At 41.3% G+C, this 144179-nt stretch overlaps 2 protein-coding genes across 16 annotated transcripts; both read right to left on the bottom strand.

Annotated features, from left to right (window-relative positions):
* Positions 1-39421: 39421 nt before the first annotated feature.
* On the bottom strand, positions 39422-97954 carry ZNF235 (zinc finger protein 235). 7 transcript variants are annotated; one of them, XM_067717972.1, is made up of 6 exons: positions 97798-97954; positions 97326-97459; positions 79992-80054; positions 76426-76552; positions 75524-75619; positions 39422-42284 (listed from the first exon to the last, which is right to left on the bottom strand). In XM_067717972.1, exons 2-6 carry the CDS (start codon positions 97335-97337, stop codon positions 40315-40317), a joined length of 2268 nt encoding a protein of 755 aa, XP_067574073.1. In that variant the 5' UTR covers positions 97338-97459; positions 97798-97954; the 3' UTR covers positions 39422-40314. The 7 variants fall into 7 exon arrangements, with proteins under 7 accessions (XP_067574073.1, XP_067574078.1, XP_067574074.1 ...); XM_067717977.1 differs by having other exon boundaries at positions 97420-97459; XM_067717973.1 differs by having other exon boundaries at positions 97765-97953.
* Positions 97955-108577: 10623 nt separating this feature from the next.
* LOC137214347 (zinc finger protein 112-like) lies at positions 108578-143926 on the bottom strand. 9 transcript variants are annotated; one of them, XM_067717928.1, is made up of 8 exons: positions 139484-139504; positions 131890-132015; positions 130339-130393; positions 127838-127978; positions 127693-127737; positions 124991-125117; positions 121366-121458; positions 108578-111999 (listed from the first exon to the last, which is right to left on the bottom strand). In XM_067717928.1, exons 5-8 carry the CDS (start codon positions 127708-127710, stop codon positions 109499-109501), a joined length of 2739 nt encoding a protein of 912 aa, XP_067574029.1. In that variant the 5' UTR covers positions 127711-127737; positions 127838-127978; positions 130339-130393; positions 131890-132015; positions 139484-139504; the 3' UTR covers positions 108578-109498. The 9 variants fall into 9 exon arrangements, with proteins under 9 accessions (XP_067574029.1, XP_067574030.1, XP_067574024.1 ...); XM_067717929.1 differs by lacking the exon at positions 139484-139504 and adding an exon at positions 134058-135509; XM_067717923.1 differs by lacking the exon at positions 139484-139504 and having other exon boundaries at positions 131890-135509.
* Positions 143927-144179: the final 253 nt, after the last annotated feature.

Genomic DNA, 144179 nt, shown 5'->3' with positions numbered 1-144179 from the left:
ACCAACATTAAACACCTTTCTCAGCGCCGTTTCCCATGTTTAAAGTGGGTTATGGGGACTTCCCTGGCAGTCCAGTAGTTAAGACTCTACGCTTCCACTGCAGGGGGCATGGGTTCAATCTGTCGTCTGGGAATTAAGATCCTACACGCTGTGTGGTGTGGCCAAAAAAAAAAAAAAAAAAAAAAAGGGTTACGTCTGACCTCCATGTATATAAAGGCTCATTATATATGAGGCCCTTTAATAATATCACCCCCATCTTTATAAATGTTTTATCTTGCCCTGCCACCCAATAAGGGCTGGAAACCAGACTGAGGGTGCATACTCTCCTGGGACCCATTTGAGCCTCAAATTCCACCACCCCAAAACTTTGCTAAATATTCTGGTTATAAGGGGTAGATAATATTTGTTCTCCCTCTGATCCTTTTCAGGAAATTAAATTAGTATTCCAGGGTCATCCCCACAGACGGAGTGGACTACCAAAAAAGGGAGATAGAAAACTCCACTTAGTACATTTAAAAAAAAAAAACAAACACGTTTGGACATAATTTATTCAACACTATTAATTTACTGTGGCTGTCATTAAGAAAATTCTATAAACCAGGTGGCTTAAACAACGGATTTATCTTACCCCAGTTCCGGGTGCTAGAAGTCCGAGATCAAGGTATCAGCAGGTCTGTCTGCTTCTGGGATCTCTCCCTCTGCCTTGCAGATGGCCTCTTCTCTGTCCTCACATGGCCTTTTCTTTGTGTGATGCATACCTGGTGTCTCTGTGTGTGTCTAAATTTCCTCCCCTTATAAGGATACCAGTCATATTGTATTCAGACCCCCCCCCACACCAAAGACCTCATTTTAACATAATAACCTCTTTAAGGACCTTCTCTCCAAAGAGGGTCACATTCTGAGGTACTGGATGTTAGGACTTCAACATATGAATTTGTTGGGAAGGGGGTGAACACAATTACACCGATAAAAACACCATATCAGATAATGATGAAGCCAGACGAGCCTTCCTTGATAGTTATATGTGCCAAGGAAACTCAACATCACACAACAAAGCCTATCGAGTGCAGCTGCACACCCTACTGTTGACTGTGGGTCTGGTTACTGTGGGTCTGGGTGCTTTCATTGGTTTGCAGTCAAGAGACTCAAACCTTCCAAGGAAGCCATTGTTTCAACCACACATGACAAATGCTGAGGCCTGCATGCCATCAAGTTCTGTTGATACAGGCGCTATGATCCAAAGACCTTGCAAGCTTGCCTACCACCAACAAATCCTTTGCCCTTGAGGTCAAGGGACCACAGTAACTGGCAAAATTAGAGGACCTGCCTACAGGCTAATGCTGGATATTTCAATTGGCAAATGACCTGACACTCTATTAACACTTTTTTTTTTTTTTTTTTTTTTTTTTGTGGTACGCAGGCCTCTCACTGCTGTGGCCTCTCCCGTTGCGGAGCACAGGCTCTGACGCGGAGGCTCAACAGCCATGGCTCATGGGCCCAGCGGCTCCGCGGCATGCGGGATCCTCCCGGACTGGGGCACGAACCCGTGTCCCCTGCATCGGCAGGCGGACTCTCAACCACTGCGCCACCAGGGAAGCCCATTAACACATTTTTGACCAGAGACGTATTACGGCCACCGGCGTTAGTTTCTGCAAAAATCCCCCGGTCAATAATGTGTTAACGACATACACTCAAATCAGGCCATATGGTTTAAAACCTATTTGCAACAGAAATAGGTTGCACACAAACCTCCTCCTCAGTTACACACAGACATCTCGAATCTTTACATATACTTTACCAAACTATCAGTTCATATCCTCCAAGAGCACACCTGCCATACCTACCACCTTGACCCAAGAAACACACCAAGATGTTAATTGTCTATATTTTTTCAATGGCAATTTTCTCCTGATCTGTTGGCCTTACTGTACTTCAACTTTTCTATTAACACACTGTATTTTAAAACATGATCATGTTATCTGTAAGTAGTTTTCTTTCTTTCCAATTTGTACACCTATTAGTTTTTGCACTAACTTGGACCTTCAGTCCAATATTGAAGAGAAGTAGTGAGATTGGACATCATAAAAGCATTCATTCTTTCAATATTAAATATGATGCTAGCTGTAGCGTTCTTATAGATATGGTTTATCAGTTTGAGGACGTTGCCTTTCTATTCGTAGTCTATTGAGAGTGTTAATCATGAATGGTTGTTCAGTTCTGTCAAATACTTTTTGTATAGCTATTGAAATGGCCATATGGTCTTTTTTTTAGTCTCTTATTAACATGGTGAATTACTTTAAAGAGAGAAATGGTTACTAAATTTCTTTTTAATTAATTTTATTTTTGGCTGTGTTGGTCTTTGTTGCTGCGCACAGGCTTCTCTAGATGCAGCGAGCCAGGACTATTCTTCCTTGTGGCGCATGGGCTTCTCATTGTGGTGGCTTCTCTTGTTGCAGAGCACAGGCTCTAGGTGTGCAGGCTTCAGTAGTTGGAACACATGGGCTCAGTAGTTGTGGCTCGTGAGCTCTAGAGCATGAGCTCAGTAGTTGTGGTGCACGGGCTTAGTTGCTCCATGGCATGTGGGATCTTCCCGGACCAGGGATTGAACCCGTGTCCCCTGCATTAGTAGACAGATTCTTAACCATGGTGCCACCAGGGAAGTCCCTGTATGATCTTTTTAATGTGTTGTTGGATTCAGTTTGCTAGTATTTTGTTGAGGATTTTTTGTGTCTATGTTCATCAGTGATATTGGTCTGTAATTTTCTTTTTTAGTGATATTTTTGTCTGGTTTTTGTATCAGGGTGATGGTGGCCTCATAGAACGAGTTTGGGAGTGTTCCATCCTCTGCACTTTTTTCCAAGAGTTTGAGAAAGATAGGTGTTAACTCTTCTCTAAATGTTTGATAGAATTCACCTGTGATGCTATCTGGTCCTGGACTTTTGTTTGTTGGAAGATTTTTAATTGCAGTTTCAATATCATTGGTCTGTTTATATTTTCTAATTCTTCCTGGTTCAGTCTTGGAAAGTTGTACTTTTCCAAGAATTTGTCCATTTCTTCCAGTTTGTCCGTTGTATTGGCATATAGTTGCTTGTAGTAGTCTCTTATGATCCTTTGTATTTCTGCGGTGTCAATTGTAATTTCTCCTTTGTCATTTCTAATTTTATTGATTTGAGTCTTTTTTTTTCTTATGAGTCTGGCTAAAGGTTTATCAATTTTGTTTATCTTCTCAAAGAACCAACTTTTAGTTTTATTGATCTTTGTTATTGTTTTCTTCTTTTGTATTTCATTTATTTCTGCTCTGATCTTCATAATTTCTTTCCTTCTACTAACTTTGGGTTTTCTTTGTTCTTTTTCTAGTTGTTTTAGGTGTAAGGTTAGATTGAGATTTTTCTTGTTTCTTAGGGTGAGGTTGAATTGCTATAAACTTCCCTCTTAGAACTGCTTTTGCTTTGTCCCATAGGTTTTAGATCATCATGTTTTCACTGTCATTTGTTTCTAGGTATTTTTTAAAATTTCTTCTTTGATTTCCTCAGTGATCTCTTGGTTATTTAGCAGAGCACTGTTTAGCCTCCATGTGTTTGTGTTTTTTACAGTATTTTGCCTGTGATTGATTTCTAATCTCATAGTGTTGTGGTTGGAAAAGATGTTGGATATGATTTCAATTTTCTTAAATTTTCCGAGGCTTGATTTGTGACCCAAGATGTGATCTTTCTTGGAGGATCTTCCATGTGCACTTGAAAAGAAAATGTATTCTTCCACTTTGAGGTGGAATGTCCTGTAAATATTAATTAAGTCTATCTGGTCTGTGGTGTCATTTAAAGCTTGTGTTTCCTTATTTATTTTCATTTTGGATGATCTGTCCATTGGTGAAAGTGGGGTGTTAAAGTCCCCTACTATGATTATGATACTGTCGATTTCCCCTTTTATGGCTGTTAGCATTTGCCTTATGTATTGAGGTGCTCTTATGTTGGTGCATCAATATTTATAATTTTTATGTTTTCTTCTTGGATTGATCCCTTGATCATTATGTAGTATCCTTCCTTATCTCTTGTAACAGTCTCTATTTTATTTTATTATTATTATTTTTTGCGGTACGCGGGCCTCTCCAGTTGCGAAGCAAGGCTCCAGACGCGCAGGCTCAGTGGCCATGGCTCACGGGCCCAGCCGCTCCGCGGCATGTGGGATCTTCCCAGACCGGGTCATGAACCCGTGTCCCCTGCATCGGCAGGCGGACTCTCAACCACTGAGCCACCAGGGAAGCCCTAACAGTCTTTATTTTAAAGTCTATTTTATCTGATACAAGTATTGCTACTCCAGTTTTCTTGTGACTTCCATTTGCATGGAATATATTTTTCCATCCCCTCCCTTTCAGTCTGCGTGTGTCCCTAGGTCTGAAGTGGGTCTCTTGTAGACAGCATATATACAGGTCTTGTTTTTGTATCCATTCAGCCATACTGTGTCTTTTGGGTGAAGCATTTAATCCATTTACATTCAAGATGATTGTTGATCATGTATGTTCCTGTTACCATTTTCTTAATTGATTTGGGTTTGTTTTTGTGGGTCTTTTTCTTCTCTTGTGTTTCCCACCTAGAGAAGTTCCTTTAGCATTTGTTGTAAAGCTGGTTTTGTGGTGCTGAATTCTCTTAGCTTTTGCTTGTCTGTAAAGCTTTTGATTTCTCTGTCAAATCTGAATGAGATCCTTGCTGGGTAGAGAAATCTTGGTTGTAGGTTTTTCCCTTTCATCACTTTAAATATATCCTGCCACTTCCTTCTGGCCTGCAGAGTTTCTGCTGAAAAATCAGCTGATAACCTTGTGGGGATTCCCTTGTATGTTATTTGTTGATTTTTCCCTTGCTGCTTTGAATATTTTTTTCTTTGAATTTAATTTTTGTTAGTTTAATTGATATGTGTCTTGGTGTGTTTCTCCTAGGGTTTATCCTGTATGGGACTCTCTGTGCTTCCTGGACTTGGGTGGTTATTTCCTTTCCCATGTTAGGGAAGTTTTTGACTATAATTTCTTCAAATATTTTCTCAGCCCCTTTCTTTTTCTCCTGGGACCCCTATAATTAGAATGTTGGTGCATTTAGTGTTGCCCCAGAGGTCTCTGAGACTGTCCTCGATTCTTTTCATTCTTTTTTCTTTATTCTGCTCCTTGGCAGTAATTTCCACCATTCTATCTTCCAGCTCATCTATTTGTTCTTCTGCCTCAGGTATTCCACTATTGATTCCTTCTAGTGTATTTTTCATTTCAATTATTGTGTTGTTTATCACTGTTTGCTTGCTCTTTACTTCTTCTAGGTCTTTGTTAAACATGTCTTGTAGTTTCTCGATCCGTGCCTCCATTCTATTTCTGAGATTCTGGATCAACTTTACTATCATTACTCTGAATTCTTTTTCAGGTAGGTTGCCTATTTCCTCTTCGTTTGGTCTTGTAGGTTTTTACCTTGCTCCTTCGTCTGTAACATATTTTTTTGTTGTCTCATTTTTTTTTGATGATTGGGGCTGTATTCCTGTCTTACTGGTTGTATGGCCTGAGGTGTCCAGCACTGGAGTTTGCAGACAGTTGAGTCAAGTCTTGGTGCTGAGGTGAGGACCTCCGGGAGACCTCACTTCAATTAACATTCCCTGTGGTCTGAGGTTCTCTGTTGGTCCAGCGGTTTGGACTTGGTGCTCCCACCACAGGAGCTCAGGCCTGACCCCCAGCCTGGGAGCCAAGATCCCACCAGCCATGTGGCACAGCAAAAGAAAAGAAACAAAAAGGAGCAGTCCAATAACAAAGAATAAGAAATAAAATTAGAAAATTTAAAATGTATTAGGAAAAATAAAAATATAAGTGAAACAACTACAACAAGGTAAAATAGAGCCATAACAGAAAAAAGAAAGAAAGTAATGGGGGGGGCGGAACAAGCTAAAAGGAGCAGAACAATAACAAAGTATAAAATAAAATTACAAAAATAAAAAATGTATTAGAAAAAATACATAAATGAAACAACAACAAGGTAAAACAACCACAATCTAAAAGAAAAAATGGCTGGAAAAGGCCTTGGCTGTGGGGTGGGGTGGAGCTTACACAGGGCTTAGGAGGGGGCGGGGCTTAGGGCAGGGGCGGGGCTTAGGCTCAGGACCCCTGTGGCCAGGAAAGGCAGCACAGCCATGGGAGGCCTCAGGAGTGTGGAGTTTAGAGGTAAGGCCCTGGGTGGGGTGTGGGGGTGGGGCTTAGGTTCAGCACAGCCGGAGGGAGCCTCAGAGGGCAGAGGATTTGCCTGGGACCTCAGCAGGCTCCCGGGGCGCAAGTGGACAGGGTAAACACTGGCCATGTTCCCTTCCCATCCTCTGCTCTCCCGAGGGTCTCCCCTGTCCCAGTTGATCCCCTAACCATGGGTGGGTCCCTCTAGGCGTGGGAACCCCTCCACTCCCCCAGCCATACCTCAGGGGTGCCACTCCTGTCCTGCCTCTACTCCTCTCCCTTCCTCCCTGTCATGTCCTACCTGGTTCCTCGGGGGTTTCTCCCATCCCCTTAGGTGTCCATAGTCCCCCACCAGTGCCTGGTAGGTGCCCTAGTTGTGCAGAGATGCAAACTTCACGTCCTCCTAGTCTGCCATCTTGACTCCATCCCCTCTGTAGACTTTTTAGTGATGGTCGTTCTGACCCTTGTGAGGTGGTACCTCATTGTAGTTTTGATTTGCATTTCTCTAATAATTACTGATGTTGAGCATATTTTCATGTGCCTACTGTCCATCTGTATATCTTCTTTGGAGAAATGTCTATTAAGGTCTTCTGCTCATTTTTCTATTGGGTTGTTTTGTTGTTGTTGTTGTTGACTTGTGTAAGCTGTTTATATATTTTGGAGAGTAAGCATTTGTCAATCATGTCATTTGCAAATATTTTCTCCTATTCCATAGGTTATCTTTTTTTTATGGTTTCCTTTGCTATGTAAAATCTTGTAAGTTTGATAGGTCCCATTTGTTTATTTTTGTTTTTATTTCTATTGCCTTGGAAGACTGACCTAAGAAAACATTGGTACAATTTATGTCAGAGAATGTTTTGCCTATGTTCTCTTCTAGGAATTTTATGGTGTCATGTCTTATGTTTAAGTCCTTATTGCTTCATGTATTTTGAAGCACCCTTATTAGATGTATACAAATTTGCAATTGTCATGTCTTCTTGATAGAGTTACCCCTTTATCATTGTAGAATACCTTTATTTATACCTGTTAATATTTCTTGCTCTAAAGTCTACTCTTATAATAATATAGACACACTAGCTTTTTTGGACTAGCATTTGCATGACATGTCTCTTTCTATTCTTTTATTTTTCCTACCTGTATCTTTATATTTAAAAATAGGTTTTTGTATACAACATACAGTTGGGGCTTGCTTTGTTTTTAAATATAGTATTAGAATCTTTGCCTTTTAATTGGGTGTTTAGACCTTTTACACTTAATATGACTATTTGCATGTTTGGATTTAAATCTATCATCTCCCTACCTGCTTTATATTTTATGTGTTCTTTCCTTTTTTCCTGTTTTCTGTTGGCTTGAGTATTTTTGTGTTTCCATTTTATCTCCATTATTGACTTATTATACCCCCTTGTTTTCCTTTTATACTTTTTTTATAATACACAGTTTGCAACATTATAATCTACCTTAAAGCAATACTGTACTGCTTCAAGTACAATGTCACATCATTACAACTGTACACTTCTAGTTTCTGCCTTCTGTCTTTTGTGCTATCATTATACATTTTACCCTACATGTTTTCTTTTTATATTTTTCTTCATTAAAAAATTTTTTGAATAAATTTCAAAAAATATTTATGCTTCAAATAGTCAATTCATTTCTTCAAAGTTTACTTAAAAATTATCATACAATAAAAATGACCTTTTTAACTTTAGTGTTTAATTCTGTGAATTTTAACACATGTATAGATTTGTGTAGCCATCATTGTACTTCAGTGTACAAAACGGTTCCTTCACACCAAAAACTTCATTATACTATCTCTTTATAGCCACTCCTCACCACATTGATAAACCCTCAAAACCGATGATATGCTCTCTATCACCATGGCATTATTTTTAAATTTTATTTATTTAGTTTTTGCTGTGTTGGGTCTTCATTGCTGCGTGCAGGCTTTCTCTAGTTGAGGCAAGTGGGGGCTACTCTTCATTGCGGTGCATGGGCTTCTCATTGCAGTGGCTTCTCTTGTTGCAGAGCACGGGCTCTAGGCATGCGGGCTTCAGTAGTTGTGGCACGTGGGCTCAGTAGTTGTAGCTTGCGGGCTCTAGAGAGCAGGCTCAGTAGTTGTGGCGCACGGGCTTAGTTGCTCTACGGCATGTGGGATCTCCCCAGACCAGGGCTCGAACCCATGTCCCGTGCATTGGCAGGTGGATTCTTAGCCACTGCACCACCAGAGAAGCCTGGTATTGCTTTTTAGAACATGCCATATAAATGAAATCATATAGTACTTAGTGCTATGTGACTGGGTTCTTTCATTTAATATGCTGTCTTTAAGATTCATCAGAGTTGTTGTATATATTAATGGTTGGTTCCTTTTTATTGCTGAGTGGTATTCCATTGTGTGGATGTACTGCAGTTTATTAATCCATCCTCCCATTGAAGGGCATTTGGGTTATTTCCAGCTAATGAAAATTATGAATAACGCTGGTATAAACATTCATGTACAGGTTTTAGTATGAGCATAAGTTCTCATTTCTCTAGGGAAGACTGCTGAGAAGAGTACTTGAGTATTTTTAATTTTGTTATAAATTTTCAAATTGTTTTCCACCAAAGTGTCTGTACCCTTTTGCATTCCCCCACCACCCACCAGCAATATGTGAGAGTTCCAGTTGCTCTGGGACCTCATGACAACTTGATATTGTTCCTATTTTTTAAGGCATTCTAATAGGTGTGTAGTAGAGTCTAATTGTAGTTTAACTTGTAATTTCCTTAATTGCTAATGATGTTGTATATATTTTTTTGTGCTTATTTGTCATCATTATATCTGCCTTGGGGAAGTGTATGTTGATGTCTTTTTTAAATTATTGGAGTGTAATTTCTTTACAATGTTGTTAGTTTCTCCTGTAAAATGAAGTGAATCAGCTATATGTATACCTATATCTCCTCCCTCTTGGACCTCCCTTCCTGCTGCCATCCCACACATCTAGGTCATCACAGAGCACTGAGCTGAGCTTCCTGTGCTTTATAGCATGTTCCCACTATCTATCTACTTTACACATGGTAGTGTATATATGTCAATCCTAATCTCCCAATTTGTCCCACCCTCCCTTCCCCCCTCCAATTTTCAGTTGGGTTGTTTGTTACTGTTGAGTTTTAAAGTTCTTATTGTTGAGTTTTGAAAGTTATTTATATATTATGGAGAGAAGAGTTTTTTTGAATATGTGATTTGCAAATATTCCTGTCTAGATCTCGTTTTTTTCATTCTCTTAATATTGTCTTTTACATAAGGTTTAAAATTGGATAAGGTTGAATTTACTAATGTGTTTTTGTATGGATTGCACTTTTGGTGTCAAGTCTAAGAACTCTTTGCTTAACTTCAGGTTCCAAAGATTTTCTCTTATGTTTTCTTTTTATATTTTTTCTTCATTAAAAAAAATATATTGGAGTATAGTTGATTTACAATGTTGTGCTGGTTTCAGGTGTACAACAAAGTGAATCAGTTATACATATATCCTCTTATGTCTTCTTTTTAAATTTTTATAGTTTTGCATTTTGTAGTCAGATCTATAAATAACTGCTAATTTTTGCATAAGGTGTATGTTTAGGTTAAGGCTCATTTCATTTTGCACACAGAGGGTCAGTTGTTCAAACACCATTTGTTGAAAGAATGTCCTTCCTTTTGCATCTTTGTCAAAGTCAATTTGCCATATTTATATGCATACATTTCTGGACTTTCTATTTTCCACTAATCTATGTATCTGTCCCTTCACTATCTTGATTACTGTAGCTTTAGAATATCTCTTAACATCAAGTATTATGATTCTTCCAATTTATTCTACTTTTAAAATAAAATTTGGGTCTATTTAAGTTCCTTTGCTTTTCCATATAAATTTTAGAATGAGCTAGTCTATAAAATGCTTCTAGAACTTTGACTAATATTGTATTAAATCTGTAAATCAATTTGGGGATAATTGACACATTTACTGTGTTTCATATTCTAATTCATGAACACTGTATATCTCTTCAATTATTTAGGGGTTCTTTGGTTTCATTCTATCAGTACTTTGTAATGTTTGGCACACGAATTCTATACATGTTGTTAGATTTATACCTAAGCATCTCATTCTTTAGAGATTGTTGTTGTGGTCCGTGTGCGGGTTGGAAGAATTTCCAGACACAAAGTGTTTTAGATGGGAGTGAGTTTATGGAGAACAAAGAGCAGAGTTAGTGAGGGGTGCTGCAAATACAGCCGGCCGACTTCCTGATAGACCAGGGAGAGCCGACCTCCTTTGTGGGTTGGTAGCCAACTTTTACAGCCTCAAGACAAGAAAACTCCTGCTGGCAGGATGGCATTAGGTGATCGGTCAGGATGCTACATGGTGAATATTGTACCTGATACGGAGTCAGGGGCTGTCCAGTTTTGGTCAGGAGAGCCTATGGCAATAGTTGCTATGGGGGCTCGGTTAATTCCGGAGATTTTTGTCCTGTGCTCTCAACATAGGGATCCCCATTCCCCTCTCTTTTTATTTATGGACCAAATCTTTGGCCCCTTAACACCCCACTCATGACTAACTATCTACCTATCCCTGTCTCAGGCCATAGGAACCCAGGTCACTGGGGAAAGGGGCGATGACCATTCCTAGCTTCTTCCTGCTGGACGGGGACATCATGGGGCCCTGAGTCCCAGTGCCCACTCTCTGTCAGGGTGTATTTACGGAGGGAGATGAGAGCCCTCGGAATGAAAAGGCAGCTTGTTCCAACGTAGTCCACGTGCCAACTGGCTGGTACCCTTGTTGTAGCACCATCTGGAATTGAATCTTTTGAACCTGTCGGGAGATGAACCTAGATAATGTGTTAATAATGCAGGAGCCATACAACAAAACAAAGGCTATCAGGATTAATGGTCCCAACAAGGGCAATAGCCATGTCCATATCTGGATCCCCAGAGAGGAGAGGAGGTTGGAAAGCCAGCTTGGGGCCCTGTCCTGCTGTCTCTTTTAAATCTCCTATTAATTTGATGTTTTTCTTTAGAATCTGAAGGTTGTCTTCAACCTGGCCGGAGGTATTAATATAGAAGCAGCCTGTCTCATTTAGCTGGGCACAGACACTCCCACCTCAGCTGTTATAACATTAAGGGCCCTCCTACTTTGAAAAACCCCCGCAGCCAGAGAGCCTGGGGCTGACTGCTGTTCCTCAATGGCTGCTACTGTAGCCTTCCAAGATTCCTGGACCGTGATGGTGAGATGGAGAACGCTCCTCTCTAAGAGGGGTGTGCCTGCAAACCGGAAGAGCCCTTTAAAGTCGCTATGTATTACTTCAGGCTGATCAAGAACTGGGTTATCATAAGCATGTCCCCACCAAGCAGCGGTTCATTTTTGTCTCTCCAGGACAGGTCTTAAGGCCTCCTTGAGGAAGGACCCAAGGTTGGCAATGCCTCCTGAGGAAGCTAAATCCTTTGTAGTCGTAATGGTCACCTCTGGGACCGCAGCAATAATTGTGCAGGAGCCCCTCCAAAGCGTGGGAAGATCTAGATAGACCCCGTTACCACAATGAAACGAAAATCCAGTGCACCTCAAGCATACCCCCGTTGTGGGTCCCCAGAGCCAGGCCTTGACCTTTTGGGAGTTTTCCTCTGGAAATAGACTGGGGTCCCATGGCCTGGGATTATATTGGGAAGGCCAAACTCTGTGGAAGTAGTCATCTATACATGAAGGGGAGAATCCGGGCTCTGACTGATTATGAGTGTGACCGGGGAATTGGCATAACAAATTTCTTAATATTAGCTGAATTATGTTATATGTTGGAGGAGAATCTTGTGGGGAGGTTAAACTAAGTAAGTGTCCGGTGGTCACACCAATCCCCACCTATTTAGTTCCCAGGGCCGAGCTGTTTATGGGGGTATGGTCTTCATTAATATATTTCTTAGTCACATTTTTCCTTGAATTTCCCCAACATAAAGTGAAATTACCTTCGTGTACATTATATTCATCTTCCTCTGACCAGGGATCCCATTCCAGGCTAGTCTGATTAAAACTAAGAGTGTAATTACAGAGAGTCATTTAGCCAGCCCAAAATGGGTCCCCATCCATCTAGGTTTTGGAAACAGAGCTGTGCCTTTCCTAAGAGCCTGGAAACTGTACCTACACAGACAACTAGACCTGTGCCAAAAGCGTCAGGTTCTACCTGCCTTTGGCCTCTGTACAAAAGGTAATCCAGCCCATAATATTGGCCTTATAGATTACACAACTGTTCGATGGAGGTACGGAGGGCCAATAAGTAGAGTTCCTCTAAGTTTTGAGTTCCCCTGGGGTATATCCAACAGTCGGTTTTATTAGTTAATTTTGCGACTTGATTTATGGTGTCAGCGGGTGACGGGGATATGGAGAAATGAAGGGAAAACAGCAAAGTCCAGTAACTGTAAGAAGAAATGCCACATTAGGGAAGTAAGAGACTGTGCGAATTCATTTTGTGACGATATGCAGAATAGGAGAAGGGCAAGCACAACGAGAAAAGTCAGGAGGTACAGTAGGCTTGTTACTTCTGCCAACTGTGGGAATGGTGAGTTCATGTACCCAGAGGGCCTAGGTTTAAAAGGCAATGGACCTGTTGTGGTGCATAATCTTGGAAGTCCCCTTGGAGGATTCTGTCCCACGATAATTGTAATATGTATTGTCTCTGATAATTTGGGGGCCGTAAGTGTAACTGAGATTCTTGGGAATTTATGTCTTTCAGCAATGCCCAGTAAAAATCAAGTCCAAAAGGGGAAATTGAAAGCTGGTGTATAGGGGTCAATGGAAAGAGCAGATTTAGTAGCTATCTTAAAGTGTACATCAGTATTAGAAGGAAGTGAGCTTATTGGCGTTAGATCCATGCCATCCTAGCTAGGCAGTCCCTGGAATACTAGGGAACCGCGTTGCAAGGGAGGGTGATAAGTACAAGCAGAAATGAAATGGCCCAGAAAATAACAAGGAAAATGAAAAAGTTGTAAATCAGTTTCTCAAGATCCAGAAAGCAAGGAGAAGACATCACCTGGTTGTTTTTTGAAAAGGAAGCGAAGACCTTCCAGAGTTTCGCAGCTATATGTTGAGTCCGGCAATTTTTCTACCTCCTGGGGGTTTCGTTCTTCAGGGGTAGGAGCTGCTTTCAGTCTGGATATGTGAATCCAAGGGGTGAAGCCTTGGACTTTTGCCGCCATGGGGCTGGTCAGCAGGACTTGGTGTAGCCCCGTCCAGATCCCACTTAATGGCTTCCGGTCCTTTGGGAGAGTCTTAACGTACACTCAGTTACCCGGTAGTAAGTTTTTAGATGTTTCTGTGAGGTCAGGGTCAGGTTTGGGACTATTTGGGTCCTAATATTTCAATATATTTTTTTAATGGATAATTATTGGAGTATAATTGCTTCACAATACCGTGTTAGTTTCTGTTGCACAACAAAGTGAATCAGCCATATGCATACATATGTCCCCATATCCCCTCCCTCCGCAGCCTCCCTATCCCACCCCTCTAGGTCATCACAAAGCACCAAGTCAATCTCCCTCTGCTATGCTGCTGCTTCCCACCAGCCAACTATTTTACATTCGGTAGTGTATATACGTCGATGCTACCCTCACTTTGCCCCAGCTTTGCCCTCCCACCCCATGGCATCAAGTCCATTCTCTATGTCTACCTCTTTATTCCTGCCCTGCCACTAGGTTCATCAGTACCATTATTTTTTAATTCCATATAGATGCGTTAGCATATGGTATTTGTTTTTCTCTTTCTGACTTACTTCACTCTGTATGACAGACTCTAGGTCCATCTACCTCACTACAAATAACTCAATTTTGTTTCTTTTTATGGCTGAGTTATATTCCATTGTATATATGTGCCACATCTTCTTTATCCATTCATCTGTTGATGGAAATTTAGGTTGGTTCCATGTCCTGGCTATTGTAAATAGGGCTGCAATGAACAATGTGGTGCATGTCCCTTTTTGAATTATGGATTTTTCGGGGTATATGCCCAGTAGTGGCATTGCTGGGTCATATGGTAGTTCTATTTTTAGTTTTTAGGTGTTTTTTTTTTTTTTTTTTTTTTTGTTTTGCGGTACGCGGGCCTCTCACTGCTGTGGCCTCTCCCTCCGCGGACCACAGGCTCTGGAAGCGCAGGCCCAGCGGCCATGGCCCACGGATCCAGCCGCTCTGCGGCACGTGGGATCCTCCCAGACTGGGGCACAAACCCACGTCCCCTGCATCGGCAGGCAGACTCTCAACAACTGTGCCACCAGGGAAGCCCTATTTTTAGTTTTTTAAGGAACCTCCATGCTGTTTTCCATAGTGGTTGTATCAATTTACATTCCCACCAACGTGTAGGAAGGTTCCCTTTTCACCACACCCTTTCCAGCATTTATTGTTTCTAGCTTTTTTGATAATGGCCATTCTGACCAGCGTGAGGTGATACCTCATTGTAGTTTTGATTTGCATTTCTCTAATAATTAGTGATGTTGAGCATCTTTTCATGTGCCTCTTGGCCATCTGTATGTCTTCATTGGTGAAATGTCTATTTAGCTCTTCTGCCCATTTTTTAACTGGATCATTTGGGTTTTTTTGATATTTGAGCTCCATGAGATGTTTGTGTATTTTGGAGATTAATCCTTTGTCTGTTGTTTCATTTGCAAATATTTTCTCCCATTCTGAGGGTTGTCTTTTTGTCTTGTTCATGATTTCCTTCAGTGTGCAAAAGCTTTTAAGTTTAATTAAGTCCCATTTGTTTATTTTTGTTTTTATTTCTGTTACTCTAGGAGGTGGGTCAAAAAAGATCTTGCTATGGTTTATGTCAAAGAGTGTTTTTCCTATGAAAGTTTTATAGTGTCTGGTCTTACATTTAAGGCTTTAATCCATTTGGAGTTTATTTCTGTGTATGGTGTTAGGTAGTTAATTTCATTCTTTTACATGTAGCTGTCCAGTTTTCCCAGCACCACTTATTTTTTTTTTTTTTTTTTTTTTTGCGGTACGCGGGCCTCTCACTGTTGTGGCCTCTCCTGTTGTGGAGCACAGGCTCCGGACGCGCAGGCTCAGCAGCCATGGCTCACGGGCCTAGCCACTCCGCGGCATGTGAGATCTTCCCGGCCCGGGGCATGAACCCGTGTCCCCTGCATCGGCAGGCGTACTCTCAGCCACTGCGCCACCAGGGAAGCCCTGTAGTTTTCTTTTTTTGTGATATCTTTTTCTGGTTTTGGTATCAGGGTGATGGTGGCTTTGTAGAATGAATTTGGGAGTGTTCCTCCCTCTGCAATTTCTTGGAAGAGTTTGAGTAGAATGGGTGTTAGCTCTTCTCTAAATGTTTGATAGAATTCGACTGTGAAGCCATCTGGTCCTAGATTTTTGTTTGTTGGAAGATTTTTAATTACGGTTTCAATTTCATTACTTGTGATAGGTTTGTTAATATTTTCTAATTCTTCCTGGTTCAGCCTTGGAAAATTGTACCTTTCCAAGAATTTGTCCATTTCTTCGTGGTTGTCCATTTTATTGGTATATAGTTGTTTGTAGTAGTCTCTTATAATCTTTTGTATTTCTGCAGTGTCACTTGTGATTTCTCCTTTTTCATTTCTAATTTTATTGATTTGCATCCTCTCCCTTTTTTTCTTGATGAATCTGGCTAAGGGTTTATCAATTTCATTTATCTTCTCAAAAAAACCGCTTTTAGTTTTATTGATCTTTGCTATTGTTTTCTTCTTTTCTATTTCATTTATTTCTGCTCTGATCTTCATGATTTCTTTCTTTCTACTGACTTTGAGTTTTCTTTGTTCTTCTTTCTCTAGTTGTTTTAAGTGTAGGATTAGAGTGTTTATTTGAGACTTTTCTTGTTTCTTGAGGTGAGATTGAATTGCTATAAACTTCCCTTTTAGAACTGCTTTTGCTGTGTCCCATGGGTTTTGGGTCGTTGTGTTTTCGTTGTCATTTGTTTCTATATATTTATTAAATTTCTTCTTTGATTTCTTCAGTGAACTCTTGGTTATTTAGTAGCATACTGTTTAGCCTCCATGTATTGTGTTTTCTACAGTTTATTTTATGTAATTGATTTCCAATCTCATAGCACTGTGGTTAGAAAAGATGCTTGATACAATTTCAATTTTCTTAAATTTTCCAAGACTTGATTTGTGACCCAAGATGTAACCTATCCTGGAGAATATTCCACGTGAACTTGAGAAAAAAGTGTATCCTGCCACTTTTGGGTGGAATGTTCTATAAATATCAATTAGATCTATCCGGTCTATTGTGTCATTTAAAGCTTCTGTTTCCTTATTTATTTTCTGTTTGGATGATCTGTCCATTGCTGTAAGTGGGGTTGTTAAAGTCCCCTACTATTGTGTTACTGTCGATTTCTCCTTTCGTGGTTGTTAGCATTTGCCTTATGTATTCAGGTGCTCCTATGTTAGGTGCATAAACATTTCTAATTTTTATATCTTCTTCTTGGATTGATTCTTTGGTCATTATGTAGTGTCTCTCCTTATATCTTGTAACAGTCTTTATTTTAAAGTCATTTTATGTGATATAAGTATTGCTACTCCAGCTTTCTTTTGATTTCTGTTTGCATGGAGTATTTTTTTCCATCCCTTCACTTTCAGTCTGTATGTGTCCCTAGGTCTGAAGTGGGTCTCTTGTAGACAGCATATATATGGGTCTTGTTTTTGTATCCATTCAGCCAGCCTGTGTCTTTTGGTTGGGGCATTTAATCCATTTACATTCAAGGTTATTATTGATATGTATGTTCCTATTACCATTTTCTTAATTGTTTTGGGTTTGTTTTTGTGGGTCTTTTTCTTCTTTTGTGTTTCCCACTTAGAGAGGTTTCTTTAGCGTTTGTTGTAAAGCTGGTTTTGTGGTGCTGAATTCTCTTAGCTTTTGCTTGTTGGTAAAGCTTTTGACTTCTCCATCGAATCTGAATGAGATCCTTGCTGGGTAGAGTAATCTTGGCTGTAGGTGTTTCTCTTTCATCACTTTAAGTATATCCTGCCACTCTCTTCTGGCCTGCAGAGTTTCTGCTGAAAAATCAGCTGATAACATACAAAGGAATCCCCATAAGGTTATTTTTTGTTTTTCCCTTGCTGCTTTGAATATATTTTCTTTGCATTTAATTTTTGTTAGTTTGATTAATATGTGTATTGGTGTGTTTTTCCTAGAGTTTATCCTGTATGGGACTCTGTGCTTCTTGGACTTGGATGACTATTTCCTCTCCCATGTTAGGGAAGTTTTCCACTATATCTCTTCAATAATTTTCTCAGACCCTTTTTTTTTCTTCTCTTCTTCTGAGACCCCTATAATTTGAATGTTGGTGCGTTTAGTGTTGTCCCAGAGGTCTCTGAGGTTGTCTTCAATTCTTTTCTTTATTCTGCTCCTTGGCAGTTATTTCCACCGTTTTATCTTCCAGCTCACTTATTCGTTCTTCTGCCTCAGTTATTCTGTTATTGATTCCTTCCAGTGTATTTTTCATTTCACTTATTGTGTTGTTCATCTCTGTTTGTTCTTTAGTTCTTCTAGATCTTTGTTAAACATTTCTTGTATTTTCTCAATCCGTGCTTCCATTCTATTTCTAAGATTGTGGATCATCTTTACTATCATTACTCTGAATTCTTTTTCAGGTAGATTGCCTATTTCCTCTTCATTTATTTGGTCTTGTAGGTTTTTAACTTGCTCCTTCATCTGTGACATATTTTTTTTGCTGTCTCTTTTTTTTTTTTAATGAGTGGGATTGTGTTCCTGTTTTACTGGTTGTTTGGCCTGAGGCTTCCAACACTGGAGTTTGTAGGCTATCGCGTAGAGGAGCTGGGTCTTGGTGCTGAGATGAGGACCTCTGTGAGACCTCACTCCAATGAATATTACCTGGGGTCTGAAGTTCTCTGTTAGTCCAGTGGTTTGGACTCAGAGCTCCCACCACAGGAGCTTCCACCTGACTCCGGGCTCGCAAACCAAGATCCTGCAAGCTGAGTGGGGTGGCAAAAAAAAAAAAAAGTAAAAAATAATACTAGACTAGGAAACTAACAGATATGTTAGAAAGAATGTAAAAATAAAAATATACATGAATTAACAACAAGAAGGTACATCAGTACCACAATAGTAAAGAAGAGGAGGGAAAAGAAAAAAAGGAAAAACAAAGTGGGGGGGGAGGCCTTGGCTGTGGTGGGCGGGGCCTAAGCAAAGGCAAGTTTCGGTGGTGGGCGGGGCCAATGCTCAGGACCCACAGGGCTGGGAAAGGCCCTGGGGACTGTGGGGGGTGGGGCTTAGGCTCAAGGAACAGAAGGGGCCCAGGCGTACCCCCCAAACCTGGTCTCAGAGGGCGGGGGACCTCACCTGAGAGCCCAGCAGGCTTCCTGGGCCCGAGTGGGCAGGGCAAACGCCCTCCTCTCCTCTCCTGCTCTTCCAGTCTGGGGTCTGGGAGAGCCCTTCCTTCCTGCCTCTCCTGATCTCCCCGGCCTCCCTCCTATGCCCCCACGACCAGTGCGGCTGGGGTGGGGGGAGGGGTGGGCACTTTGGAGGACAGAGAACCAGCCTGGGAGCTCAGCAGGCTCCCCATGCCTAAGTGGGCTGGGCGATCGCCCTCCGCTCTTCGCCTCCTCCTCCTGGAGGGCTCCTCCCACCTGCCTCTCCTGTCCTCCCCTTGGCCTCCTTCCTATGCCCCCAAGGACCCACATGGCCTGGAGAGGGGTCTGGAGGGCAGGGGATACGCCTGCGAACTCAGCAGGCTCCCCAGGGCCCAAGTGGGTGGGGCAAACGCCCTCCGCTCCTCTCCCGCTCTTCCCGAAGAGTCCCTCCCACCTGCTTCTCCTGATCTCCCCGGCCTCAGGGGTGCCGATCTTGTCTGGCCTTCACTTCTCCTCTCCCCTCGGCCCCCCTACATCCTACCGGTTCACTCTGGGGTTCCTCCCGTCTCCTTGGGGGTCAGAGTTCCCCACCAGTGGCCGGCAGGCGCCCTAGTTGTGGGCAGATGCTAACTCCGCGTCTTCCCACACCGCCACCTTGACTCCACCTCCCCATATATTTTTGAGAGTTAATCCTAACACTGGGAGGTGTTGAGCCAGGTAGCGAGTTTCTGGATTGACCAGGAGATCTGTGTTTAAAAAGGGCCTTCCATATAGGATTTCATATGGGCTCAGAGGGGTCTTAGATTTGGGGGTTATTTCAGGCTCTCAAGAGCGTGATGGGGAGAAGTGTAACCCATGTTTGATGGGTCTCCATAGCCAGTTTAGTTAAATACCTTTTGAGGGTTTGATTAGCTCTCTGTGCTTTTCTGGACGCGTGGGGGTGCCAGGCTGAATGGAGAAAGTATTTAATCTGTAATGCTTTGCTTCTGCCCTGAGTTAAGCTGGAAATAAAAGTGGGCCCATTATCGGATTGTAGAGACCTTGGGAGTCTGAATCTAGGTATGATATGTTCCACTAAGGCCGCGGTGACTTCTGAGGCTCTTTCTGTCTTAGTCGGGAATGCCTCTCTCCACCCTGTGAAAGTGTCTACCATAACCAAGAGATATTTGTAATCCTTGCAGGTGTGCATGTGAGTGAAATCTACCTGCCAGTCTTCCCCTGGTTGGTTCCCCCACCTTTGGACTGGCTTGAGCAGCGTTGGGGGGTCTTATGGCACCCTCTGTGTTAACCTGGTGACATACCGGGTGAGCCTGTGATGTGGACTGAAGTGCTGAGAGAATTCCTCTTCCAGAGAAGACAGTCTCGGCTAATTTAAAGAGAGATTTGGCCCCTAGGTGGGTGGCCTGGTGGAGAATGGTTTAAGACCTTCCATTGAGATGCTGCTGGTAGAAGGAGCGTATTGTCTGGGCCTTGTGACCGTCCTTCAGGAGTTAAAGTGAATCCCCGGCTCTTCCCTTCCTTTAGCTCTAGATCACAATACTGGGGTGGGGAGGCTTTAAATTTGGGGTCAAGGGAGCTTGTACGAGTCTTTGAGCGGCTTTCTTTGCTTCCCTGTCTGCTTTCTTGTTACCCTTGGTTATCTCTGAGGAGTCCCTTTGGTGTGCCTTGCAATGGATAATGGTCACTTCCTTAGGGAATTTTATTGCCTCTAGCAAGTCTAGAATGTCTGGCCCATGTTTAATTGGGGTGTTATTAACAGTCCCCTTTCTTCCCAGATGGAGGCATGAGCATGGACTACATGGAAGGCATAAGTTGAGTCTGTGTAAATATCTATTCGGAGTCCCTCTCCTAGTTTTAAGGCTCTAATTAAGGCAATGAGTTTCGCCCTTTGGGCAGAAGTGGTAGCCCCATAGAGTGGGCCCGACTCTGACATTTTCTTGACTGACAGTGGCATAGCCTGAGACCCTGTGTCCCGTCCTTCATGAAACTACTGCCGTCTGTGAACCATTCTGCATCTGGGTTGGGCAGAGGTGCATCCCAGAGATCTGCCCTAGTGCTGTCATTCTGGTCTAGTGTTTCTAGACAAGAGTGTAATAGGGTGTCAGGATTCGGGTTAGGCAGAAAGGTAGCAGGATTTAATATATTACAAGGTTTAATTGATGTCTCAGAGCTTTCCAGAAATAAAGCTTGGTATTTTTGAATTCTGTTGTCTGAAACCCAGTGGTAAGCTTTGGAGTTGAGAACACCTAGGACCTGATGTGGAGTATAAACTGTAAGGGGTTGTCCCATAGAGAGTTTGGAAGCCTCTTCTGTTAGTAATGCTGTGGCGGCCAGTGCCCTAAGACAGGGAGGCCACCCCTGGGATGTCGCATCTAATGTTTTAGATAGATACGCCACAGGGCGCTGAGATGGCCCCAGAGATGGAGTTAGCGCTCCAAGGGTTATTCCTCTCCTCTTGTGAGTGAAAAGAGAAAACGGCTTGGTTAAGTCTGGTAGGCCTAAGGCTGGGGCCATAACAAGAGCCTCCTTCATCTGTCTAAAAGCCATCTGTCCATCTCAGTGGTCCACTCAAGAGGGAGATTTTCTGGTCCTTTAAGGGCCTCATAGAGTGGCTTTGCCAACAGGCCGTAGGTGGGGATTCAGATCCAGCAAAAGCCAGCCCCACCCAGGAAGGTTCTGAGCTGTTGTTCAGTGGCTGGCGGGGCCATACTTAGGATTAGAGTCCTTGGGCGTGGAGAAATACTTCTCCTCCGCGGGGTTAATATTAACCCTAGGAAGGTAACCTGCTGGGAAGTAATCTGAGCTTCGGTTGGGGACACTTGGTATCCCCTTTCTGCTAAATGTTTAAGGACTAAAACAGTGTTGTTGTCTGAGGTTTGCCTGTTGGGGCAGGCAGCCTTCGCCTTCCAATCGTAGAGGGAAGAGGTCTTTTGCTCATGCTTGGCCAAATAGGTGGTGGCTGTCTCTGAACCCCTGGGGTAACACTGTGCATGTGAGTTGTTGGGAATGTTTAGTGTCTGGGTCACTCCATTCGAAGGCAAATAAGAATTGGGAGTCAGAATGGACTGGGCTGGCTGCAGAATAAGGCATCTTTTAGATCCAGGACTGAATACCATTGGGTCCCCCGGTGGAATGTGACTCAGGAGGATGTGACAGTTTGGGACTAGAGGGTGGATGGGGACCACAGCCTGGTTGATTGCCCTTAGATCTTGGACCAAACGGTACGTGCTATCAGATTTTTTTTTACTGTGAGAATCGGAGTATTGCGTGGGGAGTTGCAGGGAATTAAAAGGCCGTTTTTGAGAAACTTAGAAATTAGGGGCTGTGGTCCCTTTAAAGCTGCCTCTTTAAGAGGGTATTGTGGGACCCTGGGAAAGGAGTTCGGGTCTTTTAATAACTACCGGGGTGGGGGGCGGTGGTAGATTTGCCAGCAGTAGAAGTGTCCCATATTATTGGAGGTGCCTGTTGGTAAACACGGGGTGGAATATTGTCCGGAATGGATTCAATGTTTAAAGCCATAGTGGTTGCGGCGAGAGATAGGGTGGCTCTGAGTCTTGTCAGGAGGTCTCTGCCTAGCAGAGGAACGGGGCAGGCCGGAAGAACCAACAGAGAATGTGAGAGTAGGGTATTTTCAAGGGAACATGGTAGTGGAGGTGTAAATCGGCCAAGGCTAAGTTGTCCATCTATTCCTGTTAGAAGGATCGAGGAACAGCGGGTAGGACCAGAGAAGGAAGTTAGGGCTGAATAAGTGGCCCCAGTGCCAATCAGAAAGGTTATGGCAGCCCCTGCCACATCCAGGGTTACCTGGGGCTCCTCCAGTCTTACGGGAACCATAGGGGCCTCTATATTAAGCCCCGGGCACCGTCAATCGTCCGCCTCTAGGATGTCGAGACCCGGGAGACTGGCTCCCGTTCTTGGTAATCAGCGACCACCGATAATGGCAGCTGGGTCTGAACTTTGCCTGGGACATTGAGCCCCACCATACCCTTGTTACCGGGAGCCTTGGGTGCCGGCCCACTGGCTTGAGGGCGGGAGGGACAGCTCCTTCTCCAGTGGCCCATCTGCTGGCAAATAGGACAAGGGGTATTAGGCGGTGGGGCGTGACAGTTTCTGACGGTGTGCCCTGGCTGACCTCATTGGTAGCAGGTCATCGGTGGCTTTTGACCGGTAGGAAGAGCTCCCGTTGTACCCTGCCAGAGCGGGACTGGGGGAGATCAAGAGCAAAGTATTGAGCATGCTTTCTTAATTTCTCCTTCTCTCTCTGTTCCCTCCTGTTCCTGGAGGCTTCCTCCCTGTTGTTAAAAAACCTTAAAAGCCATATCACGTAGCACAGGAAATGGGGTCTGGGGGCCCTGGTCTAGTTTTTGTAGCTTTTGCCTAATGTCTGGGGTTGACTTGCTTATGAAGTGGACCGCAAGTATTGCTCTTCCTTTGTTAGTATCCAGATCTAAGTTGGTATATTTTCTCATGGCTTCTGCTAGCCGGGCCTGAAAAAGGGCTGGGTTCTCAGAAGGGTCTCGAGTGACTTCCCTAAGCTGATTGTAATTGACAGGTTTAATGACTGCTTTCCTCATGCCCTCTAGAAGGCAGGTGATCATGTAGTCTTTCCTGGTTCGTCCCCCTGCTGGTCCATTATCATTTGCCTGGTATCTCCGTCTGGGATCCGCTCTCAGGACCGCATCTGCTCCCATTGGATTTTCATTGGGATTTTCGAGCATGTGCCTCGTCTGCCCAAGCTTGGGTTGATGCCCGTATCCTGTTTTTTCTCTTCCTGAGTACAAGAAGTGGTCAGGACTACATGCATGTCTTGCCAGGTCAGGTCAAAGGCTATGGTGAGGGCCTGAAATTCCTTAATAAAGGTGGTGGGATCCTGACTGAGGGAACCTAACTTGTTTTGAATTCGGGAAATGTCAGACATGGGAGGGAACATGGACTCAAATAGTGCCCATGTCTCCATTTGCTACTTCCCTTAAGGGAAGCATATTAGAATCTAATTCCTGGCGTTGGGCAGTCCTTGATCTTGTGTGGGGAGGGGAGAGGGGGCTTTCACCCTGATAAAGGGGGTGGCTGATGGCAAGCTGTGGGTTGAGGCAGGGGCAGGGTTGATGGGGTGGGGGACAGGAAAGGTCAGGTAGAGGGTCGCCTAGGATATCTGATGGAGAGGCAGACAGAGGGGGCAGGGGGAGAAGGTGGCAACGGAAAGACACATGCGGCATGAGCCCCTCAGATCTGGATTCTGACTAAGGGCCATAAAGGTCTGGACATAAGGGACCTCTGAGTTCTTTCCTTGTTTCCAGCAAAAGAGATCATGTTGGAGGATCGTGTGCCATGAACAGGCCATTGTCCTCGGTCCCCCAGTTTATACTGGGGCCACGCTGTGTTACAAAAGAAAATGAGCCTCTTCTTTTTGAGATTTTCAGGGTCAAATGTTTTCCAGTTCCTGAGGATACAGCCGAGGGGTGAGTCTGAGGGAGGCTCCTGAGACATACCAGAACCCGTTCTTAGCCTGTATGCCATAGAAAGGGGGGGGGGTACTGAGAGTCACCGGCTGACAGACAGGCGTCCCCTTTGTCCCAGTGATCTCTCCGTGCGACGAAGGCACAAAATGGGCCGACCGTCCCAACAATCGCGTCCGACCATGAGAGGTGACCCCTGAGCGTGAGACAGGCACAAACCATGCCACTAAGGCATCGCGTGGCTCAGGCAGAGAAAGAAAGAAAAGAGACAGAGATTCCCAGGACCCACCGGGTGACTCCCTGTTTGGCGATTCCCTGAAACGTGGAAAGCACTCCTGGGATGGCTCAGAGGCAACACCGAGGCTCCTGTAAATCAATCTGGCCCGAGAAAAAGGTGAAAGTAACAGAGAAGACAGGCTGAGGAATCGGCCTTGTAGTCCTGCCGGAAAGGCGGCGGCCAAGGGGAGGGGGCTCAGTGTTCTGCTTGAACCAATACGCGCCTCACAGTGCACGGAAGTTGTCTTGCTGGGGGCAGACGCTCTAACAGCCTGGTCTGTTCCGTGACCCCCTTTCCCTTTCACGGGAGTCTTCACGCGGCAGGCGCCCTAATGGCTTTTAAGTGCCTGACCCGTGCCCGTACGATATTAATTGGCCTGGTCCTGAGCCCAAGAGAGAAAGAGGAAAGGAGAGGCCTCACCCGCTTGGGTGGCAGCTACTGGGGCGTAATGGGTTGTGAGGCCTGCAGAACACACCAGAGGGTGCCTCTCGCCTGTTCACAGAGGGTTCGAAAAAAGAAACGAGAGTGTGGAGGGGGGCCCCCTGAGCGTCCCCGTACAGGCCACCAAAATACTGTGGTCCGTGTGCGGGTTGGAAGAAGAATTTCCAGACACAAAGTGTTTTAGATGGGAGTGAGTTTATTGAGAACAAAGAGAAGAGTTAGTGAGGGGTGCTGCAAATACACCGGGCCCACTTCCTGATAGACCAGGGAGAGCCGACCCCCTTTGTGGGCTAGAAGCCAACTTTTATAGTCTCAAGACAAGGAAAACTCCTGCTGGCAGGATGGCATTAGGTGATCGGTCAGGATGCTACAAGGTGAATATTGTACCTGATACGGAGTTGGGGGCTGTCCAGTTTAGGTCAGGAGAGCCCGTGGCAACGGTTGCTATGGGGGCTTGGTTAATTCCGGAGATTTTTGTCCCGTGCCCTCGATATAGGGCTCCACACTTGTAAATGGCATTGTTTTTAAATTTTGTACATTGCTAGGGCATAGAAATATTATACATTACTAGGGTTATTAAAAATTGTACATTGGTAGGATATTGAAAAATGATTTGTGTGTGTGTGTGTACTGCCTTCATATCGAATGACCTTGATAAACTACTTAAAATTCTAGCTTTTTGTAGATTCCTCAGAATTTTCTTGGGTAGAAAATTACTTCTTCCTTTCCAATCTGTATACTTTTTTTCTTGCTTTGGTGCACTGGCTAAGACTTCTAGTACAATTTTGAATAGAAGTAGTGAGAGTGGACATCCTTGCTTTGTTTCCAGTCACATGGGGAAAGCATTCAGTCTTTATTAAGTATGATGTCACCTGCTGGTTTTTGCTAGGTGCCTTTTATCAAGTTGAGGAAGTTCTCTTCTTTCCCTAGTTTGCTGAGATGTTTTATCATTACTGGATGTTTTATTTTGTCAAACGCCTTTTCTGTGTCAATTGAAATGATATGATAGGGACTTCCCTGGTGGCGCAGTGGTTAAGAATCCGCCTGCCAATGCAAGGGACATGCGTTTGAGCCCTGGTCTGGGAAGATCCCACATGCTGCGGAGCAACTAAGCCCATGCACCACAACTATTGAGCCTGCGGTCTAGAGCCCGTGAGCTACAGCTACTGAGCCCATGTGCCACAACTACTGAAGCCCACACGCCTAGAGACCGTGCTCCGCAAACAAGAGAAGCCACCGCAATGAGAAACCAGTGCACCGCAACGAAGAGTAGCCCCTGCTTGACACAACTAGAGAAAGCCCACGTGAGCAGCAAAGACCCAATGCAGCCAAAAATAAATAAATAAGTAAATTTATTTAAAAAAAAAGATAAAATGTTTTCTTCCTGAGACCAATATTGGAAAACTTTTTCTGAAAAGGATCAGAGAGCAAACATTTTAGGCTTTGTGGGCCAAGAGGCAAAATTTCAGATATTATGTATGCACTTAAAAAACAAAATTCTTGCCCTAACACTGTTTGCCTAGGTGGACTTCCCAAGGGGTGGGCACACTTTGTTTCTAGTTGTTGGAGACATTCTTAGGATATAGAGCGTCTGGCCTGAGGAGGAGGGGCAAGACGGGCTGAGTCTTTTTTTTTTTTTTTTTTTGCCGTACGCGGGTCTCTCACTGTTGTGGCCCCTCCCGTAGCGGAGCACAGGCTCCGGATGCGCAGGCTCAGCGGCCATGGCTCACGGGCCCAGCCACTCCGCGGCATGTGGGATCTTCCCGGACCGGGGCACGAACCCGCGTCCCCTGCATCGGCAGGCGGACTCTCAACCACTGCGCCACCAGGGAAGCCCGGGCTGAGTCTTTTTGACATAAACAGTTTCACAGAAAATCAACGTCAGAGAAGGCCACTTTGTTACCATGATACATCAAGGCAAAGACAAGACCATTCTGCAATCATGTCTCAACAGGGACAATACATGATTATCCAAACAAAAATGACCAACCCTCCCCCTCTCCTGGCTGATCTGAGTGACTGCTGCTTTTTTGTTTTTTTTAACCAATAATACCTTTAGCCTTGGTCTTGTTTTCTCTCTTTCTACTGGTACATAAGATTAATTATACCCAAACATATAGTGGGTCAACCACTCAAAGGACATAATTCTATGTACATAGACCCACCCAAAGGACATAATTCTATGTCCAAATCTTTTTCTACATCTAAACTTTCTTCCCTCTTCTTGAAGAGAGAACATTATTAGCCTTTTACAGTATAATTGCATAATTGTCTGAAGTTGGATCCCTTTTTATTTTTCCTGTTCCAGTTCCTTTTTATCCACCCCACCCTTGTGAAACTTTTGAGATTTATTATTTAAAAAATCAGGTTTTTTTGGGGTGTGTGTGCCACACAGCATGCAGGATCTTAGTTCCCCAACCAGGAATCAAACCCATGTCCCCTGCAGTGGGAGCACAGAATCCTAACCATTGGACCACCAGCGAAGTCCCAAAAATCATTCAGCTGTTATTCACACACTTCAGTCAAGATAAACTGTCAAAATGATTTAAAAGAAAGAAATGTTATTAAACTGCAAATTATTACATATTTATCAAAAGAATATGATTTGGGTCTTCTTATATGAAGTGACTAAGTTAATTCATACCCAAATTAATATAGGTTCCTTTTCTGTCACCAAATTATTCTCTTAAACTCTCAGTTAACAGTCAACAGCGTTCTGCTGTTCTTGGGTGAAGGGTTCTGTAAATATCAATTAGATCAAGGTGGTTGATGTTGTCAATATCTGTCTTCACTGATTTTGTGTAGTTGTACTAACAGTTTCTGGGAGAGAGGCTAAAAATCTTTACCTCTGGTGGGTTTTCCTATTTTTTTCCCTTTAGTTTTATAAGTTTTGCTTCATGTGTTTTAAAACTTTGTGATCTGTCCCATAAACGTTTAAAAATTATGTTATTGGGACTTCCCTGGTGGTCCGGTGGTAAAGAGTTCACCTTCCAATGCAGGGGGTGCAGGTTCATTCCCTGGTCGGGAGCTAAAATCCCACATGCCTCGTGGCCAAAAAAACCAAAACATAAAACAGAAGCAATATTGTAACAAATTCAATAAAGACTTTAAAAATGGTCCACATAATTTTTTTAAGATTTTTTTTTATGTTACTGATGTACTGACCTTTTTATCACTGAAAAAACGTCCCTGTTTCAGCTCTGTAGGAGTCTTTGTAAAGAAATCTACTTTATCTAATATTAATATAACTGCTCCAGCCTTCTCATGCTTATGGGAAAAGTCATATGGACTCTTCCATCTGTGTACTTTCAACCCATCTGGCTCTTGATGGTTAAGGTACATTTCTCGAAGAGAGCATATAGTTACTTTTTAATCCATTCAACCCTTGCCTTTGTATAGTTAAGATTTAATGTAATTATTTATGTGGTTATATTTAGGGCTACTGTTTTACTATTTACGTTTTACCCTCTTGTTTTTTTGTTCCTCTGTCTTCCCCTTCCTTCTCTCTTTGGGACTAATTAAGTATCTTTTAAAATATATATATATATTTATTTATTTGTTTGTTTTTGGCTGCATTGGGTCTTCGTTGCTGAGTGCGGGCTTTCTCTAGTTGTGGAGAGTGGGGGCTACTCTTCATTGTGGTGCATGGGCTTCTCATTGCAGTGGCTTCTCTTGTTGCAGAGTATAGGCTCTAGGTGTGTGGGCTTCAGTAGTTGTGGCATGCGGGCTCAGCAGTTGTGGCTCACAGGCTCTAGAGCACAGGCTCAGTAGTTGTGGCACATGGGCTTAGTTGCTCTGCGGCATGTGGGATCTTCCCAAACCAGGGCTCGAACCCGTGTCCCCTGCATTGGCAGGCGGATTCTTAACCACTGTGCCACCAGGGAAGTCCTAATTAAGTATCTTTATGCGTTCTATTTTAATTATCTATTGGCTTTTTGGCTGTACTGCTGCATCATTTAACTAACAGTTGTTTTAGTGATTACAACGTTCTTCATAATTTTTCACAGTTAAAGTGTCATTTCATGTAAAGTGAATAATGTATATGTATTGCATCACCATACATTATATATTTTGCATCATCAGTCATATGTATATTAGTGAGTGAAGAAGAAATACAGTATATTATGTTTACATATTTACCATTTCTGTCTTTCTCCCTTACTTCCTGGAGATCCGTGTTTCCAGTGTCATTTCTGATCATACTGAAAAACTCCTTGAGCATTTATTATGGTGCAGTTCTGCTGGCAGTGAATTCTCTGTTTGCCTTTATTTGAAAATATCTTTACTTTGCCTTTATTTTGAAAGAACATTTTCTTTGAAAATAGGATTGGGTTGATTTTTTTTTTTCTTGCAACACTTTAAAGACATTGCTCCTCTTTTTTTCTGCCCTAGATTTTTTTTCTGGTGCATTTTTTTTTCAAATATCCGCTGTCATTTGAATCATTGTTTCCCTCTGCAATATCATTTTTCTTTAGCTGCTTTCATGATTTGACTTTTATCTTTGATTTTCATCAGTTTGACTACAGTTGTATATAGGTCTGTCTTTCCTATTTGGAGTACACTGAGCTTTTTAAAAAATTTATTTTATTGAAGTATAGTTGATTTACAATGTTGTATTAATTTCTGCTGTACAGCAAAGTGATTCAGTTATACATATATATTTACATTCTTTTTCATATTCTTTCCCATTATGGTTTATCATAGGATATTGAATATAGTTCCCTGTGCTATACAGTTAAGACCTTGTTGTTTATCCATTCTATATATGAGTTTGTATCTGCTAATCCCAAACTCCCAATCCATCCCTTCCCCCAAACTTTGGTAACCACAAGTCTGTCCTCTCTCTGTCTGTTTCTGTTTTGTAGGTAAGTTCATTTTACACTGAGCTTCTTGAATCTGTAAAGTTATGTCTTTCACCAAATGGGGCAAAATTTTGGTCTTTATGTTTTCAAAGTCTTTTCTGCCTCCCTCCCCTCACCCCTCTTTCTGGGACTATAAATACACACACATTGGGGCTTCCCTGGTGGTGCAGTGGTTGAGGGTCTGCCTGTCGATGCAGGGGACATGGGTTCGTGCCCTGGTCCGGGAAGATCCCACATGCCGCGGAGTAGCTGGGCCCGTGAGCCATGGCCGCTGAGCCTGCGCATCCGGAGCCTGTGCTCCGCAACGGGAGAGGCCACAACAGTGAGCGGCCCGCGTACCACAAAAACAAAAACAAAATACACACACATTATACCTTTTTATTATCCTTCAGATTTCAGAGGTTCTCTCCAATTTTTTTGCGATTTTTTTTCTCTGTGTTCTTCAGATTTGATAATTACTATTAATGTATCTTCAAGGCCACTGACAATTTTGTTTTTTTCCATTCTGCTATTTTAGTAATCTAGTGAACTTACTTCAGTTATTGTATTTTTTAAAATTAACTTATACAACCATAGATTGTATATCCATTCGCTTGTTGAAGGAACATCTTAGTTGCTTCCAGTTTTTGGCAATTATGATGAAAGTTGCTATAAATATGTGTGCAGGTTTTGAGTATACATAAGTTTTCCACCCAGTTGGGTAGGATCCTAGAAGCATGATTGCAGTCCATATGGAAAGACTCTGTCTAGCTTCATAAGAAACTGTCAAACTGTCTTTCCACATGGCTGTACCATTTTGCTTTCCCACCAGAAATGAAAAAATCATCCCTGTTGCCACCATGTTCTTAACACCGTTTGGTGTTGTCGGGGTTTTTTTTGTTTTTAAATTTAATTAATTAATTAATTTTTGGCTGTGTTGGGTCTTCATTGCTGTGTGCGGGCTTCCTCTAGTTGTGGTGAGCGGGGGCTACTCTTTGCTGCGGTGCACAGGCTTCTTACTGCTGTGGCTCCTCCTGCTGTGGAGCACAGCTTCCAGGCATGCAGGATTCAGTAGTTGTGGCTCCTGGGCTCTAGAGTGCACGCTAAGTAGTTGTGGTGCATGGGTTTAGTTGTTCCACGGCATGTGGGATCCTCCTGGACCAGGGCTTGAACCTGTGTCCCCTACCTTGGCAGGCGGATTCCTAACCACTGCGCCACCACAAAAGTCCCGTGTTGTCAGTTTTTTGATAGCCATTCTGATAGGTAGTATCTCATTTAAATGTGCAATTCCCTGATGACATGATGTAGAACGTATATTTATATGCTTATTTTCTATCTGTATATCTTCTTTGGTGAGATGTCTACTGAGATCCTTTGCCCATTTTTAAGTTGGTTTGTTTGCTCTTGTTGACTTTTAAGAGTTTTTTGTATATTTTGGACACATCCTTTATTAGATATGTTTTGTAAGAATTTTCTTAGTCTGTGGTTTGTCTTTTTTTCAATAGTGTCTTATGCAGAATGTGTTTTTAATTTTATAGAAATCTAACATTTTTTTTCTCTTTCATGGTAAGTGCTCTATCTATCTATTAATGCTCTATCTAGTAAGTAAGTGCTCTATCTATCTACAACTTATCACCCACCCCAAGGTCATCTAGATTTTCTCTTATGTTATCTTCTAGAAGTCTTACAGTTTTGCATTTTAGGTTGAAGTTTGTGATCTGTGAAGTATGTAAAGCCTGTCTCTAGATCATTTTTTTAATTTGTTTTTGCATGTGGGTGTCCAGTTGTTCCGTGTCATTTGCTGAAAAGACTCTTTGCTCCTTTGTCAAAGATCAGTTGACTAGTATTTGTTGGGGGGGGGGTCTATTTCTGGGCTCTCTATTCTGTTCCACTGATCTACTTGTATATTCTTTTGCCAGTACCACACCATCTTGATTACACCTTTATAGTAAGTCTGTACCTCTATATACAGTCAGGTCTTTTGACCTTCTTCTTTTGTTGGCTATTCTGGATCTTTTGCCTCTTCGTATACAATTTAGAATCCATTTGTCAATATTAACAAAATAACATGCTGGGATTTTGGCTGGGACTGCATTAAGTCTATAGATCACATTAGGAAAACTGACATCTTGACAGCATTGAGTCTTCCTGTCCATGAACATGGAATGTCTCTCCATTTATTTAGATATTTCTTTCATCAAGGTTTTAGTTTCCCTCATATGGATCATGTGCCTATTTTGTTAGATTTGTACCTAAATATTTCTCATTTTTGGAGCTAATGTCAGTGGTATTTTGTTTTTTATTCAAATTCCAGTTGTTCACTGCTGGTATACAGGGAAGCAGTTGAATTTTGTATATTGTATTCTATACTTGGCTATAATCACTTTGACTTGCAGGAGTTATTATTTTCTCATCAATGCTTTGGGATTTTCTACAGACTATTACATCACCTGTGAACAAAGTTCCATTTCTTTCTTCCCAAGCTTTCCTTATTTTATTACATTAGCTAGGACCTCCAGTACAATGTTGACTAGGAATGGTGTAAGTGAACATTCTTGCCTTGTCTTTGATCTTTGGGGAAGCATCCAGTTTCCCACCATTAAGTATTATGTTGCTGCAGGTTTTTTGGTAGATGTTCTTTATCAAGTTTGGAAAGTTCTATTCCTAGTTTACTGAGTTTTTGTTACAAATGTGAGTTAGGTTTTGTCAAATGCTTTTTCTGCATCTATTGATATGATCATCTGATTTTTCTTATTTAGCCTATTGGTGTGATGGATTAATTTAATGTTCAAATATTAAACCAGCCTTGTATACCTGAAATAAATCCCTCTTGATTGTGGTATAAATTCTTTTCATACATTTTTGGATTTGATTTGCTATTTTGTTGAGGATTTTTACAACTTTGTCCATGAGAGATATTTGTCTGTAGTTTTCTTCTAATATCTTTATCTGGTTTTGATATTAGGGTAATACTGGCCTCATAGAATATTCCCTCTGCTTCAATTTTCTGGAAGAAATAATACCAATTTTCTATAATTTCTTTCTTAAACGTTTGGGAATTTCACCAATGAAACTCTCTGGGCCTGGTGCATTCTTTTTTGTAATTACTCACTGGTTCAATTTCTTTAGTAGATATAGGCGTATTCAGATTATCTATTTTTTTCTTGATTGTGTCTTTCAAAGAATAGGTCCATTTCATCTAAGTTATTTTAAAGTTCACTGAAACACTTTTCTCTGTCATTTTCACTTTTGTTAGTGATCTAATAAATTTGTTAGGATATTTTTTAGTTCTAGGATTTTTTTAAAACTTTTTTTGGCTGCATTGGGTCTTCATTGCTGCGCTTGCGGTTACTCTTTGTGGTGCATGGGCTTCTCATTGGGTGGCTTCTCTTGTTGTGGAGCACAGGCTCCAGGCACGTTGGTTTCAGTAGTTGTGGCACACGGACTCAGTAGTTGTGGCGCACAGGCTTAGTTGCTCTGCAGCATGTGGGATCTTCCCAGACCAGGGCTCGAACCTGTGACCCTGCACTGGCAGGTGGATTCTTAACCACTGCACCACCAGGGAAGCCCGTAGAATTTTTATTTTTATTTTATTTATTTATTTTTGCAGTACACAGGCCTCTCACTGTTGTGGCCTCTCCTGTTGCAGAGCACAGGCTCTGGACGCGCAGGCTCAGCGGCCATGGCTCACTGGCCCAGCCGCTCCGTGGCACACGGGATCCTCCCGGACCGGGGCACAAACCCATGTCCCCTGCATCGGCAGGCGGACTCTCAACCACTGTGCCACCAGGGAAGCCCTATTTTGTTCTTTTTTGAGTTCCAATTTCTCAGTGGAGAATTCTTATCTTTTCCTTCACAGTGAGTACACATTCCTTTACTTTTTTTTTTTTTTTTTTTTTTGCGGTACGTGGGCCTCTTACTGTTGTGGCCTCTCCTGTTGTGGAGCACAGGCTCTGGACGCACAGGCTCAGCAGCCATGGCTCACGGGCCCAGCCGCTCCGTGGCGTGTGGGGTCTTCCCGGACCGGGGCATGAACCCGCGTCCCCTGCATCGGCAGGCAGACTCTCAACCACTGTGCCACCAGGGAAGCCCTCCTTTACATTTTAAGCATAGTTATAATAGCTTTTTTTTTAATAGAGTGGTTCTTTTTTTTAATTTTATTTATTTATTTTTTGGCTGTGTTGGGTCTTCGTTGTTGTATGTGGGCTTTCTAGTTGCAGCAAGTGGGGGCTACTCTTTGTTGTGGTGTGAGGGCTTCTCACTGCGGTGGCTTCTCTTGTGGAGCACAGGCTCTAGGCGCATGGGCTCAGTAGTTTTGGTGCACAGGCTCAGTAGTTGTGGCACATGGGCTTAGTTGCTCCATGGCATGTGGGATCTTCCCAGACCAGGGATCGAACCTGTGTCCCCTGCATTAGCAGGAGGATTCTTAAACACTGTGCCACCAGGTAAGTCCTTATAATAGCTTTTAAAAATCATTATCGGGCTTCCCTGGTGGCACAGTGGTTAAGCATCTGCCTGCTAATGCAGGGGACATGGGTTCGAGCCCTGGCCTGTGAAGATCCCACATGCTGCAGAGCAACTAAGCCTGTGTGCCACAACTACTGAGCCTGTGCTCTAGAGTCTGCACACCACAACTACTGAAGCCCGTGTGCCTAGAGCCCGTGCTCCGCAACAGTAGAAGCCACTGCAATGAGAAGCCTGTGCACTGCAACGAAGAGTAGCCCCCACTCGCTGCAACCACAGAAAGCCTGTGCACAGCAATGAAGACCCAACACAGCCAAAAATTAAAAAAAAAAATCATTAGCTAATTGCAACATCTGAATCATCTCAGGGCTGATTTCCATTGCTCTCTTGTCTCTTGAGAATGGGTCATGTTTTCCTGTTTCTTTCATCTGTCTAGTAACTTTGGATTATATCCTGGACATTGTCATTAATATACTGAGGAAACTGGATTCCATTATGTTCCTCCAAAGGGTACTGATTTTCTTTTTTTAAAAAGCAGTTTTATTACTCACTTAATTTAGCTGGATTCAGACTGAAAAGTGTTCTTTCCTGTGGGTGACAGCTCAAATTTCAATTCAGTTCTATTGGCTTGGTAGCTTTGTCTCCTCTGCCTTATATAGTTACAGAATCAGCCAGGCTTTTGGGAAATGCTTATACACAGAATTTGGGGCTTTCCCTCTCTGGCTTGCTTCTTCCCAAGGCTATCCTACACACCTCATCTTCCAGCAGCAGTTGTATAGGCCTTGAACTCTTTTGCGGTTTTCCAGATGGTACTGCCCAAGATACAATCCAACATTTTAGCTGCCCTAAACAGAGTTGACTGGGATGTGCTCTCAGGATAAAAGCCATATAAAAAGCAGAAAACTGACCCTGTCATTTCCTTCTTCTAAGCGTTGACCTATCTCCAGGATCTGCCCACTTTTGATCATTCACCAATGCTTTTGGATAGTGTGTTTTTATTTTTAAAATTTATTTATTTGGCTTCACTGGGTCTTTAGTTGTGGCTCGCAGGATCTTCGTTGCGGTATATAGGATCTTTTTAGGTGCTGTATGCGGAACCTTTACTTGCAGTATGCAGGATCTCTACTTGTGGTATGCAGGCTCTTAGTTGCAGCATGCAGGATCTAGTTCAAACCTGGGCCCCGTGCATTGGGAGTGTGGAGTCTTAACCACTGGATCACCAGGGAAGTCGCCGGTTTTGGATAGTTTTTAAATTAAAAAAATTTTTTTTTTAATATTTGGTGTAGAATTAATACTTTATGTGTTGCAGTTTTGGTACAGTAGGAACTTGGTCAACACATTTAAAATACAGAAATGAACAGACTGGTAGGTGACTGTATGGAAAAGGAATGGTGGGTAGTTTGATGACATGAAAATTAATGCTGGGGGGTGGGGGCTGGAATTTAGGGAGAAGAGGGAGATAATAGTTCGGAAGCGGAAATTAACAAGACACGCATCCCATGTCCACGCCTAGTCGTACAAGGAGTGTGAGAGAGAACACAGGAGACCATTTGAAAGACAGTCCTTGAGGGGGGAAGCAACTTTCTTCATTAAAATTTCAGAGTATTTATTAAGAATGCCTCACTTACAGGCAGGAATATATATATACTGTATGAATAACATATAAGTACATACTATTAATATATACTAACATAAGTAAATATAATATTTATAAATATATTAGTAAATTGACCAAGTCTCAAAGCAAGCACATCAACTACAGAGCTCTGCTGTACATTTTCTGACCCTAAATGTCTATTCTCACTAGCTCTTTCTCTTTTCATTTTATATATTTAAAATTCCTGGCATATTTCAAATATAAAGAAATATATAAGAATAAAACAAATATCCTTTTATAAGCCATCCAGCTTTTGTAAATCCACCCAGTTTCCACCATGCATTACAATCTCTCCATTCCTGTGGTCTATCTACTCAAAGGAATATAATGCAGTCATTAAAGATTAATTTCATGAAGGATGTGGAACAGTGAAAAGCACTTACTGTGTATTTCCAAGGAGGTAAATAGAATATTTTAAATATCTAAGGAATCAATGCAAATGAAATATATTAGGGAATTCTAGTTTCACCTTAATTTAATCCACTTCCCAATTTTTGTAAATCAAAAGATGGGAGGGATGGGAACCTGAAAGAGACTATAAACATAAAAAAGAATCTAACTTTATTTCAAATGAATCATATAATTGGGTTGAATGGGGATAAAAAGAACTAGGTGACATAACTTTTAAACAGAGTACTTCATCTCTACATATGATCTAAAAAGACCTGTAAAAAAAAAATTCCTGAACACAACCAGGTGTGTGTTTTGCAGTGACATTATTTAGCAACTCTAAAGCTACTTGCTGCATATTGGAGGACTGAACAAATGAGTAAGCAGATTGATGACCGGGAGCCTACTTCCAACTATTGAAGACCTACATATGGAATAGGGAAAGACCAGAAAGCAATAGTTACTTGAAGTGGAAGCTGTCAGTATTTTACACACACACATACACATGAAGGACTGCTATCCCAGTAACAAGGAGAACATACAGCCCCTAGGTCTTGGTTTCCCCAAAGGATTCAGGGCTCTGTAGAATCTGTGGTCGCAGCAGGCAATATACAAGATAAACCCAACCTTATTGTACCAGAAAACAAGAGTTCATACCGATGATAGAGAAAGAGACGTGGGGGAGAAGGCAAAGCTCTTCTAACAGTAGAAAGCCAATTGCTAAATATAGAAGGGATGATGGAGCAAGAAAGTCATCCTTTTGCAATCATGACAGTAATAACTGATTCACAGAAGAATATCCACGAATGCTAAGCCTAGTAGGTGAAGGTTATGATGAAGCAGTTATTACACAGTCTCCAAGATTTCCCCACAAATTAGTTATTAATTTCAAAGGCAAACAGCAATTTTACTGTGGAGAAATCTAGTAATTATCAGTGTATCCAAGTGATCAAAGCCACCATCACCAATGAAACAAATACATCTTTCCTGTTCTAATGCACTGAGAAGTAAGCATCATTCATGGAACACTCATGCCACAGTTAACTTGAATCTAATCATGATGAGTCAAACCCCCCATTTAGGGACACCCTACACATTAGCTTGTGTTCTTCAAAATTACCAGTTTCATGGAAGACAAAGAAAGGCTGTGGAACTGATCCAGAATTAAAGACTAACGAAACATGACAATCAAATGCAGGTTACGACACACCTTAAGAGTAGATCCTGATACAGGAAAAAAAAATGCTACCAATATATATATGGGGACAACTGTGGAATCTGAATAAACTGTAGATTAGAAAATATCATAGCAATGTATGACAGTCTTAAAATAGGTTTGCAAATTCTTTGACACTCCTCTCATGAAGTAGGGTTCATGTCCCCTCCCCTTGCTCCTGGATAGGCTTTTGTGACTGTCTCAATAGACTGACTGGCAGACTGACTGTTAACTTCCAAGGTTAGATTAGCAAAGGCCATGGTACTTCCGCTGGTTTTTCTTGGCAGACTTTTGAGCCACCACATAGTGTCCAGTTAGTATGAAGTTGTCATGCTGGAGGCCACACAGATTTGTAAAGACAAGCCAGGGCTGTCTGGGTTCTCAGTTCAGGTACTAGATAAACAGGTCTGCTTGTAATCACATTAGATACCCAAAGGATATAAAGGAATTCTATTATTCTTACATCTTTTCTGAGTGTTTAGAATGAGCTAAAACACTCTAATAAAAGCATTTCAAAAAATTAAAAATTTACTGTAATGGGGAATTCCCTGGTGGTCCAGTGGTTAGGACTCCACACTTTTACTGCCAGTGGCCCAGGTTCCATCCCTGGTCAGGGAAGTAAGATCCTGCAAGCCACGAGGTGCAGCCAAAAAAAAAAAAAAAAAAAAATACTATAATGCCCTTAGGTATCTCATATATATATATATATATATATATATATATATATATAAAAATGACATACATGTATGATATTATCGTATGTACAGCTATGATCTGGTTACTTTTAAAGGGAGGGCATCACAGTAAATTTAGATATCATTTCATAAAAAATTCTATGTCTCTGCCCACTTTCCTCAGCATATTCTGGATATCTACTAATATCGGTAACTGTGAACTTATCTTTTCTCATTTGATTCTGCATAGTATTCCACAGAATGGCTAAGCCACAAATTATTTTTGTCAGATCCAACTGATGAATGCAGAGTGTGCTATTACCAATAATGCAATGGTGAACATGCTTTACGTACATCCGTAACACAAGTTTACAGGCAATGAGATAAAGCAGTTAAGATTTAGCTGTAAGGGATTTTCATTTATTTTATTGTCCCAGTTTTACTGCTTTGGTAAAATGGATAATGGCCACTGTAAATAATTTTTCAAAAAGGTAAAGAAAAATCATCCGAACCCTCTATGCCAGAGTAAACCAGGTGGTATATTAATATCTTTCCACCTGGGACTTCCCTCCTGGCACAGTGATTGAGAATCCGCCTGCCAATGCATGGGACATGGGTTCGATCCCTGGCCTGGGAAGATCCCATATGCCACAGAGCAACTAAGCCTGTGTGCCACAGCTACTGCGCCTGTGCTCTAGAGCCTGAGAGCCACAACTACTGAACCCGCGTGCTGCAACTACTGAGCCTGCGTGCCTAGAGCCCATGCTCCGCAACAAAAGCCACCGCAATGAGAAGCCCGTGCACCGCGACAAAGAGTTGCCCCTGCTCACCACAACTAGAGAAAGCCCACACACAGCAACGAAGACCCAACACAGACAAAAAAAATAAATATATCTTTCCACCTATTAGTGCTATGCACATAATCACATCTTCAGGTACACATCCCCTTATTACTTGAATTATACCAGGAAGTCTCTAACCTAGTTTTTTCGTGGATGACGAATTTTTTCCTGTCATTATACATCTATATCATATTTTTTCATGGCTATATATTAGAATATATTTATGTAAATATTTTGCTGATACTTCCTTTTTAAAAATTTCAGTATAAACATCTTTGTGTACAATCTTCCTTACTGTTGCTATAATCTCCTAAGCAAAACCTCTAATGCTAGGATTTGCCAGGGCAGACTATTTTGATACCTATTGACCAGCAAATGTTCACTCCTACTAATAGGTGTTGAACACAGAATGCTGTGTATATGACAGTTAATCTAAACTGATAACTTTAATGAAATCTCAATCAAAATCCAAGAGGTTTTTTGTCTACCCCACCCCATTTTTAGAGGGGGAACAATGGGGGTGGAATGTGACAAAATTAATATCCTTGGTTTCTGCCAAAGCTCCTGCTTAAAGAGGTCTGGATGAAGGACCATGAATAGAAAAGGCAATGTGACCTGAGCCTGAATGGAAATAATGCAAAGAAACCGATTATTAACAATTCAAGTTTACTAAGAAACTTTTTGTTACTAGTAACTACTTTTAACACTTTCAGAGTTACAGTAAAACCCTAAGGAATTAATTAGTGTTCAAAATTTCCAATCATATAAGTTGCAGTATGTTATTAGATTAAAAAAGTCTTTCAGTCTATAAAATACAAACTAATGATGCTAAATATTACACTGCACACAATGGGTGATTCTGTACATATAACTGAAGCTGGATGGAGGGTGGCAGCCATTCATAACTATTGTGGATGGCTATTATATGACTCTGATTTCAGGAAATATTAATTGAAGTACAATCTTATTAAGGCGACTTGCAGGATTCTTCTTGAGTATGTTATGAATTTAGGATAGGAAGCCAACCAGAATTTTCAAATATTTGTCCTAATCAGAGGGATTTTCCTCCCCTTGGTTCAGTAATTGCCAGGCACCTATTAGGAACCAAGCACAGTTCTACACAGTAGAGACAGAATGGTGAAAAACAGCCCTCCCTATGTGGAGGGTACACTGCAGCTGACATCTATTGTTTGTCCATCATTATGCTTTTGTTCAAGTCCTGCCCGTAACCTTCATGTACGGTAGATGCCAATGATTCTTCCCTTGTGTCCCATCTTGAGAATCGGGGCATTCAGAGCTCTGGTATAACCACTGACCATATTTACAGAATACGTTTTCCTTCCTCTGTGAAACCTGATGTTAGTATAAAGAGTTCACCTCCCAACTGGATCGTTAAAAACACAGCATTTTACAGAACTTCTTTCCCATGAAGATTCCTTGATGTTTCCAAGTTCTGCAGGAACTTCCCACAACTACGAGCACAGACTTTCCAATAGAGATGAAGACGTGGATTAGCTGGAGGCCATGCCTCACCTTCCAATTCTACAGGTTCCCTCCAGTGTGGACCCTCTGATGGTAAACAAGATGGGACCTCTGGCTGAAGCCCTTGCAACATATATCACATATGTAAGGCCTCTCTCCCGTGTGGACCCTCTGATGGGTGTGGAAATGTGAGGCCTGGCTGAAGCCCTTACCGCACTGCTGACACGTATAGGGTTTCTCTCCCGTGTGGACCCTCTGATGAGCACTGAGCCCGGCGCTCCAGCTGAACTCTTTCCCACACTCCTCGCATTTGAATGGTTTCTCTCCAGTGTGAATTATCTGATGGACTTGGAGATTCGACCTCTGGCTGAAGGCCTTACCACATGTATCACATTTATATGGCTTCTCTCCCGTGTGGACTCTCTGATGGGCTTGAAGATGGGAGGCCTGACTGAATCGCTTCTGACACGCATCACATTTGAAGGGCTTTTCCCCCGTGTGGACACTCTGATGAGCTTGAAGGTTCGAGGCCTGACTGAAGCCCTTCCCGCACTCCTCGCACTTATAGGGTTTCTCTCCCGTGTGGACCCTCTGATGGTTGTGAAGATTCAGGCTCCAATTGAAGCGCTTCCCACACACCTCACACTTGTAGGGCTTTTCTCCAGTGTGGACTCTCTGATGGGCTTGGAAATAGGAACTCTGGCTGAAGCCCTTCCCACACACACTGCATCGAAACGGCTTCTCTCCCGTGTGAACCCTCTGGTGGCTCTGGAAGCTTGAGGCCGAACTAAAACCCTTCCCGCACTCCTCACATTTGTAGGGTTTCTCTCCCGTGTGGACGCGCTGGTGACTGTGAAGGTTGAAGCTCAGGCTGAAGCACTTGCCGCACTCCTCACATCTGTAGGGTTTCTCCTCAGTGTGGACGCGCTGGTGCGTGTGAAGATTTGAGCTACAGCTGAAGCGTTTCCCACAATCTGCACACTTGTATGGTTTCTCTCCAGTGTGGATTCTTTCGTGGGCCTGAAGGTGGGACCTCTGGGTGAAGCCCTTCCCGCACACCTCACACTTATATGGTTTCTCTCCCGTGTGGACTCTGCAGTGGATGTTGAGGTCTGTGCTACGACTGAAGCCCTTCCCGCAGCTCTCGCATCTGTAGGGCTTCTCTCCGGTGTGAATGGGCAGGTGGGCGTACAGGTGTGAGGTCTGATTAAAGCTCTTCCCGCACTCGTGGCATGAATAGGGCTTCTCCCCTGTGTGGACTCTCTGGTGAGTCTGCAGGTTTGAGCTCTGACTGAAGCCCTTCCCGCACTCGTGACACCAATAGCGTTTCTTCCCTGGGAGGACACTCTGTTGAATGGGACTAGCTGAGCTGTAACCACTGCCCTTCTCATGTATCCTGTATGTAGGGGACTTCCTGCCCAAGTGTACCTGCTGATGAAGTTCAAGGCTGGTGTGGTCACTGAATCCTTTCTCACGTTCGTTACACTGGTAGGTTTTCGGTCCAGTTTGAATGATACTGCACGGGGCCAGAGGTGATGCCTTTAAGAGATCTCTACCACACTCTCTGTTGCCGTGAGCTTTCTCTCTTTTGTACACCGTGTCATCATCGAGGTGAGGAGAGATACAACTGAAAATATTAGCACATGGAACAAATATACAGAACTTGTTTTTCACTGGAGTCAGCTTACAACTTCTCTGATAATTCTGAGTCCCATTCAGATAGAGTTTATTCCAGGAATTCTGAGCTCTCCCAGTTGGAAATTCTTGATTTTCAATAATGTTAGAATGATCCTCTAGAAGAGTCATTAAACAGCTGTCTTCCACAGAAGCCTGAATGGACACTCCTGCAGGGGAGTTATGCTGTTTGGGGGACTGAGAATTCTTTCCGTGAATACTTATCACGGAGTCCTGACTTCTGGTTAATTTGCTCACAACGTGTCTCTTGATGTACCAGCACGAAAGCTCTCCCAATGAAAGGAGTCTGACTCCTGTTTCATGAAGAGTCTCCACCTCATTGTGATTCCCGGCTCCTGAAAGGAAAACAGTAAGGAATTAAGGACGGAGAGAGTGACGGCAGCAAGATGGTGGGCTAGGAAGCTCCAAGCCTCTGCTCCTGCCACGAAAACATTATAAACAAGTAGAGAGTAGTGAAAATGACTTCATAGGAATTCTGAAAAACAAAGGTCTACAGCAACCAAGAGAACGTCCAATCAAGAAAAAGCCAAATTTGAAAAGGTAGGATATTTGGGATCAGTCCAGAGTGAGGTTGCCCATATCCCTGGCAGATCTCTTAAGGATACAGACACGGGAAAGACCAAAGGCCTGGACTGAAAAGCAGCAGCTAAAAGCCAGCCAGAGGCATGGAAGTGTAATACCAAAACATATTTGATCTACCCGAAAGAACACAGAAAAGGACAAAGAAAGAGATGAACAAAATAGATGAGACCTCCCCCAACAAAAGCAATTGCAAATATACCCGGTTTCAGTAAGTATATTATGTGGAAGTGCACGCCCCTAAAATCAAAAGGCAGAGATTGGCAGAGAATATAAAAAGCAAGGTTCAACTACATGCTGTCAACAAGGGATATGTTTTAAATACAAGTAAGCAAAAGAAAAAGGGTAGGAAAAGACGTATCATACAAATATCATGCAAAGCCTAAGAAAGCTGGAATGGCTAAACAGACAAAAAGACTTTACAAAATAGAGCACTCTTAGATACAAAGACATTTTATGACAAGGATTAGCAGATGTAACAATTACAAATGTGTATGTGTCTAATAAAGGCTCCAAAATAAATGAAACAAAAAGAGGGAACTAAAATGAGAAATGGACAAATCTACAGACTTGAAGATTTTTTACACACTTATTAGACCATTAAAAAAAATCAGCAAAGCCATACAAGATCTGAACCACTATAACCAAAACGAAACTTACAGGTCACTGCACCTAACTGCAGTACATACATTTTTTTTTCAAGTACATATAAAACATCCATCAAGATAAACCATACCCAGGGCTATAAAACAAATTTTGAAAGATTTTTGAAGACCATAGCAGAATTAAAATCAAAACCAACACGCAGAAAAGGCCTATAAGAAATCACATGGGAAATTAGAAAATATTTTGAAATAATAATGAAAGAAAATAGTATCAATTTCTGGCATGCAGTTAAACAGCACTCAGATTATTTATAGCTTTAAATATTCATATAGAAAGCAAGAAAGGCCTAAAGTCAATAACCTAAGGTTCCAATTTAAGAAGCCATAAAAAGAAGAGGAAATGAAAGGAAATAGTGAAAAGCAATTAAACAAGGGGGAAAAAAATCAAGGAAAACAAACTGAATCAAGGAAAAAAATAGAAAAGACAAAACACACCATTGTAAAGCAATTATACACCAATAAAGATGTTAAAAAAAAAAAGACAAAAACTACCAACATCAGGCATAAAAGATGGGATATTACTAAAGATCATAAAAGGCATTAGAATAAGGGGATATATTCAACAACTTAGATAAAATATGCCAATTCCCTGAAACATACAAATCTGTTACAAGAAAAGCAAAATATGTAAGTAGTTCATGAACTGAAATCATAAATAACATTCTCACAAAAGGACCAGACAACTTCACTGGTGAATTCCACTTAGCACGTAGGAAAGGAATAATACCAGTCTTACACAAACCCTTGCAGAAGGCTGAAAAGGAGAGTATACTTTCTGAGGTATTGTGTATAATAAGGCCTGTATTACCTTGATATCAAGATAGACGAAGACATTAAGTACAAAGAAAATTACAGATCAAAATCCCTACATAATGTAAGTGCAAAAATCCTAAACAAAGAGAAAATCTTGTTTTTTATAATACACAATAAAAGGGTACTATTAATAAGTGGGTTGAATCCTAGGAATGCGAGGTGGTTTTAACATGTGAAATCATCAGTGCTTCATGCTCCTTTAATAGCATAAAGCAGGAGGACAAGATGGCAGAGTAGAAGGACTTGAGCTCACCTCCTCTCATGAAAACACCAAAATCAATTACTTCTCAACAACCATTAACAAAAAAGACTGGAACCTATCAAAAAAGATATTCTACATCCAGAGACAAAGAAGAAGCCATAACAAGATGGTAGGAGGGGCACTTCTGTGATATAACCAAATCCATACCTGCCGACTGGGTGACCCACAAACTGGAAACTAATCATATCACAGAGGCTCTCCCACAGGAGAGTTCTGATCCCCATGGCAGGCTCCTCAGCCTCGGGGTCTGGCATCAAGAGGAAGAGCCCCCAGAGCATTGGGCTTTGAAGGCCAGTGGGGCTTGATTTCAGGAGCTCCACAGGACTGGGGGAAACAGAGACTCCACTCCTGGAGTGCGCACACAAGGTAGCATGTGCACTGGGACCCAGGGCAAAGCAGTGACTCCACAGGAGCCTGGGCGAGACCTACCTGTGGGTCTTGGAGGGTCTCCTGGGGAAGCAGGGGTCAGCTGTGATCCACTGCAGGGGCAAGGACACTGGTGGGGGAGCCCCCAGGGAATAGTCCTCAGCGTGAGCTCTCCTGAAGGTCACCATTTTGGCACCAAGACCTGTCCCCACCCAACAGCCTTCAGGCTCCAGTGCTGGGATGCCTCAGGCTAAACAGCCAACAGGGTGGGAACACAGCCCCACCCATCAACAGACGGGCTGCCTAAAGTCATCCTGAGCCCACAGTCACTTTTTGACATGTCCCTGTCCACCAGAAAGGCCTGCACAGCCCCTGCACCAACCCCACCCACCAGGGGGCAGAAACCAGATGCAAGAAGAAGTACAATCTGCAGCCTGTGGAATGGAGACCATAAACACAAAGTTAGACAAAATGAGATGGAAGAGAAATATGTTGCAGATGAAGGAAGAAGATAAAACTCTAGAAGAACAACTAAGTGAAGTGGAGATAGGCAATCTGCCTGAAAAAGAATTCAGAATAATGATAGTAAAGATGATCCAAGATCGTGGAAAAAGAATGGAGGCACAGACCAAGAAGATACAAGAAATTTTAAAGAACAGATGAAAAATAACTGAAATGAAAAATATACTATCAGGAATCAACAGCAGAATAATAGAGGCAGAAGAACCAATAAGTAGCTGGAAGACAGAATGGTGGAAATCACTGCTGCAGAACGGAATTAAAAAAAAAGAATGAAAAGAAATGACAGTCTGAGACCTCTGGGACAACATTAAATGCCACCAACATTTGCATTATAGGAGTCCCAGAAGTAGGAGAGAGAGACAAAGGGCCTGAGAAAATATTTGAAGAGATAAGGGACCTCCCTGGTGGTGCAGTGGTTAAGAATCTGCCTGCCAATGTAGGGGACCAGAGTCCTGGTCCGGGAAGAGCCCACATGCCGTGGAGCAACTAAGCCCATGCGCCACAACTACTGAAGCCCATGTGCCTAGAGCCCATGCTCTGCAACAAGCCACCACAATGAGAAGCCTGTACACCGCGACAAAGAGTAGCCGCTGCTCGCCACAACTAGAGAAAGCCCAGGCTCAGCAACAAAGACCCAATGCAGCCAAAAATAAATAAATTAAATAAATTTTTAAAGAGAGAAGAGCCAAAAACTTCCCTAAAATGGGAAAGGAAACACTCAAGTCCAGGAAGTGCAGAGAGTCCCATACTGGATAAACACAAGGAGGAACAAGCTGAGACACATATTAATCAAACTGACAAAAATTAAAGACAGACAAAATATTAAAAGCAACAAGGGAAAAGCAACAAATAACATACAAGGGAATTCCCATAAGGTTATCAGTTGATTTTTCAGCAGAAACTCTGCAGGCCAGAAGGGAGTGCCAGGATATATTTAAAGTGATGAAAGGAAAAAACTTACAACCAAGAATACTCTACCCAGCAAGGCTCTTGTTCAGATTCGATGGAGAAATCAAAAGCTTTACAGACAAGCAAAAGCTAAGAGAATCCAGCACCACAAAACCAGCTTTATTACAAATGCTAAAGGAACTTGTCTAGGTGAAAAAAAAAAAGCCCACAACTAGAAACAAGAAAACTACGAATGGAAAAGCTCACTAGTAAAGGCAAACACACAGTAAAGGTAGGATATCATCCACACACAAATATATCAAAACCAGCAATTGTGAAAAGAGGAGAGTACAAATGGAGAATACTGGAAAAGCATTTGAAATTAATAGACCTGCAACTTATAGCAGTCTGTGTATATATACAAGATTGTTTTATCAAAACCTCATGGTAGGGGGACCTTGAAGATGGCGGAAGAGTAAGACGCGGAGATCACCTTCCTCCCCACAGATACACCAGAAATACATCTACACGTGGAACAACTCCTACAGAACACCTACTGAAGGCTGGCAGAAGACCTCAGACCTCCCAAAAGGCAAGAAACTCCCCACGTACCTGGGTAGGGCAAAAGAAAAAAAAAAAAGAAAAATCAGAGACAAAAGAATAGGGACGGCACCTGCACCAGTGGGAGGGAGCTGTGAAGGAAGAAAAGTTTCCACACACTAGGAAGCCCCTTCGCCGGCGGAGACTGCGGAAGGCGGAGGGGGGAGCTTCGAAGCCGCGGAGGAGTGCACAGCCACAGGGGTGCGGAGGGCAAAGCGGGGAGATTCCCGCACAGAGGATCGGTGCCGACCGGCACTCACCAGCCCGAGAGGCTTGTCTGCTCACCCGCCGGGGCGGGCGGGGCTGCGAGCTGAGGCTTTGAGGCTTGGGTTTCGGTTTCGGATGGAGCGCAGGGAGAGGGTTGGCAGGGAGAGGGTTGGCGGCTTGAACATAGCCTGAAGGGGTTAGTGCACCATGGCTAGCCGGGAGGGAGTCCGGGGAAAACTCTGCACCTGCCGAAGAGGCAAGAGACTTTTCCTTCCCTCTTTGTTTCCTGGTGCGCGAGGAGAGGGGTTTAAGAGCGCTGCTTAAAGGAACCCCAGAGACGGGCGCGAGCCGCGGCTAAAGGCGCGGACCCCAGAGACGGGCGGGAGACGCTAAGGCTGCTGCTGCCGCCACCAAGGGGCCTGTGTGCGAGCACAGGTCACTCTCCACACCCCTCTTCCGCGGAGCCTGTGCAGCCCGCCACTGCCAGGTTCCCGGGATCCAGGGACAACTTCCCCGGGAGAAGAACGCACGGCGGGCCTCAGGGTGGTGCAAAGTCACGCCGGACTTTGCCGCCGCAGGCCCGCCCCGCACTCCGTGCCCCTCCCTCCCCGCCGGCCTGAGTGAGCCAGAGCCCCCGAATCAGCGGCTCCTTTAACCCTGTCCTGTCTGAGCAAAAAACAGACGCCCTCCAGCGACCTACACGCAGAGGCAGGGCCAAATCCAAAGCTGAGCCCCTGTGAGCTGTGAGAACAAAGAAGAGAAAGGGAAATCTCTCCCAGCAGCCTCAGAAGCAGCGGAATAAAGCTCCACATCAACTTGATGTACCCTGCATCTGTGGAATACATGAATAGACAACGAGTCATCCCAAACTGAGGAGGTGGGCTTCGAGAGCAAGATCTATGATTTTTTTCCCCCTTTCCTCTTTTTGTGAATGTGTATGTGTATGCTTCTGTGTGAGATCTTGTCTGTATAGTCTTGCTTCCACCATTTGTCCTAGGGTTCTATCCATGGTTTTTTTTTTAAATTTTTTTCTTAATAATCTATTTTAATTTTAATAACGTTATTATACTTTACCTTCATTCTTTCTTTCTTTCCTTCCTTCCTTCCCTCCTTTAGACAACGAATCATCCCAAATTGAGGAGGTGGTCTCTGACAGCAAGATTTATGATTTTTCCCCCTTTACCTCTTTTAGTGAGGGTGTATGTGTATGCTTCTGTGTAAGGTTTTGTCTGTATAGCTTTGCTTCCAACATTTGTCCTAAGGTTCTATCCGTCCCTTTTTTTTCTAAATAAGAATTTTTTAATTCAATAACTTTATTATACTTTATTTTTACTGTATCTTCTTTCTTTCTGTCTTTTTTCCTTCTTTCCCTCCTTCCTTTCTTCCTTCCTCCCTCCCTTTCTTTCCTTCTTGCCTTCTTTCCTTCTTTCTTTCTTCCTTCCTTCCTTCCCTCCTTTCCTTCTTTCTTTCCTCATACTTCTACTAATTCCCTCTACTTTTTCTCCCTTTTATTCTGAGCCGTGTGGATGAAAGGCTCTTGGTGCTCCAGCCAGGAGTCAGGGCTCTGCCTCTGAGGTAGGAGAGCCAACTTCAGGACACTGGTCAACAAGAGACCTCCCAGCTCCACATAATATCAAATGGCGAAAATCTCCCAGAGACCTCCATCTTAACACCAGCACCCAGCTTCACTCAACGACCAGCAAGCCACAGTGCTGGACAACCTATGCCAAACAACTAGCAAAACAGGAACACAACCCCACCCATTAGCAGAGAGGCTGCCTAAAATCATAAGGCCACAGACACCCCAAAACACACCACCAGACGTGAACCTGCCCACTAGAGAGACAAGATCCAGCCTCATCCACCACAACACAGGCACTAGTCCCCTCCACCAGGAAGCCTACACAACCCACTGAACCAACCTTAGCCACTGGAGACAGACATCAAAAACAGCGGGAACTACAAACCTGCAGTCTGCAAAAAGGAGACCCCCAAACACAGTAAGATAAGCAAAATGAGAAGACAGAAAAACACACAGCAGATGAAGGAGCAAGATAAAAATGCACCAGACCTAACAAATGAAGAGGAAATAGCCAGTCTACCTGAAAAAGAATTCAGAATAATGATAGTAAGGATGATCTGAAATCTTGGAAATAGAATGGACAAAATGCAAGAAACATTTAACAAGGACCTAGAAGAAATAAAGATGAAACAAGCAACGATGAACAACACAATAAATGAAATTAAAAGTACTCTAGATGGGATCAATAGCAGAATAACTGAGGCAGAAGAACGGATAAGTGACCTGGAAGATAAAATAGTGGAAATAACTACTGCAGAGCAGAATAAAGAAAAAAGAATGAAAAGAACTGAGGACAGTCTCAGAGACCTCTGGGACAACATTAAACGCACCAATATTCAAATTACAGGGGTTCCAGAAGAAGAAGAGAAAAAGAAAGGGACTGAGAAAATATTTGAAGAGATTATAGTTGAAAACTTCCCTAATGTGGCAAAGGAAATAGTTAATCAAGTCCAGGAAGCACAGAGAGTCCCATACAGGATAAATCCAAGGAGAAATACGCCAAGGCACATATTAATCAAACTGTCAAAAATTAAATACAAAGAAAGCATATTAAAAGCAGCAAGGGAAAAACAACAAATAACACATAAGGGAATCCCCATAAGGTTAACAGCTGATCTCCCAGCAGAAACCCTACAAGCCAGAAGGGAGTGGCAGGACATACTGAAAGTGATGAAGGAGAAAAACCTGCAGCCAAGATTACTCTACCCAGCAAGGATCTCATTCAGATTTGATGGAGAAATTAAAACCTTTACAGACAAGCAAAAGCTGAGAGAGTTCAGCACCACCAAACCAGCTTTACAACAAATGCTAAAGGATCTTCTCTAGGCAAGAAACACAAGAGAAGGAAAAGACCTATCATAACGAACCCAAAACAATTTAGAAAATGGGAATAGGAACATACATATCAATAATTACCTTAAATGTAAATGGACTAAATGCTCCCACCAAAAGACACAGATTGGCTGAATGGATACAAAAACAAGACCCATATATTTGCTGTCTACAAGAGACCCACTTCAGACCTAGAGACACATACAGACTGAAAGTAAGGGGATGGAAAAAGATATTCCATGCAAATGGAAACCAAAAGAAAGCTGGAGTAGCAATTCTCATATTAGACAAAATAGACTTTAAAATAAGGACTATTAAAAGAGACAAAGAAGGACACTACATAATGATCAAGGGATCGATCCAAGAAGAAGATATAACAATTGTAAATATTTATGCACCCAACGTAGGAGCACCTCAATACATAAGGCAAATACTAACAGCCATAAAAGGGGAAATCGACAGTAACACATTCATAGTAGGGGACTTCAACACCCCACTTTCACCCATGGACAGATCATCCTAAATGAAAATAAATAAGGAAACACAAGCTTTAAATGATACATTAAACAAGATGGACTTAATTGATATTTATAGGACACTCCATGCAAAAACAACAGAATACACATTTTTCTCAAGTGCTCATGGAACATTCTCCAGGATAGATCATATCTTGGGTCACAAATCAAGCCTTGGTAAATTTAAGAAAATTGAAATTGTATCAAGTACCTTTTCTGACCACAACGCCATGAGACTAGATATCAATTACAGGAAAAGATCTGTAAAAAATACAAACGCATGGAGGCTAAACAATACACTACTTAATAATGAAGTGATCACTGAAGAAATCAAAGAGGAAATAAAAAAATACCTAGAAACAAATGACAATGGAGACACAACGACCCCAAACCTATGGGATGCAGCAAAAGCAGTTCTAAGGGGGAAGTTTATAGCAATACAAGCCCACCTTAAGAAGCAGGAATCATCTCGAATAAACAACCTAACCTTGCACCTCAAGCAATTAGAGAAAGAAGAACAAAAAAACCCCAAAGCTAGCAGAAGGAAAGAAATCATAAAAATCAGATCAGAAATAAACGAAAAAGAAATGAAGGAAACAATAGCAAAGATCAATAAAACTAAAAGCTGGTTCTTTGAGAAGATAAACAAAATTGATAAACCCTTAGCCAGACTCATCAAGAAAAAAAGGGAGAAGACTCAAATCAATAGAATTAGAAATGAAAAAGGAGAGGTAACAACTGACACTGCAGAAATAAAAAGGATCATGAGATTACTACAAGCAACTCTATGCCAATAAAATGGACAATCTGGAAGAAATGGACAAATTCTTAGAAAAGCACAACCTGCCAAGACTGAATCAGGAAGAAATAGAAAATATGAACAGACCAATCACAAGCACTGAAATTGAAACTGTGATTAAAAATCTTCCAACAAACAAAAGCCCAGGACCAGATGGCTTCACGGGCGAATTCTATCAAACATTTAGAGAAGAGCTAACACCTATCCTTCTCAAACTCTTCCAAAATATAGCAGAGAGAGGAACACTCCCAAACTCCTTCTACGAGGCCACCATCACCTTGATACCAAAACCAGACAAGGATGTCACAAAGAAAGAAAACTACAGGCCAATATCACTGATGAACATAGATGCAAAAATCCTCAACAAAATACTAGCAAACAGAATCCAACAGCACATTAAAAGGATCATACACCATGATCAAGTGGGGTTTATTCCAGGAATGCAAGGATTCTTCAATATACGCAAATCAATCAATGTGATAAACCATATTAACAAATTGAAGGAGAAAAACCATATGATCATCTCAATAGATGCAGAGAAAGCTTTTGACAAAATTCAACACCCATTTATGATAAAAACCCTGCAGAAAGTAGGCACAGAGGGAACTTTCCTCAACATAATAAAGGCCATATATGACAAGCCCACAGCCAACATCATCCTCAATGGTGAAAAACTGAAAGCATTTCCACTAAGATCAGGAACAAGACAAGGTTGCCCACTCTCACCACTCTTATTCAACATAGTTTTGGAAGTTTTAGCCACAGCAATCAGAGAAGAAAAGGAAATAAAAGGAATCCAAATCGGAAAAGAAGAAGTAAAGCTGTCACTGTTTGCAGATGACATGATCCTATACATAGAGAATCCTAAAGAAGCTACCAGAAAACTACTAGAGCTAATCAATGAATTTGGTAAAGTAGCAGGATACAAAATTAATGCACAGAAATCTCTGGCATTCCTATATACTAATGATGAAAAATCTGAAAGTGAAATCAAGAAAACACTCCCATTTACCATTGCGACAAAAAGAATAAAATATCTAGGAATAAACCCACCTAAGGAGACAAAAGACCTGTATGCAGAAAATTATAAGACACTGATGAAAGAAATTAAAGATGATACAAATAGATGCAGAGATATACCATGTTCTTGGATTGGAAGAATCAACATTGTGAAAATGACTCTACTACCCAAAGCAATCTATAGATTCAATGCAATCCCTATCAAACTACCACTGGCATTTTTCACAGAACTAGAACAAAAAATTTCACAATTTGTATGGAAACACAAAAGACCCCGAATAGCCAAAGCAATCTTGAGAACGAAACAAGGAACTGGAGGAATCAGGCTCCCTGACTTCAGACTATACTACAAAGCTACAGTTATCAGGACGGTATGGTACTGGCACAAAAACAGAAAGATAGATCAATGGAACAGGATAGAAAGCCCAGAGATAAACCCACGCACATATGGACACCTTATCTTTGATAAAGGTGGCAGGAATGTACAGTGGAGAAAGGACAGCCTCTTCAATAAGTGGTGCTGGGAAAACTGGACAGGTACTTTTAAAAGTATGAGATTAGATCACTCCCTAACACCATACACAAAAATAAGCTCAAAATGGATTAAAGACCTAAATGTAAGGCCAGAAACTATCAAACTCTTAGAGGAAAACATAGGCAGAACACTCTATGACATAAATCACAGCAAGATCCTTTCTGACCCACCTCCTAGAGTAATGGAAATAAAAACAAAAATAAACAAATGGGACCTAATGAAACTTCAAAGCTTTTGCACAGCAAAGGAAACCATAAACAAGACCAAAAGACAACCCTCAGAATGGGAGAAAATATTTGCAAATGAAGCAACTGACAAAGGATTAATCTCCAAAATTTAGAAGCAGCTCATGCAGCTCAATAACAAAAAAACAAACAACCCAATCCAAAAATGGGCAGAAGACCTAAATAGACATTTCTCCAAAGAAGATATACAGACTGCCAACAAACACATGAAAGAATGCTCAACATCATTAATCATTAGAGAAATGCAAATCAAAACTACAATGAGATATCATCTCACACCAGTCAGAATGGCCATCATCAAAAAATCTAGAAACAGTAAATGCTGGAGAGGGTGTGGAGAAAAGGGAACACTCTTGCACTGCTGGTGGGAATGTGAATTGGTTCAGCCACTATGGAGAACAGTATGGAGGTTCCTTAAAAAACTACAAATAGAACTACCATATGACCCAGCAATCCCACTACTGGGCATATACCCTGAGAAAACCAAAATTCAAAAAGAGTCATGTACCAAAATGTTCATTGCAGCTCTATTTACAATAGCCCGGAGATGGAAACAACATAAATGCCCATCATCAGATGAATGGATAAAGATGATGTGGCACATATATACAATGGAATATTACTCAGCCATAAAAAGAAACGAAATTGAGCTATTTGTAATGAGGTGGATAGACCTAGAGTCTGTCATACAGAGTGAAGTGAGTCAGAAAGAAAAAGACAAATACCGTATGCTAACACATATATATGGAATTTAAGAAAAAAAAATGTCATGAAGAACCTAGGGGTAAGGCAGGAATAAAGACGCAGACCTCCTAGAGAGGTTATGGGGAAGGGTGAGCTGTGACAGGGCGAGAGAGAGTCATGGACATATACACACTAACAAACGTAGTAAGGTAGATAGCTAGTGGGAAGCAACCGCATGGCACAGAGATATTGGCTTGGTGCTTTGTGACAGCCTGGAGGGGTGGGATAGGGAGGGTGGGAGGGAGGGAGACGCAAGAGGGAAGACATATGGGAACATATGTTTATGTATGACTGATTCACTTTGTTATAAAGCAGAAACTAACACACCATTGTAAAGCAATTATACCCCAATAAAGATGTTAAAAAAAAAAACACAAAAAACCTCATGGTAACTGCAAACCAAAAATCTACAATAGATACACAAAAAAAGAAAAAGGAATCCAAACACCACAAAAGATAGTCATCAAATCACAAGAAAAGAGAACAAGAGAGGAAGGGAAGCAAAAAGACCCACGAAAACGGTCCCAAAAGAATTAACAACATGGCAGTAAGAATATACGTATCAGTAATTACCTCAAACCTAAATGGATTGAATACTCCAACCAAAACACACAGACTGGCTGAATGGATACAAAAATAAGACCTGGATATCAACGTATGTTTTCTCCAAGAGACCCAATTCACATCTAGGGACACATGAAGACTGAAAGTGAGGGGATGAAAAAAGATACTCCATGCAAATGGGAATCAAAAGAAAGCTGGAGCAGCAATACTCATATCAGCCAAAATAGACTTTAAAATAAAGACTGTTACAAGAGATAAGGAAGGGGGCTTCCCTGGTGGCGCAGTGCTTGGGAGTCCACCTGCCGATGCAGGGGACGCGGGTTCATGCCCCGGTCCAGGAGGATCCCACGTGCCACGGAGTGGCTGGGCCCGTGAGCCATGGCTGCTGGGCCTGTGCGTCCAGAGCCTGTGCTCCGCGACAGGAGGGGCTGCAGCGGTGGGAGGCCCGTGTACTGCAAAAAAAAAAAAAAAAAAAAAAAAAAAAAGGATAAGGAAGGACACTACATAATGATTCAAGGGATCAATCCAAGAAGATATAACGATTGCAAATATATATATGCACCCCACATAGAAGCACCTCAATATATAAGGCAAATGCTAACAGCCATAAAAGGAGAAATTGACAGTAACACAATAATAGTGAGGGACTTTAACACCTCACTTACATCAATGGACAGATCATCCAGCCAGAAAATCAATAGGGAAACACAGGCCTTAAATGACCCATTAGACCAGATGGACTTAACTAATATTTATAGGGCATTCCATCCCAAAGCAACAGAATACATATTCTTCTCAAGTGCACATGAAACATTCTCCGGGATAGATCACATGCTGGGCCACAAAGCAAGTCTCAGTAAATTTAAGAAAACTGAAATCATATCAAGTATCTTTTCCGACAACAATGCTATGAGATTAGAAATCAACTACAAGAAAAAAAACTATAAAAAACACAAACACATAGAGGCTAAACAGTATGTTACTAAACAACCAATGGATCACTGAACAAATCAAAGAAGAAATTAAAAAAAAAAACCTAGGGACAAATGAAAGTGAAAGCACAATGATCCAAAACCTATGGGACAAAGCAAAAGCAGTTCTACGAGGAAGTTTATAGCAATACAGTCTTACCTCAGGAAACAAGAAAAATCTCAAACAACCCAACTCTGCACCTAAAGCAACTAGAGAAAGAACAAACAAAACCCAAAGTTTGTAAAAGGAAAGAAATCATGAAGATGAGACCAGAAATAGAGACGAAGAAAACAAAAGATCAATGAAACTAAAATCTGGTTCTTTGAAAAGATAAAGTTGATAAGCCTTTAGCCCAACTCATCAAGGAAAAAAGGGAGAGGGTTCAAATCAAGAAAAATATTTACACAGAAAAAAACAGCATAAAGGAGAAACTCTTACAATTGTCTGAAAAAATGAGAATAAGCATTTGACAAATTACCATACCCACACATGATAAAAATGCACATTAAATTAGAAAGAGAAAGGAACTCAGTCCATTAAGGACACTAAAAAATCACCTCCAGTTAACACCATGCTCAGTGAGGAAAGACTGAATGCTGTCTACCTGCATTCAGGCAGAAGGAAACGAGGCATACAGATTGGAAAGGAAAGTAAAATAATGTATTTATAGAAGTTATAAATCTATATATAGAAAAATCTTTAGGAATGTACAAAAATGCTTCTAGAACACGTGAATATAGGAAGATTGCAGGCTACAAGAATTGATGTACAAAAATCAACTCTATTCCGACAAGCAAATAATTGAAAAACAGAATTAATTCCATTTATATAGCATCAAAAAACAAAACACTTCTGAAAAATTAGAGATACAATTCCTATAGGCTACATGCTATAAAAAGTGACATTGTGATTTATAATAAATGTTTCATCTTCTCCCATGGTTCCTGGCTCACAGCTCCCAAAACCCTTGGAATTTCCTGAGAGACAAGAGCAATCAGAGCATCTTTTGTTCTAATATTTAGTCTTTTATCCTCTGTTCCTGAAATGGCTTCAGAGCCCTAAGGGTGAAATGGGTGTCTTCTTATTCATGATGAGCCCTGGGATGCTGAACCTATGATTAAAGCCAACCAGATCTTCAAATTTACTCAGTTGAATTTTGTTTTTTTATCAGATTGGTGGCAGTGACAAGATCCCAAGTGGAACTTCTGAATGCATTCAGAAGAAATACAGGCACGGCGCCCTGGAGAACCATTCTGAGTTCAGTCTTTCTTGCCGTTTCTGAGGGCTGCTGGTACATGTTATAAGTGTTTCAGAAATTGTGTGATATCTCCTGCTATAAAATGTCTGTCACCTAAATTGAGGCTCACACCAAAAGGACTGCACCCTAGCATCAGGGAACTGCCCTCGCTTCTCAGGCAAAGGTAGCAGCAGTAGAATCTATAGATTGTGGGGCATGTGGATGAAGTCCTTCCTGCTTCTGCAAAGAAAGACCCCTCAATGCCAAACTTTTGCCACGCCAATGTCCTTGTCACCTGGCAACAGTCTGCTCCTGTGTCAGATAAACTGAGACAGGTAAACAATGGCTCTGGGAAAACCGAGATATATATGGCCACTTGGTTCTTCCCAGCTCCCTGGCAAGCCCCATTTTTTGGTGTTTGCATTCCTTCACCCACCACAGTGCATTTAAAAAAACCTTTTTTTTTAAGTCAAAACTCTCTGTACAGCCTGGCAACTATGGTTAATAATACTGTATTGCATATATGAAAGCTGCTAAGAGTAGATTTTAAAAGTTATCACAAGAAAAAAAATTACAACTATGTGTGGTGATGGATGTTAACTAGACTCATCGTGGTGATAGTTTTGAGACATACACAAATGTTGATTCATTATGTTGGACATCTGAAATTAATGTTATATGTTAATTACATCTCAATTTTAAAAATTAAAAAACTATCTTTGTCCCTGGAGGCGTCCTCTTTCTGGACCCTCTGAATACTTTGCAGCTGGACTTCATTCAAGTGCCACTCACTAGGGGTCATCAGTCTGGATGTTTTCCAGATAGTAAAGCCTTTCCCTGCTGCAAGACCAATGCCCTCATCGTGGCAAAGACACTATTAAAGAAGGTGTTTCCTGCTTGGGGTACACCTTCCACAATCTCCAGTGATCTAGGTACCCGCTTCACTGGGTATATCACACAGAAACCTTGTAAACTTCTTGGAATGATCACTGCCCTACTGGCTTCAATCATCAGGCAAGGTCAAGAGAACTAATGGAAAAAACCAGATTCAAGCAAAACGAGTGTTAATTATGTGGGACGACATGAACTGGGGAGGATGCTCTGATATTTTCGTTTTCCCATTTTAAGGAGACCTTGATCTCTTAAGTTATATATGACTTACAGAAATCTGGTAAATTATACCTTTGTGAGCAAAGATGAAACATCTACTTTTTCTCCTTACCTGATCCTTCCAGAATTCAGAAAGTCTCAGTGAGTACCCTTATTTTCCTGATAGTATATTTGTTCACATAAGTTCAGTAAGAATCTGTTCTCCCTGTGACAGGACACAATTGAAAAACACTGGCTGTATTACCAAGGTTTTGACTGAAATGTCATATTTGAGATACGCGTAGACTCATATATGACCACAGAGCTTCAAGGAACTGCTTGGAAAAATCGAACTGGTACCTTGCATACACAGTTCCAGGAAACCAGTCTTAAAACAGAGTTTTTAAATAATCAGGCCAAATTTAACACAAACCTTTGTGTTTTTTTTTAAAAAAAAAAAGGAGGTGGAGTAATTGTAGAGAAAAAAATTATGTTTCCACCTTTGTAGATATTAGATTCTAGTCCTGCTAATTGTCTTGGAGGTAATGTTATCTGTAAACTGGACTGGATCCTGAACGTTTTCTAGTTTCCTCAAATATCTGGCTCTGACTCACCAAACTAACACTTGCAATTTTCTCCTACCCTTCTGATTTGGAATCAGGAAGAAGGCAGCCCCCGAGCTCCGTCCGAAGGGACCTCACAAAGTGCTCCTGCCCACTAACACTGCAGGGAAACTAGAAGGTACTGAACCCCGGATGTACATCCCACGGCTAAAAAGACACCCCACCTGACACCAGGTCCTATACAGATGCTGGGGACCTCCAAATCAAGGTGACGGGCGAGAAGCAGCTGACACCAAGGTCGACTGCTTCTGCCCAAGAAGCCAGATCCAGACTCACCTAACCGTGAAACCCCTTCTTTCCTTTACTCTGGCATTGGCCTGCAGAGATTATGCCCTCATCTGCATCCCCCAGGCCACTGCTAAGGGGGTTAACCTCTGGAATTTAGAATAGATTTTTCTCCCAGCCTGAAATATAAGTTAACTGACCCCTGGCTTGAATAGGCACAGGCAACAATTCTTACAAATGAATCCATTAACAGTGCCACCTTCATGGAAGTAGTTTGTGCCCTGACAAGACTTATCTTTGTCTGTGGTGGTTATGTTTCTCCTTGGGCCTACGGATGCCTAGATGGCTGGTGCACAGCTGGGCAATGCCTCTTGGTTATCAAACCGTGCCCCTACCTGTTCTAGCAAGGACCTACCAGGAGGCTTTTCATGATTCGGGGTTTGCTTCCTTTGGTAGGGCCCTACTTCCCCGATTAGGAGCAGATATGAATGAGACTGTCATCAGAAACCACTCCTTAACTCCTGAAGAGACTCTTGAAGAGACTGTAGATTTCACTGCTAAGACGTTAGCTGCCCAGCAGAAACATGTGGACCCTCCGGCCAAGGCCACTCCTGATGACAGCCCCTGATTATCTTTTAGCTGAAGGAGGAGGTGCCTGTGCTGTGGCCAACATCACCTGTTGCACCTGGGTTAACACTTCTGAGGAAGCTGAAACTCAGGTACAGAAGTTCATTGAGGAGGCTACCTTGCTTAAGAAGATGACTCTTTTGATACTATACATAGAAAACCCTAAAGATGCTACCAGAAAACTACTAGAGTGCATCACTGAATTCGGTAAAGTTGCAGGATACAAAACTAATACACAGAAATCTCTTGCATTCCTATATATTAACAATGAAAGATCAGAAAAAGAAATTAAGGAAATAATCCAATTTACCATCACATCAAAAAGAATAAAATACCAAGGAATAAACCTACCTAAGGAGGCAAAGGACCTGTACTCTGAAAACTGTACTTAAGGCACTAATGAAAGAAATCGAAGATGACACAAACAGGTGGAAAGATATACCATGTTCTTGGATTGGAAGAATCAATATTGTCAAAATGACTGTACTACCCAAGGCAATCCACAGATTCAATGCAATCCCTATCAAGTTACCAATGGCATTTTTCAGAGAACTAGAACAGACACAAAAGACCCTGAATAGCCAAAGCAATCCTGACAAAGAAAAATGGAGGACTTCCCTGGTGTGCAGTGGTTAAGAATCTGCCTGCCAATGCAGGAGACACGGGTTCCAGCCCTGGTCCAGGAAGATCCCACATGCCACACAGCAGCATAGCCTGTAGGGCACAACTACTGAAGCCCGTGTGCCTAGAGCCCGTGCTCCACAACAAGAGAAGCCACTGCAATGGGAAGCCCACACACCGCAACGAAGAGTAGCCACTGCTCGCCACAACTAGAGAAAGCCCGCGCGCAGCAACGAAGACCCAATGCAGCCAAAAATAAATAAATAAAATAAATTAAAATCCAACAAATCTATGGTTACCAAAGGGGAAACGTGGGGGATAAGAGGGATAAAGTAGGAGCTTGGGATTAACACACACATACTACTATATATAAAATAGATAACCAACAAGGGCCTACCATATAGCACAGGGAACTCTACTCAGCATTCTCTAATAACCTATATGGGTAAAGAATCTGAAAAAGAATGAATATATGTATATGTATAACTGAATCACTTTGCTGTACACCTGAAGCTAACAACATTGTAAATCAACAATACTCCAAACAAATTTTTAAAAAAGGAGGGAAGGAGCTTCAAGATGGTGGAGGAGTAAGACGTGGAGATCACCTTCCTCCCCACAAATACATCAGAAATACATCTACATGTAGAACAACTACAGAACACCTACTGAACGCTGGCAGAAGACCTCAGACTTCCCAAAAGGGTCTTGGTGCTCTGGCCAGGTGTCAGGCCTGTGCCTCTGAGGTGGCAGAGCTGAGTTCAGGACGTTGGTCCACCAGAGACCTCCTGGCTCCATGAAATATCAAATGGCGAAAACTCTCCCAGAGATCTCCTTCTCAACACTAAGACCCAGCTCCACTCAACAACCAGCAAGCTACAGTGCTGGACATGCATGCCAAGCAACTAGCAAGACAGGAACACAACCCCACCCATTAGCAGAGAGGCTGCCTAACATCATAATAAGTTCACAGACACCCCAAAACACACCACTGGATGCGGTGCTGCCCATCGGAAAGACAAGATCCAGCCTCATCCACCAGAACACAGGAACTAGTCCTCTCCACCAGGAAGCCTACACAACCCACTGAAACAACCTTACCCACTGGGGGGAGACACCAAAAACAACGGGAACTATGAATCTTCAGCCTGCAAAAAGGAGACCCCAAACACAGTAAGTTAAGCAAAATGAGAAGACAGAGAAACACACAGCAGATGAGGGAGCAAGGTAAAAGCCCACCAGACCAAACAAATGAGGAGGAAATAGGCAGTCTATGTGAAAAAGAATTCAGAGTAACAGTAAACATGATCCAAAATCTTGGAAACAGAATGGAGAAAATACAAGAAACATTTAATAGGGACCTAGAAGAACTAAAGAGCAAACAAACAATGATGAACAACACAATAAATGAAATTTAAAATTCTCTAGAAGGAATCAATAGCAGAATAACTGAGGCAGAACAGATAAGTGACCTGGAAGATAAAATAGTGGAAATAACTACTGCAGAGCAGAATAAAGAAAAAATAATGAAAAGAATGGAGGACAGTCTTTGAGACAACATTAAACACACCAACATTCGAATTATAGAGATCCTAGAAGAAGAAGAGAAAAAGAAAGGGACTGAGAAAATATTTGAAGAGATTATAGTTGAAAACTTTCCTAATATGGGAAAGGAAATAATCAAGTCCAGGAAGTACAAAGAGTCCCATACAGGATAAATCCAAGGAGAAACATGCCCAGACACATATTAATCAAACTATCAAAAATTAAATACAAAGAAAAAGTATTAAAAACAGCAAGGGAAAAACAACAAATAACATACAAGGGAATCCCCATGAGGTTAACAGCTGATCTTTCAGCAGAAACTCTGCAAGCCAGAAGGAAGTGGCAAGACGTATTTAAAGTGATGAAAGGGGGGTGCTGGGAAGATGGTGGAAGAGTAAGACGCGGAGATCACCTTCCTCCCCACAGATACACCAGAAATACATCTACACGTGGAAAAACTCCTACAGAACACCTACTGAAGGCTGGCAGAAGACCTCAGACCTCCCAAAAGGCAAGAAACTCTCCACGTACCTGGGCAGGGCAAAAGAAAAAAAAAGAAAAAACAGAGACAAAAGAATGGGGACGGCACCTGCACCAGTGGGAGGGAGCTGTGAAGGAGGAAAGGTCTCCACACACTAGGAAGCCCCTTCGCGGGCGGAGACTGCGGGAGGCGGAGCGGGGAGCTTCGGGGCCGCGGAGGAGAGCGCAGCCACAGGGGTGCGGAGGACAAAGCGGAGAGATTCCCGCATAGAGGATCGGTGCGACCAGTACTCACCAGCCCGAGGGGCTTGTCTGCTCACCCGCAGGGGCGGGCAGGGCTGGAAGCTGAGGCTCCTCAGCGCAGGGAGAGGACTGGGGTTGGCGGCTCGAACACAGCCTGAAGGGGTTAGTGCACCACGGCTAGCCGGGAGGGAGTCCAGGGAAAAGTCTGCACCTGCTGAAGAGGCAAGAGACTTTTTCTTCCCTCTTTGTTTCCTGGTGCGCGAGGAGAGGGGTTTAAGAGTGCTGCTTAAAGGAACACCAGAGACGGGCGCGAGCCGCGGCAAAAAGCGTGAACCCCAGAGACGGGCGTGAGCCGCGGCTAAAAGCGCGGACCCCAGGGACGGGCGGGAGACGCTAAGGCTGCTGCTGCCGCCACCAAGAAGCCTGTGTGCGAGCACAGGTCACTATCCACAGCCCCCTTCCGGGGAGTCTGTGCAGCCCGCCACTGCCAGGTTCCCGGGATCCAGGGACAACTTCCCCGGGAGAACGCACAGCGGGCCTCAGCTGGTGCAACGTCACACCGGCCTCTGCCGCCGCAGGCCCGCCCCGCACGCCGTGCCCCTCCCTCCCCCCGGGCTGAGTGCGCCAGAGCCCCCGAATCAGCGGCTCCTTTAACCCTGTCCTGTCTGAGCAAAAAACAGACGCCCTCCAGTGACCTACACGCAGAGGCAGGGCCAAATCCAAAGCTGAGCCCCTGTGAGCTGTGAGAACAAAGAAGAGAAAGGGAAATCTCTCCCAGCAGCCTCAGAAGCAGCGGATTAAAGCTCCACATCAACTTGATGTGCCCTGCATCTGTGGAATACATGAATAGACAACGAGTCATCCCAAACTGAGGAGGTGGGCTTCGAGAGCAAGATCTATGATTTTTTTCCCCCTTTCCTCTTTTTGTGAATGTGTATGTGTATGCTTCTGTGTGAGATCTTATCTGTATAGCTTTGCTTCCACCATTTGTCCTAGGGTTCTATCCGGCCATTGTTGTTTTCTTATTTAAAAAATTTTTTCTTAATAATTAATTTTAATTTTAATAACTCTATTAAACTTTACCTTCTTTCTTTCCTTTCTCTCTCTTTCCTTCCTTCCCTCCTTTAGACAACGAATCATCCCAAATTGAGGAGGTGGACTTTGAGAGCAAGATTTATGATTTTTCCCCCTTTACCTCTTTTTGTGAAGGTGTATGTGTATGCTTCTGTGTAAGATTTTGTCTGTATAGCTTTGCTTCCACCATTTGTCCTAAGGTTCTATCCGTCCTTTTTTTTAATAAATAATTATTTTTTAATTCAATAACTATTATACTTTATTTTATTTTACTGTATCTTCTTTCTTTCTGTCTTTTTCCTTCCTTCCCTCCTCCCTCCCTCCCTCCTTTCTTTCCTTCTTACCTTGTTTCATTTTCTTTCTTCTTTCCTTCCTTCCTTCCTTCCCTCCTTTCTTTCTTTCTTCCTACTTCTACTAATTCTCTCTACTTTGTCTCCCTTTTATTCTGAGCCGTGTGGATGAAAGGCTCTTGCTGCTCCAGCCAGGAGTCAGGGCTCTGCCTCTGAGGTGAGAGAGCCAACTTCAGGACACTGGTCAACAACAGACCTCCCAGCTCCACATAATATCAAATGGCGAAAATCTCCTAGAGACCTCCATCTTTACACCAGCAGCCAGCTTCACTCAACGACCAGCAAGCCACAGTGCTGGACAACCTATGCCAAACAACTAGCAAGACAGGAACACAACCCCACCCATTAGCAGAGAGGCTGCCTAAAATCATAATAAGTCCACAGACACCCCAAAACACACCACCAGACGTGGACCTGCCCACCAGAAAGACAAGATCCAGCCTCATCCACCTGAACACGGGCACTAGTCCCCTCCACCAGGAAGCCTACACAACCCACTGAACCAACCTTAGCCACTGGAGACAGACATCAAAAACAACGGGAACTACAAAACTGCAGCCTGCAAAAAGGAGACCCCCAAACACAGTTAGATAAGCAAAATGAGAAGACAGAAAAACACACAGCAGATGAAGGAGCAAGATAAAAATGCACCAGACCTAACAAATGAAGAGGAAATAGCCAGTCTACCTGAAAAAGAATTCAGAATAATGATAGTAAAGATGATCCAAAATCTTGGAAATAGAATGGACAAAATGCAAGGAACATTTAACAAGGACCTAGAAGAAATAAAGATGAAACAAGCAACGATGAACAACACAATAAATGAAATTAAAAGTACTCTAGATGGGATCAATAGCAGAATAACTGAGGCAGAAGAACGGATAAGTGACCTGGAAGATAAAATAGTGGAAATAACTACTGCAGAGCAGAATAAAGAATGAAAAGAACTGAGGACAGTCTCAGAGACCTCTGGGACAACATTAAACGCACCAATATTCAAATTATAGGGGTTCCAGAAGAAGAAGGGAAAAAGAAAGGGACTGAGAAAATATTTGAAGAGATTATAGTTGAAAACTTCCCTAATATTGGGAAAGGAAATAGTTAATCAAGTCCAGGAAGCACAGAGAGTCCCATACAGGATAAATCCAAGGAGAAATACGCCAAGACACACATTAATCAAACTGTCAAAAATTAAATGCAAAGAAAGCATATTAAAAGCAGCAAGGGAAAAATAACATACAAGGGAATGCCCATAAGGTTAACAGCTGATCTCTCAGCAGAAACGCTGCAAGCCAGAAGGGAGTGGCAGGACATACTGAAAGTGATGAAGGAGAAAAACCTGCAACCAAGATTACTCTACCCAGCAAGGATCTCATTCAGATTTGATGGAGAAATTAAAACCTTTACAGACAAGCAAAAGCTGAGAGAGTTCAGCACCACCAAACCAGCTTTACAACAAATGCTAAAGGAACTTCTCTAGACAAGAAACACAAGAGAAGGAAAAGACCTATCATAACGAACCCAAAACAATTTAGAAAATGGGAATAGGAACATACATATCAATAATTACCTTAAATGTAAATGGACTAAATGCTCCCACCAAAAGACACAGATTGGCTGAATAGATACAAAAACAAGACCCTTATATATGCTGTCTACAAGAGACCCACTTCAGACCTAGAGACACATACAGACTGAAAGTAAGGGGATGGAAAAAGATATTCCATGCAAATGGAAAACAAAAGAAAGCTGGAGTAGCAATTCTCATATCAGACAAAATAGACTTTAAAATAAAGACTATTAGAAGAGACAAAGAAGGACACTACATAATGATTAAGGGATCGATCCAAGAAGAAGATATAACAATTGTAAATATTTATGCACCCAATATAGGAGCACTTCAATACATAAGGCAAAAACTAACAGCCATAAAAGGGGAAATCGACAGTAACACATTCATAGTAGGGGACTTCAACACCCCACTTTCACCCATGGACAGATCATCCAAAATGAAAATAAATAAGGAAACACAAGCTTCAAATGATACATTAAACAAGATGGACTTAATTGATATTTATAGGATATTCTATCCAAAAACAACAGAATACATTTTTCTCAAGTGCTCATGGAACATTCTCCAGGATAGATCATATCTTGGGTCACAAATCAAGCCTTGGTAAATTTAAGAAAATAGAAATTGTATCAAGTATCTTTTCCGACCACAATGCCATGAGACAAGATATCAATTACAGGAAAAGATCTGTAAAAAATACAAACACATGGAGGCTAAACAATACACTACTTAATAACAAAGTGATCACTGAAGAAATCAAAGAAGAAATAAAAAAATACCTAGAAACAAATGACAATGGAGACACAACGACCCAAAACCTATGGGATGCAAGAAAAGCAGTTCTAAGAGGGAAGTTTATAGCAATACAAGCCCACCTTAAGAAGCAGGAAACATCTCGAATAAACAACCTAACCTTGCACCTCAAGCAATTAGAGAAAGAAGAACAAAAAACCCCCAAAGTTAGCAGAAGGAAAGAAATCATAAAAATCCGATCAGAAATAAATGAAAAAGAAATGAAGGAAACAATAGCAAAGATCAATAAAACTAAAAGCTGGTTCTTTGAGAAGATAAACAAAATTGATAAACCCTTAGCCAGACTCATCAAGAAAAAAAGGGAGAAGACTCAAATCAATAGAATTAGAAATGAAAAAGGAGAGGTAACAACTGACACTGCAGAAATAAAAACGATCATGAGAGATTAGTACAAGCAACTCTATGCCAATAAAATGGACAATCTGGAAGAAATGGACAAATTCTTAGAAATGCACAACCTGCCAAGACTGAATCAGGAAGAAATAGAAAATATGAACAGACCAATCACAAGCACTGAAATTGAAACTGTGATTAAAAATCTTCCAACAAACAAAAGCCCAGGACCAGATGGCTTCACAGGCGAATTCTACCAAACATTTAGAGAAGAGCTAACACCTATCCTTCTCAAACTCTTCCAAAATATAGCAGAGAGAGGAACACTCCCAAACTCCTTCTACGAGGCCACCATCACCTTGATACCAAAACCAGACAAGGATGTCACAAAGAAAGAAAACTACAGGCCAATATCATTGATGAACATAGATGCAAAAATCCTCAACAAAATACTAGCAAACAGAATCCAACAGCACATTAAAAGGATCATACACCATGATCAAGAGGGGTTTATTCCAGGAATGCAAGGATTCTTCAATATACGCAAATCAATCAATGTGATAAACCATATTAACAAATTGAAGGAGAAAAACCATATGATCATCTCAATAGATGCAGAGAAAGCTTTTGACAAAATTCAACACCCATTTATGATAAAAACCCTGCAGAAAGTAGGCATAGAGGGAACTTTCCTCAACATAATAAAGGCCATATATGACAAGCCCACAGCCAACATCATCCTCAATGGTGAATAATTGAAAGCATTTCCACTAAGATCAGGAACAAGACAAGGTTGCCCACTCTCACCACTCTTATTCAACATAGTTTTGGAAGTTTTAGCCACAGCAATCAGAGGAGAAAAGGAAATAAAAGGAATCCAAATCGGAAAAGAAGAAGTAAAGCTGTCACTGTTTGCAGATGACATGATCCTATACATAGAGAATCCTAAAGAAGCTACCAGAAAACTACTACAGCTAATCAATGAATCTGGTAAAGTAGCAGGATACAAAATTAAGGCACAGAAATCTCTTGCATTCCTATACATTAACAAGCAAAGATCAGAAAAAGAAATTAAGGAAACACTCCCATTTACCATTGCAACAAAAAAGAATAAAATACCTAGGAATAAATCTACCTAAGGAGACAAAAGATCTGTATGCAGAAAACTATAAGACACTGATGAAAGAAATTAAAGATGATACAAACAGATGGAGAGATACACCATGTTCTTGGATTGGAGGAATCGACATTGTGAAAACGACTATACTACCCAAAGCAATCTACAGATCAATGCAATCCCTATCAAACTACTGATGGCATTTTTCACAGAACTAGAACAAAAAATTTCACAATTTGTATGGAAACACAAAAGACCCCGAAAATCCAAAGCAATCTTGAAAAAGAAAAACGGAGCTGGAGGAATCAGGCTCCCAGACCTCAGACTATACTACAAAGCTACAGTAATCAAGACAGTATGGTACTGGCACAAAAACAGAAATATAGATCAATGGAACAGGATAGAAAGCCCAGAGATAAGCCCACGCTCATATGGTTACCTTGTTTTTGATAAAGGAGGGAAGAATATACAATGGAGAAAAGACATCTTCAATAAGTGGTGCTGGGAAAACTGGACAGCTACATGTAAAAGAATGAAATTAGGGGCTTCCCTGGTAGCACAGTAGTTAGAACCTGCCTGCCAATGCAGGGGACACGGATTCGAGCCCTGGTCTGGGAAGACACCACATGCCACGGAGCAACTAAGCCCGTGCACCACAACTACTGAAGCCTGTGCACCTAGAGCCTGTGCTCTGCAACAAGAGAAGCCACCACAATGAGAAGCCTGTGCACTGCAACAAACAGTAGCCCCCACTCACTGCAACTAGAGAAAGCCCACGCACAGTAATAGAGAAAGGCCCAACAAAGCCAAAATTAAAATAAATAATTTTTAAAAACAATTAAATTAGAACACTCCCTAACACCATACACAAAAATAAACTTAAAATGGATTAAAGACCTAAATGTAAGGTCAGACACTATAAAACTCTTAGAGGAAAACATAGGCAGAACACTCTATGACATAAATCACAGCAAGATCCTTTCTGACCCACCTCTTAGAGAAATGTAAATAAAAACAAAAATAAACAAGTGGGACCTAATGAAACTTAAAAGCTTTTGCACAGCAAAGGAAACCATAAACAAGACGGAAAGACAGCCCTCAGAATGGGAGAAAATATTTGCAAGTGAAGCAACCGACAAAGGATTAATCTCCAAAATTTACAAGCAGCTCATGCAGCTCAATATCAAAAAAACAAACAACCCAATCCAAAAATGGGCAGAAGACCTAAACAGACATTTCTCCAAAGAAGATATACAGATTGCCAACAAACACATGAAAGGATGCTCAACATCACTAATCACTAGAGAAATGCGAATCAAACTACAATGAGGTATCACCTCACACCAGTCAGAATGGCCATCATCAAAAAGTCTACAAACCATAAATGCTGGAGATGGTGTGGAGGAAAGGGAACCCTCTTGCACTGTTAGTGGGAATGTGAATTGATACACCCACTACAGAGAACAGTATAGAGGTTCGTTAAAAAAAATAAAAATAGAACTACCATACGACCCAGCAATCTCACTACTGGGCATATACCCTGAGAAAACCATAATTCAAAAAGAGTCATGTACCACAATGTTCACTGCAGCTCTATTTACAGTAGCAAGGACATGGAAGCAACCCAAGTGTCCATCGACAGATGAATGGATAAAGAAGATGTGGCACATTTATACAACGGAATATTACTCAGCCATAAAAAGAAACCAAATTGAGTTATTTGTAGTGAGGTGGATGGACCCAGCGACTGTCATACAGAGTGAAGTAAGTCAGAAAGAGAAAAATAAATACCGTATGCTGACACATATATAAGGAATCTAAAAAAAAAAAAGGTTCTGAAGAACCTAGGGGCAGGACAGGAATAAAGACGCAGACGTAGAGAATGGACTTGAGGACACAGGGAAGGGGAAGGGTAAGCTGGGACAAAGTGAGAGAGTGTCATGGACTTATATATACTACCAAATGTAAAACAGACAGCTAGTGGGAAGCAGCCACATAGCACAGGGAGATCAGCTCGGTGCTTTGTGACCACCTAGAGGGGTGGGATAGGGAGGGTGGGAGGGAGATGCAAGAGGGAGGAGATATGGGGATATATGTATAGCTGTTTCACTTTGTTATAAAGCAGAAACTAACACACCACTGTAAAGCAATTACACTCCAATAAAGATGTTAAAAAATAAATAATTTTTTAAAAATTTTTGAAAAGAAAAAAAAAACTTTCAATGGCATTTCTTTGACTTACTTGATTTTGACTGGTTTGGGTCTTGGGGACCATGGTTCCAAGCATATCCAAACAGAGGGAATTATCCTGCATATAGTTATAAAAAGAAAAAAAATCACTCTGGCTCATGGGATTCTCTCAAAAGCTTTAAATGAGTGTTCACAGCTGCTGACTGCCAAGCATATGATTTCCCTAAGATGAGAACATCAGAAGAGGAAGAAGAGAGGCTTCCCTGGTGGTGCAGTGGTTAAGAATCCGCCTGCCAATGCAGGGGACACGGGTTCAAGCCCTTGTCCGGGAAGATCCCTCATGCCGCGGAGCAACTAAGCCCGTGCACCACAACTACTGAGCCTGCGCTCTAGAGCCCACGAGCCACAACTACTGAGCCCACATGCTACAGCTACTGAAGCCCACACGCCTAGAGCCTGTGCTCCACAACAAGAGAAGTCACCACAATGAAGCCTGTGCACTGCAACGAAGATCCAATGCAGCCAAAAATAATACAAATACATCTTTAAAAAAATTTACAAGGAAAAGGAAGAAGAGTGACTGACTTAAGGATTATGTATCTGGAACCCATGACCTGTGAATGTCACGGGGATTAAATAAAACCACGACCTATGGACTCCACGTCAGGGATCAACGAAGTTGCAAGAATCACAGGGCAGTAGCGGAGAATGGCATTAATGCCTTACATTTTGATGACATCTCTCAGATAAGTTGAGACTTTGATTAAAAGGGGGAAAGGTTAAGAAATAACAAGCCCCAAATGGGGTCATCTGCCCCCATGACAGCAAACCAAGACATAACTGCAGTTTCAACGCCTCTCAGGAAGGTGGCCTTTAAACAGACACTCTGAAATCTCCACATCAGCACCAGTGAGGTAACCTGCATAAGAAGACGCCTCCCTAAAAAGATGAGCTGGCCTAAATCATTTCTTTTCTTCTGCTAACAACTTCCTTCCCCCACCCCCTTTCTGCCTATAAAAAACCTTCCATTTTGTACAGCTCCTTGGGGGGTCCTTGTAATTGCTAGGTAGAATGCTGCTCTATTCAAGAACTGCTTGCAAACTATTATACGTAGGATAGATAAACAACAAGGTCCTACTGTATAGCACAGGGAACTACATTCAACATCCTGTGATAGACTATAATGAAAAAGAATGTATACATATAACTGAACCACTTTGTTGTACAGAAGAAATGAACACAACATTGTAAATCAACTCTACTTCAATAAATTTTAAAAATTAAAAAAGAATTGCTTGATAGGGCCAATTAGATTTTAAAAAGTACTATACCAACGTGAAATTTGTAGTTTTGACAAATTTACCTTGGTCAGGTAGGGGGTTAACAGTGGGCAAACCAGGTGAGGCACTTGCGGGAACTTTCTACACTATCTACGTACCATTTCTGTAACTCTCAAATTATAAATTTTCAAAAAGGGTGAATTTTACTTTATGTAAGTTGTTTCTCAGTAAGGTTGATTAAGAAGCATTTTAACTAAAAAGCATTTTGATTAGTGCACAATTATACCATTCTCCCCTAAAAGGAACCAGGAGTCCTTGGGCAGATGGCTGATTCTAAGGCTGGGTAAGAAAAATACAAGATGACAGGGAGGACTTTGTAGAGTCAGAAGGAAAGGAAACGCTCCAAAAACAAAAGGATGAGGCGAGGCACAGTGGTATAGGAGCCAACCTGAAAGAGCTCCCAATGGTCAAAGCAGGAACAATTTGACAGCAAAATAAACAATGCCATGTTGGATATAACCCAAAGTAAAAATAAATATACACGCATCCATACTGATCATAGGATAGGCATGAGGTGACTTCTTGCTGTGGACAGACACTGATGTATCTGTGGGTGATGTGACATACTCCAGCAAAAAAGGAGTGGGAGGATGCGTAAAACGGGAATGGCAGAAAGTGACGACTGTTGAGACGGTATGAATATACAGACTATGCTATACTATTTTCATTACTTTTGCATTTTAATATTTCCAAAATAAAATGTTTAAAGCCATGGAAAGGAGAAAAACCAGATCATCCAGATGGTGTGTGTATGTGGGGAAGGCAGAGAAGCAGAGAATTAACTTTTTAAATCGTCAGTTCAATTTTCAATAAAAAACATGATGATGAATGTTAAAACTGAACTCAACTGTGGGGTTACACATGGGATCCCATTAGATCATTTTTTTTTTTATCACATATGCCCCCAGGTTGGTGGTTTATTAAATGATTACCTTAATGAAGCACATACACAATTTTAGGATTAACTAACTTTCTACGTTTTATACGTTTTTGAAATTCTTCCACTTCTGTAGTAGATGCTACACTTGCAGGAAAATGGCAAACTGGCAGTTTGGGGGTCCACAAAGACGTTAACAGGTTTAAATCAGCGCCTCTACTAAGCAAACAGGCGTTAAGGCCTGACTCACCCACTTACAAGCTATATGACATTTTCAAAGGCATAAGTTTCATCCCATATAAAACAGATAATCACCCAGGTGGTCAGGACTATTGCAAGGATTAATGTATAAGGTGCTTCGTCTTTTTTTTTTTTTTGGCTGTGCTGGGCGGCCTGCAGGATCTTAGTTCCCCAACCAGGGATTGAACCTGGGCCCTCAGCAGTGAAAGTGCAGAGTCCTAACCCTGGACTGCCAGGGAACTCCCAAGGTGTTTCTTCTAACACTTATGATAAATGAGTTCAGAGTAATACCAAATTACACAAACTTACTCAGAACTGCAAAAGGTTCATTTCAGTAATTTCTTTTTTTTTTTACACAGATTCTCCTTGTCTACACAGCTGCATCTGTGACGTCAATAATTATCACATTTGAAAAGTCTACCAGAAAACTTCACCTAGGTCATGTGATTGTTTAAGTATCAGGGGAGAGGGGCAGAGAGGATAAAATAAATGGCAGAGAAGATGACTGCCTGGCTGGGAATACGGATTCCACACACAAAAAACTGTTAAAACCAGCAAATGAATTAAAAGTAGCCAAGATACAATGTCAACATACAAAAATTAGTTACATTTCTAGCCACTGTGGAAAACAGTATGGAAGTTCCTCAGAAAACTAAAAACAGAATTGCCATATGATCCAGCGATCCCACTCCTGCACACATACCCAGACAGAACTACAATTCAGAAAGATGCATGCACCCGTATGTTCACAGCAGCACTACTCACAATAGCCAAGACATGGAAACCACCTAAATGTCCATCAGCAGATGACTGGATGAAGAAGATGTGGTATATGTATACAATGGAATAGTACTCGGCCATTAAAAAGAAGGAAATAATGCCATCTGCAGTAACGTGGATGGAACTAGAGATTATCATACTAAGTAAAGTCAGAAAAAGACAAATACCATATGATATCACTTATATGTGGAATCTAAAAAATGACACAAGTGAACCTATAAAAAAAAAAATGAACCTATCTATGAAACAGAATGACAGACACAGAGAACAGATTGATGGTTGCCAAGGTGGAGGGGTGGGGAAGGGATGGAGTGGGAGGTTGGGATTGGCAGATGCAAACTATTATATATAGAATGGATAAACAGCAAGGTCCTCCTATATAGCACAGAGAACTATTGATATATTCAGTACCCTGTGGTAAACCATAATGGAAAAGAATATTTAAAAAAAAGAATGTATATACATGTATAACTGAATCACTTTGCTCTACAGCAGTAAATTAACACTGCAAATCAACTATACTTCAATTTAAAAAAATCGCATTTCTATACACAATGAACAATTTGAAAACGAAATAAAACAATTCCGTTTACAATAGCGTCATAAAGAATAAAATACTTAGGAATGAACCAAGGAGGTGAAAGGCTTGTACACTGAAAGCTACAAAACACTGGTAAAAGAAATTAAAGACATTAAAAAAATGGAGTGACATCTCATGTTCACAGACAGGGAGATCTAATATTACTTTGTCAGTGCTACCTAAAGGGATCTACAGATTCAATCCCTGTCAAAATCCCAACACACAAATAGGAAAACTCATCCTAAAGTTCATATGGAATCTCGAGGGAACCCAAATAGCCAAAACAATCCTGAAAAATTAGAAGAAAGCTGGTGGACTCACACCCTGATTTTAAAACTTATAAAGCTAACCAAAACAGTGTGGTATTGGCGTCAAGACAGACATACAAACAGACCAAGGCAACAGACCAGAGAGCCCAGAAATAAATCACTGGTTTATGGTCAAATGATTTTGGACAAGGGGGCCAAGACCATTCAATGGGGAAAGGACCATCTTTTCAACAAATGATTCTGGGAAAGCTGGATATTCACACGCAGAAGAATGAGGTTGGACCCCTCCTTACACCATATACAAAAATCAACTCAAAATGCATCAGACCTAAACATAAGAGCTAAAACTATAAACCCCCCAGAAGAAAACAGTAAAAGCTGCATGACGTTGGAGTTGGCAATGGTTTCTTAGATATGACACCAAAGGCACAGGCGACAACAAAAAAAATTGACATGTTTCACGTCATGAAAATTAAAAACTTTTGTGCATTAAAAGACCTTCTCCGGGCTTCCCTGGTGGCGCAGTGGTTGAGAGTCCACCTGCCGATGCAGGGGACACGGGTTCGTGCCCCGGTCCGGGAAGATCCCACATGCTGCAGAGCGGCTGGGCCCGTGAGCCATGGCCGCCGAGCCTGCGCGTCCGGAGCCTGTGCTCCGCAACGGGAGAGGCCACAACAGTGAGAGGCCCGCGTACCGCAAAAAAAAAAAAAAAAAAAGACGTTCTCCCTAAAGTAAAAAGGCCACACACAGAATGAGAGAAAATACTTGTAAATCATATACCTGATGAGGGATATTCAAAATACACGAAGAACTCCTAAAAACAACAAACACCCTGATTCAAAAACGAGCAAAAGACTTGCATAGACATTTCTCCAAAGAAGATAAACATGTGGCCAATAAGAATATAAAAAGATGCTAAACATCACGAATCATTAGAAAAATGCAAATCAAAAACAATGGGATACCACTTCATACCCATTAGGATGGCTACTATAAAAAACAAACAAAAAACAAGTATTGGTGAGGATGCTACAAACTGGAACCCTTCTGCATTCCTGGTGGGAATGTAAAATGCTGCAGCTACTATGGAAAGAAGTATGGCAGTGTCTCAAAAAATTAGAGAATTACCACATGATCCAGCATTTCTACCCGGGGTATATACACAAAAGAATGAAAAGCAGAGACTTAAACAGATATCTGGACACCCACGTTCACAGCAGCATTATTCACAATAACCAAAAGGTTGCGAACCCAAATGTCCATCGACAGATGAAGAAAATGTGCTATATACATACAATACGGTATTATTCAGCCTTCAAAAAGGAAATTCTGACACACCGTAACATGGACGAACTTCGGAGATACCATGCTAAGTGCAATAAGCCAGACACAAAAGGACAAATACTGTATGACAGAGACAGAAGGTAGAACAGCGGTTACTAGGGCCTGCGGGTAGGGAGAGAACAAGGCCTTGTTTAATGGGGATAGTTTCTGTTTGGGAAGATGAAAAAGTTCTGGAGATGAACAGTGTTGATGGTTCCACAACAGTGTGAATGTACTTAACACCACTGAACTGTATACTTAAAGATGATTAAGATGATAAATTTTGTTATGTTTTTCTACAATTAAAAAAATATATATATACTAGGAAGTCTGGAGGTGTCGTACTTAGACACAAATGAAGGTGATGGAGTGAAGACGGTATTTGAAAAGGGGTGGTCAACGAAGGCTGTAGGTGAGATGAACTTCCGAGCAGAGACATGAATGAACAGGAGGGAGGGGTTGGAGGTTTGTGGGGTAGCAGCCTCCCAGCCAGAGAAAAGAGATGAAAAGGTCCTCACGCAGAAGCGTAATTCTCATATTTGAGGAACCAGTGAGGCTGGCAGAGGGCAAGGCAAGGGGAAATGACAGGAGAAAAATGCAGGCTGTTAAGGCTGGGTGAACGGACACCACTACAGGGGCCCCTCAAATATGCTGGATTTTATTTTGAGTGAAATGGGGAGCCAGGGGAAGGCCTGAGGTAGAGGAGTGTGATGTGACTGAGGCTTTCAAAGGGCCTCTTTGCCTGCCGTACAGAGTAGAGACAGATTATCCAGAACAGAGGCAGGATAGTGGGACTCTGGCAGCGAGGTCCTCACCTGAATGCCCACCTCTCTGGGTCTGGACCTCCGTCATCCAAAGTTTTTCCTCTCTCTCCAACTGGGATATCATATCTGGCTTGGAGGACTGGTGCCCTGAGAAAACATTAAAGGGAAAAAAGTACTGAACAATTTTGGTTCCAATCCCATGATGGAAGGCTCCGCCCACCCCCCCAAAGTTTATTGAACATTTTTGGTCAGACCTGTTGTGAGAAATACATTCTCATTAGAAACACGTGACTACCCCCACGAATCACTGAAACAAAAGACTAAATGACCTGTGTCATCACGTCCTTTGCAGAGTCTCACTGTATTTACTGCAAGCGCTGCAGTTATTGCTACGATGTGCACCACTCTCGCTAAGGAGCTCTGACACTGCTACTTTATTCTACATTATTACAAGACTTTGTACTAAATTAATTTCATGCCCCACCAATGGATCATGACCCACCAACTTAAAAAAAATAAAATATGTAAAGCAACTATACTCCAATAAAAATTAATTTAAAAAAATTAAAAAAGGTATGAAAGTGGGGGAGAGAGGGATAAATCAGGAGATTGGGATGAAAAAAAGATATAATATGAAATAAGGAGCCAGGTGCAGCCAAGCTCAACTGTTCACTTATAGTGCAGTTACAAAAGACAAACGTTTGCCTTGCAACAAAGACTAGAAACATCTTGTCTCTATGCTCCAAAGGGACTGGAAAACTCTGGGTCTCTAAGGAGTCCCAAAGCCTGGAAGTCACGGGCAGAGGCCAGGGATGTTACTAAACATCCTATAATGCACAGGAGAGTCCCCATGACAAAGAAACCATCTGGCCCCAAAAGGCAGTAGTACCGAGGTTGGGAAACCCGGCCCATGGGGAACGATGCCAAGTCACAGGGAGGGCGCCCGTCCTCACCCACTGAGAGCAGGTTCCGGAAGTTCTCCAGCATCACCTCTCGGTACAGCTTCCTCTGGGTGGAGTCCAGCAGCCCCAGCTCTTCCTCCGTGAAGGTCACGGCCACGTCCTTGAAGGTCACCGCCTCCTACAGACACCAAACACATGTAGCCTTAATCTTACAAGCAACCGCCCCTGGGAGCAGGGCAGCACTGGGAAGGTGGAGGAGGCATGTGGGAGGCCGTTCCAGATTCTAAGCGACCTGAACCACTCTTCTTAGGACACCGTCTCCTCTTCCCCTTCCACAGTTACACCAAAGATGCTGGAGTGGTGGGGTCGGTGGAGGAAGGAACGACAAGAAAAAATCTTAAAACCTTATATACGTGCCCTTTATATAGCTGTGTCTCTAGAACTGTCACGGTTACGTTAAGGCATACACGCATTTTACAATTTCACTGAAAGTCCCAAATTTTGTAAGAAATGTTGAGTTAATTTAGTCCCCACGGTATTTACAATAACAGTGCCTATCTCCTTCTCTCACTGGGCAGTACCACTATTTTGTCAATGACTGCCAATCTAAACAGCCTTCAGTACCTCCGGGGGGGCAGGTAGGTAGTTCATTCTGTCCCAGGTACACGCTGTACCTGTCAACTGTGGCAGCATTCAGTGTCAAGGTTAAGAGCACAGGCTTTGGAGACTGACTGCCTCAGTTCACACTCTAAGGCTCTGTCCATTACCACCTTTGTGACCTTGGACAAGTCACCTAACTTCTCAATACCTCAATTTCCCCATCTGTACAAGGGCACACCATCATAGGGTACTTGATGGGATTAAATGAGAATATGCGAAGGGTTTAGGATATATCTGACACTTTTTTTTTCCCCCCACCTCGCTGCACGGCATGCGGGATCTTAGTTCCCCGACCAGGGATCGAACCTGTGCCCCATTCAGTGGAAGCGTGGAGTCTTAACCACTTGGACCTCCAGGGAGTATCACGTTAGATACTCAAAAAATGTCAGCCATCACTATTACTATTATCATCATTATTCACGGCTGCATGGTATTTCATAAAAGTGAAAAAATATACATTTAACCGTTCCAAATAATTAACAATACAATAATTTAAGATTTTAAACTTACTAATAATGCTGCAAAAAACGCATTAGCCAACTTAGCCAACTTGTCTGGTTATTTCCTTAGGCTAAGTTCCAAGAAGTGGCAACTACACTGTCAAAAAAAATATGCACCTTTGCTAGTAAAATGGCAATTCTCCCAATTAACTCTTCCTGTCACAGATCAAAAGTGTTCCTGATTCTCCATACTCTGGCCCAAATTGGACATTATCTTACTTTTTTTTTTTTTTTTTTTTGTGGTACGCGGGCCTCTCACTGTTGTGGCCTCTCCCGTTGTGGAGCACAGGCTCCAGACGCGCAGGCTCAGCGGCCATGGCTAACGGGCCCAGCCGCTCCGCGGCATGTGGGATCTTCCCGGACCGGGGCACGAACCCGTATCCCCTGCATTGGCAGGCAGACCCTCAACCACTGTGCCACCAGGGAAGCCCTATCTTACTTCTTAAATCTTGGGTAATTTGGTAAGTGATAAAAACAGCTCTTTTTAAAAATTTCCATTTATTTAACTTCATCAAAACATCTCTTTCAGTATTTTCCCCCCACATATCGCTTGTTCATTTGCCTTGCTTGTAATCCTACTGAGGTAGCTGATGCATCAGTAAGATTCCTATGAAGAATATTAAGCCTTTTCTAGCATGTACAAATTCCCACCTTCACCCCTCACTCCTGTTTCCTGTGTCTCATGCCTTAGCATATGGTGTTTTCCTTTATGACAATTAAAATTATTTCTCTAGGGAATTCCCTGGCAGGCCAGTGGTTAGGACTCGGTGCTTCCACTGCCAGGGTCCCGGGTTCAATCCCTGGCCAAGGAACTAAGATCCCACAAGCTGCTCAGCAAAAAAAAAAAAAAAAAAAAAAGTTATCTGTCTAAAGACTTAGCCCATCTCGACATTTGTTCTGACTGGAGTCCTGAGCATATGTGTATTAAACAACTAGCTGACACATCTGGCAAAGAAGAGACAGGCACTCAGAAAAGGAACTGAGGGCAGTGTTATTTTTGGAGTCCTCCAGCCACACCAGGCATACACACAACGTGGCCTCAGGGCCCCATGTGGAGCAGTCTCCTCTTCTGGGTCTCTCCACTCATCCTCATTGGACACCTGAAAGTCCTGGCTCGGGCAATGGAAACTTTAGTGTCAGCTGGGGACTGAGTGGATTTTCACAGGGATCTGAAAGTTCACAAATCTGTTTCTGTTAAATGCAGATAAGACCATCTATATCCTAACACAGCTGCTTCATGAAGTAAAGGCCTGGCAAGTCCCTGCTGCTACTAGACTTTTCAAGATCAGTGGGTACCTCTTTAACATATACTAACATGGCAGTGAACAAAACAGGTACTTAACTACAATACATACGTGGTGTAACTTAGAATTAAAGAATCTAGCTCTTGTTTGAAAACAAAATTATTTTCTTTTAGTTCAGTATCAGCTGGACTCTGCTGCATGAAACCATGCTTTAGACATTCCAGCCACAAAACATGAGGCTCCCCATGAGAAAACAATTGAGTTCCCAAACTTTTAGGAAGAAAATGGCAGAACTCTCAGAATTCCTGTTTGGGAAGAAAGGTTATATGTAGGAAAACGGTCACTGCAAACATCTTAAAATGGGAAAGTTCATAAACCACATAAATATGGACAACAGAAAAAAATACTAGGTAAACTATGGAAAATGAACTGACCTTTCAAGTTGTGGGAGCTACACAATTTTAAAAATCCAAAATGTGGGGCTTCCCTGGTGGCACAGTGGCTAAGACTCTGCCTGCCAAGGCAGGGGACACGGGTTCGAGCCCTGGTCCAGGAAGATCCCACAAGCCACGGAGCAAGTAAGCCCATGCACCACAACTACTGAGCCTGCACTCTAGAGCCCGTGAGCCACAACTACTGAGCCCGTGCGCCACAACTACTGAGTCTGCGTGCCTAGAGCCCATGCTCCACAACAAGAGAAGCCACCACAATGAGAAGCCCGCGCACCACCACGAAGAGTAGCCCCTGTTCGCCACAACTAGAGAAAGCCCGCGCGCAGCAACGAAGACCCAATGCAGCCAAAAAGCACAGTTAAATAAATTAAAAAAATAAAAATCCAAAATGGTATTGAAAACTGTGATTACAAATCAACACACGTAAACACTAATGAAAAGGAATATGAGAAAATGAAAACTGATTTGTAAACATGTTTATAACGTGGGAACTGTTTTTTTTGGGGGGGTAATGAATTTATTTTTTTAACTTTTTGTTTTATATTGGACTGTAATTGATTATGGGAACATTTTTATTTTAAAAAATTATCTATTAATTTTCACATCATTATGTGGAAATAAACAAAAAGCAAGGGGCCGCCATACAACAGTTCCTCAAGTGCCTTTGGTTCCCTTTACCCTTCCCGAGCAGGAGAAAAATGCGTCCAGTCTTTGTGAAATGAGATGTCATTTTAAGAAACAGAAAAGCAAACCTGACTTACCTGGAATTTGGTCATTTTTTTCCTCTTCCTGCTGGGGAAAGGCCGAGTTCTGGGAAGGCAAAACTGGGGAAGGGAAAGAAAGCCATCATGAGAGAGATACTGGGAACTGTGCTAGTCCACGTGGTACTTCGTGTGATCTGGAAGAGGGGCCCCTTTCTCTAGGCAAATGCAGTGACAACATAACCCAGTGAGAACAGGGGCTGGATTCCAGCTTCCCCTGGGCCTCCTCGGCCAGCTGCCTTAGTTCATGAACAGTCCATAAACAGCCCTCACCCACATGTTTCTTGTAGCTCCCAGAGTATTCCTGAGGCTGGCTGTTAGAGGAAATGAGAGGCAGACGGGAAGTACCAACAACTTAATGGGGCTGATACCGAGCAGGGCCCTGTGGGGCTCCTGGGCACAAAGCCTTTCTGTGTCCCCCATTTCTTTGACTACAGGAAATAGCCTTCATTCAGCCTCCATGACCCTGAGTTCCAATGGGCAGATTCAAGCAGCTGTTCATTAGGGAAGAGCGGGGATGCGAGACTAGGGAGAAACAAACAGTCCAGAGAAACAATAGTGCAGCCTTGGGGCAAGGTCCTGCTTCCCCACCAATGGATACACACAACAATGTCTTTGAGCTGTTTTGCAGATACTGAAACCCCCTCCAGGTGGGGGAAGTTAATGATGGTATGGTGCCCACAAGCATGTAGACCCCAGACCAGTTGGAACCTGAAGGTTGATGATGCCGACTCCCACTTACCTCACCGCCAACTCATCAGGAGAATGTCCACGAGCTGATCACGCCCTTCTTGAAAAACTACTATAAAACTTCCCACTACCCTCTCCAAGTGGGGACACAGTTTTTCGAGGCAGGAGCCCACCGTGTTCCCCTTTGCCTGGCAAAGTAATAAAGCTATCCTTTTCTACTTCACCCAAAACTCTGTCTCCGAGATTCAATTCCACACCCGTGTACAGAGAAGCTGAGCTTTTGACATCAGGGCCAAAATGCCTGGGTTCAAATTCTATTATTTCTACTTATCACTTTCTACTTACTAGTCGCATAAACCTTGAGCAAGTTATTAATCTCTCTGTGCCTCAATCCAGTCTACCTGTAAATGGGTATAATAATGCCAGAATTCCCTCCTGCAGCTTCAGACAAGTAGGTGCTCTTAAGATTCATAAAACTGCCTTTGCGAATCTGCTTTACAGAAGATGACTCTTAGGAAACACAGACTTCAGAGATGACTATGTCCCTTTACTTACCCTTACTCTCCAAAAAAAGCCTAATTCTGACTGGTGGTCTCACAGATGGTTTGTGCTGTTGTTAATGAACGTTAAATTGCCACGGGTTTTTTTCCCCTTAATAGGTGTAACTACTTGCACGTGTTATTAAGCTGAAAGAACGAAGTTTCTTCTCGCATTGCATGAAGGTAAACAATGACTAATAAAAACCTAAAACTAAGAAATCGTGTTGCATTTAAATTAACAATACGGGGTTGTTACACAATACTAAACATTTTTAACTGAAGCCTGGCTACATCGCAGGCACTGTGCAAAGCCGTGACCACGATCATTTCTCGGTCTGGGATAAACCACAGAGGACTTTTCCCAGGATCCAGCGGAAGATAACTCTCCTTCCTAAACAAGCGTCCAGAAAGAATCCAGGAATCCAAGAACAAACCCACCTCAGTGATCAGGGAAGGCACAATGGGTCTGCAGCTGGAGCTCCGACCCCATCCCAGGCTCGCAGGAGCTTCCCAACAACAGGGCGCTTAAGTATTATCACTGAATTTATGGTAACATCCAACATTTTACCGTGCACTAGGCACTGTTCTTAAGCTTTTAAAATATAATCTCACTTAATCCTCAAAAGAACATCATTGGGAAGGAACTAACCGGAGGAAACTGAGGCAGAGAGAGATTAAGCAACCCGCTCAATAATTTACCGCAAGAAACAGAGCTGGCCCGTAGTAGCGGTAGGAGGACTGGGGGAGCAGAGAGCGCGGGAGACCGTCAAACTCAATGTAGGACGCGAGCCCGCCCCCGACGCGGGAGGTTCGCCGAGGGAACGCACACCGCCGCCGCTGCCCCCTCCCGCCCTCCGCCGCTCGCCGCGGCTTCCCTGCCCCAAGAGCGAGGACCGGGTGGCCCCATGCAGAGTCCGAGAAGGCTCGGAGGGATCACAGGGACGCTGGGTTAACTCACCGCCCTAGGAGTAATCTCGGCCCCGACCTCGCCTTCCCGGAGCGGAAGTGCCTCGGGCCACACACAGTTCCCGGACTACACTTCCCAGAATCCCCAGGCGGAAGCGCCTCAGATTTCACGAACCTCCTGGACTACATTTCCCAGAATGAAGTTCGCAGAACCGCTCTTCGCACCAGCTGTCTTGGGTTTTGACTGTGGAGCGGGCTCGGATTTAGTCACTTTTGGTGGAACTGTCAGATTCCTTTTGTTTTACTCATTTCTTAAAGCTCATGAGAAAATAACGTAAGCAGATAGTTTTTTGGGTAACAATAATTGCGAATTTTTTAAAAATGCGGCCGTATAAGAGAAAAGAGAGGCTTGTATTACGAAAATAAGTTAAAACCCAACATTTTTAGCGGAGGCAAAGGGTAGACTAAAAAGTGGGAAACGTAAAAGTGACCTAGGCGGAACTGCCTAACACAGAACTTAAGGAACACTGGATTTCAAACTTGTTTCCAATGCTGACTCCCCAAATATCAGCAATAAAACCTGTTAATGAGACAAAAACATAGTTTATTGCTACCTGGTGACACCACCTCCACAGAGCTTCCGCACCTTGACAGTGTCCGCGGAGCCAGGAAGACAAGGCTGGAATTCACTGAGAATTGGAAGTGTGGTTTAAGGCGGCGTCTTTCAGTGCAAAAGACGAATGGGATTGCATGACGGTCATGATGCTGCAGTCCAGGATTGGTGGGAAGAGCAAGGATTTTTGTAGGCGAGGAACCTACAGGTGCAAACTGTTGATGTTCTTTAAAGAGATAGAAGAGTTGATGGGTGCTTGTGGAAGCTCCTTTAATGAACAATCAAGCAATTTGGGCAGGAATCTTCTGGAATAGTAAAGGCATGCTAGTAAAACTGACTAGTTATGTTAATGTACACAGTAAATTGCGGGAGGGAAGGTAGATAGGTAGGAAGTTTCAGTCTTCAGTTTCCAAGCTGTCTGTCTTGGGGGGAAGGGAGAGGTTGGAATAAAGTGTTTTGACTCCTTTGCTTCCTTTATTCAGCAAGGCACCTAAGGGCTCTTGAGAGGGTTCTGCGGAATGAGCGGTTCATTCCAATATGCTAAGAATTTGCAAAAAGGCTATACACACATCGATTAGGCTGTAAAAGCGAAATATCTTGAACTTCATTTTAAAAAAACATAGTGGTTGTTATGTCAAACAAAAGCAGCTCCGTTGCAGGGAATTTAATATTGTGATGTGTGCATATATAAAATCCTGAATTGTTTTCTAATTCATTTGGCTTCAGACATTTCAGTATATATTTCTATTCTGCTCCTGATATAAATAGTGTCTGGTGAGTGAATAAGCCAAGTGAACCAGGAAACCATGGTTTTTCTCCTAGGCAGGGAATATATTTTGTAGCTTTTTATTATGAAAGTTTTCAAAAACTGACAAAGGGGGGGATGGGGATGACAGAAAGGCATTTGTGCCCAGGAGGACCCCAGAGGGTCCTGCTCAGTTTCACTCCATTGTTTATTTTTTGTGTCATTAAATAATTTCTTCTTCTAGCCTATGTGTTTCCTATCAAGTAAAATTTAAATCTAAAGGCCTAATTAGACTTTTTTTTGCAGTTCACATTTTGAAAAATATTTATTAAATGGCCTGATATGAAATGTCCTAATTTTTTAAACATCTTTATTGGAGTATAATTGCTTTGCAATGGTGTGTTCATTTCTGCTGTATTACAAAGTGAATCAGCTATACGTATACATATATCCCCATATCTCCTCCCTCTTGCGTCTCCCTCCCACTTTCCCTATCCTACCCCTCTAGGTGGACACAAAGCACAGAGCTGATCTCCCTGTGCTATGCGGCTGCTTCCCACTAGCTATCTATTTTACATTTGGTAGTGTATATAAGTCCATGCCACTCTCTCACTTCATCCCAGCTTACTGATTAGATTTAAGTTCATCTCTTTTGACAAAGAGACCACTTCATAGGTAGAACTAGAAACACCTGAACAAAGACCAAATGAAGCCAATACAAATCCCGGGCAAAACACCTTTGAATAGGAAAAAAAATAACAGCAAATATGTGAAAAACAGTGGACTTATTTTATTTTTTTGGCCACACGACTTGCAGGATCTTAGTTACTGGCAGTGAAAGTGTCCTAACCACTGGATGGCCAGGGAATTCCCTAAATTGGGACATTTTTGAAAGTGAAAACGGGTACCGTTCCTAATTACACTAAGGCAATAGATATAATCTGGCACTATTATAGACAACTGGGAGATAGGGTCACCGCACTCATGGGGATTGATATAATTCTATTTTCTAGTACCTAGATGTCTGCTGTCACCTAGATGTCCCAATAACCAAGACAGAAAACTAGCTGGAACAAAAAACACACACCTGCAGAAACTGAGCTGCAAGAGGAGAGGGATGAAACTTGAATTAAAAAAAATGATAATAGGATTATTTAAGGAAACTGAAGTTCAGCATGTATGTGTCCATAAGTGCATGGGCAAGGGCACACACACTCATCTAAGTTCCATCTCCAATTTACCAATTGAAAGTAGATGAATTTAAGGGGAGGATTACCAATGATGAGGGCAAAGATAGTAATCTCAAAGACTGAGTGAAAGAAATTTCTCAAAATACAGCACAGAAATACAATCAGCTGGAATCAATGATGGGAAGAGAGGAGATGTGAAACGTATATCCTGGAAATCTATCATGTGAGTAAAAGGAATTCTGAAAATTGGAGAAGGAAACAACAGAGGCAAGAAAATAATGAACTAGATAATGAATGAACATTTTCTTGATCTGAAGAAACAACGCTGCAGACTGATAAGGCTACCAAAGGTCATGCCTGGATTGATGAGAAAACAAAAAATTCCCATCTTGGCAGAATTCTGGAATTCTAAGATTAAAGTGAAAATCTTAGAACCCTCCAAGCAGAAAGAACAAGCTACTCATAAAAGCAAAAGAATCCATTGATATTGAACTTTTCCTCTACAAAACAGGAACACAGAAGTAAGTTGAAGCACCTTCTACTTACTAATAGCAAGCCAACAGTTCTGTACTGAAGCTAGATATCACTTACTTGTCAGGGCAAAAGGAAGGATGAGCATGAATTCAGACAGTATTGCCCCACAGGAGGAAAATACTCAAAATGAAACAGAATTGCTAAGCAGCAAATGCTGTCGCTCCTAAGAGCTATAAGCCTAAAGAGAAGGAGTAGCCTCATGACCTAGGTGGAACCAAGGTGCCCTCTGGTTCTGTGCTGGTTCCATTTATTTCCGTATCATCAGGAAGCAGCAACTCCAGAACATCGTTTTATCAACCAGGAGAGGCTGGCAAATAAGACCAGTGCAGTATCCTGCTCATCCAGCAGAGGTCGCACTCCATGAGAAGCGGGTCACTGTCCCAGCCCCCGAATCTAGGCAGTGGCGAGATTCTCCCCAGGAGGAGAGGCAGCCATAAGAACACAGCTCTGTAGCTCTAAGGCGGATGACCTCACTTGAAAGAGTGTGGGTGAGTTTACTTGATAATTTCAGAGATCCCATTTTACACAGATTTATTGCTTGAGTAAACTGACATTCACTGCAAAATCTAAAAAGTAGAAGAAACATTCCATAAAATCCTTATCAGAACAAGTCGTTGTTTATACAAGGTGTCCTTCACATGCTATCTGATGCACATATACACACGTACACATGTTCACGTTTTTGATATTAATCTGCAGACAGAACCTATTTTCCGTAAATCCGATTATATCCCGTCATGTTTGTGCCATCATTTTAACAGCTCCATGTTATTAAAAGCATATCAAAGTATATCAAATCTTACGCAAATTCTTATTGAGGAACACTCGTTATATCCACTTGTTGAAAACTTAGTGACATCATTCATGGTACTTATCTTTTCTATGCTTTAAATTTCCTAATTTAAATTTAAATTACTGTTCTAAGATTTGCAGATCGAAGAGAGATACACATTAAACATTTCAAAATATACTAACTCCTCTCTGAAATTTATACATTTTTTACAGCTACCCATAGAGAAAACTGTGTAAGAATGTCAAGCCTACACCAATAATGAAAAATTTGAAAATAAAATGACCACATGCAACAATTAAAAAAAATTTTTTTTCTTGAGGATTAGGAGGGGGAACGTTGGATAGGGAACTTGACAAAGTTAATATTCTTCAAATCCAACACAGCCCTACCTAACAAATGTTGATGGGAGAAATGCTATAGCACTCTGAATATAATCACATCAAAGCCTCAATGAAAAGATGAAGAATAAAAGAACGAATTATGAGTTTAAAGTTTACTGTGACAACTTTTGTCATTAGCAAATACTTTTGACACTTTCTAAGTGTTACAGTAAAATTCTACTTTAACACCCTAGTGGGGTCAAAAGATTTAAGTGTTATGGAGTATCCAGTTAGTGAAAGATTAACAAAAGTAATTTTTTAGCCAGGCTATACCATCACAAAAATCATAAAGGATAGCTGAATTCAGACTGTTTACAAGAGATGGAATATGAAACAGAGTCCCAAATACTAAGAACCCAATTTGAGAACTGTTTTGTAAATTAGCCAACAATAGCCCCTGTTTATTGGCCCTATGTTGTTTATTTTTTTTAATTGAAGTATAGTTGATTTACAATGTTAATTTCTGCTGTACAGCAAAGTGACTCAGTTATACATGTGTGTGTACATATATATATATCTCTTCTTTTTCATATTCTTTTCCATTATGGTTTATCACAGGATATTGAATACAGTTCCCTGTGTTATACAGTCGGACCTTGTTGTTCTATGTTATTTACGTCTTTACAGCCGCCTGGGACCATGAGCTCAAAAGCCTGCTGGTGCCAAACTGAAATCCTCATGTAATCAATTACTTTAATACAGCCCAAATGAGCACATTTTAAGTCATTTGGAGCCTGCTTATTTTGTACACTCTGCAAAATTGCATCCAACATCTGCTAGCCAGAGATTAAGACAAACCCTGGCGCTGTAACAGACCCTAAGCAGCTGCTGCCTTTCGGAGTTCTCTGACCCCAAGGCTCTGCCTTGTACTGCCGAGCGACATCACTTAGACCTGTAAGCAGCCCCCCTCCAATCCCCACCTGCCCCAGAAGTTCCCTTGCCCTCTTTCTCTTCTCAGTGGTGGTGGTGGCCACCCACTGTAGTCTCTGTAAGGTCTCATGCTCTGAGACTTCCCTTCACACATGCGATCTTATCAAAGTACCATCCCGATGAACCTGATTGGGTACCACTGCCACTTCCTGGTCATATCTTTTTCCTTGATCAGCCCCGAAATCTTCCCACTCACTGTAAGAACAAAGGCTGGGGAGAGAACAGGAGCCAATCACACACCAGTGTAAGACCAAATTAGATGATGAATTGTAGTACCATTGGTCTTCTGCATTTTGACTATCTACTTGAATTAGTTTTATTAAGACCATTGGGTTCTTCTGAATATATTTTATATGAAATTCTTCAGATGAACCTAATATAATTTTCTCCCTTTTATATACATTTTCTCTCTTTAATCATATAACAAACAAGTTCTGAGCACACCTACAAAGCACTAAGCAATGCTGTGTGGCTTCAGCAGTGAACAAAAGCTCTGCCTCATGGAGCTTACATCCTAGTGGAAATCAGTTTTGGCATGTCTATGATCACACTTTTAAGGACCTGATCATAGTCATCCTTTCTAAGGCCTCCCTCCTGAGTAATGTGTGATAAATGCCACCGTTCTGACTGATGTCCTTAGTGTACCACTTACGAGGGTTCTCTGCTGTGTGGGCTCTTAACCACTGGGATGTGTCGAGCTATGGCTGAAACACAGACTTTATTTTGTTTTGGCCACGCAGCATGCGGGATCTTAGTTCCCCGTCCAGGGACTGAACCCGTGTCCCCTGCAGTGGAAGTGCAGTCTTAACTACTGGACCGCCAGGGAAAGTCCCTGAAACACAGACTTTAATGAAAATATTTTCTCTCCTATTTGACCAAAGGATTAGATGAATTTAGACCTCACTGAGGTCTTTGACAGACACCATTTCATAGAACTGTTTCCCTCCGTGGATCCTCTGATAAAGTTCCTCCCACTCTCATCACTTCTTCAAAATTCATCCTGGATAAATGTGATGATGTACAAAATGTGACCTCCAACTGAAGCGCTGACCGCACAGCTCATAATGGTAAGGCTTCTCTGCTGTGTGAACAGTCTGATGATTCTGGAGTCACAAGAACCATCTGAAAACCATAGTGTATACACTTTCATATCTGTATGGTTTCTCTCCAGAGTGGAGACTATGATGAAGCTGAGGTCTTGAGATGTCACCGAAGCACTCAATACACATCCCCTATTTATAGTGTTTCTCTTCCATGTGTGTCCTCCAATTAATCCGTGAAGACTTTCCCACACGCCTCACAATTTGATGGTTTTCTCCCCATGCCCCCAACCCCGAGTATGGGCTCTCTGGCAGGCTTGAGGCTGTAGATTCTGACACAGTCTTTACCCTTTACTTCTCACATCTGAATGTTTTCTCTTCACTGCTGTCTCTCTGATGGACCAGAATGGCCTGACCGAAGCCCTTTCCACAGTCCTTGCAATTACAGAGTTTCTGTCCTGTGTGGAGCCTACAATGAATTTTAAGATCTTCACTGTGACTGAAGTCTTTTCCACACTCCTTACATTTGTATGGTTTCTCACCGGTAGAAAACTGAACCTGACATCGCAAACTCCAACTTCAAGCCCTGCCCCTACTCCTCACGCTTATAAGGTTTCCTTCAATTCAGTGCCTTCTGATGAACTTTAAAATATGAATTGATAGAAGCAGCTCTTTTTTAAAAAATAGGGATTCTCTCCTGTATGGACTACCAGATGGATTTCAGAATGGGAGTTTCTCCTGAAGTGCTTCCCACAGGCTCACATGTGTTTCTCTCCAGTGTGGACTCCTTGACGGGCCTGAAGACTGAAGCCCTCATCACTTACTCAGGATACACACGGTTGCTCTCCAGTGCGGATTTTATGATAGGCCTAGGAGTGTTAGAGCTGGCAGAGGCCTTACCAGATTCCTCACGTTTACAGGGTTTCTATCCCGTGGGGAATCCCCTGATGAATGTAAAGATTTGAGCTACAAATGAAGCCCTTCCTGCTTTCCTCACATTTGGACAGTTTCTCTCCCACGTGAACTTTCCAGTAAGCGTTCTGTGCGGGTGCATGACGGAAGCTCCGCCCACATACATCAGGGTTGATGGGTTTCTCCTCAGTGTGGATTCTCTAATGGCCCTGAGGATGCAAGGTGTGAACAAAGGCCCTACCGCACTCGACAGTTAATAGCGTTTCTCTCCGGTCTGGATTTTGCAGTGAACACTAAGTGCTGATCTACAGCTAAAGCCTTTCCCATATTAGTGAGCTCTGAACGAAGCCCTTACCACACCTAAAGCATTTTCCTCCCATGTGAAGCCTCCAATGAATACAATGAGCTGAGCTGTAACAGAAGCCTCTCCCGCATTTGTTACATGTGTAAAGCGTCTTTCTGAAGCAGACTCACTGATGAAGATCAAAGTTGGAGACATTACTGAAGGCTTTTGCACACGCAGGACACTGGCAGCTTTTCTTTGCTGTGTGAATTATTCTGTGCTGATCACTGGTTAATAGCTTCATTCTGGCTTTTCCATAATTACTGGAGTTATGAGATTTCTCTCTTTTGCAAACTCTCTGAATGTCATAGTGGTCTAAGATACAACCAAGCTTCCAACACACCAATCATACTTCGTGGTTCTTTTTTTTTTTTTTTTGCGGTACATGGGTCTCTCACTGTTGTGGCCTCCCCCGCCACGGAGCACAGGCTCTGGACATGCAGGCCCAGTGGCCACGGCCCACAGGCCCAGCCGCTCCGCAGCATGTGGGATCCTCCCGCACCGGGGCACGAACCCGTGTCCCCTGCATTGGCAGGTGGACCTTCAACCACTGCGCCACCAGGGAAGCCCTCATGGTTCTTTTTTCATGGGAACTTGCTGACATCTACTCTTATTATCCTGTGCTTGGGTCAGACATGTTTTCCACCAAGAATGCGAGCCTCACGAGGAGGGAAGCTGAATTTTTTACATTATTGGAACTACCCCCTTTATGGTTTAAGATATGATTTTTGTCTTCAGAAAACTGAGCCAGTGCTCCTGCCTATACTTACAGGAGGAATTGCCTCGTTTCTGGAAATGAGAACCATCTATCATAGACTTTTGACACCTGGTTAAATCACTGGCAAGTTGTTGCTAGAACTGCTAGCAGGAAAGCTCTTTGTTTCCACCTCACTTTCTTTGTTGCCTCCTATGAGGACAGAGAATTCAGAAATGTGGACAAGTGACCTGCCTTGTTCAGAGATTTCAAGATTTCGCACTTAGGACACAAAAGTAAACTTTAATAAACTCTGGGAAGGTTCAGCTTACGTTTTTCACCATGTAACATGTTCTCTGATTTACAAGGCTTCAGAAAGCAGTAAGTGGTCCACTAGGCTCCACTTGGCATTAAGTGAGACCCACTGAAGACCAAATTAGAAATCAATTGGCTGCAAAGTGACAAAAAAGACAACACTAACAAACAACTAAAAACAAACAAATGAAAAGAAAACCAACCAAAAAATTCCACCTCAATGAAGACTGAAACTTCACAAGTTTTGGCAAAAGAATTCACTCCTTATGGTAATGGAATTACAATGAGAAAAGCAGATGGAAATACCATATATTTAGAGGTTGTGCTCCTTCATGGAGAATATTTTGAGGCAGAGTTTAGAAGAGTTTGTGCTATAGAAAAGATTAAGTCACAAGGGAGAATTAAGTATTATGTGTGTCAGTTTTAGACTGAGAGAGGTTTTGGGTTTGATACATACTGATAACTTGTTGCGCTTCTTTTTTAACTGAGTTTCACTAAAGTCCTGTAGAATCTTACATAATAAATGATGTAGTTACATTAAGTGGAAATTTTAATGAAAACCAATAACATAGTCAATACTCTAGCACATTTGGGCTTATGTTATATAGTCTAAATATTAAATATTTAAAACTAGAAGTTTAAAATCTAGATATTTAAAACATGTCTGGAAATTTCTGCACAACCTAGATTTCTGGAAACCTAGTCTTATTTTTCTAGATTGATATTGACTACGAGTTGTCTCACAACTATTGTGAGTTCTTGATTACCTCCAAAATAATTTCAGGTTTAGAAATTTCTAAACTGTTTATCGTTACTATGATTCCTAAGTTTCTAAATTTAGACAGACACCTAAACGTTTGAGATTTTTTTTTCAATTTTTCATCTCACTGTTACATGACTTCAGAGGAATTGTTTTGAGAACTTTACTTCCCACCCTGTAAGAACAGTCAATTAAAAGTTGTCTCTCCTTGGGCTTCCCTGGTGGCGCAGTGGTTGAGGGTCCGCCTGCCAGTGCAGGGGATGCGGGTTCATGCCCTGGTCGGGAAAGATCCCACATGCCGTGGAGCGGCTGGGCCTGTGAGCCATGGCCGCTGAGGCTGCGCGTCCGGAGCCTGTGCTCCACAACGGGAGAGGCCACAACAGTGAGAGGCCCGCGTACCGAAAAAAGAAAAAAAAAAAAAGTTGTCTCTCCTGGGGACTTTCCCAGTGGCCCAGTGGATAAGAATCCACCTGCCAATGCAGGGGACACGGGTTCGAGCCCTGGTCCAGGAAGATCCCACATGCCGCAGAGCAACTAAGCCCGTGTGCCACAACTACTGAGCCTGCACTCTAGAGCCCGTGAGCCACAACTAATGAGCCCTTGTGCCACAACTACTGAAGCCCGCGCGCCTAGAGCCCGTGCTCCGCAACAAGAGAAGCCACTGCAAGGAGAAGCCCGTGCACCACAACGAAGAGTAGCCCCCGCTCGCCACAACTAGGGAAAGCCCATGTGCAGCAATGAAGACCCAATGCAGCCAAAAATAAATAAAATTAAATCTTTAAAAAAAAAAAGTTGTCTCTTCTGGAACAGACTGGTGGTTGCCAAGGGGGAGGGGGTTGGGGGAGGGACGGAGTGAGAGGCTGGGGTTAGCAGATGTAAGCTTTTATATACAGAATGGATAAATGAGGTCCTACTGTATAGCACAGAGAACTATATTCAATATCCTATGATAAACCATAATGGAAAAGAATATTTTAAAAAAGAATATATATATATGTACTACTGCACGGCAGTAATTAACGCAACATTGTAAATCAACTATACTTCAAAAAAAAAAGTTGTCTCTTCTGTTGTCGTGGCAGGGGCTTGATGAACAGGCTCTACATAACTCTGCTGAGCTGAATGTTTCAGAATCTGGGCCACGCTGCACAACCTACACATCTGGACATCAGGGCCCTACTCGAAATAGTTAATAAAATGTTCACAGATGGGATTAGCAGGGGATTTTTCAGACAGAGTTTAAAGTCATTTTTGCCTTAGAACATCACACTGGAAACTTATGCTAATGTCTAAGGGGCTGTGAGGCCTTGGAATGGTTGGAATAACTTGCAAGCTTGGGAGCAAAGTACCTTTATCACCCACTGCCTGGAATGCAGTGTGAAAGCAGAGAGTGGTCCTTCAGCTCTTGCTGGGATATTTCTCCCATGAGAATTAAGGGGAAAGAAAGCTGATGTGGTAACATACGTGGTTTTAAAAACCTAGCAGTAATTCAGAGCTCCATAAATTCCGGGAAAAAAAAAAAGCAAAAACCTGGAAGCTAATCTTTTACAACAGAGACAGAGTCTGGGAGAATGAAGAGAACAGGGCTCAATGCAAACTCTGAAAGCCAACTGTGAAAATGGACTTATAATGTGTCTGGAACCCTCATGTGGATGACCCCTCCCTTCCTTCAGGTTCCCCACTCAAATGTCAGCCCATCCATATAAAATTGGTTACTTTAGGGGCTTCCCTGGTGGCGCAGTGGTTGAGAGTCCGCCTGCCGATGCAGGGGACACGGGTTCGTGCCCCGGTCTGGGAAGATCCCACATGCCGCGGAGCGGCTGGGCCCGTGAGCCATGGCCGCTGAGCCTGCGCGTCCGGAGCCTGTGCTCCGCAACGGGAGAGGCCACAGCGGTGAGAGGCCCACGTACTGCAAAAAAAAAAAAAAAAAAAAAAAAAAAAATGCTTAGGCCCTGCTAAAACTAAATTAGAATCTGTCAAGGCATCTGTAATTTTGGAAAGCTCCCCAGGTGATTTCAGGATGCAGTCAGGGCTGAGAACCACTGCACTAGGGGATGAACCCAGATGATTTGTGGCCTGAGTCCTTGCTCCCAGCCCCTACACAACCTGCCTCACTAGGAGTAAGGGAACTAACTGCCCAAGGGCTCCCAGTGAGCCAGGAAGGGAGCTAAGCCCAGCATCCAGGCCTCCTGACTTCCACCTTCCCTCTTCTCTCCATTATAGATACCAGTGGAGCAATCTCTAAGAAGAAAGAGAAGCATCATGGTTTCTTAGTGCCACTGGAGGCAAATACCCAGAGTGGAAAGGCAGACCTGATTTTAGATCTACCAGATCAACTTAAAAAAAAAAAAAAATAGAGGCAATTCTTATAAGCCCCTCCCTGTGCTGAAACATTCTGAATTCAAAGGATAAAGAAATCATGTTAAGCAGATTTTTTTTTTCGGCCGTGCTGTGCAGCTTGTGGGATCTTAGTTCCCCAACCAGGGATTAAATCCAGGCCCTTGGCGGTGAAAGCGCGGAGTCCTAACCACTGGACCGCCAGGGAATTCCCAAGCAGATATTTAAAAAGTAGTCTTCAATAAGCAAGACATGGAAACAACCTAAATGTCCATCAACAGATGAACGGATAAAGAACATGTGGTACATATATATACAATGGAATATTACTCAGCCATAAAAAAGAATGAACTAATGCCATTCACAGCAACACGGATGGACTTAGAACTTAACATACTAAGTGAAGTAAGTCAGACGGAGAAAGACAAATACCATATGATATCACTTATATGTGAAATCTAATATGACACACATGAACTTATCTACAAACAGAGACAGACTCACAGACAGAGAGAACAGACTTATGGTTGCCAACGGGGAGGGATGCATTGGGAGTTTGGGATTAGCAGTGGCAAACTATTACATATAGAATGGATAAACAGTAAGGTCCTACTGTATAGCACAGGGAACTATGTTCAATATCCTGTGATCAACCATAATAGAAAAGAATATGAAAAAGAATGTATATATGTATGTATGTATAACTGAATCACTTTGCTGTACAGCAGAAACGCAACATTGTAAATCAACTATACTTCAATTAAAAAAATAAAAGAAGCCTTCGTATAGAATATTTATGTTTGTTCAAAGGTAAGATAGCATCCAAGTTTCAAAGTGAAGGGGGTGAGAGAGAAGAGGATACCTTGAAATATCTCTATGTGCTCTACATATTCCTTCTGAAAACTTCTTGCTTTTGTCATGCTTGATATTACAAAATAAAATGTCTTACATATATTTAGTTTTTGCCAGACTCCAGCACCTATATATAATCCAACCGATGATATATAGTCTCTTTTAACCCATACAGTAACCTCATGAAATATGTAATGATATTGTCTGTATTTTACATCTTTGACCCTGAGGCACAGAGAGATTAAGTAACTTGCCCAAGGTCACTGAGTAAGTGTTAGAGCTCAAAACTAGCAGGTCTGGATCCGGAGTCTGAGCCTTAAGTGCTCAGAATATTGCCCCTAATCAATCAGCTCCCCTTCTCGTTGCCAGGGTTCTGCCTAAGATGGAAATGTGGTTTTGTTCTTGCATGACATACCTCTATGGCTCCCCTGCGCCTTTAAAATAAACACACAATTCACAGAAACTTTCCAGGTCAGACCTTTTCTCTCCCTCTCACCACACGGAATTTCTGGCCTTAGTATTCCACTTGCTTTCCCACAAAAGCCTCCAGGCCTCTCCTTGGGCTGTTCCTCTTTTACCATGGCCTCTTCCTGCTCATCTAGCTTTTAGACTTTAATTATTCTCAGCTTAAACATCCTCTGCTTCAATATGTTTTCTCCTGGTTTTGACCTCATCCTCAAAAACTTCTAAGCCTACTTGACATCCTAATGAAAGCAGAATATGCTGGCCAAGAGCCCAGGCGATGGAACCAGGCTGCTGGGACTTAACTCTGGCTCTGCCATTTCCTGGCTGTGTGACCCTCAGCATAAGCCATTGTTCAAGGAACCTCTCTGTGTCTCTGTTCCCTCATCTGTGAAACAACAGGGTCTTATGAGGAATACGCAGACTGATACCTGCAAAGCATTAGAGTCTCTGCCTGTTAAGAAGTGCCCAACAGATGCTAATAATTATCATCATTATGATCAAAGTTACCATATGATACATATAGGAGCCACACATTAGTGCTGGTTTGTTTCTAAAGACATGTGTCTTAGATCATGAAAATATTAGCAATAATTATATGTCAACTTTTGAATATTCTGAAAGTTGGCAGATGCTCCAAGAAATAAAGCAGCAGTTCTCAAAGGACAGCCTGTGGACCCCTGGGGGTCCCAGAGACCCCTTCAGAGAGTCTGTAGGGTCGAAACTATTTTCCTAATAATACCAAGGCACTGGTTGTCTTTTTCGCTGTCTGTAATCACAATGATGGTGCAAAAGAATGCTGTTTAAAATCGCTAGCACCTTGGCATAAATCAAAGCAGTGACACCAAAAATGTAAGCAGTCACTGTATTCTTTTTTTTTTTTTTTTTTTTTTAAGCGGTAAGCAGGTCTCTCACTGTTGTGGCCTCTCCCGTTGCGGAGCACAGGCTCCGGACGCGCAGGCTCAGCGGCCATGGCTCACAGGCCCAGCCGCTCCGCGGCATGTGGGATCTTCCCGGACCGGGGCACGAACCTGTGTCCCCTGCATCGGCAGACGGACTCGCAACCACTGCGCCACCAGGGAAGCCCCACTGTATTCTCTATTGCTTTTCACTCACAGTAAAAACAGTGATAGTTTCACTTAAGAAAGTTCTTGATGAAACAGTAAAAGTTATTAATTTTTAAAAAAAGTTATTAATTTTACTGCATCTCAGTCCTGGGGTATACGTCCTTGTGATAGTCTACAGTAAAATTTATGCTTACTTACTGCATATGCTTACTGACAACAATGGTTGGCCCAAGAAAAGGCAGCTGTGGCCATTCTTGGAGTTACCAGGAATACTAGGCATTCCTTTCTGGAAAACATCCCTTTTCTTGAAAGAACAACTGACAAACTATGGTTGCTCAGATCTAGGTTATCTGGCAGAACTTTTGGAAATGAACAAAACAAGTCTGTTACTTCAAAGAAAATTACTGGCAGCAAAGTATTGGAATTTTGGAAAACTTGTATCACTGAGAGCTTGACAGCCTCCCAGTGCTTAAAGACTTAAGGTCTTTAGAGACAACTTTTCTGATGAGACTGGTGATGGTATTGACAAATATGATTTTTTAAAATCTTGTAAAATCAAATGTGTCAATATTTGAAATATCTGTAAAACTCGGCCATTAACATTTTCCAATTGAGCGATGCATCATTTCATAAAACATTAATGGATGAAAGACTCAAAGTACACAAAATACAAAACTGACCAAAGGGTTGTAATGTAATGTAATACAAAAAGTACTCTGATATGGTTTCAGATTCCACATAACCTTAAGAAACTATCACTTGTGGCTCTTGGGTGCAGTATCAAAGGAAAATATTATCTGTAAAGTCTATTAAAATAATCCTTTCTTTCCTAACTATAACTGTGGGAGGCTGGATTTTCTTCATCACTTTAACCAAAACAGTATCTCACAACAGATAGCACAAGAGAACATGAAAATCCAGCTGTTTTTCTTATAAAAAGTCAAGAATTAAAGAGATTTGCAAAAATGTAAAACATCATACTCTTCTCATTAAATATGTGTATGGAAATACAGTTTTCTCATAAAAGCTAGTTCTGCTATAGGTTTATTTTAAAAAACAGATTAATAAAAAATTTTAAAGTAATTTTTTTAAAGTATTACTATTCCTGAACAGTAAATACACTTTTCATAGGGCTACTCTAAATGTAATTTGTATAAAGCCCTTAGACTGGAACTTAACAACTAAGGCTTAATTACTGGCATCGCTCACAACAAAATAAATACACAACCTACCTTTTCTTCCATTTATGTGAACATCTTTTACAGAAGAAGAATGCCAAGTCCTACTCACGTGGGGCCCTGGGCCAGGAGCCAAGGGGTTACTTACCCCCTGCACTTCGGTGCAAGTCCTTCCTGTGAAGTCAGGGCTGGGGAAGGAAAGGAGGCTGTGAAATATCACCATTGCCCTAATGAACTACAGAGGACATTCCAAAGCTATTAGGAAGGTACTGCTATCAACCCATTTAACAGATGAGCACACAGAGGCACAGAGAGATTAAATAACTTGCCCAATGTTATACTGCCAGAAAGTGTCTGACAGGTGGGGGAGGCGAGTTGGGGGAGCTGAGCGCGGGAAAGACTGCAACCCGGGCCCGCGCCCAACTCCGGGACAGGAGAATCTCCCCAAACTCGAGACGACTTCGCCTAACTGAACTAAAACTGTCGTCCTTACATCTCAAATATCCGCTTTTCCCCTTAAACTCACAACCGGGTTGCTGTTGCTCGAGAGCAACTCGAGGAAGTTCCGAAGGGTGGCGGGACGCGAAACTGACAATCATTACTCGAAAAGATGGTCACAACCTCGCCCACCTGGGCCGGAAGTGCCTGCAACTACCAGGAGCCCTAGATCAACATTTCCCAGAATTCCCCATCACGGCCCTTTGGGAACGGAAGTGCCTGGGACTACACGGAGTTCCTGGACTACACTTCCCAGAACGCCCGAGGACAACATCCACAGCCCCGCCCATCGGGGCGGAAGTGCCTGCGAGTACTCGGAGCTCCTGAGACGTGTTTCCCAGAATGCCGAGGGGGAGCGCTGTCCACGGTCCTGCCTGCCTGGTGCAAAAGTGCTTGCAGTCGTTGGGAGCGCCTGGGCAACAATGACTACAGCCTCGGCTTCCTGGGCGGAAATGTGGATTACTACACTGATTACATATATTAAATTTCCCAGAGTCCTGGAGGGGGAAATATTCTACAGACATGTTGTTCTGGAGCCCAAATGTCTCCAAAAGAACCCAGAGCTCCAGTGGACTGAGTGCCACTGACATGCTTGCCTGGACAGAAGTTTCTTTTTCTAGATCTGGATCTTCTAGACCAGTTTCCAGAGTGGCTGCATGGGGGTGCTTCCTGCCATGCAGCCCTTTGGTGTTACAAATAATTGGGTTCAGTTTGGATGAATTCTGTGCCGCTGATTGAGCCCAGTTTTCCCTTTTCTTTTTCTCACTCCCCCCCTCGCCTTTCTCATATAACTATACTAATAAGCGGTTGTCAAGGAAATATGTTGTATAGGAGAGAAAAGTGAAGCTTGAAATATGGAAAGAAAATAAAAATCATCATAGAGATGATGTGTGGGTTAAAAACGGAGATCTTGAAAGAGGATTGGCCTGAACTGCACTGAACAATTTAAGGAACACAAGATCTCAGTCTTACCTTGACTGGATTGCCTTCTTTGTTCCATGTGTACCTGGATGCATCTGGAACTCTTAACGGTGTCAGCTAGGGTGGGCTGTTGATTCCGAAGTACCAAGAAATCACAAAAAGGCAAATGTTCATCAGGTCATAATGCAGAAACATTAAAAACTTCCAGCATTTCCTTGATTTTAATTTCTCACTTTAAAAGTGAATGAGGGCTTCCCTGGTGGCGCAGTGGTTGAGAGTCCGCCTACCGATGCAGGGGACACGGGTTCGTGCCCCGGTCCGGGAAGATCCCACATGCCGCGGAGCGGCTGGGCCCATGAGCCATGGCCACTGAGCCTGTGCGTCCGGAGCCTGTGCTCCGCAACGGGAGAGGCCACAGCAGTAAGAAGCCCACGTACCGCATAAAAAAAAAAAAAAAAAAAAAAGTGAATGAAAGCTGCACTGGCAGGGAACTGGAATAAACACTGCAATATTGAAAGGGGTAAATCCTATATAAAATCTTGAGAATATTTCTTTTTTGAGTTTATCTCAGATATTATATCACCTACTACCAACCTGATCTTTGCACAGTAAATCCAATAAATTAATAACATGCTTTAGTATTCCACAAGCCAGCTGAAATCAGAGAGGCCATGATTTATCCTGTGAGATATGGGCTCAAGTCCAGAAAAACTGTAGAACAACAAACACTACCACCACCAAAACCAAATCCAAACCAAAACAAACAAAAAACCCCACAAAACCCCAAACCCAGAAAGGTTGTCCTGTCTACTTTTCTCTTGCATAAGAATGAAATATTCTATTATGAAAACTTTAAAAAACACCAGTGGAGAAAAAAGTTAAATGTGCATAAACTCATCTTACAGATTCAACGTTATTGATGTGTTGCCCCATGTGCTTCATCTAACTCTTTTTTCTTTCTTTTTTATTATCGAAATAAAGTACAGATCCATGACATCTTGTCATTTCTCCCTAAAATATTTTCATATATTTCTCAAAAACATAAGGACATTTATTTGCATAACCACAATATTATCACACTGAACAAAATTAATAATACCTCCTTAATATTAATTTATTCTATCCTTATTTGAAGTCCCAAATTCTTTCAAAAGTCTTTCACACTTGGTTTTTTTGAATATCAAAACACGTCCATTCATTGCATGATTGTTGCATAAGTCTTGTGACTCTCCTGCATCTTCTTGACCTACTGAAGAAATTATATCAGTTGTCATGTAGGATTCCCATATAGTGGATCTGTCTGAGAGCTTCCTGGATCTGTCATTTAACTTTTTCCTCAATTGTTGTTTTATGTGGAGGACTCCAAAGCAATGCACACTGAGAGTAAGAGTGAAAAGGGAAGTAGACTTTCAGCCCAACTCTGAGTCATCTTTATCCCCTGAGAGTGTATTAAGGAAATCCTGGATTGCTGACGGCCTCACAGCTAACTGTTGGAAGAAAATGACATTTTCTCTGGAAGAAAGACATTACCAACCTTGGCTACAAATTATCACTATGTTAAAAACTACAACATAGGGCCTTCCCTGGTGGTCCAGTGGTTAGACTCCGTGCTTCCACTGCAGGGGGCACCAGTTTGATATCTGGTGGGGAAACTAAGATCCTGCATGCTGCATGGCAAACAAAACAAAACAAAACAACAAAACCAAAAAAACTACAACATAAATAATGGACAAAGTAAATTTTAACATCAAAAAACTATGCTGGGGGCTTCCCTGGTGGCTCAGTGGTTGAGAGTCCGCCTGCCGATGCAGGGGACACGGGTTCGTGCCCCGGTCTGGGAAGATCCCACATGCGCAGAGCGGCTGGGCCCGTGAGCCATGGCCGCTGAGCCTGTGCGTCCGGAGCCTGTGCTCTGCAACGGGAGAGGCCACAACAGTGAGAGGCCCGTGTACCGCAAAAAAAAAAAAAAAAAAAAAAAAAAAACTATGCTGGAACTACTATAGGATACATCATAGTGATAAAAGATTAAATTATCCAAGAACATAACACAAATATATATCTACACACATGTAATAAATATCCTCAAATATATTTTTTAATCTGGCAAAACTAAAGGGAGAAATACTCTCTGATTACCTAATAAAATACACACACATGCGTGCACACACACACAAACAGTAAAAAACAGTTAAGTATATGGAAAAATTAACCCAATTAGGAAATTTGATCTAATTATATGTAGAATACACATCTGCTCAGGTACATATAGAATGTTTACAAAATTTGACCATATGCTGGACCATAAAGCATAAATAGCAAATTTCAAAACACTTTAATAATATAAAGTATATTCTCTGGATAAGGTGCGATAAAGCTAGAAATCAGTAATGAAATCCTTACTAGACAATTGTAGCATGTCTGTAAATTAAGAAAATCAATCTTAACCATGAATTCTTTTTTCTTTTTAATTTTTGGCTGTGTTGGGTCTTAGTTGCTGCCCACAGGCTTTCTCTAGTTGTGGAGAGCGGGGTCTACTCTTTGTTGAGGTGGGCGGGCTTCTCATTGCAATGGCTTTTCTTGTTGTGGAGCATGGGTACTACGCACGCATGCTTCAGTAGTTGTGGCACATGGGCTCAGTAGCTGTGGCACACGGGCTTAGTTGCTCTGCAGCATATGGTATCTTCCTGGACCAGGGCTTAAACCCGTGCCCCCTGCATTGGCAGGTGGATTCTTAATCACTGCACCACCAGGGAAGTCCCTGTAGTAAGTCTTGAGATCAGACATTATGAGTTTTCCAACATTGTTCTTCATTTTTTAATATTTTTAAAGCTACTCGTTTCATTGCTTTTTGTATAGATTTTAGAAATAGTTTGTCAATTTCGGCAGTAACTCCTGCTGGGATACTGAGCGGGACTATGTTGCACTTATAGATCAACTTAGGATAAATGGCTTAACAATATTGAGTCTTCCATTCCATGGAACAGGTCACATCTCTTCGAGTAGTCTTCTAAATCTTTCATCAGTATTTCATAGTATGCAGCATAGAGATCACACACACTCACCCCCACCCCACCTACCAAAACACACACAAATTATATATTTGGGGCTACTGAACTGATACTGCTTTTTTCTTTCTTAATCTCAGTTTCCAGTAGTTTAAGACTAACATAGTGATTTTGTATATTTACTTTGTTTCCTATGACTTTGCTAAACTCACCATTTCTATTAGCTTTTCTGTTGATTCTTTGGACTTTTCTACATAGAGAATCTTGTCTTCTGCAAATAGTTTTATTTTTTCCTTTCCTATCTGTATATCTTTTCTTTTTCTCACTTCAGTGCACTGGCTATTAGCTCCTGTATGATGTTGACATGGTGGTGAGAATAGAAATCTTTGACTTGTTTCCAAACTTTGGGTGAAAAGTATTCAATCTTTCACCATTAAAAATGATGTTATCAGTATTTTGTCAACATTCTTTATCAGCTCAAGGAAGGCTCCCTTTGATTCCTAGGTGTTTCTTTTTGTCTGAAGTCATAAATGGATGTTCAATTTTGTCAAATGCTTTTCCTTCATCTTTTTCTTCTTTTTTTCTGTGGATACAGTGAATTAGGCAGTTTGATTTTCATATATTGAAACAATCTGCATTTCCAGAATCTTTCATGATGCATTATACTTTTTATAAATTGCTGAATATGATAATATTTCATTGAGGATTTTTGTGACTTTGTTCATGAAGGATATTAGTCAATAGTTTTCTGTTCTTATAATGTCACTGTTGGATTTTGTTATCAGGGTAATGCTAGCTTTGTAAAATAACTTAGAAAGGTTTCACTTCCATTTTTTTTTTTGAAGCTTTTTTTGGTAGAATTAGAATCATTTTTTCCCTTATGTTTGGCTAGAATTTGCCAGTAAAATCATCTGTCCCTAAATTGTCTTTGTTGGTTTTTAATCTGTAAATTCAACTTCTTCAGGAGATACAGGGCTATTCAGGTTGTCTACTTCATGTGTATGCATGGGTAATTTGTGTCTTTCAAGGAACTTGTACATTTTGATTAAATTGTCAAATTTATAGGCACAAAGGTGTTCCTAATATTCACGGGGACCTCAACACCTAGAAACCATGCAGTGGGTGCACACTCTGGGACGGCTGCTCCAGGTGGGAGGCAACAGGTATCACTTGCTCAATGTAGTTTAATTACTTTGGGGTCAGAGAACACTGTATAGTTTTACTTCTTTTAAACCTGGCATGGCTTGTTTTATGGCCCAGAATATGATTTATCTTGGTGAATATTCCAAATGCACTTGAAACGAATGTGTACTTGATCACTGTTGGATGAAGTGTTCTCTAAATGGCAAATAAGTTAAGTTGGGTAGAAGTGTTGTTCAAGCCTTCTCTGTCTTTATTGATGTTGTCATCTTGTTTTTATCAATTACTAACATAACTACTGAGGTCTCCAACTATACTTGTGGTTTTCTACCAGGTTTTTTTTCATGAATCTTGAAGCTCTGTTGTTAGATGCATACACATTTGGCACTGCAAGTCTTCCTGGTATATCCTTGGTAATATTCCTTGTATGAATTCTTTGTTGGTATTAATATAGCTAGTCCAGCTTTCTTTTTTTCTTTCCTTCCTCCCTCCCTCCCTCCCTTTATTGCTGTGTTGGATCTTCGTTGCTGTGCGCAGGCTTTCTCTACTTGCAGCTAGCAGGGGCTACTCTTTGTTGCGGTGTGCAGGCTTCTCATTGAGGTGGCTTCTCTTGTTGCAGAGCACAGGCTCTAGGCATGTGGGCTTCAGTAGTTGTGGCACACGGGTTTAACTGCTCTGCAGCATGTGGGATCTTCCCAGACCAGGGCTCGAATCCATGTCCCCTGCATTGGCAGGCAGATTCTTAACCACTGTACCACCAGGGAAGTCCCCTCTAGCTTTCTTTTAACTAATTTTAGCATGGCATGCCTTTTTCCATCCTAGTCTTTAAATCTACTTATCTCTTTATATTTAAAAAGGGTTTCTTGTAGAAAACATAAAGCATATAGTTGGGTCTTGCTTTTTAATCCAATCTGACAAACTCTGTTTTAAGTGGTGTGTTTAGAACATTTACATTTAATGTAATTTTTGATATCACTGGATTTGAACCTACCATCATGCTAATTGTTTCCTATTTGTGCCATATGTTATTTGTTCAATTTTCCTGTCTGCTTTTGGATTATCTTTTAGAATTCCAACTTATCTCCACTACTGGCTTATTAGTTATATGCCACTTAAATTTTTTAAATGGTTGCTCAAGGGCTTATAATATGCATCTATTATTTTTCAGTCTACTTTCTAATAAGATGATGCTCATTCACATAGTATATGACAGCTACTTCCAATTTCTCTGCCCTGTTTTGTGGTATTGTTACATTTTATTTTTATATATGCTATAAACTCACAAAACTTTGCTTCTGTTTTTGCTTTAGAAGTTGTATTTTCCAGTGATTAGAAATAAGAAAAATTATTTTACATTTTACTTCCTTTTTAACCATTTTAAAACTCCTTTATTAGATCCAAGTCTGTTTCTGGTATGATACTCTTCCAACCTATGGAAAATTCCTTTAATACTTCTTGTAGTGCAGATCTGCTGGCAGTATATTCTATTAACTTTTGTTCATATGAAAATGTCTTTATTTTGCATACTTTTTTGGAAGATTTTTTCATTGGGCTTGGAATTTTTGATTCACAGTATTTTGTTTCAGAATATTAAAGATGTTACTCCAATGTCTTCTGGCTTACGTTTTTTTAAATTTTTTATTTATTTATTTTTGGCTGCATTGGGTCTTCATTGCTGCATGCGGGCTTTCTCTAGTTGTGGTGAGCAGGGGCTACTCTTTGTTGTGGTGCACTGGCTTCTCATTGCACTGGCTTCTCTTGTGGAACATGGGCTCTAGGCATGCGGGCTTCAGTAGTTGTGGCTCGCAGACTCTAGAGCACAGGCTCAGTAGTTGTGGCACATGGGCTTAGTTGCTCTGAGGCATGTGGGACCTTCCCAGACCAGGGCTCGAACCCGGGTCTCCTGCATTGGCAGGTGGATTCTTAACCACTGCACCATCAGGGAAGCCCCTGGATTTTAGCCCCTGGTTTTTTTCCTTTAAGTTGGGGGGAGAAGAAATCTCTCTAGTTTTATTTATTTATTTATGGCTGTGTTGGGTCTTAGTTGCGGCACACGGGATCTTTGTTGAGGCATGTGGGATCTTTGGTTGCAGCATGTGGGCTCTTCGTTGTGGCACACAGGCTTCTCTCTAGTTGTGCTGCACGGGTTTTCTATTCTCTAGTTGTGGTGCACAGGCTCCAGGGCACATGGGCTCTGTAGTTATGGCGAGCGGGTTCCAGAGGGCATGGGCTCTGTAGTTTGCGGCATGTAGGCTCTCTGGTTGAGGCACACAAGCTCAGTAGTTGTGGTGCACAGGCTTAGTTGCCCTGCGGCACGTGGGATCTTAGTCTCCTGACTAGTTATTGAACCTGTGTCCCCTGCATGGAAGGCGGATTTTTTACCACTGGACCACCAGGGAAGTCCCTTCTGGCTTACATGGTTTTTGATGGGAAGTCTCCTCTCTTCCTCATCTCTGTTCTTTGTATGTAATGTGGCCTTTTTCTGTCAATATTTCCTGCATTGTTCATTTGCTGCTGTTTGGCAGTAATGTGCCTAGTTTTTTGGTTTTTGCATTGTTTGTTTTAAAATTCTGCTTGTGTATTCTTGAGTTCTTGGATTCGGTGAAGTCTTTTATTATTTTAAAAATATTCGCAGCCACTATCTCTTGAAATATTTTTCTTCTCATTCTCTCTCTCCTTTCACCCTGGGTTTCCAATTATACGTAAGTTTGACCACAAAAAGTTTCCCCATAGTTCTTGGATACTCTATTCTGTTTTCTTTACACTTTTTGTTTCAGGTTGGATGATTTTGATTAGCCTTTATTCAAGTTCTTTGACACTTTTTTCAGCTGTGTTTAGCCTACTTACAAGTCCTACAAAATCATCCTTTGTGATAAATTTTCTTTTCTAGCATTTCCCATTTGATTCTGTATTAATTTCCACTGAAATTCCCTAATCTGTTCATGTATATTGTCTGCCCTTTTCATGAAAGCATTTAACACATCAACCAGTCATATAAAATTCTCTGGCATTTCCAAAATATAGTCATCTCTAAGTGTGGTTTTATTGATTGGTCTGCTGTCTCTTGGCAGAGGGTTATATATTTTTTAATCTTGTAAGGTTTTACTGAATGCAAGATACCATGTATCAAACAGTAGAGACTGAAATAAATAGTATTTTCGCCTGGAACTGGGCACACCTGTTCTGCTAGGATGTTAGGGTGGGGTGTTGAATCAGTCTGGTCAGGAATTAAGTTGAAATTGGATTCTGTTGTTGCAATAGTTATCTTCAGTACACTGCTTCAAAATTTTCTAATGTTACCTTGTGCTTAGGGTGGGGGCTGGAGTGCTGGAGGATTTTCCTCAATGTTCCTTCTCCACCTTCAGCTTTTAGCTATCCCTATGCACCTGTGCCACAGAAGGATTCTCTGTCCATGTTCTTGCCTTTTCCCCAATGTAGCCTGCTATTGCTTGTCACTAGGAGAAAGCTAGCATGTTTATGGGGACCAGGAATGTTCTGTATTGTCTTGGTTTAGTCTTAGTCTTGAGCGGGGATTGGAGAGATCAGACACCTTGTGAATTTGGGGGAGCTAGGACTACGTAACACTAAAAATGAGACAAACTCTCTTCTCTAGGCTGTGAACAATAAAGCAGGTGATATTTTCATTTGTGAGCAAACTGAAGACAAGAGTCCACATAAAAGGACAGAGGTAAGAGACTAAAGCAAAATAAAGTCTCCTTGATTGACCCAGATCCAAGTCTTACCTTACCTACATCTCTTCACTTATATGAACTGAGAAACATTTTTGGTTTAAGCAATTCTGAGCTATATTTTGTTACCTACAACTAAAAGCATCCTAACTGATAAAACCACCATGAGCTCTCATGATCTTCCTTTGGAAGTGATCGTAGTAAAGAAATGCATTAGAAGCCCTGAATTTCTGATGATACTGTGAAACTTGAACTAGCACCTTGGAAGCCAGGTTAAGCCAGTGCCTTGGTCACCCCATTCACCCAACGGGCTGAAATCTGACAGAAAAACTATGGTGTACCAATTTATACTACTACTGAATTGTACTAGGAGATTTAAGGCTGCATGTGCTTTGAGACCTAAAGAAATTTTATAGAAAAGTAAAGCTGCTAACACCTAATTTATCTGTATTCTCTAGAGACTTTTTGATGCCATCTAATGAAATAGCGTGATCACATTATGAGTTCTTAACTATAAGGGACAATATCTCAGTAGTTTATTGCTTTGGTAAAATGTTAACTGTGAATTTTTAAAAATAAAGTACAAGAAAGACTAAGCCAAAATTCTGCTTGCCACAGAAAACCACTGTATACAGGACAGTGAGTAATCTTTCACAGATAATCTATTAAGCATGTATTTGAACATATATGTATACAGCCCTAAGATAACTGGATATTATGAAGGTACAATCCGCATTTTTACTAAACAAGATACATGAATCTTCTCTGTCATTTTAGATTGATTTCATACTTTCTGTAGCTCCATATTATAGGAACACAAAGATATTTATCTAAACTCTTATTAATTTCCAATTAAAAAAATTACCCTTATGTACACATCCTTTCTGTTAAAACTGCTTTACCTTAAAAAAATTACCCTTATGTACACATCCTTTCTGTTAAAACTGCTTTACCTTAAAAAAATTACCCTTATGTACACATCCTTTCTGTTAAAACTGCTTTACCTTAAAAAAGTCATATTATTCTATGATTTCCAAATGGGTACGTACACTTTACATTTTGATACATATTGCATGACTCTTCTCTAACAAACTTGTATTTTTCACTCCCTCCAACAAAATGCATTGTTCTTGAAGACAGAGACTAGCAAGTAAAAGGAAATCTTATCCTAATAATCAATACATTTGAAAAAATGTTTAGAAAAATTCAATATTTTTCCTTTCTTTACTAAAAATAGAATTACCATATGATCCACCAATCCCACTTCTGGGCATATATCTAGACAAACCTATAATTCAAAAAGATACATGCACCCCCTATATTCATAGCAGCACTATTCACAAAGCCAAGACATGGAAACAACATAAATGTCCATCAACAGGTGAATGGATAAAGAAGATGTGGCACATATATACAATGGAGTACTACTCAGCCATAGAAAAGAAGAAAATAATGCCATTTGCTGCAACATGGATGTAAGTAGAGATTATCATACTAAGTGAAGTAAGTCAGAAAGCAAAGGACAAATAACATATGATATCACTTTTATGTGGAATCTAAAATATGACACAGAAGAACCTATCTATGAAATGGAAACAGAGTCACAGACATAGAGAACAGACTGGTAGTTGCCAAGGGGAAGGGGATTGAGGGAGGGATGGAGTGGGAGGTTAGGGTTAGCAGATATAAGCTTTTATATATAGAATGGATAAGGTCCTACTGTATAGCAGAGAACTATATTCAATATCCTATGATATATCATAATGGAAAAGAATAAAAAATAGAATGTATATGTATGTATAACTGAATCATTTTGCTGTACAGCAGGAATTAACATAACATTGTAAATCAACTATACTTCAATTAAAAAAATTGATATTTTTCTTTGTGTGAGTGGAAGAAGTATGGAGATGTGAAACTTGACAAAATTAAAGTCCTCCAAACTTGTCACAGATCCTGCCTAAGGAGGTCTGAATTGGACAAAGTCTATAACGCCTAGAAATCAGTCAGATCAAAAGGATTTTGATGGAAATATGGAGACTAAAAAACCAAGTATTGTAATTTTGACATTTATTAAGAAAGTATTTGTCATTAGTAACCATTTCTGTCACTTTCCAAATATTACAGTAAAACTCTGTCCTAACACACAGGGCAGGAGTAAAAATTCAATTATGTGAAATGCAGTGTTCCATTTTTGTAAAGTTAACCAGAAACATTGTTTTAACAGTTTGTACTGTCCTTTAAAGTGCACACAGGTGTACATCTCACAGCTAAACTTGAATGGATAGTATACTGTAGAGAAAGAGACCAAATGGTAAGAAATTCAGTTCATCCCTGCTTACACAAGGGACAAAGGGAGAGAACCATTCCCAAAAGGGTTACAACCAAATTCATGTAGTTTCAGATTGTGATATTGCTGATACATTTCAAATAATATTTACTTGAAGTGCTTACATTACTTGCAGTATTCCTCCTCCAAATACATTTTTAAATGACTTTTTGGAGAAAATAAGCTTAATAAAAATTCCAAACATGATAACTTTACACACTTTTAGTCATTTAGCAAAAAGTACTGAGCACCTAATATTGAGTTATGCAGTGTCGTGGCTTTGGAGACTTCACAATGCATGAAGCCCCTTCTCTCATTAACTTTACATTCCAGTGGACGTGGATTTAGGCATGCTCATCACTGTGCTTCTGTTAAAATCCTGACTATACTCATATCTTGTTTAAGCCCTAGTGCAACAACTGCTTAAAGTAACGTGCAATGACATGTTAACGTTCTCACAAAATCCCGTATGGAACCCCTCTCGTTAGATGTCTCTGCTGTGTGGTCTCCTGACTATTGTGAATGTTGATGTTGGGCAGAAACATTACCTTTTCATGAAAGAAATTCTTTTTCTACTTTAAGAACTGGAGTGAACGGAAAATTTCAGCTCTCGTTTGAGGGCTTCAGACGCAATAGAATACCATTTTACAGAATTTCACTTTTGTATGGATTCTCTGAAGAAAGATAATCCTTACCATACTCTTCACTTTTATAGAATGTATCACCACTATGGACTCTTTGATGAATTAGAAGACCTGAGCTCCAACGGAAACCCTTACCACATGCATCGCATCTGTATGGTTTCTCTCCTGTGTGGACTCTCTGATGAGCCTGGAGGTTTGATCTCTGACTGAAGCCCTTACCACACACCTCACATTTGTATGGCTTTTCCCCAGTGTGGACTCTGTGATGGGCTTGAAGACTTGAAAACCCACTGAAACCCTTACCACACTGTTCACATTTATAGGGCCTCCCTTCTGTGTGGACCCTCTGATGCGCTTGAAGGCGTGAACTTTCACTGAAACCCTTTGTGCACACCTCACATTTGTACGGTTTCCCTCCTGTGTGGACCCTCTGATGTGCTTCAAGGCGTGAGCTCTGACTAAAGCCCTTCCCACACATCTCACATTTGTATGGCTTCACTCTGGTGTGGACTCTCTGATGACCTTGAAGATATGCTCTCTGACTGAAGCCCTTCCCACATACCTCACATATATATGGTCTCTCGCCAGTGTGGACACTCTGATGGCTTTGAAGGTACGATCTCTGACTGAAGCTCTTACCACACTCATCACATTGGTATGGCTTCTCTCCTGTGTGGACTCTCTGATGGGCCAGAAGAGTTGAGGCCTTACTGAAGCCCTTATCACATTCTCCGCACTTATAGGGTTTCTCTCCTGTGTGAACCCTCTGATGAATTTGAAGATTAAAGCTCCAACTGAATCCCTTCCCGCACTCCTCACACTTGAATGGCTTTTCTCCAGTGTGAACTCTCTGATGGCCTTGAAGGTGTGAACTCCGACTGAATCCCTTCCCACACTCCTCACACTTGTATGGTTTCTCTCCAGTGTGAACTCTCTGATGGCCTTGAAGGTATGAACTCCGACTGAATCCCTTCCCACACTCCTCACACTTGTATGGTTTCTCTCCAGTGTGAACCCTCTGATGGGCTTGAAGGTATGAACTCCGACTGAATTCCTTATCACACTCCTCACATTTAAAAGGTTTCTCTCCTGTGTGGACCCTCTGATGAACATTAAGAATTGATCTATGACTGAAGACTTTACCACATGCGTTGCATTTGTATGGCTTCTCTCCAGTGTGGACTCTCTGATGATCTTTAGGTTTTGCATTCCAATTGAAGCCGTTCCCACACTCCTTGTAAGGTTTCTCTCCAATGTGAATTTTCTGATGGCCTTGAAGATATGAATTGTGGCTGAAGCTGTTACCACATGTATAATGTTTATATGGTTGTTCCCTAGTGTGGACTATCTGAAGGTCTTGAAAATGTGAGGCCAGACTGAAGCCATTACCACACACCTCAGAATTATACGGAATCTCTTCCATGTGAACTCTGTGCTGAATGTTACAATCTGAGTTACAAATGAAACCCTTCTCACACTCCACATCTGTGTATAGTTTCTCTTCAGTTTGGATTTTCTGATGGGTTCGAAGGCAAGAATTCTGGTTAAAGGCATTCCCATTCTCCTCAAATTCATAGGGCTCCTGCTCAGTATGGACCCTAAAACTACTACTAAGGTCTAAGCTATGACTGAAGCCCTTCTCATAAATGTTGCATCTGTTGGACACCTCTCCTGTGTGAGTAAGTTCATATGTGTTATGAGAGGAACACTGATTGACATTCTCACCATATTCATATTTAAATGCCACCTCCTCTGCTTGTACTTTCTGATGGCATTGCAGATGTGAACTCTCAGAAACACAGTTATCTCCTCTACAAACACTTTGATGAGTATGAAGAACTGAACTGTAACTACAGTCCTTTCCACATGGACTGTAGGTACAGGGCTTGCCTTCTAAGTGTAACTGCTGAAGAACTTCAGAACTGGAGTCATTGTTGAAGGCTTTTTTGTACTCATTACCAGGGTAGGGCTTTTGCCCTGTCTGAATTAAGTCTTGATTAAGCAATGAAACCTTCATGACATCTTCTCCACAGTCATGGCAGCTATAGATTTTTTCTGTTCTATGTACACCCAGATTATCATTGTGATGTGAGATCCAACTGATACTTTCAGACATACAGAAATCATTTTTCATGGAAATTTTCTGACATCTACACTGATAATTACGTGACTCTGTAAGATACATTTTCCTCCAGGAATGCTGGGCTCTCCAAGGGGGAAATTCTTGACTTTTTATGTCATGGGAACCATCTCCTATATGAGTCAATACGTAGTTCTCATCTTCAGAAATCTGAATCGGTATTCCTGCCCAAACTTGGCAGGGGGAATCGCCTTGTTTTTGCAGCTGAGAAATATTCTCTTGAAAAATTTTCATCGAATCTTGACACCCAGTTAACCTGCCTGCACCTTGTTGCCAGGTCTGCCAGGTGGAAAGCTCTTTGGGGGAAAGGCAGCTTAATCCCACTTCTTGAATACTTTCCATATTATGTTGACTCTTGGTTCCTATAAGAATAAAGAGATTTTAGACGTGTACACAGTGAATGCTTTTATTCAGAGATTTCAAGATTTTGCACTTAGATGATGATATGCAACTTCAATAAACTGGAGGAAAATTCACGTTACTACCTCTGATGATACTTAGAAAATGGCTCATCTTTGGCTACACCAGGAATATAAGTAGGATCCACAGAATTCAGGCTATCTGCGTGCCTCAAAATCAGGGCTTTGCAACACAACCTGGACATCGAAGATGGTGGCCTTGTTCAAAATGCCTAGTTAAACCATACACATATTATCATGGGCTGCCTGGAGATTTCAAGAAAACAGAAGGGGATAGTCTCATATCGGAAAGAGTATAGTTTCAAGTGGATAAATGCTTTTTGCCCTGATAGTAATGGGCATGGTAACATTTTTGTTTGTTTTTAAGAAGACTGCATGTTAAATGCTGTGCAGATGAAGGTAAAAGTAGATCTTTATGCTTGAGGCATCAAACTGCCTATCTCTAATTCGCTCTTTATCTTCATGAGACTAATAAGCTCTTCTAAGTCACTGTAAGCCATTATCAGCTTTAACTCCTTTCAAAAGATATTTTGCAATTATCAAGGGCTATGGTGCAGGTCAGGATGTAAAACATGGGTGACAGAATTCAACTCCAAAGACATCAGAAAAAAATGGAGGCTGAGGGAAGCATAGGCAAGTTTTATGGCACCAGTAGGTGTCCTTTGTTATCAAACAAACAAAACTCAGCGAACACTGACTTTGGCTTGCACCATTTTGCTGGAAAATTACTTTAACGTTTAGGGAATTTGAGGCTCCAGAAGAGTTGAAGATGGGTATGTTTGGGTGGAAATGGCTTGTCCCTTAGTTATGAAAGCTCAGATTATCAGCAGGCAGCAGATCTTCATATCCTGGTGAGAAGTATACTCCCTGAGGACCGGTGGTCCAACGGGGTTGAAGTAATAACGTGCACTCTCCTAATACTTGGCAGTACGTTAATTCTCTTTCAGCATCCGGGGGGGGTGGGAAGCAGTAAAAGAGGATTCTTTTCATAACATGAACATTATCCTCAAACATAATAATTCTTTGTGTTTTTCTGTCTCTCCACACTGGGGTGGATTACCCACAAGGACAAGCACTTCGCTGTGTACACAGCATTACCCTCACTGCCTGTAACACTCCTAGTGAATAGTAGTTGCTCAATAAGCACATAATGAATAGATCACAGCTTGAGTCACTCTCACTCACAGAACTGAAAGTGCATATATGTGTTGAGTTATTTTTCACGGGAAAGGAATTGGTGATGGCAGTTTTACTGCAATGTTGAAAGGCTGTATGAGAGGTAGGGCTACACTCAGATATCACCTGTTGATGAGAAAAGCAAAGGTCACAAGAATCTTGTGGATTGTGTCTTTTTAATTTTGAAAATAAATGGTGTAGTTTTTCTTGTATAAAATCTTACCTGTAGCCCCACCCTATGCCCAATTTATAAAAAAATTAAAAATAAAAGGCCACACTGATGATTGCGTGGCAGCAGGATCTGGGGCAGTTCACCGACTGCAGGGTAACACTTTACGGCATGTCTATGAGTACTCATCTCAGTAGTACTTTAAAAAATAAAACGCCAACCAACTATACTCCAATAAAAAATTAATTTAAAAAATGCCTAGTGATGTCTTTGGTCTCTCAAAAGCAAAGCTTTCAATTACTATATTAATATTTTATAGAATAATGAAATGAAGGGACACAGTATACGAGGCATGTCAAATAAAGTAAATAGCTTTACTTTCCTTTTGGCAAATGTGTCTTTCAAGGAATTGGTCTATTTCATCTAGGCTGTCAAATTTGTGGGCATAGAGTTTGTTCATAGTATTCCTTTTTTATTCTTTTAATGCCCACAGGTTCTGTAGTCATGTTCCCTCTTTCATTTCTGATATTAGTAATTTGCATTTCTGTGATATTAGTAATTTGTGTCTCTTTTTCTTAATTACCCTAGCTAAGAAGCTTATCCATTTTAGGCATCTTTTCAAAGAACCAGCTTTTGGTTTCATTGATTTTCTCTACTGATTTCTTATTTCCAATTCTTATTCTTGTCTTCTACTTACTTTTCTTCTGCTTACAATTTGCTTTTCTTTTTCTAGTTTCCTAAGGTGGAAGCTTAGATGATTGATTTTAGACCTTTCTTCTTTTCTAATACATATATTCAATGCTATAACTTTTCCTCTAAGCAGTGCTTTTGCTGCAGCCCACAAATTTTGGTAGGTTGTGTTTTCATTTTCATGTAGTTCAAAATACCTTAAAATTTCTCTTGAGATTTCTTCTTTGACCCATGTGTTATTTGGAAGTGTATTGTTTAATCTCCATTTGAGGTTTTCCAGTTATTTGATTTATTGACTTCTAGTTTAATTCCATTGCAGTCTGAGAGCAGGCACTGCATAATTTCTATTCTTTTAAATTTGTTAAGGTGTGTTTTTCGATTCAGAATATGGTCTATCTTGGTGAATGTTCCATGTGAGCTTGAGAAGAAGAGTTCTTTCTAATCAAGTACATTAACAATGGCTACAACATCCAACTCTATGCCACAAAGCTATCACTTTAGAAGCCATTTTAACTCAGTCTACAGGGAAAAATATACTCCGTACCTTGTTTTATCGTGCTTTGCTTTATTGTGCTTCACAGGTAGAGTTTCTTACAAATTGAAGGCAACCCTATGTTGAGCAAGCCTACTGGCACTATTTTTCCAACAGAATTTGCTCATTTCATGTCTCTGTGTTACATTTTGGTAATTCTCACAATATTTCAAACTTTTTCATTATTATATTTGTCATGGTTATCTGTGATCTTTGATGTTACTACTATGACTCACTGAAGGCTCAGATGATGGTTAGCATTTTTTAGCAATAAAGTATTTTTTAGTTAAGGTATGTGAATTTTTTTTTAGCATAATGCTATTGCACACTTAGTAAACTACAGTATAGTATAAACATGACTTTTATATGCACTAGGAAACCAAAAAATTTGTGACTTGCTTTATATGCAATATTTGCTTTATTGCAGTGCTCTGGAACTGAACCTGCAATATCTCCGAGATCTGCCTGTTTGAAAACAAGAACAGGGTTATGTGGGGTGGAGACAGAAGAAGTGAAATGCAGAAAACAAAGACTATTCTAGCATAAAATGGCCAGCCTATCACAGCCTGAGATCAGATGTCACCACTGTAAATGATCAAAAAAGTAATCTAAAAATTATAAGAAAAAAGTAATTAAACATATGTATAATTTAAAAAACAGATGGGTCATATTTTATTAACATGCTATTTTACCCATATGTACTTTATGTCTGCAGTTAGTTAATGCAAATGTAGTAAGTTTTCTATTAAAAAGGAAATTCTGGCAAGGAATTGTAATGCTAGATCAACATGATTGGCATGTGTAAGACATCATAAGGTATTTATGAAAGGTTGCATTAAAACTTAAGGTTTAGTTAAGGTTAACATATAGGTTAAGTTACGACTTCAAAAACTCTTAACCCAGTGATGTTTGATATTCTAATTAAGCCATAAAGGAATTAAAATTAACAAAGGAAATAGCTAAGAACAGCTACTTGAGAACTACTGACAGGAATGTATTCAGATCTAGCTGGAACCAGCAAACTACCAAGGAAAGAGAAGAAAAAGCAAGATAATTTGCAGGAAACACCTTATTACTTGAAAGAAGGAGATTACTAAAAGTAAGTATCTCCTGGTTAATGAAGTAGATGGTTTTGCTATAATTAGAGATGACACTGGAAATGAAAAACAGGAATAATCTGCTATGGGGAAAAAAAAAAAGCCCAGAAGCCCTTGGTTTATACAGCAATGATGCTTGCCTGGCTCTACGGACCAGAAACTTCCCTTTCCATCCCTGCTGGGAGTTTCAGGTCGCATCAGTGGCAGTCAGCAGCATTAAGGTATAGTGTTGGTAAAGGATCACCTTTCAGAGCCCCTGGGGATCATGAAGCCTCATGTCAGCAACAGGTGCAGGTGGCTCTAAAAGGCTGTTGACTCTGCACCTCTGATCAAATTAATCAGGCAATTCCATGAAACAGATTTTACTTATGTGGACTGACAAGCTGATTTTATGTAAACATGGACTACAAATCATCTTTTTCACTCCAAGTAAAATTATTTTTCTTATCACTTTCCAATAGAAGACAAAATTTAATCACTGGCAGAGAAGGCTGAAAACAGATTATGGAATATTACTGGATGTATTTGGAATGAATAGCCTATAAGAGCACAAGAACACTAATGGTGGGAAACCATTAGTGAGGCTTAAGATCAATTTAATAGACTGTGACATGCAATTTTAAAAAGGACAGAAAATATCACAGTTGCACTGCATGTCAGGGTATCAGTGCACAAATGCTTGTTTCAGACTTGCAGATATGTATACACACCTAGGTCTGTACTGGGTTACATTACATACTGAAGGCCATGGCCAAAAAAGTATGAAAACCACTGGTGTAAATAGTTGAGGAAGGTATAAAGTTTGTAATGAAACAATTGTAAGGCTCAAATGCAAAGTTCTAATACGGAAACTTGGAAAAATATCAATAGGTAGGTTTGTACCTCTTAGTTTCATGCCTTTTTTTTTTTTTTTTTTTTCATGCCTACATGGACTGAAGTTTCAAAATACTGGGAACAAATTACCACTTGAGATATATTCTTTCTTTCCCTCAGGATGTATGAAACCTGAGAGTACAACTTTTTTCAGGTTATAATGGTCACCAGTTGAAAATTATACACTAGATCTTTAGGGGGATGAAGGCTTGAAAACTGTCTAAAATCTACATTAACATTTGTTTATTTAATGGCTAACGTGTACAAAATAAAGATGAAGAAATATATACTTATTTTTGAATAGGGGGTGAAAAGAAAGACAGGGGCTGGTCTTCCTAACTCTTGTTTTTCTCACCTTGAATCTTCCTTGCCTGGCCTGAAAAAAAAACTAGGAAATTTATGCAGATGATGACTTTGGGAGAGATGGATTGGTTGCGACTTGGAACATCTTGCAAGGAGATGGACAGTTAAGAAGCCATTATTGGGACTTCCCTGGTGGCTCAGTGGTTAGGGATCCGCCTGCCAATGCAGGGCACATGGTTCGAGCCCTGGTCCAGGAAGATCTCACATGTTGTGGAGCAACAAAGGCCGTGTGCCACAACTACTGAGCCTGCGCTCTAGAGCCTGTGAGCCACAACTACTGAGTCCACATGCCACTATTCCCATGTACCTAGAGCCCACTCACTGCAATGAAGAGTAGCCCGCACTCACCACAACTAAAGAAAGCCCATGCGCAGCAACGAAGACCCAATACAGCCAAAAAAAAAAGAAGCCATTATTTATTGACATCATTCTCTTTCCTAGTGGAAACTGAGATAGTTCTTCTGCTAACAGAGTGGTTGTAAGACTATCATTTTAAAAATATTTCTTTGCCCACGTCAATTAAATCAGCTCCTAGAGGCTGCAGGAAAGTCAATGGGGATGATTATGTCTCTCTTGGTTACAACTCCAAAGTTAAAGCTCAGTAAGGGGACTTCCCTGGTGGTCCAGTGGTAAAGAATCCCCCTTCCAATGCAGGGGACGTGGGTTCGATCCCAGTCAGGGACCTAAGGTCCCACATGCCATGGGGCAACTATGCCTGTGAGCCACAACTACTGAGCTCACATGAGAGAACCCGCCTCAATGAGAGAACCCGCGTGCAGTAAACTATGGAGCTGTGCTCTGGAGCCCACGCACCCTGGAGCCCGCACGCCACAACTACAGAGAAAACCCGCACACTACAACCAGAGGGAAGCCTGAGCACTGCAACGAAGAGACTGCGCCATAATGAAAATATCCCGCATGCTTCAACAAAGATCCCATGTGCCTCAACTAAGACCCGACGCAGCCAAAAAAAACAGCTCAGTAGGATGGTTTTTCTATTTGAATCTCTGAGTCACCAGGTAATTTATTCCACAGAAATAAAATCACTAGTACCCAACGACATTTGGATTGGGGTTTTTATTGCTGTACTTTCTATATTAGTAGTAAAAAAACAAGGGAGACGGCAGAGAAATGAATGCCCATCAATTAAAAAATGGGTAAATAATGCATGTTATAGCCACATATTGGATTATGTAGTGATGATTATTTTTAAAAAGAGATAATCTCAGACTGGGAGGGATTTCTTGCTCAAGGTACCATGAAGGAGAAAAATTAGTATATTAAAAATAAGAATGTACATTTTCAAAATTTTGCATTAATATAAGGTATATACATGTTAGTATATGTAAAAAATTAAATAAAAAGATATTTTAAAATATGACATTACATTCCTACTGATGCTATCAGGCAGGGGGACTGGCACACTATGGCCCTAGCCCTGTTTTTGTGTAGCTTAAGAACAAGAATAGATTTTACATTTTTTTAAATAGTGTAAGAAAAAACAAAGAAGAATATGTGACAGAGACCACATATGGCCAGCAAAGCCTAAAATATTCACTATCTGGACCTTTAGAGAAAAACTTTGCTGACCCCTGCTCTAGAGAGTATATTGCCTGTTATGACTCTGAATGTTAACTGAGATGGAAACAAAAAATTATAGAAGTGAAGTAATTTGTTTTGAAATTTTCAATTGACTTTCCTTCTCACCCAGGAGCATCCTTGGCTACACAGGTGTGCCCATGGCTTCTGACACCAGGGTCTGAGGACTCAAAAACATTACTAAAATGTTTGGACTCGCATATATGTCCAACTTGGAAGTACCACTTCAAAAAGAAAATTACAGGCCAATATCTCTGATGAACATAATGTAAAAATCCTAAACAAAATATTAGCAAACTGAATTCAACAACACATTAAAAGGGTCATACACCAAAATCAAATGGGATTTATTGTAGGGATGCAAGGATGGTTTGACATCTGCAAATCAATGTGATACACCACATTAACAAAATGAAGGATAAAAATCATTTTATCCTTCATCAAAAGCAAAAGAAACAAAAGCAAAAATAAACAAGTGGGGCTACAGTCAAACTAAGAAGCTTCTGCACAGCTAAGAAAACCAGCAATAAAACGAAAAGGCAAACTACTGAATGGGAGAAAAATATGTGCAAATCATATATTTGATAAGGGGTTATATCCAAAATATAGAAAGAACTCATACAATTCAATAGCAAAAACCAAACGATCTGATTAAAAAAATGGGCAGAAGACCAGAATAGACATTTTCCCAAAGAAGACATACAGATGGCCAACAGGTTCATAAAAAGATGCTCCACAACATTAATCATCAGGGAAATGCAAATCAAATCCACAATGAGATTATCACCTCCCACCTGTTAGGATGTCTGTTATCAAAAAGACAAGAGATAACAAATGGTGGCAAGGATGTGGAGGAGAGGGAGCCCTTGTACACTACTGGTGGGAATGGAAGTTGGTGCAGCCACTATGGAAATCAGTATGGAGGGTCCTCAAAAAATTAAAAATAGAACTATCATATGATTCAGCAATTCTACTTCTGTGTATTTATGTGAAGAAAACGAAAACAGTAACTCGAAAAGATATATGGGGCTTCCCTGGTGGCACAGTGATTAAGAATCCGCCTGCCGGGCTTCCCTGGTGGCGCAGTGGCTGAGAGTCCGCCTGCCGATGCAGGGGACATGGGTTCGTGCCCCAGTCTGGGAGGATCTCACATGCCGCGGAGCGGCTGGGCCCGTGGGCCGTGGCCGCTGGGCCTGCGCGTCTGGAGCCTGTGCTCCGCAACGGGAGAGGCCACAACAGTGAGAGGCCCGTGTACCACAAAAAAAAAAAAAAAAAAGAATCCGCCTGCCAATGCACGGGACGTGGGTTCGAGCCCTGGTCCGGGAAGATTCCACATGCCATGGAGCAACTAAGCCCGTGCGCCACAACTACTGAGCCTGTGCTCTAGAGCCCACGAGCCACAACTACTGAGCTTGCGTGCCACAACTACTGAAGCTCACGCGCCTACAGCCTGTGCTCTGCAACAAAGAGAAGCCACTGCAATGAGAAGCCCATACACCACAACGAAGAGTAACCCCCGCTCACAGCAACTAGAGAAAGCCCGTGCACGGCAACAAAGACCCAAAGCAGCGCAAAATAAATAAATTCATACAAAAAAAGAAAAAATATATGCACCCCCATGTACACTGCAGCATTATTTACAATAGTCAAGATAAGGAAACAATCTAAGTGTCCACTGATGGATGAATGGATAAAGAAAATTCAGCCATAAATAAAAATGAAATCTTGCCATTTGCAACAATACGGGTAGACCTTGAGGTATTTGAAGACAAATGCCGCTCAATCTCTCTTATATGTGGAACTTAAAGTCACCACCCCCCACCCCACAACAAACACACAAAACCAACCAAGCTCACAGATGCAGAGAACAGACTGTTGGTTGCAAGAGGCAGCGGTTGGGGAATGGGAAAAATAGGTGAACTTTTTTTTTAATTTAAGTAAATTGAATAAAATTTTTTTAAAAAACCGTAGCTAGGTCAAGAGACTGTTTAGGTGTTAGGGGATGCAACAGTGAGAAGAGAGGACAGAATGGGAAGATAAAGAGCTGGGCATCTGAATGAGGAAGTTAATGCAAGAGTGTCTCACTTGAAATTACTGCATGGGAAGGGTCAATTATAATGTTGGCATTGATCTTTTTTTTTTTTTTTTTTTTTTTTTGCATTACGTGGGCCTCTCACTGTTGCGGCCTCTCCTGTTGTGGAGCACAGGCTCCGGACGCACAGGCTCAGCGGCCATGGCTCACAGGCCTAGCCGCTCCGCGGCATGTGGGATCTTCCCGGACCGGGGCATGAACCCGTGTCCCCTGCATCGGCAGGTGGACTCTCAACCACTGCGCCACCAGGGAAGCCCGGCATTGATCATTTTTGATATTTCCTTTAGCTGACTGGCTATTCATCTTTTAGGAATAATGGCTACCTATCCATGAATACTCAAGGACACCTAAACAGAATTAGGACAGGCATTCATCAGTTGACAAACAATATTCTGGAGTATCCCTCCATCACACTGATTTATTCTATACCTATTAGCTGCCTCAAGGAGGACCGAAGACAGTGAAAGACCACACGTGCATTAACCGATTCACTCAGTCACGGCACAGAGCAAAGCAAGCCAAGTAACCTGAAGCAGAAGCAGAATTCTGACAGGTCTGATGGGCAGCAATGGGCCAGTGCAGCTGGGACAGGATGAATGAGCTAGAATATGGAAAGCTAGAGGGGGTGAGGGGACAGACACCTCAGGGCCTGACATTTTCTGACTCATGTTTCAGGAGGGGCTCTCTGGCTTCTGGGTCACTCCTGGATGGTTCTCACCTGAACACCCTTCTCTCTGGGTCTCCGTCTCCATCATCAAAAGCTCTTCTCTCTCCAGCTGGAATATAAGCTCCGGTTTGAACGGCTGATTCCCTGCAAAAAGGCGAGGACAGCAAAAGTTTTAAATTTTGACCAAGTCCCACTTGTGTGGTTTTTTTCTTTTTTTCTTTTCTGAATCATGTTTTGGGGATCATATCTAAGACCTCTTTGCCTAACCCAAGGTCATGAAGATTTTCTCCTGTGTTTCTTTCTAAAATTTACATTTTACATTATGTCTCTTATTCATTTGAGTTAATTTTTTGGTAGATGTGAGGCATGCAAATATATGCATACAGAAGTCCAAATGCTTCAGCACCATCTGTTGAAAAGATGATACTTTCTCCACTGAATGGCCTTGGCACCTGTAGTACATCTAAAATAGTCTCAGAATTGCTTATTCCATATCAAAGCAAATCCACTAAAAAGTGTTCAGGATTGCAAATCATTCTCCCATCCCCCTCCCACTGTACCTAAAACTAAGGGTATAGAGTTATACACTGTGTTCCTTAGCTACTTCCATGAATTCTTTCTTTTCTCTGTTCATTGTGGTTAAGGTATTAATTTCAAATACAATTCATTTTTCTTTTAGATTATCATCCCTTTGCCTTCTTATTTGATTTACTCTTCAGAATGTGTTGAACCAACATATTTTCAGAAGTCCAAACTAGATAAAAAGGTGTATTCAGACAAGTGTAACTCTCTCAAACATCCCTTCCACACTATTACCTTCCACCCACTTATAAGAAACTAACTTCATGATTTCCTGATTAATCCTTCCTGTGTTTCTTCTTATAAAGGTCGGCAGATATTCATATATTTACTTATTTTCCCTTCCTCCTTACACAAACTAGTATACTATTAATGCTCTTTTGCACTTTGTTATCTTTAGGGAAAATTCCTACAAGTGAACTGGGAAAAGATAACTCCATAGTTCTGTTAGATATTGTCAAATTCCTCTCCTTAGGGGTGGTATCGAGTTGCACTCCTACTTTCAATGCATGAAAGTGTTTTATTCCCCACAGCTTTGCCCCCAAAATACAGTGTTATGTTTTTGAATTTTTGCTAATCTCATGGATGAAAAACGGTGTTTCAGTATAATCTCTCTTATTTTGAATGAAACTGAATAGCTATTCATATGTATACATATTTATATCAATACGTGTGCATGTATATGTGTATGTATATGAATACACACACACACCCCTACCTCCTAGCTCTAAACCCTGAGACCAGGAAACAAAGAAACCACAGTGGCAAGGACAGTCCCCAGCATCCAGACCTTGGTGTTAAATACCATTCCCCAATAAATGAAATATATGATTCCAGAGCCGGGGCAAAGTACAGGATGAGCCTGGGACAGCATGCTATGCTCCCAAATAAGACAGTGCTCAGAAAAAGGCTGGGGGCATATTACAAGGGCAAGGAGTCAGCTTAAAGGGGTCAAATTTGGAACAACTTTAGCAAGATAATTATTACAGTAATAAATTACAAATCATTTTTATAAGAGAATTCACAAGTCCCTACAAATAATAAATAAATGGTTAAGAGAGAGGGGCTCTTGCTTTCTGTAGAATGCCAAGTGCTCACTGCTACGTGTGAAGGAAGCACGAAGTCAGAAAATCATCGTTTGGTAACTATCGTGGTAACGACTGGATACGGCAAGAATCATCAATGGATGCTAAGTCTATAGGGAAATGTTTGTGTGGTCTTAAAAAGTGTTGCCTTGTGACTGCAAGAGGAAACAAAGCAGTAATCTTACAGTGGAGAAATTGGACATCTTGACAGGGTGATGAAAATTAGCATCACTAACGAGGGACAGATGGTGTGTCTCTAGATGTGATACCCTCAAAAGGACACACCACTACCAACTGCAGAGGTCCAGCCAGAAGGGATCATCTGAATCTAATTATGAGGAAATACTAGGAATGCTCTATTAAAAATGGGGGAGGGAGTAGCAGTATTCCTTAAAAAGTCACAGTCTTAAAAGGCAAAGCAATGCTGTGAAAATGCTCCATATTAAAGGAGGCTAAAGAAACACTGAGAGCTAGACTAGACCCTAGGTTGGATCTTGCCCTGGAGAGAGAAAAATATGCTTTAAGTTATATAATTGGCTCCACTGATAAAATTAGGGTATAAATGATAGATTGGATAAAAGGACTATATCTGCACTGGGGATATGTAAGAGAATATTCCTATTTCTACCAAATATACTGTTCAGTGAAGTATTAACCTTGCCCAAAGAGAGGTCTGGCTTTTGCCCTCAGCTCTTGGGAGATGATCTCTAAGCACTGGCCATGTACTGCCTGATAAGAGTGTCTTTTTTTACCTGGAGGCCCTGGGCCGCACCAGAGAGTTTAACAATGTGATTTATGGTGGGGCCTTTAGGCCATGTGTATCAGCTTGATTTCTGGGAGTGAGGGGGCGGATGGAAACCAAAGTCAGCCACGTAGGTGCCCAACCACATCTATGTGACCAAGCCGCAATCAAAGCTCTGGACACCAAGGTTTGTGTGAGCCTCCCTGGTGGGCAACACTCCACATGTACGGTCACCCGTCACCGATGGGGAGACTGAGTGCTGTCCACGACTCCACTGGGAGAGGACAGCTGGGAGTTTGTGCTGGAAACTCCCCTGGACTCTGCCCCAGGCATCTCTTCTCTCGGCTGATTTTATCCTGTATCCTTTCCATGTAATAAAGTGTAGCTGTGAGTATAACAGCTTTTAGTGACTTCTGAGAGTTCTAGCAAACTACTGAGGCTCAGGGGATCCTCCGAGCTTGCAACTGGTGTCAGAGTAAGGGGAGCCTTGGGATTCCTGAACTCTGCATGTACACGGAAGTATTTAGAGATAATAGGGCCATGGTGTACGTAAATTACCCTCAAATCGTTCAGAAAAAAATTAGGTATATACATATGTTTTCATACATATACATAAATATTTATGGAGAGAGAAAGAACACGCACATAAATGATAAAATTTAAATGGGGTAAAATGTTACTATAGGTGAATCTAGGTGAAAGCTGTATGGGTGTTCTTGTTCTATACTTTTACTTTTGCAAATTTTCTGTAAGTCTGAAGTTATTTACAAATACATCGTTAAAGCAAAAAACAAAATACCTGTGAAAAATCACATTTATAAACAACTACAGTGGGAATTCCCTGGCGGTCCAGTGGTTAGGACTCGATGCTTTCACTGATGAAGGCCTAGGTTCAATCCCTGGTCAGGGAACTAAGATCCCGCAAGCCGTGTGGTGTGGTGCCCCCCCCACACCAAAAAAAACCAAAAACAAAAACAACTACAGTTACTGGAACCCTGAAAGACAAAGAAGCTGGAGCAACTCACTAAACTGATTTTATGACAAACCAGTGGGGCAGCACCACAAGCTGCCCATTTATAGTTCAAAGGACAGATTGTTTTCCTGGACAGAAACATCAGAAACATCTTGTCTCTGCTGCACAGGGATTATTAGGACTCCCAGGTACCCAAGCTCAAAGAATGATTTTAGGAGTCCCAGAGCTTCAAGCAACTACGCACACAAAGACACCCCAGGAGGCTGACACTGCGTCACAGAGGGCGCCCGTCCTCACCCACTGAGAGCAGGTTCCGGAAGTTCTCCAGCATCACGTCTCGGTACAGCTTCCTCTGGGCAGAGTCCAGCAGCCCCAGCTCCCCCTCGGTGAAGACCACGGCCACGTCCTTGAAGGACACTGGCTCCTACAATACCAAACACACACAGACTATGTTTATGGAAGAGGGGCAGCACTGAGAAAGTGTCAAGAATGGGAAGCTGTTCCGGATTCCCAGGGACCGAGTCAAATTTCAGTAGCTGCCTGCTGTTTGCTTTTCACACTGCCAATTCCATCCACCAGAAGGGCTGCAGGAAAAGAAATCCTTGCACTTTAAATTGCTGCCTTTTGTTAGTACTCCTATAGGTAAGTCCCTGGAACTCTGGTACATCGCGTGGGCTGCTAGAAAAACTTTAGTTCCACCAGCGTGTGATGGAGTCTGTTTTCCCTCTTTTATACGCTTACACCACTTATTTAATGTGCTGATCTTACAGGGCACGAGTCATCCTTACTGTTCGAGTATGTAGCTCCTCCTCTGTGCCCCATCTAGATGTGCAGCATTTATGGGCGCAGCCCTGGAGCCTGAATGCCTGTGTTCACCTCAGGATGCTCTGCTGTGGGACCTTGGACTTGATCCTCATCCTCTCTTCATTTGCAGGCTGATAACTGTACCTTAGGGTACTGGTAATAAAACGAGTGACTATAGGTAAAGCACTCAGGAACAGTGACTGGTACACAGTAAGTACCCAATAAATGATAACTATTATTGTGATGATGATGGAAGATGATGATGATGATGATGATGATGATGACGACGACGACGACGATTTCTGGCATCCCACTTCAGGGCTGCATAGTAATTCAAGAAATTGATGACTGAGAATATAGTGAACTGATCCAAATAATGCATGCTTAGTTTTAGATTACTTATTATAAACAATGTTGCAAAAAAAATCTTTCCATATAGACCTTAGTCCCTGGAACTCTGCTGGCTATCTCCTTAAAATAAATTACAAAAAGTAGAAATGGTAATGTTGAAGAATAACAAACTTTAAAGTTTTGAAACCATAATGGCAGATGTTTCCTCCAAAAAGATTTTTCTTAACTTATTCTGCTTCCAAGGAAGTATAAATCCCTAAACCTCTATACCCTGGCCAACAATGGACATGAATATTAAAAAGAAAAAAATCTTTGATAATCTCAGAAGTCAATTTGGGAAGTAAAAACTAGTTATCTCAAAAAATTTTCACGGAACTTCCCTGGCGGTCCAGTGGTTAAGAATCCGTGCTTCCACTGCAAGGGGCACAGGTTCGATCCCTGGTCAGGGAACTAAGATCCCACCCGGTGCGGCAAAAAAAATTTTTTTCACAAAGTTGATTAGTAATGAAGATCATTCCCTTTTCATAGGTTTGCTGGTCATCTCTATTTCTTGTTTTGTAATAACATTCATTCATTTGGGAATAGTAAGGCCTTTTCTTCCATGTATGTTATAAAGATTTTTCTTTCTACCTTGCTATTTGTCTTTTAATTTTTTGCTATAGGGAAATTTAAAATTTCTATATGAAGACCTGCTCAACAGTGTATTTGTTCTGGCTGGAGCTCTGAACATCACAACTTCAAGTCTTGGTCTCTGAATGAGAACTCTGGTTTGTTTTTTGTTTGTCTGTGTGTTTGGGGTTTTTCCTGCCCTTCTTTCCACCCAAATGGTACACCTGATACTCTTAATCCAGAAGCAAAGGCTTTGGAGTTGGCCAGATACTTGCCTACTGTAGGAACTTGAACAGGTCTTCAACTTACATGAACCTCTTATCTTCATGTTGACAGTGAAGATGATTCCAAGCCCCTCTTAGAGCAGTGAATAGCAGGACAGATGGAAAGTGCCTGTGTGTCTTATAGTATAACTAAAATTTTAAAAGTAAGTACCTGTAATGCTCTAATAAATTAATTCATGAATGGTGTGACACACAGGCACACAGACACAGACACAGATAAAGAAAGCTTTCAGGTCCTGGAAAGAAAGAATCTAGCTCTTTTTGAACAAAAACAGCTAACACTATTTTTTTCTGAGTTCAGCCTCAGTATGACCCTGTTAGACAAAACCATCCTTTAAGTAGTCTTTTTACAAAGGTACCACTTAAGAAAAATAATTTTTTTTTAAGTTTTGAGTCCCTAGAACATAAGGACAAATAGTATCAGAATTCTCTCAGAATTGCTTTTTGAGTAAAGACTAGATGTAGAGAATCTGATACTGTTGTGTAAAACTGTGAGAATCCTCATGAATTTAAAAGCTTGTGAATGACGAATAGTTAAAAAAGATGGGGGAGAGGGTATAACAGTTCATTGAAATAATATTAGATGACAAAAACTAAGAGCTATAATTTTAAGTGAAAAAAATTCAAAATTGTATCTATTATTACAAGTATAGTTATGAATGCACATGAAAAATGAGCATGGAAAACACAGGTGATTTGTAAGCAGGGTAATAATGTGTGGGCTTTCCCATTTAAAAAATTCCTATTCTCTTTCACACCATTAGTTGTGAAATACAATGATAATAAAAACTGAAAAGGGAAATTAAAAAAAATGAAACAAAAGAGCACGGCACACAAATGGTATTAAATGTCTGCTGTCATTCTTTACGCTTGGCAAGGAAGAGAAAAAAGGTGTCCACTTACTGAGAAATGAAATACCTGTTAAGTGACGGAAATAAAAATCCAACTCACCTGGAACTTGATCATCATCTCCGTTTCCTGGGGAAAGGCAGAGACCTGAAGAGGCACAAAAGGTAAAAAGAAAGAAGCCATGAGAGAGGGGGAAATGCATCTCTGTGCAAATCAGAAAAAGGTGTCCCTCCTCCCAGGCACACACACCTTCACAAGCAGGGTGTGGGCTGGGGTCCAGCTGCCACTAGGCTATCCTGGCAGGATGCCCACGAGCATGGGACAGCCTGCACCGCCATACCTGGCAGTTCTCACACACCTCGACGTTCCCCAGGTACTCATTCTGATCCTGGGAAATGTGGGAAAGGAAAGACAGTTAAGTGGGAGAGGAGAGGTACTGGTTAAAAGTGGCCTCTGGGGACAATTCGTTTTCAAAACCTCACACTGCTATGAAATTGCTGTATATTGGCACTGCTATACATTTGCTATATATTTTTAATCATGGTTAAGTTAATCAACCTCTAGGTTTCCTTTCTGCAAGCTGCAGCATTGGGATCGTAATAGTACCAACATTGTAAGACTGCTGTTAGGATTATGTGCGTTAGTAGTGGAAAACTGTTGTAACTATACCAATGTTTTCTATTATCTTGTAGCTGCAGAGAAGCAGATACCATTCTACATCATAAAACTGTCCTTGCAGATGGGGTTGAAAGAAATCTGCGTGGCAGAGATTATGGCTTTTCACTTAATAAGTTGTTGCCCTGATAAGAACATTTGTTTAGACACTGAGCCCACCCTTCTGAAAAGTTTAGTGGCTGGTGAATATTCCTCCTGAAGCGGGAGGAAGCTCAACTGGTATTGATACTTCCCTCTTCCCACATGGATATAATAAAGATTAAAGAAGCCCGTGGTGCTACTATATCTGTATAAAGCACTGGCTCACTGCTTGACCCTTGGGAGGATTTGGAGAACAGGAGTGTAATTTCTTGGGTTCTTCCTCAAGGTTATTTACTGTTCTCAATAGTTATTTACTGTTATTTATCTTATTTACTATTCCCAAGCAACTTCAAAGTCATCTGTGGAAGAAGAAGAACTCAAAAAAGGGCTAATCATGGGCTTTGTGGCCACAAACTGTCTCTGTGGAATGCTGTTCTTTTTGTTCTTTTTACAACCTTTCATATGTATTGGGTTGGCCAAAAAGTGCCTTTGGTTTCTAAGTAAAAATAAAAGACACATTTTTCATTTTCACCCAGAACTTTATTGAACAATGTATTCACCCTTTTGTTCCACTACCTTCTACCATTTTTCAGGCAACTTCATATTCCATCTTCCCAAAACTTTTTACCTTTCTGAGCAAAAAACTGTCCCAGGTGCCTTTTACAGTCTTCCAGGGAATTGGAATTTTTTCTATTAAGAGAATATTGGAAAGATCGAAATAAATGGAAATCTGAAGGTGCAATGTCTGGTGAATATGGTGGATGAATCAGAACTTCCCAGCCAAGCTGTGACAGTTTTTGCCTGGTTATCAAAGAAACATGTGGTCTTGCATTATCCTGATGGAAGATTTTGCATTTTCTGTTGACTAATTCTGGACACTTTTCGTGGAGTGCTGCTTTCAGTTGGTCTAATTGGGAGCAGGACTTGTTGGAACTAGTTGTTTGGTTTTCCGTAAGGAGCTTATAATTGAGGGCTCTCTTCCAATCCCACCATATACACAGCATCACCTTCTTTGGATGAAGACCGGCCTTTGGTGTGGTTGGTGGTGGTTTATTTCACTTGCTCCACAATCTCCTCCATTCCACATTATTGTACAGTATCCATTTTTCATTGCCTGTCACAATTTGTTTTAAAAACGGAACGTTTTCATTACCTTTAAGTAGAGAATCGCATGCAGAAATATGGTCAAGAAGGTTTTTTTCACTTAACTTACATGGAAGCCAAACATCAAAGCGATGAACATAACCAAGCTGGAGCAAGTGATTTTCAACGTTTGATTTGGATATTTTGAGTATGTCGGCGATCTCTCGCGTGGTGTAACGTTGATTGTTCTCAATTAATGTCTCGATTTGATTGCTATCAACTTCAACCAGTCTACCCAACCGGGGAGCCTCGTCTAGCAAGAAATCTCCAGCATGAAACTTCGCAAACCACTTTTGACACATTCGATCAGTCACAGCACCTTCTCCATACAGTGCAAAAATCTTTTTTCACGTTTCAGTTACGTTTTTACCTTTCTTGAAATAATAAGGCATAATATGCCAAAGATGTTGCTTTCTTTTCCTTCCATCTTCAATATTAAAATGGCTACACAAAAATTCATAAGTCTTTTTTTAAATGCACACTGATATGACAGCTGTTACATACAATCTAACAAAATTGTTTCGAATGAAGTTAAAGACAACTAAGGGCTACTAGAGCCATCGAAAGGAAAAAACCGAATGAACCTTTTGGCCAACCCAATAAGAACCATTCTTAGCTGGGGAGGAAAAGGGGATTTACAAAAATAAGCCATGGGCAGTAGTTTGCCCACCTGCATCCTTGACCCTGTTAGCTTTTAACACTCAGCTGCTCCAGGATACCTTTTAACAGGTTTGGCTGCAGCCTTATTAATTCCTAAAACTTTGCCAGTCTAATAAAAGCAGGGCTTTGGCCAAGAGCCCAGGCTACGGAATCAGGCCACCAAGCTTCAATCTTGATTCTGCCACTTACTGGCAAAGTAAACTTTTATAAGTTAATTAACCTCTTGATGCCCCTGTTTCTTCATCTGTAAAATGGAAATAAAAATAGGGTTATTATGAAGCACACATGAGTTAATGCACCAAAGCATTAGAAAGCCAGTGAGGTTCATAATAAACACCTGATAAATGTTAGCTATTATTTGTATCATCCTCATTATCACCATGAAGTATACAGAAGCCACACATTAGCCTTGGTTTCTTTCTAACTATATTTACTTTAAGTAGTAATTATCAATAGGTGTATATTACCCTTGGAATATTCTGAAAAAGCTGGTGGCTTCGGCATCCCACCAAAACTTACTGAGACAAAGGATAGGGAATAGTTATACTGTTTATTCTCCCACATGCATTTTCAGAAAATTTGAACACAATCTCACATAGCTGAAGGTTCCTATTTTCTGCTGCCTGTTGGAAAACTACACCAACCCCAAACAGATACTGAATAACTCTTTTCTGCTAATCCCTATACTTGGCAATAAACACAATGAGAAATTGACCTAGTCCCTGCTACATAGAAACCTGCAACTGAGTGGGAGAAACAGATCAGAAACAAGGAGCAGAAACTCCAGTGAACTCAGACAGGTCAACAGAAATTGCTAAAACTGAAGCTTATGCAAGTAATGTGCACTCTGTTGTACTGATAGCATGTTCTAGAAATGTCAGCAAGGTCAAGCTGGTTAATGGTATTGTTCAGGTAGGAATAATCAGTTTTGTATTCTTAATGAGTTTCAGTCTGCTTGTATTGATTACTGAGAAGAGTGCTGAAATCTCCATATTTAATTGTGGATTTCTCTATCTCTTCCTTCAGTTCTGTCAGATTTTCTTCACGTAGTTTGAAGCTCTGTTGTTTTCTGGGTACACATTTAGGATTGTTATGTCTACGTGGTGAATTGACGCTTGGTGTAATGTCCCTACTTCTCCCTGGTAATAGTCCTTGTTCTGAAGTCTATTTTGTCTGATATTAATACAGTCACTCCAGCCTTTTTTGATTGATGTTTGCATGGTACTTTTTTTTTAATCCTTTTAACATATCTATACCCTTATAGCTAAAGTGGGGCTCCTTTAGACAGCATATACTCAGTTTTTGTTCTTTATCCAATCTTAACAATCTTTTAAAATTAGCATATTTAGGTCATTAGCATTTCATGTAATTTTTAATATGGTCAGATTTAAGTCTACAATTTTATTATTTTCCCGTTTTTCCTTCTTGATTTTCTTCCTCTATGACCCTTTTTCTGCCCTCTTTTGGGTTGAATTTTTTTAGAATTAAATTCGTCTCTTTTTATCTATTAGTTTTTGGCTATTATCACCTTTTTTTTTTTTCCTCCTCTGGGGTTGCAATATACATATCTTTCACAGTGTACTTAGTGTTATTATTTTACCAATTCCCCCGTTCTTTAATTAGTTGTCATATGTATTCTCTATATACAGTGCTCTAGCCAAGAAAGCTATAAATTTTATTTTAAACAGTTGCATTTTTAAGAGGAGAAAAACAATATTTTATATTTACAAAAAAACTTACTATTTTTGTTGCTCTTTTTTCATTTCTGAAGTTCCTAGTTTCCATTTGGTATCATTTCTGTTCAACCTAAAGAACTTCCTTTCACACTCCTTTTTAGCATAGGTGTGACATTTCCCCCCCTTCTTCCTGAAGGAAATTTTCACTGGATATATAATTCTGAGTTGACGATTTGTTTAAGCACCTCAAAGATGCTGTTCCAATGTTTTCTGGCCTACATGATTTCCAATGAGAAATCTGCAGATGTATGAATCATTGTTCTACCACATATTTTCTTAAGAATTTTTATCTTTAATTTTCAGAAGTTTATGATGTATCCAGAAGTGATATTTTCTCTAACTATTATAGCATTAAACAAGAAGTGAATAACAAAAAGATATCTGGACAATCTCCAAACATTTAGAAATTAAACAGCATACTTCTAGCAACCAATGGACCAAGTCACAAAAGAAAGTAGAGCAGGGACTTCCCTGGTGGTGCAGTGGTTAAGACTCTGCGCTTCCAATGCAGGGGGCCCGGGTTTGATCCCTGGTCAGGGAACTAGATTCCACATGCATGCCACAACTAAGAGTTCACATGCCACAACTAAAGAGCCTGCATGCCGCAATTAAGGAGCTGGTGAACCACAACTCAGGAGCCCACCATCCACAACTAAGGAGCCTTCGAGCTGCAACTAAAGGAGCCTGCCTGCCACAACTAAGAAGCTTGCCTGCCACAACTAAGACCCAGAGCAACCAAAGAAAGAAAGAACGAGCATATTTTGAATGGAATGAAAATGAAGACACAACATATCAAAATGTATGAGATCCTGCCAAAGCAGATATTCTTTAAAAAAATGTATTCAATGATGTATATATTACAACAGAGGAGGAGTCTTAAATCCATTATCTAAGCTAAGAACTAGGGGAAAAAGGGCAAATAAATTAAAGCTAAAACAAACAGAAACAAAGGAAATAATAAACGTAAGACAGAAGTCAATAAGTCCAAAATAAACATAAAACATAAATCGATGTAACTGAAAACATGAAAACACTAGTCAAAATCAGCGTTGGCAAAATATGGCCAATTATGGTCCACTGCTTCTTTTTGTATAGGCTGTGTGCTAATGATGGTTTTTAACATTCTTAGAGATGGACTTTTTTAAATGGTTGGGAAAATTTTTTTAAAGAATATTAAGACACATAAAAATTACATGAAATTCAAATTTCAATGTCCATAGTGTTATTGGAACATTATCATGCTCATTTGTTTACATATTGCCTATGGCTGCTTTCATACTACAGCGGCAGAGTTGTGTAGTTACAACAGAGACCGTATGTGCCCCTCTCATTTCTTTATACTGTTGCTAAACACAGTACAAATCATAGTGACCTAGCTATAGCTCAACAGCAATTGAAGTATCACATGTGTTTTTTAAAGTATCGCATGTAATGATGTACCACAACATTTAATTTTTTTTATTACTAGCACATACTCATCATGTCAAAACAAGAAGAGAAAAATAGACTTCAAATGTTGCACTTTTAAGGCACATTGGAAGTAAAATATTTTGTGACAGAATTAGATGGCAAAGCCTTTTGCCTTTTATGCAGCAACAACATAGCTATGCTAAAAGAGTACAATATATGTGAACATTAGCAGACTAAGCATTCATCACAAATATGCTCAATTCACAGTAAAGCACTGGTCAGAAGGATTTAAAAGTTTTAATGAAACGTCTCATTGGAACAGATATTCTTCACAAAAGTAATGAAAATGAGGCTGTAACCAAAATAAGTTTTGGATATTCTGATATTCAGCTTCTATTTCTGTCCCAAGCAAATAAAGCAATTTAACAATGATGAGTTAATTAAATCATGTTTGACTGTGGCAGCCAAAGAAATGTGTCCTGAAAAAATAAACTTTTCTAAGATTATTAGACTTTGGGCAAGAATCGTTGCTCAAAGAGTTGAATACAATGGGAACACTATAGTCAATTAAAATACAAGGGAAATAATTCTGATAAACTTTATTTGGCTCTTGGCAATTCAGCATATGTCACAGATGTTGCTCGGTAACTGTTTATTGAAGGAATCATTGCCAAGTTTGAAATGACTAATCAGTAAGTCACCAGAATAGCCTGCGTGGAACAACTACAAGTGAAAATATTTTCAAAGAAGTTGAAAACATACTAATTCAGTGTAACCTGAAGTGTAATCTTCTGGACTGTGTGAAAACTGATTACAAATTTATAAAGCTGGTAAAAACGTCAGTTTGTAGTCTATGGTTCTTTATTGTATGATTCATCAGCAGGTACTTTGCAGAAAATATTTTAATATATCAGGTGCTATTGAAGCAGCAGCATCAACAGTGAACTTCCATTACTCTCATGGACTTAATCATCAAAAGTTTCATGAATTTCGTCAGAAACAGAAGCTAAATATCCTGACTTGCCTTACCACCCAGGAGTTCAATGGCTGAGCTGCAGTAAAGTTTTATTGTGATGTTTTAAATCTCGGGCTTTCTAAGTGAGAAAAGCTGCCCTCCACCACTATTATTGAATACTGAATGGCTTTGGAAATTAGCTTTAGCTGCAGACTTCATGATGTTTTTTAATGAATTCAACCTAGAAGGCAAAAATAGCACTTATACTGTAGTAAAGTCATTTCAATGACAACTAATTTTGTTTGAATCCCAAGTAGTGCCAAGCTACTTCATAAATTTCCATTGTTGTCAAAAGTTAAAACAAGGCAGATCTTCATTCCGCACAAATTTTTAGTGTGATGCAATTGCCAAAACTCAGAATTGTACACTAAAAATAATTTTACTGTATGTAGGTTAAACAATAAATGTTAAAAATTAAATGAGGCTGTTCAACAAGCACTTGTTCAATCTTAAAGTAAATAAAGATCACCTGGGGCTCCTATTAAAAGTAAGAGCCTTGGTCCCACCCCTTCAAAATTCTAAATAAATTGACATGAAACTGGACCCAAGGACCTGCCTTTATATAGAGCTCCCAGGTGATAATGCTGCTTGAAAGCAGCCAGAGAAGAACAATGCATTACCTACAGGGGTACAATGATTCGAATGAACCCAGATTTCTCATTAGGAACCATGAGGCCAGAAGGAAGTAGCACAATACACTTTTAAAGTAGTGAAAGAAAAGAACTGTCAAAGCAGAATTGTATACTAAAGATAATAGTTTAGAAAAATATTTAGGAAAGAAGATGAAATAAAGATATTCTCAGATGAACTAAGAATTCACAGGGAGCAGACTTGCTCTAAAAGGATTGGTGAAGGAAAACTTTCAAAGGAAATAAAAGAAAGAAATTTGCATCATCAGGAAGGAGGAGCAACAGAACAGTAAATACTCGGGAAAATATGATAGGTTACTCATCTCGAGTTCTTTAAAATATATTTGACCATTGGAAGCAAAAATTATAACACTATAGGGTTTTCAAGTTATATACATGCAATATATGACAACTAGAGCATAAAGGTAATGCATTAGTTTTCTCTGGCTCCTTTCTAGTTTCTTTCTTTGTCTTTCGTTTTCAGCAGTTTGATTATAATGTGCCTGGGCTTGGATTGCTATGAGTTCATCCTGTTTGGGATTTGCTCAACTTCTTAAAAGAAAACCTATAGGGCTTCCCTGGTGGCGCAGTGGTTGAGAGTCCGCCTGCTGATGCAGGGGACACGGGTTCGTGCCCCGGTCCGGGAAGATCCCACATGCCGCAGAACGGCTGGGCCCGTGAGCCACGGCCCGCAGAGCCTGCGGGTCCGGAGCCTGTGCTCCGCAACGGGAGAGGCCACAACAGTGAGAGGCCCGCGTACCGCAAAAAAAAAAAAAAAAAAAAAAAAAAAAAGAAAACCTATAAGTTACACTTAAGATACTAGAAAAGAGAAGCAAAATAAACCCAAGTCAAGCAAAAGAAAGGATATAATAAAGCTAAATACAGAAATCAATGAAACCAAAAGCAGTTGTTGTTTTTTTTACCATAACAAAAACTCTAGCAAGAGTGGCAAAAAATAAAAGAGAGACAACAAAAGTTACCAATATTAGGAATGAAAAAGTAGATATCATTACTTCTAGAAGAAAATATAAGAGAAAAATCTTCCTGACTTGGAATTAGGCAGAGATCTTAGACATGAAAGGAACAATTCATAAAAGAAAACACTGATAAATCAGACTTCATCAAAATTAAAAACTTTTGCTCTGCAAAAGACACTGTTAAGAGAATGAAAAGATAAGCTATAGGCTGAGAAAAAATATTTGCAAAGGACATATCTTGACAAAGGACTTGTATCTAGAATACATGAATAACTCTCAAACATCAACAATATGGAAAACACAACTCAATTACTCAATTTAAAACTGGGCAAAACACTTTAGTAGAGAAGATAAATAAGCTGAAAAAAGGTATATCTGCTGAACATCATTAGTCTTTAAGGAAATGTATATAAAAGTCACAATAAGATACCAACACATGCCTACCATATGGCTAAAATTAAAAAAACAAAACCAGAAAATACTAAGTGCTGACAAGGATGTGGAGCAACTGGTACTCTCATATATCATTAATGGGAATGCAAAATAGTAGATACCCTGGAGAATAATTTGGCCACTTCTTACAAAGTTAAACATACATTTTCCTTATGACCCAGCAATCCCATTCCTGGTTATGAATTCTAGAAAAATAAGCAAAGAAAACCTTGTACACAAATATTTATAGCAGCTTCTTCATAAATGCCAAAAGCTAGAAACATTCCAAATATTCTTCAATGGGTGAATGGATAAACTATGGTATATCCATAAATGTAATATTAATCAGCAATAAAAACAAAGTACTGATACACAACTAGGATGAATGTCAAAGGCATTAAGCTGGGAACAGTTCTTGGAGCTCTCTGAGATGCTGTTCCCAGGTTATAATCCTCGATTTGGCTCAAATAAAATTTTTCATTAAAAAAAACGCATTATGCTGAGTTAAAGAATCCAGCCCTAAAAGGTTACACGTGGTATAAGGCCATTTGTGTGACATTCTCAAAAAGATGAAATTATAGGGTTATAGTGGTCACCAGTGGTTACAGATGCGGTGAAGGGTGATTATAAAAGGAAAATAGGAGAATGTTTTGGTGTGATGGAACTGTTCTGTGGCTGATGAAAGTGGTGATTATACGAATCTACACCTGTGGTAAAATTAATAGAACTGTATCCCAAACAGGAAAAAAACAGTTAATTTTACTGTACGATGATTGTTTTAAAAAACCTGCTTCTCATCTGTAAAATGAGGGTAATGATAGGTTTGTTATGAAAAATAAGTATCTGTAAGTCACTGGAAACACTGCCTGGTCATAAAACACAATCTATAAATGTTAGCTGTTATCATTTCTATCAATGTATATCTCAGGAAATTTGTTTTAGATCATGAAAATAATTGCTCATAAGCATTTCAACAATCTGAAATAGATGATGGATTCTACAGCTCACCAACATTAAAGATTAAGGAACATCTCCATGGGTTATTTCTATTCTGTTTTGTTACCTAATTCCAATTTCAGGAATTCTGCACTGCAAACTCTTGATGCCGGCAGTCTGTTGAGTAGCTACTCTAACTCCAAACCCTTGCCAATCTTGTACTGTGTGCTGGGCACACAGAGAAAAATATGACATGGTCCCGGCAACAGAAGAACTTTCAGTGTATGAAAAGAGAGAGATGAGAAACAAAGAGCCCCAAGACATAGGTAAGTCAAACTGTATACGGGAAAACAAAGAGCATTGGACTTTGGAACCATCCCTCTCCAAAGTGCAATGCTCGTGTCCCCTAGCTTTCTCAAATGAGTGCCATTCTCCAAGCTGCAAAAATAAAAACCTTGGAGTAGCTGCTAACATCTCCCTTTCTTGGTCTTGGATATAAACAATGGATGATAATCAATTTTTGGCAATTATAACAATAAATCAATCACTATCATACTGACTCAATGTTGGGGACTTGCTTTAAAATTTTGAAACAAAAAAAAATTGGAGCAGGGGTGTGTTTATACAAGACTGACAAATGTTAACAAGGGTTGAATTTGGGTGATGGTTCCACAGGGGTTCATTATTTTATTCTTATTACATTTGGCTCTGTTTGTAAATTTCCACAGTAAGAACTTAAGGGGAAAATAAAACCTATGATACCTATTTTGAAAAACTTAAGTAAAAGTCCAAAAATAAATCTACAGAACAGGAAAACATTAAAATATTAATACTGTTATCGCTACATCCTGTACTACATCCTTCATAAATTTTCTTCTGTATAATATGCAATCATTATTTTCATAATAGAATATGAACTATATTATTTCAAATAAAACTCAATTAAATTGCAGATAACTGAAAAAAATCTCATCAAAAACTCAAAGCTTTCATGACCCTCTATAAAAATCCAAACATGCCTTCTCAACCTGACACTAAACACATTAAGAACTAAGGCAGCAGATCGAAACTACCTAAATTCAAAACCCAGGTAAGCCTCTTACTAGCTGTGTGACCTAGGATAAACAACTCAGGCTCTGTGTCTGTTTCCTCATCTTTAACATGGGAATAACAGTATCCCCAGTTCCCATAGGGCTCTTGTGAGGATTAAGTATGTTCATTCATATAAAGCTCCTAGATTAATGTTTAGTACTAAATGTTTAAACATTATCATTATTACTCATGCCCACGTATTCCCCCATCCCTTCCTGCATTTATTCAACAAATATCAGGGCATCTTTGTAGCAGAATTTGCCCATGAGTGATGGAAATGTCTTCTCCCCTGCGAAGAGATGACATAAAAGGAAGAAGGATGCTAAGCCCTAGTCAGGTGACTCTCTGCTGCCTGCGGCCAAAGGGTCATTCCCTCCTCACTTCAGCCTTTTGCAAGAAGTAAGGCTGGGAGAGGAAAAGAGGCTGAAAGAAATCAGAACTTCATCAGTACTCCCGCATAAATCACAGTGCACATCCCAGACAACAGCCAGAAGTGATCCTCTCCAAAATTTTTAATTAAAAAAATTAGGAGTCTGGGTTCATCCCCGATTCCTTCAGGGATCAGAGAAGGGCCAGGGACACTGTAGCAGGAGCGCTGACCCACAAAAGCTTTCAGGGACCTGAGCGCTTTTCAGGAAATTAAAAAATACTAGTAACAAGAGACCTTGTGATTTTTAACCACAAGCCAGCCTCTGTTCTAAGTCTTTTCCTGTACATTCTCATTTAACTCTCACAATAGCCCTATTAGGTAGACACTAAGGCCAACTTTAAAGAAGAGGAGACAGAGACATGAACATACTCGCCGAATATACTGTTAGGAAGCGGCAGCGCGTGCTGGTGGTCGCGAAAAAAGGGGGGGAGGCAAGTACAGAACCCAGGAGACTCCCAACCCCAGAGTCATACGGCCCTGGCCCGGGCCCCTAAACCAGGGATGCACCAACAGTCCCACGCTCCAGGAGGCTCATTCAAAGGGAGCACCAACCGCGCCCTTCGCCGCAGATGGCTTCCTTCCCCAAGGTCGAGGGCCGGGTCGCTACTGGCCCACAACAAAGCGAAGAAAGGTCAGTGTAGACGCGGGGAGAGGGGCTCGGGGGAGGGGAGGCTCACCTTTCCGAGAGGAAAGAAGGCCGCGGCCTCGCGTACCTGGGCCGGAAGTGACTCTGCCTACAGAGACCTCCTGGACTACGCTTCCCAGAATTCCCAACGGGAGCAGGGACACAGCCTCATCCTCCTGTAGCGGAAGTTATCCAACTACGGTGTTCCCGGGCTACACTTCCCAGAATTCCCAGGCACCTCGTCGCCTTCCCAGGGCGGAAGTGCTGGCTGCTATACTGAGCGTGTGGATTGTACTTCACAGCGTCCCAGAATGAATTTCATAACCCCGCCTTCCTGGAGCCGAAGTGCTTCCAAACCTAGAGCGCTCTACTACACAATTCTGTATCTCCTTAAAGGCGCCTTTTCGGAGCGTAACTATCTCTGATTCTGTGGATCTTCTGAGCTGCCATTACCGAATCTCCTGGGGGGCAGCCCTTTCCGCAAGACTGCCTTTTCTCTTTTGGGTAGACAGTATTTGGATAGTCAGTATTCTCTTTAGGATAGTCAGTATGAATCAACTCTATACTGTTAGTCGAGCTTGGTCTTTCTCTCCCTTTTTTCTTAAAAAAAATTTTTTTTAAAACGTGACCAAAACAAAGCAAACTCAACCAGAGCAAACTCTATTTACTTATCCACCTACCTATTCATAGAAACTACCCATAAGGACAGAATAGAGAAACTTGAAATATGAAAAAAGAAGAGAGAAAGGGAAGGAGGGAGTAAGGGAATAGATTATATAAAGAAAGCGATTTGTAGGCAAAAAATGCAATACTAAAAGGAAATTGTGCTGCCTGCACTGGGCACTGAATGTAAGGAATACAGGATCTCAACCTTACTTTAACTGGATTGCTTCTTTTATTCTGTATGGGTGTGAATGCATCTAGAACTCTTGACACTGCTACCTCCCATGAGCTGTTCATGCCAAGATCCACAAGAATGGACGTGAATGCCAAGAATCCACAAGAAGCAGATGCAACCACTGACCAGGACATAAAGCAGCAGCAGCAAATGTTTTCCACATTTCCTTTGCTTTAATTGCTAACTATGAAATGTGGGTCATAAGGCAAATGGAAGGAGCTGTAGTGATACAGATAAAACATTCTAATATGGGAAGGGATAAATCCTTTATGAAATCTTGAATTTTTTTCTTTTTTGAGCTTCTAATATCACATCACCTATTTTCACCCTGCTCTTGATATCATAAATACTATAAGTTGTCAGAAAACTAGCAGAAATAAAGAAAAAAAGAGAGGAGAAAGTTTAATTGCCCACTCTTCTCTTGGGGAAGAAATACAGATTATTTTCCTTGGGCTTCCCTGGTGGCTCAGTGGTTAAGAATCTGCCTGCCAATGCAGGGGACACAGGTTCGAGCCCTGGTCCGGGAAGATCCCACATGCCTGTGTGCCACAACTACTGAGCCTGCACTCTAGAGCCCACGTGCCACAACTACTAAGCCCGCGTGCCACAACTACTGAGCCCGCGTGCCTAGAGCCTGTGCTCCACAATAAGTGAAACCACCACAACGAGAAGCCTGCGGACCGCAACGAAGAGTAGCCCCCCGCTCGCCGCAACTAGAGAAAGCCCGCGCGCAGCAACGAAGACCCAACACAGCCAAAAATAAATGAATTTTTAAAAAAAGAAATGCATATTATTTTCCTTTATGCAGGTACATTAATTGTATTTGATGTTATATCACTTGACGCTCTTGTAATCTAGAACAGCTCCCCCTCCCCTTTTTTGTATGCCCTTCACCTACTGAACTAACTAGATCAGTTGTCATGTAGGATTGCTTACATTCTGCATTTGTCCGATGGCTTTTTTGACCTGGCATTTATTGCCCTGAAACTTTGATATATTCTGTGAACTGGAGGTTAAAGTTTAGATTTTTGGCAAGGATAAGGAAAATATGGTGTTGAAAATAGCTGAACAAGGTCCCATACAGTGTCCAACTGAAACCAGTTCTAATGCTGGGCAAGTACTCTCACTAAGGAGTAAAAGAAAAATGACATAACAGCCACTATGTGAAAACGCGCAGTGGTTTAAAGACGGGGATCATTTAAAGAAATTATACCACGTGACTCTTTAACAACCCCTCCCAAAAGGAAATGTCTTTTTAAAAATACTTATCTAATACGTAGCTCACGTATTAAGGAAGATCAATCTGATAAAAGGTAAGTTTGGGGGATAAAATGTCAGTGAAATTTTAAAATACACTAGACAAAATAAAGGAAATGTTTTGTATACTTACGCTTCCAGTAATAATAAAATAGGTAATTTGGGACAAACATCTGGCACATGAAAGGTGGATACATTTTTTTAAGTATTGGAAGGCATAAAAACACAAGGTAATGGAGAGTTAGTGGGCTAAAATTCAGAAAAAGTTGGGGAGTCATGTATTAGGGGCTGCTTTTCTCCTGGGGTGATGGTCTAGCCAAAGAGCCGAAAAGCCTAGAAGCTCTGTAGCACTCTTGACACCCATTTGGGGCTAGGGGAACAAAAGGTGCTGGAAATACCTATAAAATACATATCTTTTCAAGCACACATAAAATATTTACAGAAAGGGGTCATAAGGTGCGCCAAAAAGAATAACAACAAATTTCAAAATATTGAAATAAAATTAAATGCTTTCTGAATACAATGAAATTCAGCCAAAAATCAATAACAAAAAGATAATTTAAAAATTTCCATGTATGCATTTAATAAATTATCTCTTAGCTCCAAACCCAACCTTCTTTACATTGCTTTATTGGGCTGGAATGAGAGGGAAATCTGCAGCTATTCTAACTTTGCCATCTGGGTCTATGTTAGGCTCTGCCAATAGAGGGCGACGGTGACTCACATATTTGGTATCAGGATTTTAAAGTCTGTGTATCAGAATCTTCTGAAGAGGGACTTTCCTGGTGGTCCAGTGTCTAAGAATCTGCACTCCCAATGCAGGGGGCCCGGGTTCGATCCCTGGTCAGGGAACTAGATCCCGCATGCATGCCACAATTAAGAGTCCGCATGTCGCAAGACTAAAACAAACAAACAAACAAACAAAAAAAAAACCAGATCCCGCATGCTGCAACAAAGATCCCGCACGGCCTAAATAAACATTAAAAAAAAAAACCCAACAAAAACACCTAGGGACTTCCCTGGTGGCGCAGTGGTTAAGAATCCGCCTGCCAATGCAGGCGACACGGGTTCGAGCCCTTGTCCGGGAAGATTCCACATGCTCCGGAGCAACTAAGCCCATGCGCCACAACTATTGAGCCTGCGCTCTAGAGCTCGTGTGCCACAACTACTGAAGATGACGCGCCCAGAGCCCGTGCTCCGCAACAAGAGAAGCCACCGCAATGAGAAGCCCGTGCACCGCAACGAAGAGTAGCCCCCGCGCGCAGCAACGTGGCCAAAAATAAAATTAATTAATTACTTTTCAAAAAAGAAGTTAAGGCTAGACTACACTTCCCAGAACCCTCACGTCATTGCCCTCCTAAGGCGGAAGGTTGGCTACTACCCTTAGAGCCTAGATTATATTTCACGCGATTCCAGAGGAATCGGTGAAGAACTACTTGTTTAAACATGTTCACGTATTTGATAATTAATCACATTTTTCCTATGTATTTACTTGCTATAGCGATTGCTTCTTTTAAAAACTTGACTATTCATATCCTTTGCTGTATTCATATCCATATTCCTATTGAGGTTTCATTATCTTAAGATTCCTGTTAAGGACTTTAAACCATTTTCTAGCATATATGTCAATATATGTCAAATAGGTCAATATTTTCAGCCCAGTTTACTATGTCTTCTACCTTTATGTATGTTGCCTTTTTAATATAGGGAAATTAACTTTTTTCCATACAGACTTAATCATTGTTATATTTGCTTTGCTTAGAACTCTGTGCATCTATAACAAGCAACCTTTTCTGTGCTCCATTACTATTCCACACGTTTTAAAAGTATTAATTTCATTTAACTCTCACTATCCCACTAAGTACTATATAATTATACCCTGGCAACTGATTCACAGAGATTAACTCGCCCAAAGTTATAACACTAGGAAGTGGCTGTGCTGATTGCGAGTCAAGGAGAGGCTGGGGAAGCACAGAACCCAACAGACCATCAAACCAGCGATGCATCACCCCAACCTGGGACGCGCTAACCGCTGCAAACGCTAGGAGGTTCTGCCGAGAGGGAGGCGCAAATGCCTCTACCCCTTGTCCTCTGCCGACCATCGCTTCTCTTCCTCAAGGCAGAGGGCCGGGCCACTGCTGGTCCCTCGTCTAGGCTGAGGAGGTGCGGAGTAGTTGCTGGGACTCAAGTCTCCACTCCACATGGTGTATGATGGCCGCAACATCCCCTGGAGCGGAAGTTCTTGCAACTCACTTCCCTGGATCCGGAGACCACCCGAGAGGGGCCGCACCCCGCACTCCTGAAGAGGAAGTGTTGTCGATTGCACGCAGCTTCTGGACTACACTTCCCAGAATTCCCAATGGGTCTACAGCCCTGCCTGTCTGGGGTGGAACTGCTTCAGACTACAACTCCCAGAATGGTCTGCGTGGTAGTGCTTCCGCCTTCCCTCCACTATTTCTTTTGGTAAAATTCAACCTTGTATTTTTTTTTTTCCAAGAAAAAACTAAAACGTGGGAATTTAAAGGAAATATGGATATTTAGGGGTATAAAAGAGACGCATTCCACATTAAAAGAAAATTAACACATTTTAGCA

The sequence above is a fragment of the Pseudorca crassidens genome, chromosome 20 (assembly GCF_039906515.1).
Source record: "Pseudorca crassidens isolate mPseCra1 chromosome 20, mPseCra1.hap1, whole genome shotgun sequence".
Taxonomy (NCBI): domain Eukaryota; kingdom Metazoa; phylum Chordata; class Mammalia; order Artiodactyla; family Delphinidae; genus Pseudorca; species Pseudorca crassidens.
Note: the sequence above shows the minus strand (reverse complement) of the source record. Positions and strands in the feature narration are given on the sequence as shown.

Coding starts and splice junctions, on each gene's coding strand:
- ZNF235 (XM_067717972.1), bottom strand. Junction 76,553..79,991: donor AAAAAATGACCAAATTCCAG/GTAAGTCAGGTT, acceptor TGGTGTCTGTAG/GAGGCGGTGACCTTCAAGGA. Junction 75,620..76,425: donor CCGGAACCTGCTCTCAGTGG/GTGAGGACGGGC, acceptor ATGTTTTCTCAG/GGCACCAGTCCTCCAAGCCA.
- LOC137214347 (XM_067717930.1), bottom strand. Junction 121,459..124,990: donor CCGGAACCTGCTCTCAGTGG/GTGAGGACGGGC, acceptor GCCTTTTTGCAG/GGAATCAGCCGTTCAAACCG. Junction 112,000..121,365: donor CCAGAGAGAAGGGTGTTCAG/GTGAGAACCATC, acceptor TTATTCTTATAG/GAACCAAGAGTCAACATAAT.